At 48.2% G+C, this 144179-nt stretch overlaps 2 protein-coding genes and 1 non-coding gene across 3 annotated transcripts; 1 reads left to right on the top strand and 2 right to left on the bottom strand.

Annotated features, from left to right (window-relative positions):
• Positions 1-23077: 23077 nt before the first annotated feature.
• On the top strand, positions 23078-43742 carry LOC145337600 (cell surface glycoprotein MUC18). The gene is made up of 8 exons (XM_080182393.1): positions 23078-23233; positions 29925-30046; positions 30800-30998; positions 33817-33968; positions 38428-38572; positions 40825-40969; positions 41888-41990; positions 43513-43742. The coding sequence occupies exons 1-7, from the start codon at positions 23176-23178 to the stop codon at positions 41976-41978; spliced, it is 912 nt and encodes a 303-aa protein (XP_080038519.1). The 5' UTR covers positions 23078-23175; the 3' UTR covers positions 41979-41990; positions 43513-43742.
• A 13867-nt stretch (positions 43743-57609) lies between these two features.
• Positions 57610-133498, bottom strand: cadm4 (cell adhesion molecule 4). The gene is made up of 10 exons (XM_080182375.1): positions 133489-133498; positions 127502-127585; positions 121082-121234; positions 110195-110329; positions 96632-96793; positions 87820-87910; positions 73672-73844; positions 71434-71478; positions 59773-59901; positions 57610-58614 (listed from the first exon to the last, which is right to left on the bottom strand). The coding sequence occupies exons 1-10, from the start codon at positions 133496-133498 to the stop codon at positions 58505-58507; spliced, it is 1092 nt and encodes a 363-aa protein (XP_080038501.1). The 3' UTR covers positions 57610-58504.
• Positions 125841-125913, bottom strand: trnal-cag (transfer RNA leucine (anticodon CAG)). The gene has a single exon. It is a non-coding gene; the product is annotated as a tRNA-Leu (tRNA).
• Positions 133499-144179: the final 10681 nt, after the last annotated feature.

The raw sequence follows: 144179 nt of genomic DNA, 5'->3' as shown, positions 1-144179 counted from the left end.
TGCAATAGAATGTGGATAAATGTGAGGTTATCCACTTCCATGACAAAAACAGGAAGGAAAATTATTTTCTGAATAGTGGAAGGTTTGGAAAACGGAAAGTGCAACGTGACTTGGATGTCATAGTGGAACAGTCGCTGAAGCTTAGCATGCAAGTACAGCAGGTGGTAAGAAAAATTAATGGCATGCATGCCTTCATAGCAAGAATATTTGTGTACAGGAGTAAAGATGTCTTGCAGTTATACAGGGCCGTCGTGAGGCCACACCTTGAGTATTGTGTGCAGTTTTGATCTCCTAGTCTGAAGAAGGACATAGCGAGGCATCTAGAGGGGAATTGCTTGATAGAGCAGACGCAGCACGGTTTCCTTAAAGGGAAGTCGTGTCTGACAAATTTACTGGAGTTCTACGAGGATGTATCTAGGGCGGTGGATAGAGGAGAGCCGGTGGATGTGGTCTTTCTGGATTTTCAGAAGGCGTTGACAAGGTACCTCACAAGAGGTTATTACAGAAGGTCAGGGGGCATGGAGTTGGGGGTAGGGTGTTAGCGTGGATAGAGGACTGGTTGTCAAATAGGAGGCAGAGAGTGGGGGTCAATGGGTGCTATTCGGATTGGCGGATGGTGACTAGTGGAGTGCCCCAGGGGTCGGTGCTGGGGCCTCAGCTATTTACCATTTATATAGATGATCTGGAGGAGGGAACCGAGTGTAGGGTGTCGAAATTTGCTGATGACACCAAAATTGGTGGAAAGGCAAATTGTGCGGAGGGCGGAGAGAGTCTACAGAAGGATCTAGATAGGCTGGGCGAATGGGCCAGGAAATGGCAAATGGAATTTAATGTTGGCAAGTGCGAGGTGGTCCACTTTGGTAGGAATAATGGTAGGAAGGATTATTACTTACGTGGAGAAAAACTGCAGCAGGCGACGGTGCAGAGGGACCTCGGGGCCCTTGTGCATGAGTCGCAAAAACCCAGCTTGCAGGTGCAGCAGGTGGTCAGGAAGGCGAATGGGATGCTGGCCTTCATCGCGAGGGGGATTGAATATAAAAGTAGGGAGGTCTTGCTGCGGCTGTATAGGGCATTGGTGAGGCCGCAGCTGGAGTACTGTGTGCAGTTTTGGGCGCCGTACTTACGCAAGGACATTTTAGCCTTGGAGGGAGTGCAGAGGAGGTTTACTAGGCTGATGCCGGAGTTGAGGGGGTTGAGCTATGAGGAGAGGCTGAATAGATTAGGCTTGTACGCGTTAGAGTTTAGAAGAATGAGTGGAGATCTCATTGAGACGTATAAGATGATGAATGGGATGGATAGGATAGAGGTGGAGAGACTCTTCCCGCTCAGAAAGGATAGTAGGACTAGGGGGCATAGCCTCAAGATAAAGGGGGGGTGGTTTAGAACAAAGTTGAGGAGGAACTTCTTCACTCAAAGGGTGGTGAATCTCTGGAATTCTCTGCCCGTTGAAGTGGTGGAGGCTGCCTTGCTAAATATTTTTAAGACGCGGGTTGATGGGTTTTTGATGAGAGAGGGGATTAAGGGTTATGGGGAGAGGGCGGGAATGTGGAACTGAGCCACAACAGATCAGCCATGATCTTATTGAATGGCGGGGCAGGCTCGAAGGGCTAGTTGGCCTACTCCTGCTCCTATTTCTTATGTTCTTATGACATTCTTTGGAGTCCAGCGAAGCTGCACCAAATTGATTCCTGGATTGGGATATAAAGAGAGACTGGATTGACTGGCTTGTACTCATTGGAATTTAGAAGAATGAGAGAGGATCTCATAGAAACATATAAAATCCTTACGCAACTGAACAGGTGAGATGTGGGAAGGATGTTCCTGATGTGGGAAGAATGTTCCCAATGTTGGAGAAATCCAGAACTAGGAACACAGTCTAAGAATAAGGGGTAAGCCATTCAGGATTGAGATGAGGATTATTCACTCAGCGTTGTGAACCTGTGGAATTCTCTACCACAAAAAGCTGTTGGGGCCAGTCCGTTAGATACGTTCATGGTGGAACTGGATGTGACCCTTGTGGCTAAAAGGATCAAGGGGTATGGAGCGAAAGCGAGAGTGGGATATTGAAAGTACATGATCAGCGTTGGTCATATTGAATGGTGGTGGAGGCTCAAAGGGCCGAATGGCCTACTCCTGCACCTGTTTTCTATGTTTGGAAGTAAATTTTGTCCGCAGCAATTTGCTCTTTCTGACTTCTAAACTACTGCTGTGCATTATATTTAGAGTTGAATGTGGCTGGGATCCTTGTGACTTTGCGCTTTGAGTTGTAATGGCCAGTATTTGAGGTAAAAGTTTGCCATGATTTCCAATGGTATGTCCCGCCCCCACCGTCCTGCAGCCCCGCCCACCGCACAGCGACGCCGTCTTCATTTGTGGCCTCGGACCTTCCTGTCGCCGGCCCCTGGGAGGGAGACACGTGACCCGCGCTCCACCTGCAGCTGACGGTTGGGCGGTGGCGGTGCGAAGAGAGTGCGCCTGCGCGCCGTGAAGTGCCGGCCCGGGGAGGTGGAGCGCGAGGGCTTCGAAAAAGGCGCCGAGGAGCCGGAGAAGTTCGAGACTGAAGTCGTCCTTCAGGGAGGGGCCGGGGATATAAATAGAGGCGGCGGAACCGGATGGGGCTGAGTTTGTGGGAGGTTGAAGGAAGGGGGGTGAGACTGGGCGGACGGAGATAGTCAATAGCGTGTGGCAGAGGGAGCAAATCATTCTCAACTCATTTCAACCTTTCACACACTGAGGGACCAGAGCTGAAAGAAATAACTGAGGAGAGATACAGCTATAATTTAAACTTCAATCATTCAGAGAAATTAATTAAACTGCCTGAGAGAAAAACAAGAGCATTGATTAAGTTACTGCAGATTATTTCATCAAATTATTAGATTTAAATTTAAAGATTTTTTTTCCTGAAGGAATTTAAAGTCAAATTTCATTAATTTTGTTTGAATTTTGTATTTGATTGATGAGAAAAATAATAATTCAGTTTATAAATTTTTATTCCTAGTTTATAAAATAAGAAAAATGATTTGGAATAGTTTGTGTTGAGGATTTAGATTGCATTTTGATTATTGTTTGACAAATTCAATTTGTAAATTGTATTTAATATTTCAGAAGCTTGTTTGATAATATTTAAATTTCCTGAGGGGAAACAGGAGCTGGTGTGTTTACTTCTGGTGAGAAAGAGACTGAGGTGGTGTTAGTCTGAGGGAAAGTCAGTAAAAAGACAGCTTCAGATATTAGTACTATAAATGTTAGACACTGCTGATGATTGGATAGTATTTAACTGAGATTGGACTTTGTTTCAGACTGTGAGGGAACAAGAAAAGAAAGAAATAATAGACCCAGGACATATCTATTCAAAGGATTGTGGGGTAGATTAGCACAGAAAAAAAATTCTGCAGAAAAGTCGAGTGAATCAGGTGCCCTGATCTCGGGAAGGCAATGGGTAAAAGTAAAAGTGACAGGGCAGATAGTGGAGAGGGAAAGATCCTGTCTGAGCAGAGGAAATCCGAGGTAAGATCCTGGGAGACTTGAAATGGAAACCAGGTAGAAAATGCTGGGTCTGGGTATTTATTACAGCTTGAGATGGGGAAGATTCAGCTGGCCAGTCATAGTAATGCAGTCAGTCGGGAATGAGTTCCCAGTGTGTCAGTGGGATTGTAAATATCAGTACTGATCAGAGACCATTCAGTCCATCTACTTGATCCTTTCTGTGGAAATATACAAGTCCTTATCAAAATACCAGTTTAAATTATTTTATTTTTTCCCTGCTACCTGACTTTCAGTCCTTGATAATTCTCCTTGTGACATTATTTCTGAATTTTCCTTTCCCAGGTCCAGCACTGTTGTTCCAATTTAATTGAATGAATTGCTGTTAGTTTGCCGTTTCATTCCATCTTAGCTCTGATTGGAAACAGAGTGAACTTCCCTGGATGTGAGGGGTGATCTGATCGAGATGGTGCCTCTTGGCCTTGTCCAGTTTTGGTTTTAATAAGTCACAACCCCAAGATCACATGAACAACAAGGTCACCATTACTTCATTGTGGATAGTCTGCTCCTAATGTCAGTTTTCTTCTAGTGCTTGTAGAACCAGTCCTTTCTAGTGGATGTCATTCTTATAAAGGATGGCAGAGCTGACAGGGTGGCTAATCCCACATTTATAGAGCATATGCTGGTGAATATTACTGATTTAATGATCTGTGAGAAATCACAGTAGTTTTACATTTCCAGAATACAGACCAGTTTAAAGACATTGCCGTTCACTTTTCCACAGACGAATGGGCAGAGCTAAGTGAATGGGAAAAGGTCAGGTATAAGAATGTGAAGCAGAACTACAAGGCCATGCTCACAATAGGTCTGTACAAAATCAATGATTTTTTGTTCTCTCTAAATTTCTCACTCCCTCTTATGAAAACTTTGATATACACACAGGCACAGCATTCTGCTGATGCTACACCCTAGTGGACAATCTCTGAAGGGGACAGACATTTTGACTGGGAATTTCATTTCATCAGTGAGACTTCAGGAATGAATATCGAAAAATTCCCCAGCTGTGAGCCTCTGAATATTAAACTAATGGCTGTGGAATAACCAGCTGAATTTCTAAATATTCTTCTGTGCATCAGAAAGGCTGCAGTGAAATATCCTGCCTGAGTGTTAGTTGCAATGTGATGTGGGAGATGGGGAAGCTGATCCTTGTTCACCTGACTAGCTCATGTGTACTTTTCAGCAAGAAGTGTTAAACTCTTGATCAATATTTTTACTCCTTCTCAACCGAAAGATCACTTCTCCCAATTCTGTGTCACTGTGCTGGAAATGAGCTAACTGCCCAACCCACATTGCATCTGGGAGTTTGTGATCTTTGTGAATTTAAAACCATTATTATGCGGAACATTTTAACAAATAATCGACTTTGAGAAGCTGACAGCTTTCATGTTATGAGATTCTTCCCAGCCCCACTAATCTCTACCAACCAAATTACTGAATGTCGCGAAAACTGTGTTTGAGAGCAGCCTTCCTCCTTCCTCAGCAGTTTTGAAAGACATGTTAGGATATGTACACATTTTGCTCACATCCTCCCTTCCCTGAGAGCACAGTTTACAAACTGAAGCTGCACCAGGGTCTCCAACAACTGATTTCCAATTGATATTGGCTATTTTACACCATAATCAAATATAATCAGAGAGCCTTCACAGTTAGGGTAAAAGTGTGACCTCTTGTTATGATTGGTTTGTAACCACAGCTTTGCGTAGAAATTACCACAAATGGTAAATGAGCTAACGAATTAATGTTCCCATTCATAAAGGTAAAGATTATCCCGGTTGATGTAATATTGCAGTTAGGAAGAACACAGTGACTCTTTTAAAGCAGTGGAGAGGTGGTGTGCAGTGGTGCTGTCACTGGACTCGTAATGCAGGACAATGCTCTGGGGATCCGTGTTGTATCCCACCATGGCAGAGGTGAAATTTGATTGGAATGAAATCTGGAAGTAACGACTTGACGATGACCATGAAACCATTGTTGTAAAACCCCCCCAACTGGTTCACTAATACTTTAGGAGGGGGAAATCTCATCTGCCTACATGTAACTTCAGCCCTACAGAAATGTAATTCAGTCTCAACTGCCCTCTGAAATGACAGAACAAGCCACTCAGTTCAATTAGGGATGGGCAATAAATGTTGGCCCAGTCACTGATGCCTAGAACCCATGAAATAATAGTAAAGAGTACTATTCTGTTTCACTTGGCGAAGAGATGAAAGGGTGCCAGGGTCCAGGATGTCTCTGAAAGCATTCAGAAGGAAGAGGGTGAATGGCCAGAAGTTGTGGTACATATTGGTACTAATGACATGGGTAGGAAGAGTGATGAGGTCCTGCAGCAGCAGTTTAAGGAGTTAGGAGTGTGATGAATTCAGCTAGGCTAATGAGGTTGGCTTGCTAGAGTATGAACTACCTGATAATTCTTATTGTTGGTACCTTAAAACAGATACCTGATGAGTCTTATCGCAAAAAGAACTACCTGATGAGTCTTAATTGATGGTTAAATCAGGAAGCCTCATGCTCCCTATTTAAACCAGGTGTGTCAGACTCGTAGCCTGCATTGAACAGGGAGGCATTGGAGAGTTGGCTGTGTACAGATGTATCGTGTAAATAAAGTAACTTGGTAATGGGATTTTTACTTCTGTGGAGTTATTGCAGTGGCGACAAGGAAAAAGAAGTGACCTGAATCTATGTGTGGAGCCAGAGGAAATGGGTGAGATATTACATGAGTACTTTGCATCAGTATTCACCAAAGAGAAGGACTTGGTGGATGATGAGTCTGGGAAAGGATGTGTAGATAGTTTGAGTCATGTTGAGATCAAAAAGGAGGGGGTATTGGGGTTCTTGAGAAACATCAAGGTAGACGAGTCTCCAGGGCCTGATGGGATATACCCCAGAATACTGAGAGAGGAAATTGCTGGGGCCCTGAGAGAATTCTTTGTATCCTCACTGGCTACAGGGGAGGTCCTGGAGGATTGGAGAATAGCCAATATTGTTCCTTTGTTTAAGCAGGGTAGCAAGAATAATTCAGGTAATTACAGGCCAGTGAGCCTTACATTATTGGAGAGCATTGTTTGAGACAGGATTTACTCCCACTTGGAAATAAGTGGACATATTAGCGAGAAGCAATGTGGTTTTATGACGAGGAGGTCATGTCTCACTAACTTGAATGGGTTTTTTGAGGAAGTGATGAAGATTATTGATGAGGGTAGGGAGTGGGTGTTGTTTACATGGACTTCAGTAAGGTCTTTGACAAGGTCCCTCATGGCAGACTGGTTCAGAAGATGAAGTCGCATGGAATCAGGTGAGCTGGCAAGCTGGATACAGAACTAGCTCAGTCACAGAAGTCAGAGGGTGGCAGTGAAAGGGTGCATTTCTGAATAGAGGGCTGTGACAGGTGACATTCCTCAAGGATCAATGCTGGGACCTTTGCTGTTTGTAATATATACAAATGCTTTGGAAGAAAATGTAACTGGATTGATTAGTAAGTTTGCAGATGACACAAAGGTTGGTGGATTTGCAGATAGCGATGAGGATCATCAGAGGATACAGCAAGATATAGAATGGTTGGAGGCTTGGGCAGAGAGATAGCAGATGGAGTTTAATCTGGGCATATGTGAGGTAATGCATTTTGGAAGGTCGAATACAGATAGGAAATATACAGTAAATGGCAGGACTCTTTAAGAGTATTGATAGGCAGAGGGGTCTGAGTGTACAGGTACGCAGGTTACTGAAAGTGACAACACAGGTGGAGAAAGTCAAGGCATACGGTATGCTTGCCTTCATCGGCTAGGCCATTGAGTTTAAAAATTGGCAAGTCATATTGCAGCTTTTATAGAGCCTTAGGCCGCACCTGGAACATAGTTCTCAATTCTGGTCACCACACTACCAGAAAGATGTGGAGGCTTTGGAGAGGGTACAGAAAAGATTTACCAGGATGTTGTCTGCTGTGGAGGCCATTAGCTATGAGGAGAGGTTGGAGAAACTTGGTTCATTCTCACTGGGGCGACAGAGGATGAGGGGTGATCTGATAGAAGTCTACAAGATCATGAGGGGCATGGACAGAATGGATAATCAGAAGCTTTTTCCCAAGGTGGAAGAGTCAATTATTAGGGGGCATAGTTGTAAAATGTGAGGGACAAAATTTAAAGGAGATGTATGAGGCAAGTGTTTTACACAGAGGGTGGTGGGTGCCTGGAACTCGCTGCTAGGGCAAGTAGTGGAAGTAGATACAATAGTGACTTTTAAGGGACATCTGGGCAAATACATGAATTGGATGGGAATAAAGGGATATGGTCCCCAGAAAGGTAGGGGGTTTTAGTTCAGTTGGGGAGCATAGTCAGTGCAGGCTTGGAGGGTCGAAGGGCCTGTTCCTGTGCTGTAATTTTCTTTGATCTTTGTTTTATAAGTGGAACTGGATGAAAAATGGTGATTGCATCTTTCCTCCCTCCCTCCTTCTGTATATAGATTCTAGCACAGGAATGAACAACTGATATCTGTTGGAATAATGGAGGTGAACTGTGTATTTCAGATGTCACTATTGCCCTGCCTTTCCCCTGGATCAGAGAGTGACCATCAGCAGTCACAAATGTAAAGCTCATTTCTTTCAACTCTCCAATTGGTACAATAGGGATCAACGAGGTACCAGAAATAACAACTGAGAAGACTCTTTGTCATGGGTCTGATGCTATATTTCCAGCACTCTAGCATGACATGAAATCCCCTTTTCATCTGAGGAGGTTGGGCAGGATTTAAATTCAGTTGCCAAAGGTGAAAGGAAACGCTTTGTACTGCTCTTTCCTGATATTCTAAGTTGATTGGATTAATTCAGCAGGTACCTGATGTTAGCAAGGGACGTCAAATTAAATACTGTAATAATAGGAATATTTTAATTTTTGCAGGATTGAATGTGCCGAAGCCAGCATCCATGTCAATACATGGCAGGAGGTATCAACCTCCTGTGTGTGAATCTAGTGATTCAGGTGAAGACTGGACACCTAAACCTCTTGTGAAAAACCCACCACATAAATTAAAAATGGTTTCTTCATTAAAATATTCAAAGCACTTTTCGTTACCCCTGATTATGATCAGTCTTGTCTTGAGTTTGTCAAAGACAGTTACTTTACTTTGGGTTTTGGAGAGCTGGAAGATAAAGAAATTGAATGATATTTTTCTTTAATTTTGTGTAAAGCTCTAACTTTCTTTAAGGCGTAAATTGCTCGCCTTCTGTGTTTTCATAGGAGTTGAACATCTTTTGACAGAGTGGGCCTGGAACCCTAGGGCCATCTGATTTAAATGTGTGATGCTCACTTCTGTGTATATTAATATTGATAAGGCAAAATGAACCAAAAATTATTGAATGGGTGACAGTCTGTGATGGGACAGTGTAACTGAACCAAAACATCAAAGGAAATTGAACTAACTGAAGAGAAATATCATTTCCTGGGGTGATGATGCACCCCAGACTCTGAGGCTTCTAGCAGTCTCTGAGGATCTGGAAAAGCTTTGCATATGGTCATAGAATATTAATGTAAGCTTTCTTTGTCTAATTTTTAAATGTGTTTATGTTTTGCTCCTACTTTGAGGTATAAAGTGTTACATATTTCTGGAATTTCCATCCTGCTGACATAAAAAGCAGAAACGTGTGAAAACAGAAATCTAAATGCTGTAAGCTAACTGTTCGTAATGTTGTAGATGAATAAACTGTTCCAAAGCCTGTGAACAAATGGAATACCTGCAAATTTCTTAGATGGCGGGCATTAACTTTATTTATTACCATGAGGCTCCAGAGTATGGTTCACAAAGATCAGTGATCACTGAAATCTACAGCTGGGCTGAACCAGGGTTATTGCAGTTTTGACTTCTTGAGCTCTGTTGGAAAAATCAGTTTGTGTGTGATGTTGAAAAGCGTCATGAACTATCTCTGATTTCATGCTCCCTGAGTCTTGATTTTCATGTTAATATTTGCTGTGTAGTGATTTGAACAAGAGAATGGATAATAATTAACAGTTATAGAACATACTTTAGTTCCTTCAGAAAAGCTGAGAGAATGAAAGAAAACCGAGTATAGTATCTGATTATTATTTACTCACACAGATAATTCCTCAAATGTGGATTTTGTTTTCTATAATTGCCTTGTACAAATGTGGATGCGCTTAAATTCAAATAGATAGTGCCATGTATTAGAGTGAGGAAACATCCGGTTGCTTCAGTGCCTCAAGTAGAATCCTATGTTGCTTGTTGGACAAAAATTCTTCTGTTTCAGCGACTGTGCATGAGTTTGCTACAATTGCTGATATCAGTGAACAAAACACAGAAGATGATATCAAACGTGGGAACTTGCTGAAATGTGTAGCCTGGTGCTACACTAGGGAGTGACTGATTTTCCCAGATGGGTTGTGGGAAACCTTTGTGTATATATATTGTTAACGGAATGGAATATTGACAAATACTTTGTCTTGTAGATAATCTCCATAGGAATTCAAAAATCCACATGTTCTACATTTCAGAACCAAAAGAATCCATCATCAATTGTATCCCCTTCAGAAGACAATAAAAATGATGGCTTTGGGGGCTTCCCAAATGACACTGTCTCAGCTATGGAAGAGAGAGTTTCTAAAAATATCAGCAAAGAAACAGGTAGATTAGTTTGGGAAAGCAATGCTCATAGTGAATCCAATAAAGGTATTTGTTCTGGAATAAATGATTTTAGTAATGTGTATTGATTTTAAATATTTGGGGAAATTTCAAGATTGAATAATTCCTCTATGTTGACAGTGTGACCAGTGCAGGAGTTACTGAAGTTTTATTAACTCTGTGTCCATCTTGTACTATGTAAATATCTTTAACATCTGCTGTTCAAACAGACAACCTTTTGTGTATGAAGAATATAGTTGATTTGTTCAAGTTCTGTGTCAAGGAGAAATTATTGGTAGTGTTAGTGTGATGACATAAGACATTGGTAAACCAGGGCATTGCAACAGGAATATAGCATGACATAGTGACAGGAGAGGAATGCAGGCCTGTGTTTTCCTGGCAGTAGTTCTTCTTTAATTTAAAACAATCACAAAGGTACTCACAAACTGTTGGTTAAAATTCTGACATTGTGCAATAAAATAGAATATGACTTCTTGCTTTTATAAACTCATCTTCTGAGTACAGGAATAACAGCCTATGTTTATTTATGGCAATACATTGCATTACATTTATTCAACATACTGTGAAAATCAAGTTTGAAGTCCCTCAGTATGGGAAGGTATCTGGGTAGTGACGATTTATAATTGTCTCTGAAATTATAGTTGGTTATTGCATGCATGATATTCGGACTTCCTTGAAATTTGATCTCCACATTCAAAGTTCCATTACTGCCCATGCATGTCTTCTCAGATGGAGCATGGCTTGGAGATATCTTTGCATTGCTACTGTTCTTGATGTCAGTGTTGCTTTCTTGGAGTGAAAGACTGAACATGTTGTCCAGAACAAACCCTTTTATGCAACAGAGGGAGGAAGATCTGACTGGCACTGGATGTAATTTTCAGTAAGGGAAGGTGCCCAGTCACTTTCACCGTCTGATCAAGCACAGAAAGATCCTGCTTTTATTTGCAAACTGAATTGCAATAAAATAATAAAGATCTATGACCAATAAATCATCTGCCCCTTTTCAGACAAAGATTCTTCACCTTCATAAACCCTGAATAATGAACTTAAACCCTGATTGATCTTTAATTGATTTGTTTTTTGATAGTTTGTAAAGATTGGGAGACATTCTTTATTGATCAATGCCCTGTGCATGGTCCTCTAATATTCATCAAGGACACAGTTGTTAAATTCAGCCAACCAGACAAAGTACGTTTAACCATTCCAGAGGGTCTGAGCATCGCAACTTCAAAGATTTGAAAAGTGGGTCTTGGTTTATGGAATGAAGGAAAGGTTATTCCCAAAGGAGTTCACTTTGGATCTTATGAAGGAATCGTATCAAATGAAGAATCAGCTGCTGTCAGTAGATATTCATGCATGGTAAGCTCCTAAAATAGTTCTCAATTTTCTTGTTTCAAGAGAAAGTTCAGGCTTTATCTGAATGCAATTTCAAAAATAACTGATAAGTAGAAAACAAGCAAAGACATAATCAGCTTTCACTTTGAGCTTTATCTGATGGACAGCATGGTAGCACAATGGTTAGCACTGCTGCTTCACAGCTCCAGGGACCTGGATTTGATTGCTGGCTTGGATCACTGTCTGTGTGGAGTTTGCACACTCTCCTCGTGTCTACGTGGGTTTCCTCCAGCTGCTCCAGTTTCCAGCCACAGTCCAAAGATGTGCTGGTTAGGTGGATTGGCCATGCTAGAAATTGCCCTTAGTGTCCTGAGATTCATAGTTTAGAGGGATTAGTGAGTAAATATGTAGGGATATGGGGGTAGGGCCTGGGTGGGATTGTGGTCAGTGTGGACTTGATGGACCGAGCGGCCTATCTCTGTGCTCTAGGGGTTCTATGATGTGAATAAGGAAAAAGAATTACACCACAGAAACAGGCACTTTGGCCCTCCAAGCTTGCACTGACCATGCTGCCCAACTGAACTAAGGATGAATTTATTTCCAATTGTAATGAGGTAAGGGGAAACTGATACAATATTGTCAGGATTTGAGCATCTTGGCCTCAGCTAATCTCCCAGGGCCCAAATGATCACCCTGAACCCATCCCTGTGTCTCCTGCCAATTGGACTGATTTATTGATCTGGTTTGAAAACGTGTAGAGATGTTCACAAGTGAAGACTGCATTACTGGGTTGGAGATCTGGCATCAACCAAGGAACTCTTTGAGTCGGACTCACCACTAACAGAAAGCAAAATGCAAACACACCTCAATCAGACTGAAGCCCACTAAACACCACCACAGAAGAAATCATTTTAATTCACCCCAGTGGGACCAAAGGTACGTCCAAGTTAAACGCAGCTGTCCACAGAGATGCTTTGTCAATATTGAGAAAGAAAGCAAGAGTCAAAATTCTTCAATGTTATACACCTCTCCACCACTGCCAATGAAAATGGAGAATTTGGTGCTCGGCTAAATCCCCATTCACAGCAGCAGGACTGGAGAATCCCAGACACAGGTGAGATTGGAGAATTCAGCCCAGATCTTCATCTGGACAAAACTCCTCCCTTTTGAAGACCAACTTAGACTCCCCAAGCTCTCACCTTTAGGTTAAATCCCACCCCCAACCCAAAATTCTTCATTAGAATAAATGTCAGCTGTTGGCCAAGGCAAATTTTGATTTCTATCTGTCCCTATTTGTCTTCCATTCTTCTGCTCATTCCTTATTTCTATCACTTTCCATTTCACTGCTCACACCTTCTCTCCTTTTTCCTCACCTCTCTCTTCAGCTGATTTTGTGATCCTCCCATTCCTGCTTTCTCAACCAGTTCCTCTTCCTTGACTCTCCTTTTCCATCTGTTTTCTATCTCCCCCTCATTCCCCCCCCCCCCCCCCTCCATGTTACAAAACTAACACAATTTCCCCATGTTGGGAAAGTGGTGCCACCAGAGAGCGATGAGTTAGTCTTTGAGATATGAGTGGGAAATGGTCAGCACGGAGTAGGCTAAGGTTAGGAGGGAGATGTGGAAGAGATGGCAACATGACAGAGAGCATTGATAGCTTCACTGACTTTGTGAAGCTCCCTGAAACTGTTTACCACCTCTGTGTTTGTAGCTTGTATGTAGCTCTGGCTTTTTAATTCAATGGTATAATCACAGAAATCAGATAAGGATTTGGTTAAGCTTTATTGCAAGAAGCGAGAGGCCACAACCAACTCCTTGCCATTTGTGTTCAGCTAGAACACTTGTGAAAATAAAGATCAAATTGGTTTTCTAACTGAATAATCTAAATTTTGTATTAAAATACTTTTCTGCAGATCAGTAAAGGCAAGCAGGATTTTGAATATATTGATGCAAAGGATGAATCTAATTCAAATTGGATGAGGTAACGGAAGACTGATACAATATTGTCAGGATTTGAGGACCTTGGCCCCAGCCAGTCGTCCTGAGGCTGAATGATCACCCTGAACCCATCCCTGATTCTCCAGCTGATTAGACTGATTTCCTCATTCCTCTGTCTGACTCAGTGTTTTCCTCCTTGCTGTACAATCTTGAGCTGCAGCATGATGCTGCAGGAGTTTCTGCTCCACAGCCAGACAGCCTCTCAGTCTGGGTGGCTGTGGCAACATTCAAACACAGCAAAGAAGAGCCTGGATCTACCTTTTGTGTAGATTTCCAACTAACTCATTTCACACAACTGAGGGCCCTGAGCCTTTGAATTTAAACATGTGCATAGTTCCGAATTAGTTTGTGGGAGGTGAAGGGAGTTGGATGTTGAGATGGTTTCCAAGATCCCAGCAGGGTATCCTTGTCCCTGGATGTGTGTTTGACATGGTGCCTGACAAATGGCTTGCTGCAAAATACTCAGCTTATTCTAGGAGAAGTGCAGCAGGAAGACTTTGGAACCAGGAAGTGCATACTTCTGGAGACATCTACTGCCTCCCTGAAACATGGCCCCCCCTCCCCCGCCATCCCATCTTCTCAGAAATGTTGAGGTGACTGTTTTTGACATGTACACTGAACTGATTGGTCTCCACTGAGCGTCCGCTCCTGACAGCGCGTTTGAAGGTGAAATGTGGCAATGGGTGGAGAGATCCTCTGTCATTCTCACACACTATACTAGCATGTTTCTCATTGTGTATTGGTACAACAATGTGAACTGAGCTTTCAGCAGTTGAGTATTCGCTTATGTTCCAGATTTGTTAATTGTGCCAGGAAGGAGGAGGAGCAGAACCTTGTGGCCTTTCAGTACCAAGACAAAATTTACTACAGAACCTGCAAACCTATTCCTCAGGGTGAGCTGTTGGTCTGGTAATGGGGATGAACATGCAAAGGAAATTGTCATCATTTGATGCCCATGTGGAATTTTAAACAACAATCAAAATGTATGAATTCTGACCAAAATTGGGAACTTGGGTGAAAGATCCTTTTATTTTCTGTGATAATGTTGTTATAATAAAGTGCCACATTATAGACTTATTGACAAATTGAAGTCTGCAGGGTTAATGGTGCAGTCACACAGTCGATACAAAATCGATCAGGTCTTCCCAAACTTCTCGTGCTGCAGAATCTTAGTGACCTCCCTAGTGCATCAGGGAACCACAAGACTTCTCTTAATGTTGATGCTCCTTTTCATCATGAAATAACTTCAAACACTGAAACCAAATGTAAACAAGTCTTTTCTGACTACACCTGTGCATTTGTCAGGATTTATGAAGAGAAACACAGTCATAAATACATTTACCAGCTCCATGGCCCTCTCTCATTTTCCCCTGACCAAAACTCCCTTCCACACTCCAACACTGTCTGTGGTTGTAATACCCACTTTATAAGATGGTAATCTAGAAAGTCTCTGATTAAAACATATTTACGTCTTCCATTTTCTGATTTTTAATGGGAGCAATGATGCTGGAAAGCTGATGCCATATTGGACACACTCATATAGTCACCCTCTCTCTCTCAAACACTCATTCCTTTTCACACACATTCTCTCCCTCAGTCACACACACTCAGCACATCCTCATACACACTCAATGCCCCCCTTCTCTCACACTCATCATCGTTTCTCACGCATATTCTCCCTCTCACACTCACTTTCTCACACACACACTCACTGGCCCTCTCACACACATTCCATCTGTCACACTCTACCTCCTTCACAATCACTAACTTCCTCTTTCATACACTCACCCTCTCTCACACTCACACACTGTAGCTCCCTCTTGTAAATAGGCAATCACTCTCTTTCACACACTCATCCTCTGTTTATGAGATGCTCGCTCCCCCTCGCCCTTAACACACACTGAATTCCCTCTCTCTCACGAACACACACACTCATTCCCTTATCCAATCCACGTACACTCCTCTCACGCACACACACATACACACTCACGCTCTTTCTCTCACATGCTCCATCCCTCTCTCACACACTAACTCTCCCTTCTATCTCTTGCTCTGAACCCCATGCTGAACATCCCCCCAGTCTTGCGTTCCGGTGCCAGGTCTGAGTTCCATTCTGAGGCCCTCTTTTCCTGTCAGGCCTCTGCCCATGCTCTCTGATCCGAGCCTGATTTCTCCAGAAGCCAGCCCCTGCATGGACAATCAGCTCTGCAACATTTTTCCAATGCTTAAACTATTCCTGTCCGGCTGCGGTTCGCACCGGGAGGCTCCCTTGGGAAAAGAGTGAATTCAGCCGGTGTTCCCTCTCCTGGTCCCTGAACACTGAATCATGGGTGTGTTAATTCTCCTCATTTGCAGCAGATCTCTGACTCTGAGACAGAATTTGTATTCACATTCCGATCTCGTTTTCCCCCCAGGACCTCAGGTGAGAGTTTCCTGTCACTGCACAGCGAGCAGGCACTGTGATTAAGAATTGTTCCCTTTAAAATATCCTGATAATTTTCAGGTTTAGAAAGAATTGCTCTGTTAGAAGCACTTTTGATGCACTCGATGTCCCAATTTTCTTAGATCCAATCTGCTGCCTTCAGGAGGGCAATCACTGTTGTTATTTAAGCAAATTGAATGGCTCAGTAGGTACACAGCAAGATCCCAACAAATGCAATGAAATAATTGCATGATAATCTAAGTTTGTTGTGTTGGGTGAATGTTGGCCAGGATACCAGGAAAATGTCCTGCACTTGTTTTCATTCAGCCTTGGGATTGATGTTTGTATCTTGAAGGGAAGCTTCTAGATGTTTCATCACACTAACAATTTTCCTTCTTTCTTCTCCAGCAGGGGAACAAGATGAGTGTCATCCTTGCCCTTGCTGCAGAGTTACATTCTCCACTGTGGATTTTCTTGACAAGCACATGCAAAAACATCCCGAATCCTGTGGGCAGATTTTAAAAAGACAAAACTCTCATTCCAGCAATGAGCTTTTGCAGCATCAAGCAGAAGAGGGATCATCCAAACAATCTGCACAGGAGAACAAATTCATAAAAGCAGAACATCTTCACCAGCCACAGATCCACACAGCAGAGAAGGTGTTTGAATGTCCTGAATGAAGGAAGAAATTCACACAGGCTGGAAACCTCCATTGTCATCACAGGATCCACACAGGAGAGAGATCCTATAAATGTACAGACTGCGAGAAGAGTTTCACATACTTAAGGAGCCTCCATCAACACCAATGGATTCACAAGGGAGAGAGACCCTTCAAATGTTCTGATTGTGTTACAGACTTTCACACAGACAGGGTACCTTCATTGTCACCAGTGGATCCACACAGGAGAGAGACCCTATAAATGTACAGACTGTGGGAGGAGTTTCACAGACTCAGGGAGCCTTCATTGTCACCAGCAGATCCACACAGGAGAGAGACCCTATAAATGTACAGGCTGTGGGAGGAGTTTCACAGACTCAGGGAGCCTTCATTGTCACCAGCAGATCCACACAGGAGAGAGACCCTATAAATGTACAGATTGTGGAGAGAGCTTTGTTTATAACTATCAGTTGAAAGCTCACACTTGTTTTCAAACCTGCCCTCGTTGTGGGGAAGACTTCAAAGATTCAGCAGCTTTCAAAATTCACATCAGGAAATGTCCTGAAACCTAATGGAGAGAATGGTAAATAAATTATAATTTTAATGACTTTTATTGTTGTGATTGTTGGCAACTGTTCTGTGCTGTGGACTCAATGCTCCAGTTACTTTGTTCAAACACCTCCTCCCACATGAGCTGAGCCACCTCATTGTACAATGATTCTGAATATCATTACTTACCTGGAAACAAGCTTTCTCAGTTTCTTTATACAGAATGAAAGTGCAAGCATTTATGCATGACTGAAATCCCTATCAACCCAAGCAACTGGCTGAAGATTGGAATCACCACTCTCAAAGCAGCAGCTACAACTGAAGCCTTTTACCAAGCTGCTGGTCTGGGGAGAAACATAGATGCCTGGGTAAATGCAGGAAGGATATTGGTAAATGCAGGAAGGATGTCCCCAATGGTGGGGTAGTCCAGAACCAGCGGTTACAGTCTGAGGATTCGGGGTAGACAATTTAGGATGGAGTTGAGACATTTCTTCACCCAAAGGATGGTGAGCCTGTGGAATTCATTACCACAGAAAGTAGTTGATGCCAAAACATTGAATATATTCAAGAGGTGGCCAAATATAGCACTTGGAGTGAACGGAATCAAAGGTTATGTGGAGAAAGTGGGATTAGGCTAATGAGTTGGATGATCAGCCATGATTGTAATGAATGGTGGTGCAAGCTCGAAGGGTCAAATGGCCTCTTCCTGTTCCTATCTTCTATGTTTCTCATTCTCAAGAGCGCCAGCTCCCATTGCAGTACTCAGAAGATGGACAATTTCTGACAGGGCTGAAATGGAAACTGAGTCATTGACAACTTGATGTGTTTTGTGACATGTCCACCATTTCCATGCTTGAACAGACGCCTAGCTTAACTAGAAAAGCTGTGTCACGTGGAGCTGGACAACTGGGGAAGATGACGATAGAGTGGTAATGTGACTGGACTAGTAACCAGGGGCCCAGATTAGCTCAAATCTCACCATGGCAGCTAGTGGAATTCCATTTCCATTAAAAAATGGAATTGAAAGCTACTCTACTATGTATTAACAAATTAGGAGCAGGAGCCTTTTGGGCCTGCTGCATCATTCAACACAATCATGGCTGATCTTATTTTAACCTTAATATCACACTCCGCCTATCCTGATAATCTTTCCACCCCTTGCTTCTTAGGAATCTATCTAACTGTGCCTTAAAGATGTTTGAGCACTCTGCCTCAACCATCTTTTGACGAAGAGAATTCCAAATCTTCACAGTCCTCTTGGAGAAAAAGAATTTCCCCATCTTTGTCCTAAAAATACATCCCCTTCCTTTGAAATGGTGATCCTGAGTTCTAGATTGTTCCACAGGAGGAAACATCGGGGGCGATTCTCCCATTGTAACCCACAAATTTTCTGGTGGGTCCAGTTCGGAGAATCGCGTGTTGGCTGTTTTGTGGGGTTCGAGCATGCGTTCCTGACACATACGTGTCTCCAGAGCCAGGGAGCTGTCGCAGTTGGGACTGCGCTGGAAACCGGTGGGAAGAGAGGTAAGTGATTTAAATCTGTTTTTAATGTATTTTACATGTGATTATCAGTCCCAGCATGGAACCTTCCAGGCCTGGTACTATCTCCCACCCGCCAGTTCAATTTCACTCTGGCGGGGTTTAGAATAGCTCCAAGTTAGGGAAACTAGCGGAATGATATGCACGATAGTGACCTCTGCATTGCACAGAGTGGGGAGATTCAGGTCTGATGTTGCACTGAAGAAAGACTTGTGATCTAGAGCAGTTTTCTTGCTAATTCAGCACTTCTGGGAGAATTGCCCCCATCATCTCCACACCAAACTGTCAAATCTGCTCAGGATGTTAGATATTTTCAATCAAGTCACCACTCCTCTTACCCTTCAAAATTCAAATAGATAGAAGCCTAAATTTTTCCACCTTCCCTCATAAGACAACACACCCATTCCAGATATTAACTTTGTTTGTCATTCAGCCTTCGATCTTCAAGTAGGTGTTAGAACATAGAACATAGAACATAGAACATTACAGCGCAGAACAGGCCCTTCGGCCCACGATGTTGCGCCGACCAGTTACAAAAACAATGACCCACTAACCTAAACCAATCCCTTTTCGTCCATAAACCTATCCACAGATCTCTTAAACGCCCCCAAACTAGGCGCATTTACAACTGCAGCAGTGTTCTCCAAGGTGGCCTTCAAGACACAATTACGCAGAATTGCTGAGCAGAAACTGATAGTCAAGTTCTGCACACATGAGGACGGCCTCAACCAGGATCTTTGGTTTATGTCACACTACATGTAACCCCCACCATTTGGCCTGGGCTTGCAAAATCCTACTAACTGTCCTGGCTTGAGACAATTCACACCTCTTTGACCTTGATTATCCCTGTCTCCACTCGCAATGTCTGTACCTGTAAAGACTCACAATTGTGAACCCACCTCACCACTCACTTGATGAAGGAGCAGCGCTCCGAAAGCTTGTGATATCAAGTAAACCTGTTGGACTCTAACTTGGTGTTGCGAGACTTCTTACTGCTCCCACCTCAATCCAACGCCAGCACCTCCACATCCTAATCTTCTTTGAACTGTTTCAAATATATTGACACCCCCTGTCAAGTAAGGAGATTAATACTGTTCAGGCAGTGAATCAAATCTAATCACTCATATTTCATGTTTGTCGTTCCAAGACCCCTGTGTTGCCCCGAACCTTTGGAGTTTATTCACAGGAATGACTGTTGGGTATACACCCAGAGATCATTGTGGCAGCAACTGATTGGACTCTTATCGATCAGGCTAATCAAGCCCTGATCGATTGATTGACGAGAATCAGGAGACCACCCAAAAAGGACACGAAACCAAGGAGAGATAAAAGGTGGTGCACAATAGAAGAAGCTCTCTCTCTCTGACCCCATGAACGAGCTATAACAATGGTGATCATAACCAGCAATGACCCCAGCACAAGAAGAGTCACCACACCTGAGAAGGAAGGAAGACCAGAGCCAGAGTGCCAGACCAGACAAAAGGACCAGACCATGCAGAAGACTACAGAGACCAGCACACAGATAAAGGCCAATATCTGCTTGGGTATTTACCAGCCACACAAAGTTAAGTCAAGGTCTAGTATTAGACTTGAACTTTAGTATTTCTGTAAGATAACTTATTGTTTGTTGGGTGGGTGATGATTGATTGTTTAAATAAATATTGTTGTACTAACAAGAAGTCTACTTTCAATTCTTTGTCCACCGTACAAGGGTTAAAACAGACTGTGCAGCAGGCACAACAGTGTTATTTTGTTTATTTATAGGATGTGGACGTCTCTGGCTAGGCCAGCATTTACTGCCCATCCCTAGTTGTTCTTCAGAAGGTGGTGGTGAGCTGCCTTCTTGAACCGTTGCAGTCCCTGAGGTGTCGGTGGTGGGAGTCTGGAACTCACTGCTTGAAAGGGTGGTTGAGTCAGAAACTCTTGTAACATTTAAGAAGTTTTTAGATATTCACTTGCAGTGCCGTGACCTCCAGTGCTATGGACTAAGTACTGGAGAATGGGATCAGTGTAGTCAGATCTTTGTTGACCAGTTTGGACATGATAGTCCAAATAGCCTCCGTTTGTGTTGTAAATTTCTATGAATCTTTGAAGCTCCGAGGGAAGTAACTCTTTGAAGAATTTCAAGATTTACATCCTTTAATTGTTTGGACCCATGTTGAAGAACTAAGGGTTAAAATCGTTAGACAGGCAGCACAGATTATGAGCTAGTCCATAGACAAAAACATTCTTCCGCCATCCTTATAAACCTGAGAAGGAGAGAGGATGGGAAGGTGAAAGGAGGATAGGTAGCCAAAGAAGAAAAGGGTCAGTTTGGACTGGTCAAGAAATTTCACCTCATCAGAAAGGCAAATACTGGGGGCAAAAGTCACCTTCGGATGCTGAAATGTTCCCATTGTAACAAGGTGGCACATATTTGGGCTGACTTTTTTTTTATTCATTCGTGGGACACAGGCATTGGTCACTGGTCCAGCATTTATTGCCCATCTCTAGTTGCTCTTGGAGGCCAGTTGAGAGTCAGCCACATTGCTTGGCTCTGGAGTCTCATGTAGGCTAGGCCAGGTAAGGATGGCAGATTTCCTTTCCTAAAGGGCATTAGGGACCCAGATGTTTTTTTCCAACAATCGTTTCATGGTCATCAGCAGATTCTTAATTCCAGAAATTTTTTATTGAGTTCAAATTCCATCATCTGCCATGGCGGGATTTGAACCTGGGTCCCCAGAATATGGTTGACTTTCTGGATTAGTAATCTAGCAATAATACCTCTAAGTCATTGCCTCCCTTGCTGGAAACTAAATGAAAAACAAATAACAATGGCAGGACAGACAGCACCAAGAAAATAAATGTCTGTTAAAACCATAGCAGTGATGTTCCCTCAGAATCTACCAGAAAGGGGAATAGAGTTGAAGATAGTTCAAAAAGTTCTTTAAGGGAATTGATAGGGGAGTCGAGCTATCAGATGCTCCGGACGTTTCATTTCAAAATAAGTGTTTCCCTCCAACAAAATAAGTAAACAAATCAAAATTTTGAGAGGTGGAGGGGGGTGGGGGGAAGCAGGTCTGTCATTAATGGTGGCTGATGGTACAATTCTATCCAAGAAAATATGATGAAGGAAAAAGCATCACATGGGAATATTGATGGAAGTGAGTAACCTATTCATTGTGTCACAATTTAAGAAATGACTTGGTAATCAGAATTGTTATGGTAAGTTTTGTAATATAACTGTGGGAAAGGAGATATTGTCCCAATAAAATTTTGAAGGGTGATTGCGGCTCTCTGTAAGGGTGGCACAGTGGTTAGCACCACTGCCTTGCCATGCCAGGGATCTGTGCTTGATTCCTGCCTCAGGTGACTGTATGGAGTTTGCACATTCTCCTGGTGCCTGCATGGGTTTCCTCTGGGTACTCCAGTTTCTTCCCACAGTCCAAAAAATGCACAGGTCGTGTGGAATGGCCATTCTGAATTGCTCCTTAGCGCTCCAAAATGTGTAGGTTAGGTGAACTGGCCATGCCTAATTGCCCCTTAACGTCTAAAGATGTGTAGGTTAGGTGGATTGGCCATACTAAATTGTCCCTCAGTGTCCAAAGGAGTGCAGGTTAGGCAGATTGGCCATGCTAAATTGCCCCTTAGTGTCCCAAAATGAATAGGTTAGGTGGATTGGCTATGCTGAATTGCCCCTTAGTGTTCCAAGATGTGTAGGTTAGGTGCATTGACTATGCTAAATTGCCCCTTAATGTCCAAAGATGTGCAGATTAGGTGGATTGGTCATGGTAAATTGCCCCTTAGTGTCCAAAGTTGTGCAGGTTAGGTGGATTGGCCTTGCTAAGTTGTCTTTTAGTACCGAAAGATGTGCTGGTTAGGTGAATTAGACATGGGAAATCTGGGGAAAGAGCCTGGGTAAAATGCTGCATCAGAGAGTTAGTGCAGACTCGATGGACCGAATGTCCTCTTCTGCACTGTCGGGTTTCTCCGATGTGCATGTTTTTTTTTCACTGTTTGAAAGCTGTCCCGATGCCATCGACACACAGAAGCGACGCTCTTACCCAAGCTTGGAAATCCCCCTCGTATACCTGGCAACTTTTACACAGGAGAGCAACACCGAAACACAAGGTGACAGCACTCCTTTCACTCAGTAACAGGCGGCGTCACCTCACTCTTAATAACAGCATTGGTGGAGAGTTTCAGGAAGTGACTGACAATTAAATATAAATCGTAGCCCAAAAAATGAAAGTTTTGTTGTGGGGGGAGTGGGTGGAAGGAAAAAAAAATATATTTCCTGGAATAATTCCTTCAATAGAAGCTGACCACCGCATCAAAAAATACACAAGTGTATTACACAAATCATTTAATATCACCACCAAACCCGGAACAAAATTAAAATATGATCTCCCCGCCTCCTTCAGATGAACAGATAAGAGTTGTGTACAGCTAGAGTTCGGAATAGAGTCACGAACGGTGGTGACATTCATCTGAAAACAACTTCGAAAATGCGTTGCACCCAGTTCTTCTTGGTGGTTTGCATTTGTTTCCAAGTGGTTCTGAATGGTAAGTTAAAACCTGGAGGCGAACTCTCAAATTTCCTTGCTTTATGTTTCACCATCTAAACCCTGATCCCTGCAGGAAAGAAAGCTTTGTGTACCTGAAAATCAATATTGGTAAGGAATATTGCTAATGATTCCACGCCTGGGGGGAGGTGGGGGTGGAACGAATTTGTTGATGATAACATTTGAGGTCTCTTTGGTTGGGAGAGAGACCGAAAGCAGCAAGAGCAAAGACAACTGAGCATTAAATGCAACCGTCAAATGCTGGCGAGCTGAAACACAGTCATAAAATGTCGGAAATTGCAAGGTCAACTTGATCTGTTGACTGGAATCCAGTGAAACAGAAAGGTTAACTAATATCTCAGCAAGAGCCTTGATCAGACTGCGTTAACTCAGTGTTTAAAATTTTAGAAGTTTATTTATTAGTGTCACAAGTGATTTAATTTATTATTGTCACATGTATACGGTGAAAAGTATTGTTTCTTACACGCTGTACAAACAAAGCGTACCGATCATAGAGAGCGTGCAGAATGTAGCGTTACAATCATAGCTAGGGTGTAGAAAAAGATCAACTTAATGCAAGATAGATTCATTCAAAAGTCTGATGGCAGCAGGGAAGAAACTTCTTGAGTCGATTGGTACGTGACCATAGACTTTCATATCTTTTTCCCGATAGAAGAAGGTAGAAGAGAGAATGTTTGGAGTGCATTGGGTCCTTGATCATGCTGGCTGCTTTGCCGAGGCAGTGTAGGAGTCAATAGATGGGAGGCTTACTTTAACACTGCGATTAAGCTACTGTGAAAATTCCTTTGTTGCCACACTCTGGTGCCTGTTGCGGTACATTGAGGGATAATTTAGCATGGACAATGCAGCTAATCAGCCCATCTTTTGGACTGTGGGAGGGAACCAGAAGAAACCTACACTGACACATTGTGACAGTGGTGAATGTGAAGTTAATTAGAGGGAGTTAGACCCAGTGAATCGTGTGTGCACCCCATCAATATATTGTCGCTTTCTCAATGACACCAGGTCAATAGATAGCAATCACTCAAGATGTAATTCCACAGGAGTCAGAATATTTATTTGTGTTCACTTCCTGTTCCTACAGCAATGTTCAAGTTGAACACATTTCCTTCATGTTTCTACCCCCCTGGAATCGGAACAGGTGAGGGGCGGACAATGGAAATGTCCGTTGACTTCGGGTGGGATTTTCCAATCTTGGATTGAGTGAGCCCATAAATGAGCCAGCTCTCAATGTGAACTGGGAAATTTGCCTGAATGTTAGGAGGTAACTCCTGAAACCAATCCTTGCAGGCTAGAAAGTCTAGCCTGGATGTGGTGAATTGTTGATTGGAGAGGTACTGCAGTGTCCACTGCCCTCTAACTAGGGAGATAATTAAATAAAGACTTGCATTTATGTAGCGTCTTTTAAGATCACCACCCCCCCCCCCAGCTCTTTTCAGTCACTGAAGTCATTCTGAAGTGTGGTTATTGTTTCATTTTGCGCACAGCAAACTCCCACCAACACCAATGTGAGAATGACCAGATAAGTTATTTGTGTTTGATGTGGATTGAGGGCTAAATATTGGCCAAGACCCCTGCTTTGTCTTCGAGAGAGTGCATGCCAATCTTTTACATCCAGCCTTGTTTTAGCATCTCACCTGAAAGATGACAGCCAAAATTCTGCAACCTCACCAGTGGCTGGGATTCTCCAGTCCCGCTGCTGTGAGTGGAAGCTTGACTGAGCGTCAAATTCTCCGTCTACGCTGGCACCGGCAGTGAGGCATGAACGGTCAGAGAATTCTGTCCCACAGCTCTCCCTGACTGCTGAGATTTTGGTGTCAACATCCTGTCATAGGACTCAAGCCCATGATGCTCAGTCCCAAACTCACAGAGCACTATTGCCATCCCAATCATATCGGATGCCGTTAGTTTGACCCAAATCCTGGGATTGGGATTTCCCGGCCCTTCCCGCTGGCAAAATCTTCTGCTCCTGCCGAAGGCAAAACCCTGTGTGGTGGGTTTCCTGAGGACGGAATGGGTGAGCCGCACAAAACACCCTATCCGTTGTGGAATTGTAGGTGTCTGGTTCTGGAAATCACACTGCAGTGGGGAGGTGGGTGGAGGGGGGAAGTGAATCCTGCCCTGGCGTACAATGATCATAACCTTGCCCCCACCGCCCCCCCACCCACCCCCGCCCTCATTCCGCACCCCCACCCACCCCCACCCCCATTCCGCACCCCCACCCCCATTCCCCTCCACCCACCCCCATTCCCGCCCCCCCATCCCCATTCCCCTCCCACCGCCCTCCCACCCATTCCGCCCCCATTCCCACCCCCCCATTCCGCCCCCCTTCCCCTCCCCCCACTCCCATTCCATTCCCCTCCCCCCACTCCCATTCCATTCCCCTCCCCCCACTCCCATTCCATTCCCCTCCCCCCACTCCCATTCCATTCCCCTCCCCCCACAATATCCCCCCCCCCGTTCCACCCCCACCCTTTCCAGCCATGAACCTTCCTTTAGGCAATACGTATGGATGGATTTAACTGTGGACATGGTTAGCCTCACCTGAGATGCAACTACATCAGATGAACCTGCTGAGATTAAAGAATGGGCCCGTGTGAAAGAGATTGGCGCACTGCCACACTCTCAGGAACTCTATCCCCAGCTTAAACCTCTCCCTGTTGGATCGAAGGGAAGCCATTTTGTCGCAGCCTGTAAGTGTTGCAGTGAAGGGGGTGGGGGTGGGGAGAGGGATGGCCATTGAGGAATGAAGAAGAATCATTCACTTTTAGGAAAACACAGTCCTTTGCGATCTTCTGGTGATAAATACGCATCTTAAATAATCCCAAAATGAACAAAGCAATACGTGTCTTCAAAACATGTAGCACATTTCAGAAGTGAGTCACTCTCATGTCTTGACATGTTGCCAAACTTGATTTTATTTTTGTGTTATTGTTGTTGCTCAGACTTGTTGCCAGACACGACTTTCAAGTTATTCCATATTACCTTTCCTCAAACCCTTTTGAAAAGCTAAAAGTTTTTTTCAGGGCGAGAGGGTAAGCAAGACTTACCTCTTTTGCTATGGACAGATGCTAATGTTTTCTGTTTACTTTTGAGTATCTGCCATTGGCAGCCTTTGACTGGAGGGTGGGTGGGGGAGGAGGGGCTGGTTGGGGGGGTGCATGAGAGCTGAGTTTGGGTCTGAAGCTGCTGTCAGTCTTGGGCAGGATTTTTCTAGAGCAGAGGTGAGTGCCAACGTTGAGCAGTTTTCAGGTTGCTGCAGGAGGAAGTTGGCACTTTCCCCAGTGATAATCAAAGAATCCTACCGTGCAGAAGGAGGTCATTCGGCCCATCGAGACTGCACTGACCACTATCCCACCCAGGCCCTACCCCCATAACCCCACTGCATTTACCACTAATTCCCCTGACCTTAAGGGGCAATTTAGCATGGCCAATCAATCTAACCGGCACACCTGTGAAACCCACGCAGACACGGGGAGAACATACAAACTTCACACAGACAGTGAACCAAGCTGGGAATCAAACCGGGTCTCGAGCACTGTGAGGCAGCCCTGCTAACCACTGTGCCACCCTATTGCTAGGAGGAGGCAATCAAGAAATGAGGGAGGCAGGGGTGGGGTGGGGAGGGAAGGGAATGCTTCTTTTGGGTAACTGAACAAAGAAAATCAACAACTGAGAGGTAAATTGAAAATCAGCCCCTTAAAGGGATACTGCATCAAAACAATCGGAATCTCAGAAGGAGCTTAAAACATTAACGCAAAATGTGGTTTGGATGGGATGATGAAGCACCCCCAGTCCTTGCAGTGCCCATTGACCTCTGGCCCCAGCGGATATTTCCAGGGACCCCCAGCATCGAAGAGAGGGAACAAGGGTGGAGAGAGGGGGGGTTCTGGGGGAAGCTGCAAGGAGGCTAATTAAGGGAAGTGGGTCCTTCATGCTGCTGGTCCAATCATAGGGCAGGCAGCTTTGCAGCCTTAGCCACGTAACCAAGATAGACACTGAGGCAACAATAAAATGTTTATTTTATTTATTAATCACATGTAGGCTTACATTAACACTGCAGTGAAGTTACTGTGAATATCCCCTGATCACCACATTCTGGCACCTGTTCAGGTTACACTGAGGGTGAATTTAGCACAGCCAATGCACCCTAACCAGCACATCTTTCAGACTGAGAGAGGAAACCGGAGCACCTGGAAGAAACCCACACAGACACGGAGAGAAAGTGCAGACTCCTCACAAACAGTGACCCAAGCAGGGAATCGAACCCTAGTCCCTGATGCTGTGAGGCAGCAGTGCTAACCACTGTGCCACCATGCTATCCAGGGCAGGTTATGATTTTACTGTGGTTTCATTAGTGCAGAATTCTTTTCCCTGGTGGATTTAGCTCGGGTGAGGATAAAGTTCATTGAGTTAGGGCTCTTAAACCCTTGAATTGGAAAGGTGAGGTGGCGGAAAGGGTGTGGGGAGGGGAGGGGAGGGGTCGGGGGGGGCCGCTTTAAGTTGTCATGGCAACGTGCAATTTTACATACATGTCGTACTCTGGATTGTGATAGGAGAGGTTTGAACATTACTTCCTTCACTGACCTGGTATCCTTTCTATACTTGCCACTTGCCACTGGCATGTGCTTGGAAGAGTTTATAGATTTGCCACATTAATCAATGCACCTTCCTTGGCCATCAATTCCTGGAGTGGAACTCGAACCCAGAGACGCTACCTACCGTGCCAAGAGGCCTCATTTACCAATGGTGGCCTTGCTTGGGGAGGACTGAATTGATCATAGACGGCTGTGAAAAGTGTCATATAATTGCAATTCCTTCCTTCTCTCATCCTTCATCTCTCTTTCAAACCAACAACCCCACCCCCCCAACCCCAGCACCTTTCTTTTCCTTCCCTAAATCAAACGTGCATTTTTTACCCCAACAATATATTGAAGCCATCATTAAAAACCAGCTCCTACTGGATCTGCGCATTAATTCTATTTCCTAAATAAGTGCCTCTGGGCAAGTTAAACACTCATGCTGTTTGCGCTTGTACGCACTCGAGCTGAAAGGAGGCTTGTGGCCCAGAGCGTTGAGCTGGACTCAAGCTTCAATCCCAGGGGTGATGGGCCCAGGCGTGAAATTGGGTATTTTTCTTATCAGTAGGAGATTGTGGCAATTGCGGATGTCTGCTTGATCTCAGCTTTAAGCAGTGCACAATGCAGTCTAGAACTGAAACATCTGTTGATTGAACTGCAAAGAATTTCCTGTTCGATCTAGATGGCTCCATGTTGGTATTTCGATTATGCTTTTGATAGTTATTAGGAAGCAGGAATGGAGCCCAGCCAATGGCTTTCCTCTGATTTCAAACAAGCATTGTTGTTATTTAAAAAGAAATTTAATTCAGTGAGGTTAGACAAGCTGGTCTATAATTATGGTGCATTCTCTTGCAACCGTAATTTATGTTGCAATTTCATTCCAGTTGCTGTATCGTGAAGCAACATGACTCATCTCTCTTTGGGAGCACTCCTAATATTGTTCCTCATACCCTGAGGATTCGAATCAAGCCTATGTGCCCTTGCCCTTGTATGCACCACAGGGAATAGTTTTTCCCCCTACTGATCCTATCTGTTACCCTCAATGTTGCAATGTGCCTTTAAGGGATTGCAGCATAATACCTCTAGAAGAAAGTTACTCCAACCCAGTTTTAGTATTACTTCTATGCTAGCAGAGTGTGTAGCACGGCTTTGCTATGGAATACCTTCAAGCTTCAAGTATACTCTTGTTCTTAGTTTAAATAAATGAACCCTTTTACACAACCCTTTCTGAGCAATTGGCACTTTTATTTCATTATAATACACAGCATGGTGGGATCAATGGACGAACTTGCATTCAACTTCCTTCTGGTGATGCCATGCTCCAACACATCAAAGAGCATGCTACAACAGTACGAGCAGGATTTCTCCAACTGCGTTCACTACAAAGCTGGGAAATCCCGCCTGAGATCAATGGGTCTGTATCTGCCCGGCTAGAATTTCCCAGGCAGACAGGACAAGACAATTCCACCCATTGTGTCTTGAATACTTTGATCAAATCACCCCCTTAACCTTACAAGAAATCCTGGCTGGGATTCTCTGATCCTGCATGACCCACTGTCAGCGAGAATGGAGAATTTGGTGCTCGGCCAAAGTACCATTCATAGCAGCGGGACCGGAGCAGCCCAGCCACGGGTGAGTTCGGGGAATTCTGGCTATTTTCTCATGGTCTAACCTATGGAGTCCTAGCATCATGATAGTGATTTCACACTTCACTCCTTTTACGGACAATATATCCTTCCAGAGGCGTGGGAGTGGGAACTGTTCATAAAGGCTGTGGGCGTGGTCTAACCAGGGCTTTGTATAACTAAAGCATGACTTTTACCCCCCCACCCCACAAGCATTCTAGTCCTCAAGGCAGAAAGGCCAGCATTCCCTTTGACTTTTCATTATTTTCATGACATTTTTGGGACCCCCAAAGTCTCTTTGGATCTCCACTGTTTGTAACTTCTTACCATTCAGATGTATTCCTTTTAAACACAGATGGAAGGAGTATGAGAATATGTCCCCAAACCAGATCTGTGTGTTCTCGTGAATCCAAGGAAATAAGCTTCGAAGATGGAATGTGTGACATTTCTGTTGTTGAATTTGCAGAGAGATTGCGAGTGGTGATTAAGGAGCCAAGTGGCCCAATTGTGGAAGGAAGTGATGTAACCTTGCAGTGTGTTGGTGATGGAGCAGATATGTCTCAAGCCAAATTCCAAATGTACCACAAAGTGAGTTTCTACATTATTTGTGTCCTTTCACAAAATAATGTCTTATTGAAGAGTCCCATAAGACACAGTGTGAAGGGAAAAAAACCTATGGTAAGGGTAGCCTGTAAATATACCACAGGCTTGCGGAACTGAAAGGGCAGATACCTGTTTCGCTATCAGTAACGCAGCCATAGACATACGTCAGAGAGAAGGGTATTTTCTACATGAGGGAAACAAGGTTGGGACACTGTGAGAAGGGGTAAATTTATTCTGTATCTAATCCCATGCTGTCCCTATCCTGGGAGTGTTTGATGGGGACAGTGAAGAGGGAACTTTATTCTGTATCTAACCCCGTGCTGTAACTGCCCTGGGAGTGTTTGTTGGGGACAGTGTAGAGGGAGCTTTACTCTGTATCTAACCCTGTGCTGTCCCTGTCCTGGGAGTGTTTGATGGGGACAGTGTAGAGGGAGCTTTACTCTGCATCTAACTCCATGCTGGACCTATCCTGGGAGTGTTTGATGAGTACAGCACAGTGGGAACTTTACTCTGTTGCTAATTAATTCGCTATCTGCCCTGGGAGTGTTTTACTCTGAGTGCCTGTATTATATTCCCAGCACTAATATCCTTCAACTTGATAATCATTAATAAATAATTAATAGAGGTGAAAGGAAATGTCAAATTGTATCTGTTCAGTGTGTCTAGCTGAAATTCAATTTAGCAAATTGACTTCAGTGAAACTGTCTAATGTTATCTTTCCCGTCTGCTGCCTTGCAGTGGTTAAGAACCTGGTTCAATGTCGACATCACAACCTCATTTCGCTGCTGGTATTATAACTTTAACGTAACCAGGGACAACGGGGAGCTGTCTCTCCGAATCAAGCACATGTACAAGTGGCATGCTGGCCCCTATCGATGCATTGCCAATGGATCTGACAGTCTCTTTGCTTCTGAAAACCTGACTGTCCCTCTTCAATGTAAGTGATGCAAATTTATTGCCCTTTTCCAAACTTTGCATCAAAGAACAAAGAAAATTACAGCGCAGGAACAGGCCCTTCGGCTCTCCAAGCCAGCACCGACCACACTGCCTGACTTAACTAAAACCCCCTACCCTTCTGGGAACCATATCCCTCTGTCTCATCCTAGTCATATATTTGTTCAGATGCCCCTTTAAACTCACTATCATATCTGCTTCCACTACCTCCCCCGGCAGCGGGTTCCAGGCACCCATCAGCCTCTGTGTAAAAAAAAACTTGCCTCATACAACGCCTTTAAACCTTGCCCCCACGCACCTTAAATCTGTTCCCACTAGTAATTGACTCTTCCACCCTGGGAAAAAGCTTCTGACTATCCACTCTGTCCATGCCTCTCATAATCTTGTAGACTTCTGTCAGGTCTCCCCTCAATCTCCGTCATTCCAGTGAGAACAAACCAAGTTTCTCCAACCTCTCCTCATTGCTAATGCCCTCCATACCAGGCACCATCCTGGTAAATTTTTCTGTACCCTTTCCAAAGCCTCCACATCCTTCTGGTAGTGTGGCGACCAGAATTGAACACTATCTTCCAAGTGCAGCCTAACTAAGGTTCTATAAAGCCGCAACATGACTTGCCAATTTTTAAACTCAATGCCCCGGCCGATGAAGGCAAGCATGCCGTATGCCTTCTTGACTTCCCTCTCTATCTTTCCTCTACCAATTCTTTCCCTTTCTGTTTCCCCTTCCGTTCTTGCTTGGACTTCACAACTGCCACTCTCCTCACTCAAGAAATACTCTGTTCCCTCACCACTAACTCTCCCTCCCCCCTCGCCACTCACCCTCCCCCCTCGCCACTGACCCTTCCCTCCTCACCTCTGACCCTTCCCCCTCGCCATTGACCCTCATCCCCCCCTCGCCATTGACCCTCATCCCCCCCTCACCACTGACCCTCATCCCCCCCTCGCCATTGACCCTCATCCCCCCTCGCCATTGACCCTCATCCCCCCCTCGCCATTGACCCTCATCCCCCCCTCGCCACTGACCCTCATCCCCCCCTCGCCACTGACCCTCATCCCCCCCACCACTGACCCTCCTCCCTCCCTCACCACTGACCCTCACCCCCCCCTCGCCACTGACCCTCCTCCCTCCCTCACCACTGACCCTCACCCCCCCCTCGCCACTGACCCTCATCCCCCCTCACACTGACCCTCCTCCCTCCCTCGCCACTGACCCTCCACCCCCTCTCGCACTGACCCTCCACCCCCTCTTGCACTGACCCTCCTCCCCCCGCCACTGACCCTCCACTCCCTCCCCTCACCATTGACCCTCCATTCTCTCTCCTCGCCACTGACCCTCCAACCCCTCCCCCACCGCCGACCCTCTACCCGCTCTCCCTCTGGCCACCAAGCCTCCAGTCCAACAACCCACCCCCCCAGCCCTTGCAGCAACTATCTGAGGCAAGAACAGGCTATTTGTGCACCTTTGTGTCATCTTAGACTCTAAACTGACCTTCCGGCATCGCGCACACACTCTCTCACACACACACACGCACACACATACACACACACACACACACACACACACACACACACTCTCTCTCACACACACACATGCTCACACACTCACACACACTCGCACTCTCAGACACTCACTCTCTCTCACACACACACACTCACACACACACTCTCAGACACTCACTCTCTCTCACACACATACACTCACACTTGCACTCTCTCTCACATTCACACCATCACTAAAACCATCTAGTTCCAGCTGGATAACATCACTGGACCTCAGCCCCTGCCTCAGTTCATCTGCTTTAGATCCTCAAACATACTCCAGACTCGAATATTCTTTCTCACTCCTGGCCAAGGTCCCACTCTCTACCCTCTGTTAACTTCAAGTTTATAATTGCTGAGCCGCCCAGGTCCTAACTCAGCACTTAGTCCCACCTCACCTAATACCCTGGGCTGACTGACTTACATCGATTCCTGGGTTAAGTAACGGCTTAATTTAAAAATTCCCATCCTTGTTTTCAAATCCCTCTGTCGTGTTGTTTTCCCACTTATTTCTGTAATCTCTAGCCGTGAAACTCCCTGAAATATCGGTGCTCCCCCAATTCTGGCCTCTTGATTCCCCCCGATTCCTATCATTCCACCATTGCTGATTATACCATCAGATCTCTGGGGCCTCGAGCTCCAGGATTCTCTCATTAAACCCCTTCACCTCTCTGCCTGTCTCTCTGCCTGTCTCTCTGTCTGTCTGTCTGTCTCTCCTTCTCTCTCCATCTCTCGCTTTTTCTTCTTCTCTCCCTCTTTGTCTCTCCCTTTCTCCCAACTCTGTCTTTCCCTCCCTCTCTGTCTCCCTCTCTGTCTCCCTCTCTGTCTCCCTCTCTGCCTTTCTCGTCTCTCTCTCTTTGTCTCTCTGTCTTCTCTCTGTCTCTCTCTTTGAATCTCTCTTTGTCTCTCTGTCTCTCTCATTCTCTCTCTGTCTGTCTCTCTCTCTCTGTCTGTCTCACTCTCTCTGTCTCGCTCTCTCTCTGTTTCTCTCTGTCTCTCTTTCTCTCTCTGTCCCTCTCGCTCTCTGTCTCTCTCTGTCTCTCTCTTTCTCTGTGTCTTTGTTTTTCTCTCTCTGAAACTCTATCTTTACTTCTCCCCTCTGACTCACTCCTCTATCTTTCTTTCTCTCTTTGTCCTTTCTCCACTGTCTCTCTAACTCTCTCTGTCTGTCTCTCTCACTCTCTCGCAGTCTCCAGTCCCTGCATCTGAATCCCCCTCTGCTATTTTAATTCCAGGCAATCTGTTTTTTTTTGTTTTTAAAGATCTTAATGGAATATCGATCTCCGAGCCTGGGAGCATCTTTAGTCGTTACATGAGGGACCCACGAGTTGTGAGAGTTCTACGTGGAAAAGATATTGAGCTGAAATGTTGCGCCTCATCCTCTGAACCACCGATCTACCAGTGGAACAGGAAGGTATGGAAGATTTACTGAGACCTCACAGTGCTTGTGTAAACTATCTCAGAGCATTACTTACTATATCAGTCATTAAGGCATACAGCTCATTTGGTCCACTATGTATTTATCCAGTTTCCCCTTTAAATACATCAATACTATTCACCTCAACCACTATTCGTGGGAGCGAGTCCCACATTCTCCCCACTCCCTGTGGGAGCGAGTCCCACATTCTCCCCACTCCCCGTGGGAGCGAGTCCCACATTCTCCCCACTCCCCGTGGGAGCGAGTCCCACATTCTCCCCACTCCCCATGGGAGCCAGTGCCACATTCCCTGCATTCTCTGAGTAAAGAAGTTCCTCCTGAATTCCCCGTTGGATTTATGAGTGTCTATTGCATGTTGGTGGTCCCTAGTTTTGGTCGCTCCCAAAAGAGGAAACATTCACTCTCTGTGCAATCTGTAAAACAGTTTCAGAATTTTAAAGACCTCAAACAGGTCACCCCCTCATCCTTCTTTTCTCAAGAAAAAAGAGATGGTTACTCCATTCCATATAAATAATCCCACATATTCCTTGTGTCAGCCTTGTAAATCAGCACTACACTGTCTCCAGTGCCTCCATATCCTTCTCCAACATAATACCAGAATTGTACATAATGCTCTCTGTGTGGATTTACTGAGGCAGTTGGCAGCAAACAGAGGAACCAGGAAAACGGATCTTGCTCATGTTAACCTTTGGACTTTGACAGCAGCACTCGGCTCCTGCTCCTGACGACCTTTACCCAATAATGTTTAATCAATGATTCTATGTAAGATGAACTGGGACAGATTCACCTCACTGGCTTGGAGCCTGGAAACATTAAGTTTTGACAATAAACTCGTCATCCCACTTTGAGAGATTAGAGTATTGGCTGATATGGGTAGTAGTGAAAGGGTGGAGTGACTCTTAGCTCGGAGGTGCATTCTGGGAATTGATAGGAGCTTTACTCTCTATCTAACTCTGTACTGTACCTGTCCTGGGAGTGTTTGATGGGGGACAGTGTAGAGGTAGCTTTACTCTCTATCTAACCCTGTACTGTACCTGTCCTGGGAGTGTTTGATGGGGACAGTGTAGAGGGAGCTTTACTCTGTATCTAACCCCGTGCTGTACCCGTCCTGGGAGTGTTTGATGGGGGACAGTGTAGAGGTAGCTTTACTCTGTATCTAACCCCGTGCTGTACCTGTCCTGGGAGTGTTTGATGGGGACAGTGCAGAGGGAGCTATACTCTGTATCTAACCCCGTGCTGTACCTGACCCAGGAGTGTTTGATGGGGGACAGCGTAGAGGGAGCTTTACTCTGTATCTAACCCCATGTTGTATCTGTCCTGGGAGCGTTTGATGGGGACAGTGTAGAGGGAGCTTTACTCTGTATCTAACCCCATGCTGTACCTGTCCTGGGAGTGTTTGATGGGGGACAGTGTAGAGGGAGCTTTACTTTGTATCTAACCCCGTGCTGTAGCTGTCCTGTGAATGTTTGATGGGGACAGGCTGGAATCTAATTGGGGTGGGTTTGGCTGTTTTCAATATAGAATGACAGATATCTGAGATGAGTTACAGACTGGAATCTAATCGAGGGGTTCAGGTGTTTATACAGAGAAAAACAGATATCCAGGAGTGAATTGCAGACTGGAATCTAATCAAGAAGTTCAATATGGTTTATATATATAGAAGAACAGGTAAGGATGGCACGGTAGCACAGTAGTTAGCACTGCTGCCTCACAGTGCCAGGGACCCAGGTTCAACTCCCAGCTTGGGTCACCGTCTGTGTAGAGTTTGCATGTTCCCCCCATGTCTGCGTGGGTTTCCTCCAGGTACTCCGGTTTCCTCCCACCTAAAGGTGTGCGGGCTAGGTGGATTGGCCATGCTAAATTGCCCCTTAGTGTCAGGGGACTAGCTAGGTTAAATTCATGGTGTTAGGGGTATAGGGACTGGGTGGGATTATGGTCAGTGCAGACTTGATGGGCCAAATGGCCTCTTTATATACTGCATGTTTCTATAACCGATATCTGGGAGTGAGTTGCAGACTAGAATCTAATTGAGGGGTTCAGGCTGGTTTACGTATAGAATAACAGATACCCGGGAGTGAGTTACGGACTGCAATCTAATCGAGGGGTTCGGAGTGGTTTATACATAGAATAACAGAGACCCGGGAGTGAGTTACAGACTGGAATCTAATTGAGGGGCTCAGAGTTGTTTATATATAGAATAACAGATACCCGGGGATGAATTACAGATTGGAATCTAATTGAGGGGTTTGGGGTGGTTTATATATAGAATAACAGATACCTGGGAGTGAGTTACAGACTGGAATCTAATCGAGGAGTTCAGGGCAGTTTATAGAACATAGAACATAGAACATAGAACACTACAGCACAAACAGGCCCTTCGGCCCACGAGTTGCGCCGATCACATCAACACCTACCAATCTATAGACCTATCTATAACCCCCAATCCCATAAAACCCCATATACTCATCCAGAAGTCTTTTAAAAGACCCCAGTGAGTTCGCCTCCACCACCACTGACGGCAGCCGATTCCATTCACTCACCACCCTCTGAGTGAAAAACTTACCCCTAACATCAGTTCTGTACTTGCCTCCCTGCACCTTAAATCTGTGTCCTCTCGAAGCGACCATTTCAACCCGGGGAAATAGCCTCTGAGAATCCACCCTATCTATTCCTCTCAACATTTTATAAACTTCTATCAGGTCGCCTCTCAACCTTCGTCTCTCCAGGGAAAAGAGACCCAGCTCCCTCAACCTAACTTCATAAGGCATGCCTCCCAATCCAGGCAACATCCTTGTAAATCTCCTCTGTACCCTTTCAATAGCTTCTACGTCTTTCCTATAGTGAGGCGACCAGAACTGCGCACAGTACTCCAAATGAGGCCTGACAAGGGTCTTATAAAGTCGCAACATTACCTCTCGACTCCTAAACTCAATCCCTCGATTAATGAAGGCCAGTACACCATACGCCTTCTTGACCACCTCTTCCACCTGCGAGGCTGATTTAAGAGTCCTGTGGACCCGGATCCCAAAATCCTTCTGCTCTTCAACACTACTAAGACTCCTGCCCTTGATAGTGTACTCGTTCATCCCGTTGGTTCTGCCAAAATGGACGACTACGCATTTATCCGCATTGAAGTCCATCTGCCACTTCACCGCCCAGTCCTGCATCCTATTTATGTCCTGCTGCAACTTTTGACATCCTTCCAGACCATCCACAACACCACTGACCTTCGTGTCATCGGCGAACTTACTAACCCATCCCTCCACTTCCTCATCCAGGTCATTTATGAAAATGACAAACAGCAAGGGTCCTAGAACAGATCCCTGGGGCACTCCACTGGTGACTGACCTCCATTCAGAAAAAGACCCATCCACAACCACTCTCTGCCTTCTGCAGGCAAGCCAGTTCTGAATCCACAAGGCCAAAGGCCCTTGGATCCCATGCCCTCTCACCTTCTCAAGAAGTCTTGCATGGGGGACCTTATCAAACGCCTTGCTGAAGTCCATGTACACCACGTCCACGGCACTTCCTTCGTCAATGTGTTCAGTCACGTTATCGAAGAACTCAACTAGGCTCGTAAGGCACGACCTGCCCTTGACAAATCCATGCTGACTATTTCTGATCATGTCAAACCTCTCCAAATGCTCGTAAATCTTGTCCCTCAGAAGCCTCTCCATCAGCTTATCAACCACTGAGGACAGACTCACCGGTCGGTAATTTCCCGGGCTATCTCTGTTCCCTTTCTTGAAAATAGGGACTACATCCGCAATCCTCCAATCTTCCGGAACCTCTCCCGTCTCCATTGACGACGCAAAGATCATCGCCAGGGGCTCTGCAATCACTTCCCTCGCCTCCCACAGTATCCTGGGGTACATCCCATCTGGTCCTGGCGACTTATCTATCTTGATAGAATTCAAAAGTTCTAACACATCCTCCTCCTTAATATCCACATACTCAATCTTTTCCATCTGCTGCAAATCCGTAGCAAAATCTCCCAGATCAGCTTCCACCGTGAATACTGAGGCAAAGTACTCATTAAGCACCTCTGCCATTTCTTCTGGTTCCACACAGACCTTTCCCCCTTCACCTTTTATAGGTCCTATCCCTTCTCTTCTCATCCTTTTACCTTTCACATATTTATAGAAGGCCTTGGGATTCTCCTCAATCTTACCCGCCAAGGTCTTCTCATGACCCCTTCTGGCTCTCCTAATTTCCCTAATTTATATACAGAATAACAGATACTCGGGGATGAATTACAGACTGGAATCTAATTGATGGATTTGGGGTGGTTTATTTATAGAATAACAGATACCTGGGAGTGAGTTACAGACTGGAATCTAAATGATGGGTTGGGGTGGTTTATTTATAGAATAACAGGTACCTGGGAGTGAGTTACAGACTGGAATCTAAATGAAATTTAACCTCATTCTTACAGGGCAATGATTGGATTTACCCAACCAGCAACCTGAGGATTGTGAAGATCACCCCAGAACAGGGGGGAATTTATACCTGTCAAGCCATTCACCCTTCAATCCCCAGCCTGTCCCAGTCCAAATCTGTTCTGATTGAAGTTGTGGAAGGTGAGACGATTTAAATTGATTCATCTTGTCTCTATTCCTGTTGTTAATATGGTGAAATAATTCTCCAGTTGGGTGCTGTCATTCTACCAACCATGAACCTTACTGCACTATTTATCTCCTCTCACTGACCCTCCAATGTAACATGGTCAGCACCCAGTCCATTCAGTTTCATTATGTAGATTTGTGTGACACAAGACAAACAGCACAGAAACAGTCCATTCGGCCCAATCCCTCCATACTGATGTTTATGCTCCATTCATGCCTCCTCCCACCATATCTGTCTATGCTATTGCCATATCTGTCTATGCTTTTCACCTTCATGTGTTTATCCACATTCCCACTTAAATGTTATTCACTTCGACCGCTCCCTGTGGGAGCGAATCCTGCATTCTCTCCACTATCTGTAGGCGCAAGTCCCACATTTTCTCCACAACCTGTGGGCACGAGCCCCACATTCGCCTCATGGTCCATGGGAGTGGGTCCCTCATTCTCCTCACTCCCCATGGGAGTGGGTCCCTCATTCTCCTCACTCCCCATGGGAGTGGGTCCCTCATTCTCCTCACTCCCCATGGGAGTGGGTCCCCCATTCTCCTCACTCCCCATGGGAGTGGGTCCCTCATTCTCCTCACTCCCCATGGGAGTGGGTCCCTCATTCTCCTCACTCCCCATGGGAGTGGGTCCCTCATTCTCCTCACTCCCCATGGGAGTGGGTCCCCCATTCTCCTCACTCCCCATGAGAGTGAGTCACACATTCTCCCCACTCCCCATGGGATCAAGTCCCACATTCTCCCCAGTCCCTGGGGAAAGAAGTTTCTTGTGAATTCCTCAGTAGATTTTTTAGTGACTGTCTCACAGGGAGGTATCCTAGTTCTGTTCTCTCCAACAACAGAAAACATTCTCTCCACATCCAATCAGTCAAAACCTTTCTGAATTTTGAAGACCTCAGTCAGATCACGTCCTCAGCCTTCTTTTCCCAAGAGAGAAGATCTCCCGCCTGTCAGTCCTTTCCTGATATGAATTCCCACACATTTTTGGTATCAAACATGTAAATCTTCTCTGCACCCTCATCAGTGTCTCTGTGCCCTTTCAATAATATGATGACCAGAACTGCATGCAGTAATCCCAGATCTAGTCTAATCAAATTTGGTGTCAATCCTGCAAGTTTGACAATATCCTCATGTACGTTCCCCACTCTGCTATTTCACTAGCCCTTCAGTGCAAGGGTTCTATGGCAAACCATTGGCCAATCTTGCTCCCCATGGGAGAGTTTTGCCTCCCTCATTTTATGATGGGATTACAAGAGCCTCACATCACTCCCCCCTTCCATATTTCTTAAACCCCCTCCCTTGTCCCCAACAATCTTGGAAGTCATCTGATGCTGTTTCTTATTATTTCACAGGATGTGGGCATTGCTGGCTGGGTCCAGCATTTATTGCCCATCCCTAATTGCCCCTTGAGAAAGTGATGGGTGAGCTGTCATCTTGAAGCCACTGCAATAAAATCCTGGAATTCCCTCCTTAACAGCACCGTGGATTGACCCACAATGAAATGCTGCCCACTTTTCAAGGGCAGTTAGGGATGAACAATAAATGTTGGCCTATCAGCTATGCCTGTTTCACACAAATGAATTTTAAAAAAGTCCCGGAGATGTAGGTACACCCACGGTGCTGTCAGAGGGGCAGTCCCAGGGTTTTGACCCAGTGACAGTGAAGGAACGGCCAATATATTTCCAAGTCGGGATGGTGCGTGACTCAAGAGGGGAACCTCCAGGTGGGGGTGTTCCCAGGTATCTGCTGCTCTTGTCCATCTAGATGGTAGCGGTGGTGGGTTTGGAAGGTGCTGCCTAAGGAGCCTTGGTGAGATGCTGCAGTGCATCTTGTAGATGGTACACACGGCTGTCACTGTGCGTGGGGGGTGGAGGGAGTGAGTGTTTGTGGTTAGCATGTCGTTCAAGCGGGGCTGCTTTGTCCTGGATGGTGTCAAGCTTCTCGAGTGTTGTTGGAGCTGCACCCATCCAGGCAAGTGGGGAGTATTCCATCACACTCCTGACTTGTGTCCTTGTAGATGGCTTTGCGGAGAGTCAAGAGATGAGTTACTCACCGCAGGATTCCCAGCCTCTGACCTGCTCTGGTAGTTACAACTTGGCTGTGTCCAGTTAACATCCTGTTGACATACCACTGGTGGGGTTATTGTTTAATCTCACCTGCCCCTTGTAGTTACAGAACTTTCTCTCTCTCTCTCTCCTCCCTCAGAACCTCTGAGCTCATTACAGCTGAGTGAGATGAACCTGATTCTGGCCATTGCCATACCAGCTGGCGTTCTTTTCCTGGTGCTGCTGGGAATTATTGCCTACAAGTGCAAAGCCAAGAAGAGAAACCTGAAGGGGATGCAACTTCTGTGAGTACAACAAAAACCTCCATCCGTTACATTCCTCCCATGCCTTGTCTGACCAGAGCCTTGGACATCTCCAAAATCAGCTCATTGCTGACATTTAGGAAATGGCCCAGATCGCTGCCTTTCTCTGTGTTATTGGCCCCAGGACACAGGGAGGTGGGGGTGGGAGGTTACAGAGATAGGGAGCGTTGTAGGGGCTGGAGGAGGTTATGGAGATAGGGAGCGTTGTAGAGCACTGGAGGAGGTTACAGAGATAGGGAGCATTATAGAGGCTGTAGGAAGTACAGAGATATGGAGAGCTATAGGAGGTAACAGAGATCGGAGGGGGTGAAGGGGCTGGAGGAGATTACAGAGATAGGGAGGGCTGTTGGAAGTACAGAGATAGGGAGGGTTGTAGGGGGCTGGAGGAGGTTACAGAGATAGGGAAGGTTGTAGGGGGTTGGAGGAGCTTACAGGAATAGGAGAGAGTTGGAGGAGGTTACAGAAATATGGACGGGTGTAGGGGCTAGAGGAGATTACAGACTTAGGGATGGTTGTAGGGGCTGGAGGATATCACGACTGTGATGATCAGGGTCAGTATCATGTTGCTATTTGTGGGATTTTGCTTTGTACGAACTAGCTGCCACATCCCAGACATTACAACAGTGACCTCACTCTAAAAACAAGTCCTCGAATGGATGTACAGAGTTTCAGTCATCTCGTGGTTATGGGAGATTCCAGATTGAGTCAAGGCTTTCTCTGGGTCTATGGGTGGTGGGTAGGTGGGTGCATTGTACGCTGGTATGTCAAGGCAAGTTCACTCTGAGACTTTGCTTGTTGCACAGTGGCTGCAAGTTGTGTGCAGACTATGGGAACCATCTTGTGTTGTGTTTTTCTGAAACTCACCTTTTTCTCTTCCTTACTGTCTCCTGCTGCCCACAGGGATGAGAAGAACAGCAAGACTCCAATCTGGAAAGGAAGTGGCTCCTCCCTCCCAGTCACTGTTGCTGACAATGTCCCTCTGGTCATGTGAATCACTCACTAGGTGGGTCCCTAGTGTTTTCCATCTCATCTTCCTATCTCCTCTGACTCAGTCTCTGAAAGTAAAGGAGTAGGAAACAATGAACCCGGTGATGGAGTGGAGGGTTGTCTAGGACAGAGCGGGTAGGGAGGTCCTGTTCCCATTGTTAGAAGAAGTGGGAACCAGAGGGAGACAGATGAAAGAATTGACAGAGACACAACCCAGTGAGGGATTAGGTTTAGCAACACACTGCCTGGGAGTCTGGAGCTAGCCATTCAATCGAGGATTGCAGAAGGGAATAATGGTAGGAAGGACTATTACTTACATGGCGAAAAACTGCAGCAGGCGATGGTGCAGAGGGACCTCGGGGTCCTTGTGCATGAGTCGCAAAAACCCAGCTTGCAGGTGCAGCAGGTGGTCAGGAAGGCAAATGGGATGCTGGCCTTCATAGCGAGGGGGATTGAATATAAAAGTAGGGAGGTCTTGCTGCGGCTATATAGGGCATTGGTGAGGCCGCAGCTGGAGTACTGTGTGCAATTTTGGGCGCCGCACCTGCGCAAAGATATTTTGGCCTTGGAGGGAGTGCAGAGAAGGTTTACTAGGCTGATACCGGAGTTGAGGGGGTTGAGCTATGAGGAGAGGCTGAATAAACTAGGCTTGTACTCGTTGGAGTTTAGAAGAATGAGGGGAGATCTCATTGAGACGTATAAGATGATGAATGGGATGGATAGGATAGAGGTGGAGAGACTCTTCCCGCTCAAAAAAGACAGTAGGACTAGGGGGCACAGCCTCAAGATAAAGGGGGAGCAGTTTAGAACAGAGTTGAGGAGGAACTTCTTCACTCAAAGGGTGGTGAATCTCTGCCTGTTGAAGTGGTGGAGGCTGCCTCGCTAAGTATTTTTAAGACGCGGGTTGATGGGTTTTTGATAAGAGAGGGGATTAAGGGTTATGGGGAGAGGGCGGGAATGTGGAACTGAGCCACGACAGATCAGCCATGATCTTATTGAATGGCGGGGCAGGCTCGAAGGGCTAGATGGCCTACTCCTGCTCCTATTTCTTATGTTCTTATGTTCTTATGAATCGGATTATTAACTGGAGGAGGGGTTGGAGATTATGGGAGCGGGTGAGTCGCTCTTATGGAAGCTGGTACTGTGGTGATGGGCTGAATGGCCATTGCCATGTGTAGGTGGCACCATGGTTAGCACTGCTGCCTCATAGTACCAGGGACCTGAGTTTGATTCCAGCCTTGGGTGACTGTGCAGAGTCTACACAATCTCCTTGTGTCTGCGTGGGTTTCCTCTGGGTGCTCCGGTTTCCTCCTGCAGTCCAAAGATGTGCAGGTTAGGTGGATTGGCCATGCTAAATTGCCCCTTTGTGTCAAAGGGATTAGCGGGGTAAACATGTGGGGTTACGGAGATAGGACCTGGGTGGAATTGTGGTTAGTGCAGATTCCATGGACCAATGACCTCCTGCTGCACTGTAGGGTTCTATGATTCTATGAAAACGCTGAATAATTATATTAAAAAGAATGTGTTTTTCTTTGCAGACAGACTCCTTTGAAGAGGGACAGGGGCGGGGGTGAGGGAAACCTGATCATATGAAAGGATTGAAGATTTTTCATCTCTGAACTGCTTTTTCCTGTTAAGTCAGCGGAACTTTTATATTTTAAAAATCCGCTGAATGACTTTATGTTTAGATTGTGGTTGCAGTGTCCATTGCTGTGAAATGGGCTAGTGGAGAGATACATTGGTACCTTTGCAGTCTTCCAATAGAATATAGAATGAGGAATTATTTGAAGATCTTTTTAAACACTGGGTGAAGATTGATGTATTTTACTGTGGGGGGGGGGGGGATGATCCACCCGTCGTTCTATCTCATGGCCACCAGATGGCGGCATTGTGGGCTACAACAGTGCCCCCTGTTGTCTTGGACGAAATACTGCACCCTCTTAAAAAACATAAACAATTTTTAAAGTACCTCCCGAAATATCTGTACACCCCGGGGAAACCCTACCAATATTGACACTCTCCCCGGGACCCTCTGCAAATATTAACATATTCCCCAGGGACCCTCTGCAAATAATGACACATTCCCCAGGACCCCCTGAAAATAATGACGTATTCCCCAGGACCCTCTGCAAATAACGACACACTCCTCAGGGACCCTCTGCAAGTAATGATACACTCCCCAGGACCCTCTGCAAATAATGATACACTCCCCAGGACCCTCTGCAAATAATGATACACTCCCCAGGACCCGCTGCAAATAATGATACACTCCCCAGGACCCTCTGCAAATAACGACACACTCCTCAGGGACCCTCTGCAAGTAATGATACACTCCCCAGGACCCTCTGCAAATAATGATACACTCCCCAGGACCCGCTGCAAATAATGACACGCTCCCCAGGACCCTCTGCAAATAATGATACACTCCCCAGGACCCTCTGCAAATAATGATACACTCCCCGGACACTCTGCAAATAGTGACACACTCCCTAGGGACCCTCTGTAAATAATGTTACCCCACCAGGGGCCCTCTCCCGCCCACCCCCGTAAATGCAACACCTCCCAGAAACCCCAGTCTATTGTGAATAAGAGTCTAAACCGCCTTTTGAATTGAAGTCTCATCATCCCCGCTGTTGGGCAGTTGGCAAAACTCCCCAGAGACGGCTCTCCCAGAATGGACACTGTAAACATTTACATTTTACGCACTTTCTAAATTAAGTAGCTCGATTTTATTTGCGTTGTGAATTATAATCATGAAGTTTGCACTTTCACAAGGGCTGGATATTTCTGAATATCTAAGTTGTACTGATTTTAAATCTGTGGATAATTATAGTGTTCTTTTTACTGTTTTAGCGTTTCCGTAATGTAAGGATTTATTGTGCTTTGTTTTCTCTTATGACGGGGGATATGAACAGCATTTAATTTCCTTTTAGTCTGGGTTAAAGGGGACAGACACCTTCATTCACCATTTGCCAAATTAAATTGCACATTTACATGTGCAGTTCCACCCTTTTCCCACCAGATGGCACTGGTGAACGGTCAGAATAGCGTCTCCTGTTGGCGGAATAGCGGCATTACAGGGGAAGATTCTGGCCACTACTCCCCTGTTACACATTGCTTATGTCTCTTGCAACCTATCTCAGGCAGGCGATGGAATTATCGACTGAACATTAAAGCGCTTATGCAAAAAAGGGAGCAAAGCTTTCCAGAAGTCAGGATAATCTATGCAATTTTTTTTTAAAGACCCACATGTCCTGCGGTTAGAATTACTATTCAATTTAAACCCATTGCACAGTGCATAACACCTTTCAGAGGTCGTGAGTCCCAGGAATGTTTACCCATCCAATTCTTCTGCCCCTCAGCTTAAACCCGTCTCTGCATAAGGTATAGTACAGGCCAATCGAGGTTTCTGCATGTTTGGGTGAAGCAATCTCAGGCCCCCACCAGTTCTGACGATATGTGTGTGTGTGGCTCTCCGATGCATTGACTAGCCAAGCCGAAGAGCCCCGAACCCACCATCTGAAGGGGTAACGAAGAGTTAGTGCAAGGAATGGCCAACTGCAGAAGCTTTTACCATCATCCATCCTCGGTCATTGCATAACTGGAACCTTAGACCCGCGTTTCAAACGGTAGAATACTCCCTGTGATGTTTGGGAAGGAGGTGGAAATGGACACACACAGATTTCAGGTGTTTGGTGGAGGAAGCAGCCAGGGGACACGAGGAGAAACTTCTCCGCGCCGCAAGAGGATCTGGATGGAAAATGCGCTTTTCTCGATTTGTCGAATTCTTGCAATTTTGTGGGGCGGGAACCTCTCCTCCTGCCTGGCTGTTCCTCCACACAAGTGTTAAGTTTGTTGTTGACTTGAATTTTAACTTCACTTTTCAATTTCTATCACTCCAAATTCCCCCCTTCCAGTATTTCTCCAATTGCCCCTTTTAAAAGTTCTTATTGAATCTGTTTCCATCGCCCTCTCAGGCAGCGCCTTTCAGATTACAACAACTCACTGTGTGTCCAAAATAAAATTCGCCTCATCTCCCCCCTCTCTGGTTCTTTTCCCGATTCTCTTCAATCCGTGTCCCCTCTGGTTCTTTTACTGTGTTCTCGAGAAAGACACACACACGATAGATTCTTGAGATTTGGGAATTTTGATAGGATTCTGTGCTTCTGAGGTGGGTCACATTGCACGAAAAGATTTCCAATTTGTTGATTATCATAAGCAATGCTTTATTTTTCAGCTCCGAGTTCAGAGTGTTGGGAGATGCTGCTTGTCTGTATGGTTAGTTGATGCTTGCAATGGATAAAGGGATCTGTAGCTTTCGTATCTTGAAATAAAAGAGTTAAACCATAAATGTGCCAGTTTGATGTATTTTTCTTTAAAGACAAACCATGTTTGAATATAGTTGTCTCCTCGCTGTGAGGTGTGTATGTACCAACCACTCAAAACTGTCAGTCTTCTCTCAGGCTGGTCACTAACTTCAACAATATTGTCAAGAACAATGCACACAGATTTGTAGTTCAGAGACTAGAGATACTGTAGTGAGTAACTCACCTCCTGACTCCCAAAGCCTGACACCATCTACAAGGACACAAATCAGGAGTGTGATGGAATACTCCCCACTTGCCTGGATGGGTGCGGCTCCAACAATACTCGAGAAGCTTGACACCATCCAGGACAAAGCAGCCCCGCTCGATTGACACACTAACCCTAAACACTCACTCCCCTCCACCCCCGAAGCACAGTGACAGCCGTGTGTACCATCTACAAGATGCATTGCAGCATCTCACCAAGGCTCCTTAGGCAGCACCTTCCAAACCCACCACCTCTACCATCTAGAAGGACAAGGGCAGCAGATACCTGGGAACACCCCCACCTGAGGGTTCCCCTCCGAATCACTCACCATCCCGACTTGGAAATATATCGGCCATTCCTTCACTGTCACTGGGTCTAAATCCTGGGACTCCCTCCCTGACAGCACAGTGGATGTATCTAAACCTCAAGGACTGTGACAGTTCAAGAAGGCAGCTCACCACCACCTTTTCAAGAAGCAATTAGGGATGGACAATAAATGCTGGACCCAGACAATGATGCAATCTAATAAAGCAGCAAATATGGCAATACTGTACTCACAACAAACTGAATCTCTGACAGCGCGGCACTCCCTCAGTACTGACCCTCTGACAGTGCGGCACTCCCTCAGTACTGACCCTCTGACAGTCCGGCACTCCCTCAGTACTGACCCTCTGACAGTGCGGCACTCCCTCAGTACTGACCCTCTGACAGTCCGGCATTCCCTCAGTACTGAACCCTGAACAGTACGGCACTCCCTCAGCACTGACCATCTGACAGTGTAGCACTCCCTCAGCACTGACCCCTGGACAGTGTAGCACTCCCTCAGTACTGACCCTCTGACAGTGCAGCACTCCCTCTCCATGGTACACCATAGTTATTCAAGTAACTCCAATCGCTAGGTGACATGTTGCATTTCCCTTTGTTTGGTAGGTTTTATATCCAACATAAAATCATCCATTTAATGATGTAACAAGGAAATCTGCCACTGCTGCTCCCCCCCCAACCCCCCTTGCTGGCTGGAGGGGTAACTACAGCATGACTGTTTACATAATAAATTTCCAATATGAAGTAGGTTGGGGTAACTTATAATGTGTGTGACTTGACAGATGATTTGGAATCAGAGAGATAAATAGGACAGAAACAGGCCCTACGGCCCAACATGTCCATGCTGGCCAGGTTTCCTAAGCTGAACTAGTTTCATTTGCCTGTCTTTGGCCCATAGCCCTTTGAACATTACCCATCCATCTACCTGTCCAATTGTCTTTTAGATATTGTCATTGTACCCACCTGCACAACCTCCTGTAGCCGCTCATTCTATATACACACCATCCTCTGTGCGGCACTTCAGGTCCCTTTTAAATCTTTCCCCTCTCATCTTAAACCTCTGCACACTAGTTTTGGACTCCCCTACCCTTGGGAAAAGACTTTGGCTATTCACCTTGTAAATGCCCCTCATGATTTTATAAACCTCTATAAGGTCATCCCTTATCCTCTTACGCGTCTGGGGAAAAAATCCCAGTCTTTCCAGCCTCCTTAAAATTTCAACCTTCCAGCTTTGGTAACGTTCTTGTAATTTTTTTTTTGCATCCTTTCCAGTTTAATAACATCCTTCCTGTGGTAGGGTGACCAGAATTGTCTAAATGTGGCCTTACCAATGACTTGTACAGTTTTAACATAACGTCCCAACTCCTGTACTCAGTGCTCTGACTGATGAAGACAAGTGTGCCAAATGCCTTCGTCACCAGCCTGTCTGCCTGTGACACTTTTTTCAAGGAGCTAAGCACCTGCTCTTCATGTCAACAGAATCTAACATATTTTTTCCACACAAATCCTCGAGAGTGACTTTTTAACAAGCCAACATGTTTAAACATTAAAACTTTTATTAGTTTTGATCACAATGTATTTCCTTTTGGTCATTTCTTTACAAAATGGTTTTCAAGAAACGTGGGTATAAAATGGCTGATGATATCGCAAGTTCACAGGATTTATAATATACAGAAACTGGCCACAAGATGTCAATAACCCAGGTCGATGCAGAGTCTGTGTGAGTGTGTGCGGCTCTGGAGTCGCATGTAGGCCAGACCAGGTAAGGACAGCAGATTTCCTTCCCTAAAGGGACATTATTGAACCAGATGGTTCTTCATTCACAACACCCTGACAGCCTTACAGTCACGGTTACTGAGACCAACCTTTATCCAAGATTGTTTTAGCTACCGGAATTTAAACACAGCCCAGTTACCATGGAGGGATTTGACTCCATATCTCAAAATAATTAGTTCTGGGATCTAATAACATGATTGTGGGTAAGTGGATTGGTGGGAGTGCTTGTATCTGAGCGTGTGGACAGGTGTGTGTTTGTGTGTGTGTGTGTGAGAGAAAGTATGTGTGAGAGAGAATGTGTGTGTGAGAGAGAGAGAATGTGTCTGTGAGAGAGTGTGTGAGAGAGAGTGTGTGAGAGTGTGTGTGTGTGAGAGCATGTGCGTGAATATGTATGTGTGAGAGAGAATGTGAGAGAGTGTGTGCATGTGAGAGAGAGTGTGTGCGTGTGAGAGTGTGTGTGTGAGAGAGAGAGTGTGTGTGAGAGAGTGAGTGAGTAGAGACAAGTATACATGATGTATGTGCATAAATGGGTGCATGCAAGTGTGAGTGTGTGTGTGTGTATGGGTGTGTGCATGTGTGAGTGCTTGTGACAGTGCAAGTGTGTGGACAGATTTGTGTGATGTAAGTGTGTGCGATGCTTGTGTCAGTGTGTGTAAGTGTGTATGTACATGTGAATTCAGCACTTACATTAAATAGAACAATGGCTTGAATTTTAATGTTGAACATGGGTTTCTGGTGATGGGGTTGGTGTGGTTCAGATTCTGATATCTATCCTCCCCATTGCTCCAACTCTCTCCATTTAATGTGATAAATAACTGGATATTTCACTTACTGAACATGTTCACCTAAACACAGGTTCTCTCACACACTCACAAATACACACACACTCATTTTCACAAGCACACACACACACTCACTCACTCACACTCTCTCTTCCTCACATAGACACATGGGATTTAAACCCCACTGAATCTCCTGGAACACTCAACTCACACAGTGAGGTGGCCCCATTCTCTGAATCCAGCCCCTGTGCTCAGAGAGTGCCTCAGCTCTCCCTGTGAGTCTTGAATATTATTTGGTGAACTAGTTTCCAGTGAGGCTTCACTGCAGTGAGTTCACATCCTGAGAATTCATTCTGGTCTGACCACCGTCTGCAGCCCAGGGACTGCTAACTCCCTTTTAAAACCTGGCACAGTGAATCTCACTCTGCATCTTTCACAGGTTGGACAATTCCAATGACAGAAATCGATTAGAAAGGCTGAAAGTCCAGTCTGTGACCGTAACAGACTAACACACAGTGAGCTGGACAAAAATAAATTCTGAATCTTGCACATACAAAGAAACGTTATTGATAAAAACACCAAGTGTGATGATATGTGGCAAATATCTGACTGCAAATGTGTTGAAGTTGGCAAGATCCATTCTGAATTCACTCTATTCTTCACAAAAAAATTGTTAAATAAGGAACAAGACACAGATGGAGATTTGGAACATTTTGGATCGGAACTAGGCTGGGAGAATTTAGAAATTTACTGATAGATGTCAGAACAATTTTGAAATATGCAGTATTTACCTGAGGGTAAATTAATGATTACCTTTCAACCCCATCCTCTGACCCAACGTTCACCAAGCCTGCTTTCAACAGCAAAGTCCAACAATGTGTTCCATTTACAGAGCATTTTCAATCTGGCAAAAATTGCCACAAGGGCGAGGATTGGAATAGAATTTCACCCCAAGCTGCATTAAGTGATATTCGGGACAGGAAACCAATAGCTCAAGGTTACAGTGATACAGAGGGGTGTAGGGGCTGGAGGAGGTTACAGTGATACAGAGGGTTGTAGGAGCTGGAGGAGGTTACAGTGATACAGAGGGTTGTAGGAGCTGGAGGAGGTTACAGAGATAGGGAGGGGTGTAGGGGCTGGAGAAGGTTACAGTGATACAGAGGGTTGTAGGAGCTGGAGGAGGTTACAGAGATATGGAGGGTTGTAGGAGCTGGAGGAGGTTACAGAGATAGGGAGGGGTGTAGGGGCTGGAGGAGGTTACAGAGATATGGAGGGTTGTAGGAGCTGGAGGAGGTTACAGAGATAGGGAGGGGTGTAGGGGCTGGAGAAGGTTACAGATATTGGGAGAGTGGTAGCGGCTAGAAGAGGTTACAAAGATAGGGAGGAATGTAGGGGGCTGGAGGAGATTAAGAGATAGAGAGGGGTGTAGAGGCTGGAAGACGTTTCAGAGATAGGGAGGAGTGTAGGGGGCTGGAGAAAGTTACAGAGATAGGAAGGAGTGTAGGGGCTGGAGGAGGTTACAGAGATAGGGAGGGGTGTAGGGGCTGGAGGAGGTTACAGAGATAGGGAGGAGTGTAGGGGCTGGAGGAGATTACAGAGATAGGGAGGAGTGTAGGGGCTGGAGGAGGTTACAGAGATAGGGAGGGTTGTAGGGGCTGGAGGAGGTTACAGAGATAGGGAGGGGTGTGGGGGCTGGAGAAGGTTACAGAGATAGGGAGGAGTGTAGGGGCTGGAGGAGGTTACAGAGATAGGGAGGAGTGTAGGAGCTGGAGGAAGTTACAGAGATAGGGAGGAGGAGGAGTGTAGGGGCTGGAGGAGGTTACAGAGATCAGGAGGGTTGTAGGGGCTGGAGGATGTTACAGAGATAGGGAGGAGTGTAGGAGCTGGAGGAGGTTACAGAGATAGGGAGGGTGGTAGGGGCTGATGTAAGTCATAGAGATTGGGAGGAGTTTAGGGGCTGGGGGAGGTTACAGAGATAGGGAGGAGGAGGAGTGTAGGAGCTGGAGGAGGTTGCAGAGATAGGGAGGGTGGTAGGGGATGATGTAAGTCATAGAGATTGGGAGGAGTGTAGGGGCTGGAGGAGGTTACAGAGATAGGGAGGGGTGTAGGGGGCTGGAGGAGGTTACAGAGATAGGGAGGGGTGTAGGGGGTTGGAGGAGGTTACAGAGAGGGAGGGTTGTAGGGGGTTGGAGGAGGTTACAGAGATAGGGAGGAGGAGGAGTGTAGGAGCTGGAGGAGGTTATCGAGATAGGGAGGGGTGTAGGAGCTGGAGGAGGTTACAGAGATAGGGAGGGGTGTAGGGGCTGGAGGAGGTTACAGAGATAGGGAGGGGTGTAGGAGCTGGAGGAGGTTACAGAGATAGGGAGGGGTGTAGGGGCTGGAGGAGGTTACAGAGATAGGGAGGGGTGTAGGGGCTGGAGGAGGTTACAGAGATAGGGAGGGGTGTAGGGGCTGGAGGAGGTTACAGAGATAGGGAGGGTTGCATGCGACATTGAAAGAATTGCAGTTAGACACTGAGTGCATTGCTTGGGATTAGGTGAGAGTGATCGAAACAGACAGAGCACCTTTTAAAACTGGGTTGAAACCCTGGGCCAGTGGTGGCGGGGGAAAGCTGTGTTCAATTTGGCACTGATTTCCAACATCCTTGTGTTTGTGCACACAGTATAGAACTCGAGCAACACCGTGCAGTTTTTGATATTCGGCACTTTCCCCGGAAGCATGTTGCTAATTCTACAAACAGAATTAGTCAATCGCATTTGATCACTGAGGATTCAGTGAATAAATTAAACAGTCAGAGATTGAACATAAACAAGAAGGAACATCCTGTATGAGTTTGATGGTAACTCGTGAGTGCATTGTTAACCCTAAGTGCTATAGTAACTAGTATAGTGCATGTTTTGAAATGGCCACTATTATACTGTACATTATCCAATTCGCTTAACAAACTAATACAGGGCACTGCGGCCAGTTAGTGACAAGGGGGTGGGGGGCATTCAGAAATGGTCAGAAATGTATTATCTTTCTGTGCCTGAACCCACTTAGGGCTAATTCTCAAGTCCATTTATAATGGAGAAATAAGGTGGATTAACCCAGTGTGCCTGGGACACAAAGCCCTTCAAATAACTTAAAAAATAAACTGAGGCCTCACACATTTATTAACATCACTTGTATAGCCTCTCAGCACATGAGGTCATTCAGCCCATCATATGTGTGCTTGCTGCTTGAAAGATCTCTCCAATTAGTCCCCACACTCTCCCCTTGTTCTCTCCCCCAACATCCCTGTAAATTCCCCCCTTCCAGTATTTCTCCAATTGCCCCTTTTGAAAGTTCCTATTGAACCTGCTTCCCTTTCAGGCAGCGCCTTCCAGATCACAACAACTCGCTGTGTGTCCAAACTAAAATCCACCCCCCACCCACCGTCTGGTTCTTTCCCCGATTCTCTTCAATCTGTCTCCCCTCTGGTTATTGAGCCTCCTGTCACTGGAGACACTTTCTCCTCATTCACTCCATCCAAACCCCACTCATGATTCTGAACGCCTCGATTCAATCTCCCCCTGAACCTTTCCCGCTCCGAGGGGAACGATCCCGGATTCTCCCGTTCACCCCAACATTCCCTGAAATCCCCTGAGTTCTCACTAAAGTTTTGACATCCTTCCTGAAGTGGAACTGGAAACACCAGCTGAAGATTAACCAGAAAAAAATGAGAATTGATTTTCTCACACAGGGCTTGGGCGAGCTGCCGAGTTTTTCCCCGATCCCATTCTCCGAACGAGAACGGAGAATTTAGCTCCCAGTCAACTCCATTCATCTCAACGGGACCGGAGAATCCCGGCCGCAGGCGAGCCTGGAGAATTGCGGGGCATTTATTAGCGATGTGAAACAGCACTGCCACCTGGTGACAAGGTCCTCATACTGCAGTGGAGCATCCATTACAGCCTAGTGGATCAGCACCGCCACCTGGTGACAGAGTCCTCATACTGCAGTGGAGTGCCCATTACAGCCTAGTAGAACAACACTGCCACCTAGTGACGGGGACTTAAACTGTAGTGGAGTGCCTATTATGGCCAGTGGACACTCAATGTCCCTCCTCCACTTACCCTATCAGCGAGTGGGCTTGGCTAAAACCTACTCGCTGAAGGTTTTGGGAATCCCTGCTCCTCGCTCATTGACACACACACATACATATTGCTCCCTCCCCCATGACAGTTTCATTGGTAGAGACAGGTTTAGGGAGTGAACAGAAAAAACCCTGAATGAAAGATTAAAACATGGCTTATATCAGCGGGTTGCAATTAAGGCTGACGTATTCTAATACATCTCCCCTTTTCCTCTGACCTTTCTCCCAAACACGTACGCAACAAAGACATTAATTGGAAAACCTAAGGTCATAGACTGGTTAAAGCCTGACACAAGTCTTTATCCCTGCAGCGTCAATGATCCAGATCCCCTTTCCAATATCCTGGAATCTCAGGACTCCGGGATCTGGCTGGTTGGAGGGAGCCCAGCACCAGAAAAACTCCCGCTCTCTCCAGCCCCATCCAGAGGTATTGGGCAACAGAAGTTCAAAAGTCCTACCTCTAACCAGAGTTTGGAAGACTCGTAAGTTTATATAAGTCCTCGAATTTCTTGCGGCTGAATCCGTGACTCAAGCAGTCATTTTCCTGCTGCCACTTTTCTTTGAACTGCCTCCCTTTGAGAAATCATCTTGTTCTACTTTGAAAAGCATCCCTGTGTCATGCTGGGGCAAAGTTACCACCGGCAAAAGAGTCGCCAAATTTTCACGCGTGTTGCCGTTTTCGGAAGAGAGAAGGTGGCTTCTCCCCTGGCCCCTCTCTCCAGCAATGTCCACGTCTGAATAGGATACAGAACCCGCAGAAAGTTCTGGGAATCCGCAGCGGGGCTGGCAGTGTCTGCGGGGTAGTGGGGGAGCAGAGTGGAGACAGACTGGGGCTTGTTTTGGCTGGAGATTAGCAGAGCGATAGGGTGGGGGGACTCACTGACTGAAGCGTTGAAAATCCTCGACAAGGTGGACGTGGAATGAATGTTTCCTCTTGTGGGCGAGACTGGGGTGTGGGGAGGACACTATTTTAATATTAATGATTGCCCTTGGAGGGTGGAGATGAGGTGAATGCTTTTCTTCTCTCAGAGGGTTGTGAGACTCTGGAATTCTCTGCCTCGGAAGGCAGTGGTGGGGAATAACTGAATATTTTTAACCCAGAGATAGATAGATTCTGCCAATTTATCCAACATTTCCTGCCAGTATTTCGGATTTCCAGCATTGACTGGTATTTTGCTTTTATTTAGCGGAGTTATTCTTGTTGAACGACAAATCGAAGCTTATTGGGGATGGGGAAAAGATGGAACTCGAAACACAAACAGATGGGCCGTGGTGAGAGACCGAACAGGCTCGAGGGGCCGAACGGCCTCCTCCTGCCCCTGAAGGATTGAAATCTGGGAGCTGCAATGTCTTCATCAGACCACCAGGCGGCATCAGTGGCCGACACAGCAGCGCCACCACATGGCTAAACAGCGGTACCACTCGGTGGTATCTTGGAACCATGGAAATTCGGAGCAAGAGCAGGCCATTCAGTCCATTGAGCTTGCTCCGCCATTCAACACGATCCTGCCTGATTCTCTATCTCAACGGTGGCACAGTGGTTAGCACTGCTGCTTCACAATGACAGGGACCTGGATTTGATTCCTGGCTTGGGTTACTGTCTAAGCAAAGTCTGCACGTTCTCCCCATATCTGCAAGGGCTTCCACCAGATGCTCCGGTTTCCTCCCATAGTCTAGAGATGTGCACGTTAGGTGGATTGGCCATGCTAAATTGCCTCTTAGTGTCCAAAACTGTGCAGATTAAGTGGACTGGCCATTCTAAATTGTCTCTTGGCGTCCAAAGATCTGTAGGTTAGGTTGATTAGAGGTGTAAATCCGTGAGCAATGGGGATTGAGTAGGGGTGAAGGCCTGGATAAATTGCTTTGTCAGAGAGTTAGCGCAGACTTGATGGGCCGAATGTCTTCCTTCTGCACTGTAGGTATTCTATGAACACTATTCTCCTGCACTCTCCCCATCCCCCCTTTCATTTTTAGAGTCTATAAATCTATCTATTTCCTTTTTAAATACATTCAAAGTCCTCCTCAGCTTTCTGTGGGAGAGAATTCCACAGGTTCACCAGCCTGACTGAAGGAATTCCTCTGCATCTCAGTCCTCCCCCATATCCTAAGACTGTGACCCATGGTTCTAAAGGACCCTGCCCCACCAACCAAAGGAAGCAACATCCCTGAATCCAATCTGTCCAGCACTGTCAGAATTTTGTACTTTTCAATTGAATCATATGTGCTGTTTTTTACTTTTAGGGATTCCTGGGTCCAGACGAGGGTTTTTAAAAAGTCAGGCTACATCCTGAGATATGCACCCCTTGGTTTAAACCTGCCTGACCTACTTTTTGGCAGAAAGGAAGACTTTGTGGACCTGATGAAGTGACTGAGGGAAAGAAGCAGTGGACGATACTTGCAGTGTCCCCATTCCACCAGCAGATGACAGCATCGCTCCACTGACTGACAGCATGGCTCAGCACTGCCACTCGGTGGCGAGATGGCGACACTACAGGGGAAAGGCCACAATTCCAATTCTCCACCAAAGGGCTGCCCAGAAGAGGGGCAGAACGGTCTCGCCGGAGTTTGGCCCATCCGCGTGCCTTAGAGAGATAAAAGCAAAATACTGCAGGATGCTGGTGGCCTGAAAGAGAAACAAAAGTGCTGGAAAAACTCATCAGATCTGACAGGGTCTATGGAGAGTGAGACAGAGTAAAGGATCTGACTCCAAAAACTCTGGAATATTCCACGTTTTTCCAACATTTTCTGTTCTTATGAAGAAATTATTTCCTCTTCGTTTGAATGGGGGGGAGGGGCTGCCCCCTTGTGTTGATATGCAGGGAACAGGAGGAGGCCCCATTCAGCCCCCTGTTACACAGGAACAGGAGGAGCCCCATTCTGCCCTTGCTCACTCTCCAGTCAGATCATGGCTGACCTTTTGCCTCATTTCAGTTTTCCGCCCAGTCCCTCAGCTCTGTCGATCTCTCAGTCGGAGCACCGAGGTAGAGCGTTCCAGAGATTCACAAACCCTCTTCCTCCTCCTCCTCAGTCCAAAATGGGGGAGTTTGACCCCCTCCCCATCCTACATCCGGCCCAGAATCTCCATTCTTGGGGAGAGTTGGGGAAGTGGGGGAGAGTGGGGGGGTGGGGGAGATTAACCAGCCCCTCAGCACTGACCCAGAATGTAATGTGTTTCAAACAGATCACCTCTCACGCTTCTCAATTCTAAGAAACTTAGACCTCAACTTCATCGCCACCCCGACAGATTAAGCACAAGAAATTACTCTTCATTAAATGAACCAATGGAGCCTGGGTGTCACCTGACCAAGCCACCATTGATAGAGAATAAATTAGCAAACTGGTTAATTACACTGGGGAAGGTTCAATGTACAGCTAGGAGGGGGGAAACTGTAAAAAAAAGACTAAAATCGTGATATTAACAGTCACTCGCGAGTGTGGAATTCTAATCCTGCTGAAAAGGGAGGTGCGGTCAAAGTTTTCCATCGTGCACTCATCAGGACAAATACAAATTGCCAAATTTCATAATGATCACGATCAGTACTGCAGAGGGGATGATCGGCAGTCACATCAACCAGCAACGCCGCACCACCTCCTTGAAAAACGCAAAGAAAAACGTCTGCTGTCGGATACTATTCTGTGACTGGACAGCACTTACTGAACAACAGCCCAACTGTAATAAATGCCACACTAACAACCAACTTAAGATCGATTTCATAAAGTGGTTCATTTAAACCTGCTCAAAGAGACATCCATTCGTATACAGGGACCCATCAACCAATGAAATTCAACCATCTAGCTTTCTTCCTGCAGTATAAATTGTTGTGATTGTTTTGAAATTTGGTATTCTTGTGTTTGTCTTGTTGAGCACAAGACGAAAATATTTGACAACGTCTCCCTTTTTCAATGAGTTGTGATATTATTCCCATAGTCAATTGGACAATAAAATGGAGCATTGGCCAGTCAGCAGATATTCGCAAATATTGAGTGAGTCACATTGAAACCTTGATCTGATTCACCCTCTTATCTGTGGGAGATCTCCATCGCAAATCACTTTCAACAGTTCAAAAGCACATTTCTTGTTTAAAAATAAATGGTTTCAGTACAGGTTAGAAATGAAAGTACGTCTCAGGTCTTGTTCTCTGCAGTTGCTGTAACATCTTTCCCAGGAGTATTCTGGGCTTAGCTGCAGTGAATTATGGGTAAACAGGAAGCCCTCCCCCCCTGCCCACTCCATGACATTATGTCACCAAGAATCAGTAGAGGCAGCAAATGGCCTCCTGTGGCGCTCCGTCTTTCGATGATCTTGCTGGGTAGAACGGGGTTGGCTGATGTCAGGTTATATTAGGAAGCATTAATGCTCAGTGAGGCCAGGTAACACTCAGCAGCCACGAGGCATCAGGAAAGTTTCTGAGAGAAACAAAGGACCATTATTAATAATAAAATGGAAAAAATGCTTAAAGCCTGTAGGAGAAGTCTGTGGTGGCGAATAAACCTTCTTAGTTAAATAGCGAAGGACGGCAGAAAATTTCAGTATCTGACACACTCCCATCCACCGAAAGAAAGCAGGTTGTGTTCTTAAATGGAACGGAAAGGTCTATTCCATCAACTCTGCCTTCCAGCTGTTTCCGTGGGAGTTCTGCGCTGGCGTGAAGGTTTGTCTTGATGGGGAGGGGTTTTATCACCACAGCAGATTCATGTGGTAATGTCTCCTTAATTATCAGCCATCCTCCCCACGCCATCACAAGGGATCCAACTGTTCACGGTCAAGGGTTTTGTGGAACATTTTGGAATCCTTTCGGTTCACGAGAGAGATATATATTATATATATAATCGAATCAGAAGTTGCAGCATTAACTTGTTCAGTACGGTAAGGTGAAGAAGTATTTGTTGATAACAAGGTTTCAATTTAAAAAAAAAGCAATCTCAGTGTTCCAAACACTCCGGCTCCCTCACCAGGGTCTAGATGAAATACTCTTTCTTCCTCTCGTGAGTGTCATTCCCATTGATGAATGCTTCCCTCGCCTCCCCGTGTTCATCCAAACCGCTGGCTTCGTGTGTCAGGTATGACCCTAGGTTAGAGGCAGAAATTAGGATTGGCCGTTTGCCCACTGGCAGGTCGGGGGGAGAGGGAGGAGCGTCCTGGGAGAGGGGGTTTGGTTGAGGGAATCGCGACAGTGGACATGGGGAGAAACCGCTCACCACCCCCCACACCGGTGAAACAGAATGGGGTGGGTGAGGAGGTGAGCGGGATGGGAGGGGGAGTAATTAGTGGACAGAGCTAAGATTTGGGGAAATGTGAACCCTTGGTGACTCTGGAACAGGCTGCCTGAGGAAGACAGGTTCAGTCGGAACTTTCTGAGGTTGTCTGGAGGGGTGGACAATGTGTGGGGTCACGGGGAGAAAGGTGGGCAGGGGGTGGGGTCACGGGGAGAAAGGTGGGCAGGGGGTGGGGTCACGGGGAGAAAGGTGGGCAGGGGGTGGGGTCACGGGGAGAAAGGTGGGCAGGGGGTGGGGTCACAGGGAGAAAGGTGGGCAGGGGGTGGAGGTGACCGGCACTGGGAGACTTGCTCAGTCAGAGACGGGACAGGTCTGGTGGGTCAAATCTCTGTCTGCTCTTTTCGTCCTGGGAAGGGAGGGTGAGGGTTGAGGGGGGAGGGGGATTGGGGGTGGGTGAGGGGCAGGGGGAGGGGGAGTGGGGATAGGGTGGGTGGAAAGGGGAGGGTGGGGGAAGGCTGAGGGGGAGGGGGGAGATGGAGTGGGGGAGGGTGAAGGGAAAGGGGAGGGTGGGGGAAGGCTGAGGGGGAGGGGGGAGATGGAGTGGGGGAGGGTGAAGGGAAAGGGGAGGGAGGGGGAGGATGAAGGGGTGTGGGGTGGTGGGGGAGTGAGGGCGAGGGTGAGGAGAAAGGAGAGGGCGGGGTAAGGTGGAGGGGAGGGTGAGAGGGAGGTGGATGAGGAGAAAGAGGAGGGAGAGTGAGGTGGTTTGGGGGAGGGGGGAGTGGGGAGAGAGGAAGGAGAGGAGGGGGAGGGGAGGAGGGGGAATGAGGGGAGAGGGGGACGGGCAGGGGGAGTGAGGGGGTGAGGGGGACGGGGAGTAGGGGGAGGGGAATGAGGAGTGGGGGTATGGGGGAGGGGGACTGGGGTGATTAAGTGGATGTGGAGGGGGTGAGTTGATGGGAGTTGGGAAGATGGGGGCAGCACAGTTACCCGGTGTCAGGGTAAAAGCTCACCTTTCTGTCTCATTGTAAGCCAGACAGTCACAATCAGAACACAGAGAACTGCAAAGACAAACACGGCCAAAACTCCTCCAACCACCGCATAACTGACCGAGGTCCGAGGCTCCACAACTGCCCCTGGGTCTAAAGAGACGGAGGGAGGGGGGGAGGAGAGAGAGAGACAGAGGGGGGGAGGGAGGAGAGGGAGAGACAGAGGGGGGGAGGGAGGAGAGGGAGAGACAGAGGTATGGAGGGAGGAGGGGAGAAGAGAAGGAGGAGAGAGGAGGGGGGAGGAGAGAGGGAGGGAGAGGGAGAAGGAGAGAGGGATGGAGGGTGAGAGGGAGAGAGACAGAGAGAAAAAGAGGGAGAAATAGAAGCGGAGGAAAAGAGAGAGGAAGGGGGAGAGGGAGGGGGTAGAGGGAGAGAGGGGAAGAGACAGAGGGTGAAATAGAAGTGAGGGAGAAAGAGAGAGAGGGAGGAAGAGGGAGAGACGGGATGAAGAGAGAAACAGAGCAGGCAGGAGGGATAGAGATAGTCAGAGAGGGAGCGAGACAGAGAGAGAGAGAGAGAGAAGAAAGAGAGTGAGGGAGAAGAAAGAGAGTGAGGGAGGGAACGATTAGGAGGGAGAGAGAGGGCAGGAGGGTGGGAGAAGGAGGGAGGGAGAGAGAGGGAAAGTGGGGGGGGGGAGAGAGAGAGAGAGAGAAGGAACACAGTCAGATTGACAAAGATATCACGTCACACTGGACAGTCTCTGTATTATTGACTGTCCAGTAAGAACTTTCTTTGCAAGGTGGCACAGTGGTTAGCACTGCTGCCTCACAGTGCCAGGGACCCAGGTTCGATTCCCAGCTGGGTAACACAGTGGTTAGCACTGCTGCCTCACAGCGCCAGGGACCCGGGTTCGATTCCCAGCTGGGTAACACAGTGGTTAGCACTGCTGCCTCACAGCGCCAGGGACCCAGGTTCGATTCCCAGCTGGGTAACACAGTGGTTAGCACTGCTGTCTCACAGCACCAGGGACCCGGGTTCGATTCCCAGCTGGGTAACACAGTGGTTAGCACTGCTGTCTCACAGGGCCAGGGACCCAGGTTCGATTCCCAGCTGGGTAACACAGTGGTTAGCACTGCTGTCTCACAGGGCCAGGGACCCAGGTTCGATTCCCAGCTGGGTAACACAGTGGTTAGCACTGCTGTCTCACAGTGCCAGGGACCCAGGTTCGATTCCCAGCTGGGTAACACAGTGGTTAGCACTGCTGCCTCACAGCGCCAGGGACCCGGGTTCGATTCCCAGCTGGGTAACACAGTGGTTAGCACTGCTGCCTCACAGCGCCAGGGACCCGGGTTCGATTCCCAGCTGGGTAACACAGTGGTTAGCACTGCTGTCTCACAGCGCCAGGGACCCGGGTTCGATTCCCAGCTGGGTAACACAGTGGTTAGCGCTGCTGCCTCACAGCGCCAGGGATCCGGGTTCGATTCCCAGCTGGGTAACACAGTGGTTAGCGCTGCTGTCTCACAGCGCCAGGGATCCGGGTTCGATTCCCAGCTTGGTAACACAGTGGTTAGCACTGCTGTCTCACAGCGCCAGGGATCCGGGTTCAATCCCTGCCTTGGGTCACTGTCTGTGTGGATTCTGCATGTTCTCCCTGTGTCTGTGTGGGTTTCCTCCGGGTACTCCGGTTTCCTCCCACAGTGCGGGTTAGGGTGGGTTGGCCATGCTAAATTGCCCCATAGTGTCAGGGGATTAGCAGGGTAAATGCATGGGGTTAGAGGGGTAGGGCTGGATGGGATTGTGATCAGTACGGACTCCACGAGCCGAATGGCCTCCTTCTATGATTTCTATTCGATAACAGCCACCCTGACATAACAGATTGTTCGAATATCGCGGGACAGACATGACTCACTCAGCAACACCCTCTCCGATATCCCAGAGAACAGATAGATCCCTCAACTCAACATCACTCAAACAGAGCCCTTCTGGACATACTCACGTGGTCACGTGGTTTAGAAGAATGAGGGGAGATCAAATTGAGACGTATAAGATGATGAATGGGATGGATAGGATAGAGGTGGAGAGGCTCTTCCCACTCAGAAAGGACAGTAGGACTAGAGGGCACAGCCTCAAGATAAAGGGGGGGCGGTTTAGAACGGAGTTGAGGAGGAACTTCTTCACTCAAAGGGTGGTGAATCTCTGGAATTCTCTGCCCGTTGAAGTGGTGGAGGCTGCCTCGCTAAATATTTTTAAGACGCGGGTTGATGGGTTTTTGATAAACGAGGGGATTAAGGGTTATGGGGAGAGGGCGGGAAAGTGGAACTGAGCCACGACAGATCAGCCATGATCTTATTGAATGGCGGGGCAGGCTCGAGGGGCTAGATGGCCTACTCCTGCTCCTATTTCTTATGTTCTTATGTCACCTGTGGAATCTTGCTGTGCGCAACATGGCTGCCACATCTCTGACATTGCAGTAGTGCTGCTGCATTTCACGGCTTTGGAGCACTTAGTGGACAACCTGAGGTCGCAAAAGAGGCTACAGAAATGCAAATCTTGAGCTATTGTTGCTCAGAGAGGGAGACCATTCAGCCCATTGATCTTGTGCTAGCCCTTTGATAGAATTCTCCAATTACTCCCACTCTCTCTCCCGCTTTCCATGTAAATTTTCCCCCTTCCAGTATTTCTCCAACTGCCCCTTTTGAAAGTTCCTATTGAACCTGTTCCCCTCTCAGGCAGCACCTTCCAGATCACAACAACTCATTGTGTGTCCAAAATAAAATTCTCCCCATCTCTCCCACCCCCCCGCTGATTCTTTCGCCAATTCTCTTCAATCTGTGTCCTCTCTGGTTACTGAGCCTCCTGTCACTGGAAACACTTCCTCACTCACCCCATCCAAACCCCGCTCATGATTCTGAACCTTCCCTGTTCCGAGGTGGGTGTGCAGGGTCAGTGAGGGGAGAATCCTCTGTCCATTCAGAGGGTCACGTTAGTTCTCTTTACTGGAGACTAATTGCGAGAGAGATATCCTTGGAGTCAGTTTGCAGGTGTCTTTTCCAGCTTGGGAAGTGCGTCTTATCTTGTTTTGAACTTGCATTCTTCAAAAACACAATAAAGAAATTTGCACGGAGTGTCTATGTTACACCTGAGACCAGAAGGATAAATCTCCAAACCGCCCGAGGGAATTCGTAACACAATCAGAAATATTACACTGAAGCAACACATCGGCAAGATGCCTCAGGTAATATTACGCTGCCACAACCGAGTGGCTTTTGCCTTTAAGAACACAAATTCTGAATGTTGTGACAGTTTTGGACCAGTCAGAATTCCATCCTCGGTTTGCACAGAAATGGACAGTCGATCGCAGCCTTTAACCCCCTGGCGGACAGGTCCTCAGGTGCAGAGTGCGTGTGGGCCTGCGTGGAAATGAGAGTCGGAATTTTCCACTGATTCACTCCGGGAGGCTGGAGAATTTGGCGCTCAGGTAAATCGCTGTTCACTGCAGCGGGAACACAGAATCCCACTGGTGGGAACAGACGGAAAATATCGGGAGGAGTGTAGTGAATCCATCCCACCCTTGGCAACATTCCAAATTTAGGTTAGACTCTTCTCAAAATTGGACTCAGGTTTGATCCCGAGGTGAGATTTTCACCTCATATCTGTTCCCTCACAAAGGCCATCTATTTCCATCTCCTCCAACCTGTATATCCCTATCTCTGCAACCTCCTCCGGCCCCTACAACCCTCCCTATCTCCATAACCTCCTCCAGCCCCTACAACCCTCCTTATCTCTGTAACCTCCTCCAGCCCCTACAGCCCTCCCTATCTCCATAACCTCCTCCAGCCCCTACAACCCTCCTTATCTCTGTAACCTCCTCCAGCCCCTACAGCCCTCCCTATCTCCATAACCTCCTCCAGCCCCTACACCCCTCCTTATCTCTGTAACCTCCTCCAGCCCCTACACCCCTCCCAATCTCCATAACCTCCTCCAGCCCCTACAACCCTATCTCTGTAACCTCCTCCAGTCCCTACACCCCTCCCTATTTCTGTAACTTCCTCCAGCCCCTGCAATCCTCCCTATCTGTGACCTCCCCCAGCCCCTACACCCCTCCCTATCTCTGTAACCTCCCCCAGCCCCTACACCCCTCCCTATCTCTGTAACCTCCTCCAGTCCCTACACCCCTCCCTATCTCCGTAACCTCCTCCAGCCCCTACACCCCTCCCTATCTCCGTAACCTCCTCCAGCCCCTAAAACCCTCCACAATCTCTGCACTCTCAAATCCGGCCTCTTGAGCATTCCCCGATTCCCATCGCTCTGCCATTGGTGGGGAGGGGGGAGCCTCAGCTTGGGAATTTCCTCCTGAAACCTCTGACCCCTCTGTGTATCCTTCCAAACATCCCTCACAACCTCCCACTTTGACCAAACCTTTGTTCCATCTGCCCTCCCCCCCGCCCAACCTCGATCGTCTTCCTCTGTGGCACAGGGTCACATTCTGGAGACTGCTCCTCGTGATGTTGAACGATCTCTGCCGGCGCCATATCAATGCAAGTGGTTATTGATGTGACTGACTTCCAGAGTTGGTGTGGAGTTGATAGTGGATTAATATTGATTGGAGTTGGTTGCAGGCGACAGTAGGGGAAAGCGGGAGCTGAATCAAAAGTTCAGATGTCGGAAGGGATCTTGAGCTCACTGCTTTCTGTCAATCACCTTTCTGAATCCACACGGGGCAAATATCACAAATCCCTCGGCACGAGATCGGAGTGAATTACAGTGTCAGAATTAGTTTGTGTTTCTCATGCACTTTCTGTACCAGAGAGACAGAATCTGTCCAACAATCCGGGGAAATTCCTATCTTGTTCAGTCACTGAGTTCAGGGGAAGCAGTTCAGTTGCTTGGTGAAGTCAGGGTGTCCCACAGCATCTCAACACCAATGAATCATTAATGGAGCTGTTGCAATGTCAGGGAGAGACTGCAAATCAATGCACAGGAAGATCCCACAACAAATCACCAATAATTCAGCCTTTTGTTTTAAATAAGTGTTGGCTGGCAGATCAATGTTGGCAAATGACAGAGTGCCTCTCCCCTCAGTCGACTGCCCCCCAACCCCCAACCTCTCCACGGACTTCCCTCACTTCTCCTCTCACCACCCCTTCCTCCCATCCCTCCGGCGGCCTCACCCTCAACCCCCCCATCCTCTGACAGTGCGGCACTCCCTCAGTACTGACCCTCTGACAGTGCGGCGCTCCCTCAGTACTGACCCTCTGACAGTGCGGCACTCCCTCAGTACTGACCCTCTGACAGTGCGGCACTCCCTCAGTACTGACCCTCTGACAGTGCGGCACTCCCTCAGTACTGACCCTCTGACAGTGTGGCACTCCCTCAGCACTGACCCTCTGACAGTGCGGCGCTCCCTCAGTACTGACCCTCTGACAGTGTGGCGCTCCCTCAGTACTGACCCTCTGACAGTGCGGCACTCCCTCAGTACTGACCCTCTGACAATGCGGCACTCCCTCAGTACTGACCCTCTGACAGTGCGGCACTCCCTCAGTACTGACCCTCTGACAGTGCGGCACTCCCTCAGCACTGACCCTCTGACAGTGCGGCACTCCCTCAGTACTGACCCTCTGACAGTGCGGCACTCCCTCAGTACTGACCCTCTGACAGTGCGGCACTCCCTCAGTACTGACCCTCTGACAGTGCGGCACTCCCTCAGTACTGACCCTCTGACAGTGCGGCACTCCCTTCGTACTTACACTGTAATACCTGTTGGTGATCATTCTACTCTTTGCCATTCACGCCTCTTCTAGCCTTTGTCTTTTGGTGATCTCTTGTTTTTAGCCATCACATCACTCTATCATAGACCTTCTCTCTCATCGTTCAGTCCGCATGCCCATATTCCCAGCCAGTCTCATTGCAACCCTGAATCCCTCCAGTTTAGGAGGAGGCCATCTTTGGACACCAAGGGGCAACTTAGTACGGCCAATCCACCTAACCTGCACAGCTTTGGACACTAAGGGGCAATCTACCATGGCCAATCCACCTACCCCGCACATCTTTGGACAGTGAGGGACAATTTTGCATGGCTAATCTACCTCACTAGCACATCTTTAGGACTGTGGGAGAAAACCGGAGCACCTGGAGGCTACCCACAAAGACACGGGGCAATGTGCAGACTCCACACCGACAGTGACCCAAACTGGAGATCGAACCCGGATTCCTGGTGCTGTGAGGCAGCAGTGCCAACCACTGTGCCATCATCTCCTAGTGGCAAACCTGTTTGAATTCTAACATCTTTGCCCTTTCTGTTGTAAGAGCATTGAACTCAAACCCTCTGCCTGGTGCTGGTGGGCCATTCCATTCAAGTCTCTTAACGGACAATGCTCTCATCTCAGGAATCTGTCTGGATAACCCATTTTGCATCCTGCAGCCAGGGAAAAGCATCCTTCCCTGGGTAAGGAATTGCAATCCAACAGATATGGTCTCACTGCTTCTCCATACAACTGCAGAAAGACTTTATCACTTCAAGCTTCGAAATCAAAGGACAGCATAACATTTGCCATTGTCATTTAGAACTGGAATTAAAGGAGGAATTTTGCTTGTGATGTGCACAAATTTCCGACAGCAAATATCCTTTATAAATATATCAAGCTTCAGTCTTCAAGGTTCGCTTGACTCTGAGTGAAAGGTCACATAGCCAAGCCTCAGAGAATCACCTGACCCCATGGGTAATTTCCCCCAAGTGGTAAAGTCTATTTACTCTCATGTCAAATGGTTCACCGCACAGCTCTTAAAAAGACACAGATTTTAAACAACATATTCTTCCTGCAATGAAGGCAAGAGGAAGTTCAGAATCGGGAGTTAGATACAGAGTAAAGCTCCCTCTACACTGTCCCCATCAAACACTCCCAGGACAGGTACGGCATGGGGTTAGATACAGAGTAAAGCTCCCTCTACACTGTCCCCATCAAACACTCCCAGGACAGGTACAGCATGGGGTTAGATACAGAGTAAAGCTCCCTCTACACTGTCCCCATCAAACACTCCCAGGACAGGTACAGCACGGGGTTAGATATAGAGCAAAGCTCCTGCTACACTGTCTCCATCAAACACTCCCAGGACAGGTACAGCACGGGGTTAGATATAGAGTAAAGCTCCTGCTACACTGTCCCCATCAAACACAGTAAGAAGTCTCACAACACCAGGTTAAAGTCCAACAGGTTTATTTGGTAGCAAACGCCACCGCGTTTGGACTTTAACCTGGTGTTGTGAGACTTCTTACTGTGTTTACCCCAGTCCAACGCCGGCATCTCCACACCATGCCCATCACTCTCAGGACAGGGACAGCATGGGGTTAGATACAGAATAAAATTCCCACTCCAGCCCTTACAACCCTCCCCATCTCTGTAACCTCCTCCAGCCCCTACATCCCCCCTATCTCTGTAACCTCCTCCAGCCCCTACATCCCCCCATCTCTGTAACCTCCTCCAGCCCCTACATCCCCCCATCTCTGTAACCTTCTCCAGCTCCCTCAAACCCTCCCAGATCTCTGCGCTCCTCCAATTCCGGCCTCTTGAGCTTCCTCCCATTCCGGCCATTTGCGGCCTTGCTTTCAGCTGCCTGGGGGGCTCTGAGCTCTGAGATTCCCTCCTGAAACCTCTCCACTTCTCTCTCTCTCTGTACTCCTTTCAGATGCTCCTTCAGATACTCTCTCCTTGACAGAGTTATTTGATCACCTGCGCTAACGACTCATTTGCGTTGACTTTGTGATTGGGCATGTTTCTCACTCTCTCATCACTGGATAAAGGGGTTCTGTAAGTGCAAACTGTCTTGTTGTCTGTCAGTGGAGTGACTTGACAAACACAATCAAAGCAGCCCTTGTTTATTCGCGACTTGCTGTGCCAAGCGGCAACTTGCCAATCCGCTCCTGCCAACTCTCAGTTTTAATCTAAAATAAGCTTGTTTTGACCTTTTGCCCATTGCCTCCTGCCAGGCAACCCTTCCTCAAACTAAACAACTCCGGTTAATATGCGCTTGCATTTTTCTTTGAGGAAACACTGAAACTGGAGACCATTCAGCCCCTCTACCTTGTCCCTCCACTCAAGTAAAGTTTATTTATTGGTCACAAGTAAAGCTTACATTGGCAGTGCAGTGAAGATACTGTGAAAATCATCTAGTCGCCACACTCTGGTGCCTGCTCGGATACAACGAGGGGCAATTCAGCCCGGCCAATCCACTTAACTAGCACGTCTTTCGGACTGTGGGAGGAAACAGAGCACCCGGAGGAAACCCAAGCAGACAAGGGGAGAAGGTGCAGCCTCCGCACAGACAGTGAGCCCAGCCTGAAATCGAACCTGGGTCCCTGGTGCTGTAAAGCAACAGTGCTAACCACTGTGCCACCCAATGGCTGATCTGTGATCGATCTCCATTTACCTGCCTTTGCTCCGTATCCCTTAATCCCTTCGGAGAACAAAACTCTCCCAACCTCCCAGATTAAAAATGAACAACTGGATCAACATCCGTTTTGGGAGAGAATTCCCAACTTCTCCTGCTCTTTGTGTGTGGAAGTCTTTCCCGATTTCACTCCTGAAAGGTCGGCCTTTCAACTTTGACCCCCTCGTCCCAGACGCCCCCCCCAACAGGTGTAAATAGTTTCTCTCTATCCGCCCTGTCTGTTCCCCTCAATATCTCAAAAATTGATCAAATCCCCCTTTCAATTGTCGAAATTCCAGGGAAGACAAAGCCCAGTTTATGACATCTCTCCTGTTGACTTAATCCCCAGAGTGCCAGAATCATTCTTATCAAACCGCGATCCCTCCATGGTGCAGACACCAACGCCTCTACTTTCTCAGGAGGCTAAGGAAATTTGACATGTCAGCTACGACTCTCACCAATTTTTACAGATGCTCCATAGAAAGCATTCTTTCTGGTTGTATCACAGCTTGGTATGGGCTCCCGCTCTGCCCAAGACCGCAAGAAATGACAAAAGTTTGTGAATGTAGCCCAATCCATCAGGCAAACCAGCCTCCCATCCGTTGACTCTGTCTACACTTCCCGCTGCCTCGGCAAAACAGCCAGAATAATTAAGGACCCCACGCACCCCGGACATTCTCTCTTCCAACTTCTTCCATTGGGAAAAAGATACAAAAGTCTGAGGTCGCGTACCAATCAACTCAAGAACAGCTTCTTCCCTGCTGCTGTCAGACTTTTGAATGGACCTAACTTGCACTAAGCTGATCTTTCTCTACACCTTAGCTACGAATGTAACACTACATTCTGCACTCTCTCCTTTCCTTCTCTATGAACGGTATGCTTTGTCTGTATAGTGTGCAAGAAATGCTACTTTTCCCTGTATCCCAATACATGTGACAATAATAAATCAAATCAATCAATTCAAAATCTAATAAATTGTATGTCACACAGTGAAAAACACTGGATACAGTGAAAAACGCTGGATACAGTGAAAAACATGGGATGGAGTGGAAAAACTGGAAATAGTGAGAAAACGGGATATAGCGAGAAAACTGGATATAGCAAGAAACACTTGATACAGTGAAAAACACTGTATATAGTGAGAAACACTGGACGCAGAGAGCAACACTGGATATAGTGAGACGCTAGATATAGTGAGGCAATGGATACAGTGAAAAACACTGGATACAGTGAGAAACATTGGATACAGTGAGACACTGGATACAATGAGAAACACTGGATGCGGTGAGAAACACTGGATGCGGTGAGACACTGGATACAGTGAGACACTGGATGCAGTGAGAAACACTGGATGCAGTGAGAAACACTGGATGTAGTGAGAAACATTAGATACAGTGAGACAATGGATCCAGTAAGAAACACGGGATGCTGTGAGAAACACTGGATGCAGTGTCCAGTTCTAGATACTTCAGTATCAATACTGGACACTGGCTATCAGACACAGGGCTGGACACTGGGGAACATGTGGACAGAATGATGTTCCACCAACGTCTCAAATACTCAACATCAAATAGGAAAGTGGCTGATCCCGAATCTCGACTGTGCAAAGTGAGATTGAATTCTCTGAGTTTCTGAATTGGGTCGGATTCACATCCCAGGGGAATTCTCAGCTGGACACATGCTGGGAGGGATTGTCCAGCCATGCTCACTGCATTAGTGCAGAAATTCCCACCCAAGATCAACAAACCTTTGCATGGTGCACCCGTCACCCCACCATTCCGCAACCCCCCCACCTCCACCCCCCCACCCCAACCAACCCCCACCACAATTCCCGTGGTGGATGGGACAGGAAAACTCCCCGCTCTGTGTTTACTGCCCTGTATCAGTGCAAAGATCACACCTGGGAACATATCCAGGACAGCAATGCTGGGAACCTTTGACTCATTCCAACCAGTTTTGAACACCAATCACTTACACAATCACTGGGTTAATTATTTACCAATAACGAGGTGATGTGACTCACTAACTAAACAGGAATATGTCCTCTCGCAGAGATGATGTGGATATGCCAGCGTTGGACTGGGGTAAACACAGTAAAAAGTCTGACAACACCAGGTTTCAGTCCAACTGATTTATTTGATAGTAAATTCACTAGCTTTCGGGTTAGCCCCTTCACCTGACGAAGGGGCTAACCCGAAAGCTAGTAGTGAATTTACTATCAAATAAATCGGTTGGACTGAAACCTGGTGTTGTCAGACTTTTTACTCTCGCAGAGAAGCAGCCCCTCAATGTTACTCACCATCATTAAAGAATTTATATTTCCCCCCACTTCACCTCCACCTCAGAACATCCCAAACCCCCTCCCAGCCAATGACCAACTTGTTAGGAAGTGCAGTCATTGATGTCATGTAGGAAAATCAGCAGCCAATTCACGCAAAGCAAGATCCCACACACAGCAATGTGATAATGACCCAAATCATCTGCCTGTTTGCACTGATGTTGGTTGAAGGATAAATATTGGCCCCAAAACCCCAGGGAGAAACCCCCTGAACCCCCATCCCCCACCTCTCCCATCCCTCCCCACGCTGCTTCCAAATAGTGACCACGGGATCTTTCAAACCCACTCTGAGAGGGCAGACGGAGCTTCAGTTTAATGTCTCATCCTGAAAGTCAGCATCTCTGACAGTGCAGCACTCCCTCAGTACTGACCCTCTGACAGTGCGGCGCTCCCTCAGTACTGACCCTCTGACAGTGCAGCACCCCCTCAGTACTGACCCTCTGACGGTGCGGCACTCCCTCACTACTGACCCTCTGACAGTGCGGCACTCCCTCAGTACTGACCCTCTGACAATGCAGCACTCCCTCAGCACTGACCCACTGACAGTGCCGCACTCCCTCAGTACTGAAGTGACATCCATGTTAAAAATACTAAATAATTAAGTGGTAAAGGTAGATGTAATGCAGAGTGAAAAACTAAGTAAAGCATTAAGCAACCTTAGGAATGAACTCCAGAAATAGTGCCACCAAGGGGCCAACATAGACAGTTCTTGCTATGAATTGGTAAATCACGAAGGGGTGAGTTGTTTCGGAATCAATGATTTTGCAATCAGAAATCTCATTTGAACTCGAGCTGGATTCTCCCATATGATTTTGAGCTCAGGTTAATTGGAGGATTTTACTGATTCAGGCAAACTACTAAGCACCTAGAATTAATACAGAAAACTACATAGATCCTATGCATTGAATAAATATATACAATACCTGGGAGAGGTGTACGGGGAAGTAGGGTAGTGCTGATGGGTATTTCTAGATTGGAAACAAAAATATTCAAACAGAAACACTCCCAGGACAGGTACAACACGGGGTTAGATATAGAATAAAGCTCCCTCTACACTGTCCCCCATCAAACACTCCCAGGACAGGGACAGCACAGGGTTAGATACAGAGTAAAGCTCCCTATACACTATCCCCCCATCAAACACTCCCAGGACAGGGACAGCACGGGGATGGACACAGAGTAAAGTTCCCTTTAAACTATAAAGCTCTCCCACCAGAGGAAATAATTTCTCTCCATCGATCCGATTGAATCCTTTAACCATTTCAAACCCCGCGATTAGATCACGCTGGAATCTTCCGGACGGGAGGGGGACACAAACCCAGTTTTTGTAATCCTGTCCTCAGAGTTTAACCCTTTCAGTCCTGGGATCGTTCTGGTGAATCTGCTCCCACCCCCCTTCTGACCTGGACAATATCTCCTTTCTGAGGGAAGAGAGGGCATAACTGACCCCAGTCACCCCAAATCCGGGAGATCTGAGGGAGCTTCCCGTATCAGAATTGGTTTGTCTCAATCCCTTTGGGATAAAGGTTGCTGTTCCCAGCAGAGACTGACAGTGAGAGTGACGTGAGTCCCTCGCTTGCTAACAGGCCGCTCTGGAATATTGATCGCTTTGCCCCATCAGCAAACTCGAGTTTGAACATTGGCAACAGCTCATCGTCTCGCTGTGTGCCTCCGCTTTTGGGGAGGGGTGGGGCTACACTCTGTACACGGGAACTCACTGTACACAGACTGAGTTCTACTGAGGGCCCAGTCCCCATTCCATCACCCACACAGCCTCCAAAATACATTTCACTGTCACTGTATCAATGTCACTTGGGGATTAATGAGGTTCCCCCCCCCCTGACAAACTGTGTGATTGGCAACCCCCAACCTCCCCACCAAACTCCCCCCCCCCATCTCCCCCCCCAACCTCCCCCTCATCCTTCCCCTGACCTCCCCCAAACTTCCCCCGACCTCCCCCCCAACCTCCCCCCGACCTCCCCCAACCTTCCCCTGACCTCCCCCCAACCTCCCCACCAATCTCCCCCCCCAACCTCCCCCTCATCCTTCCCCCGACCTCCCCCCCAACCTCCCCCCCCAAACCTCTCCCTCATCCTTCCCCCGACCTTCCCCTGACCTCCCCCAATCTCCCCCCGACCTCCCCCGCAATCTCTCCCTGACCTCACTACAACCTCCCCCCAATGCCCCCAACCTCTCCCGACTCCCCCCACACCCTTCCCCCAAATCCCCCCAGACATTTCCCCCTCTCCAATACCCTATCTCTCTCTCTCTCTTTCTGTGGGGTGGAATTTTTTGCTCCCACTGACCACGGAATCGTAGTGGGACACGGAGCAGTGAGGTGTGGGACACAGATGGGATTTTCAGGTCCTGGGTCGAACATGGCTGGAAAATCCCACCTCTCCCTCTCCCCTTCCCCCTCCCTCCCTCTCTGTCTCTGCAATTATTACCAATGATCTATATACAACATTATTTCTGACCTGAGGAGAAATAACCCCACTCCCTCATCCCCCTCACCCCCGCCCCCTACCCCCACCCCCCTCATCCCCCTGACCCCCACCCCCTTCACCCCCAATCCCTCATCCCCACCCCCTTCACCCCCAATCCCTCACCCCCACCCCCTTCACCCCCAATCCCTCACCCCCACCCCCTCATCCCCACACCCCTCATCCCCACCCCCTCATCCCCCTCACCCCAACCCCCTACCCCCCTCATCCCCCTCACCCCAACCCCCTCACCCTCACCCCACTCCCTCATCCCTATACCCCTCATCCCCCTCACCCCCACCCCTCATCCCCACACCCGTCATCCCCTCACCCCCACCCCATTCATCCCCACCCCACTCATCCCCCTCACCCCCAACCTCTCATCTCCACGCTCCTCATCCCCAATCATCTCACCCTCACCCACTTCATCTCCGCCCTATTAGCCCCACCCCTCAACCCCCTTCACCCCCCCTCACTCCCAATCACGCTTCTTAATCCCCAAATCCACAAACCCCTCTCCCTCCCCTCCTAGTTCCGAACACCCACTCATCCCCATCCCCACCCCACCGCACGCACACCCCATGCCAGTTCTCCACCTCCCCTCACTGCCTCCTTGCCCTCCCCCTCACTCCCTTGTCCCGTCCACCGCGGGGGTCTCGCTCTCCCGCCCGCACTCACCGTACACCACCAGCACGTACTCGTCGGTGGACTTGCCGAGCTGGTTCTCCGCCTCACAGACGTACGTGCCGTTATCGACGGTGCTGAGGGCGCTGATAGTCAGTAGGTTACCGCGGAATTCCGCACGGACGGGCAGTGTATCGTTCAGCCGGCTCCACACTACACCAGACGGCCTGCGCAAGACAGCAACAGGGAAAGAGTTTGTAATATCCGTGAGACTCAATGAATGGAATCAGAGACACCTCCAGCACAGAAAGAGACAATTCAGCCCATCATTTCTCTGCTCTCTCTTTAAAAGATCTCTCCAATTTGTTCCCACTCTCCCCCTGTTCTCTCCCACACTATTCCTGTAAATTTCCCTCTTCCAGTATTTCTCCAATTGCCCCTTTTGAAAGTTCCTATTGAACCTGCTTCCATCGCCCTTTCAGGCAGCGCCTTCCAGATCACAACAACTCGCTGTGTGTCCAAACTAAAATTCTCCCCATCTCCCCCTCCGGTTCGTTTCCCGATTTTCTTCAATCTGTCTCCCCTCTGGTTACCGAGCCTCCTGTCACTGGAAACACTTTCAGCTTAGTGGCAAAGATGGGGAGGGCAGTAGGGGCTGAAGGAGGTTTCAGAGATAGGGAGGAGGTGCAGGGGCTGGAGGAGGTTACAGAGATAGGGAGGGGGATTAGGAGCTGGAGGAGGTTACAGAGATAGGTAGGGGAGTAGGGATTGGAGGAGATTACAGAGATAGGGAGGGAGATAAGGGGCTGGAGGAGGTTACAGACACAGGGAGGGAGATTAGGGACTGGAGGAGGTTACAAAGATAGGGAGGGAGATTAGGAGCTGGAGGAGGTTACAGAGATAGGGAGGGGAGTAGGGGATTGGAGGAGATTACAGAGATAGGGAGGGAGATAAGGGGCTGGAGGAGGTTACAGACACAGGGAGGGAGATTAGGGACTGGAGGAGGTTACAAAGATAGGGAGGGAGATTCGGAGCTGGAGGAGGTTACAGAGATAGGGAGGGAGATTAGGGGCTGGAGGAGGTTACAGAGATAGGGAGGGAGATTAGGGGCTGGTGGATGATACAGAGATAGGGAGGGAGATTAGGGGCTGGAGGAGGTTACAGAGATAGGGAGGGAGATTAGGGGCTGGAGGAGGTTACAGAGATAGGGAGGGAGATTGGGGACTGGAGGATGATACAGAGATAGGGAGGGAGAACAGGGGCTGGAGGAGGTTACAGAGATAGGGAGGGAGATTAGGGACTGGAGGATGATACAGAGATAGGGAGGGAGATTAGGGGCTGGAGGAGGTTACAGAGATAGGGAGAGAGATTAGGAGCTGGAGGAGGTTACAGAGATAGGGAGGGAGATTAGGGGCTGGAGGAGGTTACAGAGATAGGGAGGGAGATTAGGGAGTGGAGGAGGTTACAGAGATAGGGAGGGAGATTAGGGAGTGGAGGAGGTTACAGGGATAGGGAGGGAGATAAGGGGCTGGAGGAGGTTACAGAGATAGGGAGGGTTGTAGGGGCTGGAGGGGGTTACAGAGATAGGGAGGGGGATTAGGGGCTGGAGGAGGTTACAGAGATAGGGAGGGTTGTAGGGGCTGGAGGAGGTTACAGAGATAGGGGGGGTTGTAGGGACTGGAGGAGGTTACAGAGATAGGGAGGGAGATTAGGGGCTGGAGGAAGTTACAGAGATAGGGAGGGGAGTAGGGATTGGAGGAGGTTACAGAGATAGGGAGGGTTGTAGGGGCTGGAGGAGGTTACAGAGATAGGGGGGGTTGTAGGGACTGGAGGAGGTTACAGAGATAGGGAGGGAGATTAGGGGCTGGAGGAAGTTACAGAGATAGGGAGGGGAGTAGGGATTGGAGGAGGTTACAGAGATAGGGAGGGTTGTAGGGACTGGATGAGGTTACAGAGATAGGGAGGGAGATTAGGGGCTGGAGGAGGTTACAGAGATAGGGAGGGGAGTGGGGATTGGAGGGGGTTACAGAGATAGGGAGGGAGATTAGGGGCTGTGTTATTGAGTAAATACTGGTCTGGGATTGGGGAATCCCTGGAGGATACAGCTTCCCAGTAAATATAACTGGGATGGGGTGATAGACTAGCAGGAACTGTGACTGGTGAAATGGATGTCGCTCATTCTGTAAGCACATTTTACTGAAAGGATTTTCCCTGAAAGGTTATATTGTAGATAATGGATAACATGATTATTTCAAACATAATGGATCAAACAAAGATCGTGCAAAGGTGATGAATGGCTTCCAGCGATTACATGAAAGATAACACACAGCTCGGAATTACTGTATTAATGTGAACAGATGGGAGGCAATGAGATACCATTCCATCCTGGATGTTCAGAGGCAGTTTCTGAGAGGGATATGGCACAGGTCCCATATCCTCTCCCTATTCCCCTCGTCACTGCATTCAACTCCCTCCACAGCTTTCTCAACTCCTCTCCCTATCTCTGTAACCTCCTCCAGCCCCTACAACCAACCCTCATCTCTGTAACCTCCTCCAGCCCTGTAACCCTCCCTGTCACTGTAACCTTCTCCAGCCCCTACATCCCTCCCTATTTCTTTACCCTCCTCCAGCCCCTACATCCCTCCCTATCTCTGTAACCTCCTCCAGCCCCTACACCCCTCCCTATCTCTGTAACCCTCTCCAGCCTCTACACCCCTCCCTATCTCTGTAACATCCTCCAGCCTCTACACCCTTCCCTATCTCTGTAACCTCCTCCAGCCCCTACACCCCTCCCTATCTCTGTAACCTCCTCCAGCCCCTACAACCCTCCCTATCTCTGTAACCTCCTCCAGCCCCTACACCCCTCCCTATCTCTGTAACCTCCTCCAGCCCCTACATCCCTCCCTATCTCTGTAACCTCCTCCAGCCCCTACACCCCTCCCTATCCCTGTAACCTCCTCCAGCCCCTACAACCCTCCCTATCTCTGTAACCTCCTCCAGCCCCTACACCCCTCCCTATCTCTGTAACCTCCTCCAGCCCCTATAACCCTCCCTATCTCTGTAACTTCCTCCAGCCCCTACAACCCTCTGAGATCTCTGCACTTCTAGAATTCCAGTCTCTTGAGAACCCCCGGTTCCCATTACTCTGCCATTGGCGGCCGTTCCTTCAGCTGCCTTGGGGGGGCCTTAAGCTCTGGAATTCCCTTCCTAAACCTCTCTCTCTCTCGCTCTCTCTCCCTTTCTCCTTTGTTAAGACACTCCTTAGACTGAGCTTTTGATTGCCCTGTTCCTGATATCTCTTCATGTGCTCCAGGGTCAAGACTGGGCCTGTTCTGAGCCTGGAGCTTGTCTTATTGTCTGCTCTGAACAGGAATGTCTAACATCCAGCCCGACCATTGCCCTGAACTGCGGTGGTTTAGTTCCCTTTACATAGCGTGTAGTCAGTCTGTGTCAATGGTGAGATTTGTGTGAGAATTGCCAAATCTAGGGTAGCCTTTGGCACCTTCCCAGTCTTGGGCCTATGGAAGGGAGAGGGCTCTCTCCCAATGCCTGTGAATCAAGATTCCTGCCCAGTCCACTGTAACAACATCCTGCCCTTTGTCGTGAGGTATTGCCAAAAATCCCAGCCACCTTCCCCCGAGGCCTCCCGGACAGCAGATGGTTGGAAGAGAGTGCCAGAAACTGAGGTGCGTGTCCGAGCAAGCACGCCACACCATCTGATGTGTGAGAAATCTTTCTCAGGAACCTTCTGCTTGGAGGTGCGGTGGGGGCTGGTTCAATCGAGAGGGAATTTTTATTTATTCATTTGTGGGATATGGGCATCCCTGGCTGGCCATCATTTATTGACCATTCCTAGTGCCCTTGGAGGGTAATTGAGAATCAATCACAATGCTGTGGAGTTGCATTTGGGCCAGACCAGCTAAAGACAGAAGATTTCCTTCCCTAAAAGGAACCAGATGGGTTTTTCTGACGATCAACAATGGTTTCATGGATATCAGGAAATATTTTAATTCCAAAGTTTTTTTCTTGAATTCAAATTCCAGGGATAATGTTCTGATAATGTTCTGGGACGCCTGGTCCCCAGAACATTAGCTGAGTTCCTGGATTAATAACCTAGCGATAATATCGTTAGGCCATCACCTCCCTCAAGAAGATGATCGTCTGAGTGGAAACAATGTGTAGCGGGGTACGGGGGAAAACGCAGGAAAATTGTGCTCAGTTGTGATGCTCGTTTGGTGAGCTAGCACAGACACAATGGGCTGAATGGCCTTCTTCTGCTTTGAAAACAATCCCTGATCGTGATGTGACCATCAAAACTGGAGTCTGGCTGGTTGTAAACCAGAAAGCTTGATGCAAACTTTCCCGTAAAATAGCTCAACCAAGGCTCCTTAGGCAGCACCTTCCAAACCCAACACCGCGACCATCTAGAAGGACAAGGGCAGCAGATACCTGGGAACACCCCCACCTGGAGGTTCCCCTCCAAGTCACTCACCATCCCGAGTTGGAGATATATTGGCCGTTCCTTCACTGTCGCTGGGTCTAAGTCCTGGGACTCTCTCCCTAACAGCACTGTGGGTGTACCTACGCCTCAAGGACTGCAGCAGGTTCAAGGTGGCGGCTCACCCTCCACCCTTTCAAGGAGCAGTTAGGGATGGATAACAAATGCTGGGTCCAGCCAGTGACAACTCACATCCCATAAATGAATTAAAACGAAGGAACGTTTGGAGCGTGCTTTTCAGGTGGTCAACGAGGAGGGATGTGACATCGGAGGCAGTTCAGAGGAGGTTCACTAGGTTGAGATGAAGGGTTTGTCGTAATGAAGAGACATTGAACAATTTAAGCCTATACTCTCTGGAATTTAGAAGAATGAGGGGAGACTTGACGATGACTTGACTATTACTAGTACTTGACTATTCTCCCCTAGGAAAGTGCATCTGACTATCCACTCTGCCCATGTCACTCATAATTCTGTAGACTTCTATCAGGTCACCCCTCAACATCCATCATTCCAGTGAGAACAAACCGAGTTTATCCATCTCTCCTCACGACTAACACCCTCCAGACCAGGCAATATCCTAGTAAACCTCTTCTGTATTCGGACTAGGACGAGGACTAGGACTCGATGGGAAGATCCCAGACTGTGAGAGGCCCTGTCCCCAAGGGTGAACAAGATAAACAAGCAAGTCGGGAGGTGGGAGGTGAGGTGGGGGGGGGGGCGGGGGAGTAACGGGACTGACAGGGTGAGTGTGGAGTCCAAGCCGTGATGAGATCACATCACGATCTCACTGAATGATGGAGGAGAATGGAAGGGCTGAATGGCCTCATTCACCCCTTGATGCTGCTAAGGCTGGCAGCCTACATGAAGTGGACTAGAGTAAGCACAGTAAGAATTCTCACAATTTACCTAACGAGGGAGCAGCGCTCCAAAAGCTAGTGGCGTTTGCGACCAAATAAACCTGTTGGGACTTTAACCTGGTGTTGTGAGACTTCTCACTGAATCTACATTTAAGCACGGTCTCGAATCAGGAATTCGACACCCGATGGGATGATGTCTTGCGCACCAGCACCCCCACCCCCCCAACACCCAATCCTCCCCCCACCCCCCCCAGAACAAGCCAGAGACAGAGGAAGGGAATTCACGATGAATTTGTGCAGAGTGAGGTTCCTATCTCTCACGGCAGTCAGGGAATGAGTGCACGGAGGGTGTGCATTTGATCAAGAAGGGATTTGTCGAGTGCTCACTCACGGGGAACATGGCATCGATGACGTTTAGTGTCAACTTCATCCCAATACCACATCCCACCCCCAACCGCCTTCCGCTGGGATCACAGCTGTGTACAATCCAGAATTTTCCGGCATTTTACAAAGCATCCGGCATCTCCCCCGTTCCCCTCACCACCTCAGCAACCACCCAGAATATTTCACTGAGGACAGGCTTTCCAAATGACAGTACTGACCCTCTGACAGTGCAGCACTCCCTCAGTACTGACCCTCTGACAGTGCAGCACTCCCTCAGCACTGACCCTCTGACAGTGCAGCACTCCCTCAGCACTGACTCTCTGACAGTGCGGCACTCCCTCAGTACTGACCCTCTGACAGTGCAGCACTCCCTCAGCACTGACCCTCTGACAGTGCAGCACTCCCTCAGTACTGACCCTCTGACAGTGCGGCACTCCCTCAGCACTGACCCTCTGACAGTGCGGCACTCCCTCAGCACTGACCCTCTGACAGTGCGGCACTCCCTCAGCACTGACCCTCTGACAGTGCGGCACTCCCTCAGTACTGACCCTCTGACAGTGCGGCACTCCCTCAGTACTGACCCTCTGACAGTGCGGCACTCCCTCAGCACTGACCCTCTGACAGTGCGGCACTCCCTCAGCCAGCTTGTGTTGTGATTGAGAAGATGAGTGGAGTGTGGATGCTGATCTATCTCATGTGGCTGTGGAAGAACTCAGTGAATGAGCGAATGCTGTTCTGTTGATAATAAGGTGTTTTTCCAACATCGCGTCATTTATAAAGCTCCTGTTGTGTACAAGCTAATCCTTTGCTGTAACAATCTGTTACTCTCCATGTGTCATCAGCCCCGTGGCCTGAATATCCAACATTGTTCCCTTCTGAAGTCTCTCAGACGAACCAGTCTCCCGCTGTGCGAGTGACAGATTGCAGATCGGGTACCTCACCAACATTCGACCCCAAACAAGGTCAGTCTGGGGGGCAATTCTCCAGACATTCAATCAGGTTAAACCCCATCCAATCCCACAGCTCCCAGCCTGATAATATCTTGATTGTACAATTCAAATTTTGGTTTCCAATTACTCCAGTATATGGTTCCTACACCCCTCCCTATCCCTATAACCTCCTCCAGCTCCTACACCACTCCCTATCCCCATGATCCCCTCCAGCCCCTACACCCCTCCCTATCCCATAACCTCCTCCAGCCCCTACACCCCTCCCTATCCCTGTAACCTCCTCCAGCTCCTACACCCCTCCCTATCCCTGTAACCTCCTCCAGCTCCTACACCCCTCCCTATCCCTGTAACCTCCTCCAGCTCCTACACCCTCCCTATCTCTGTATCCACCACCAGCTCCTGCACCCCTCCCTATCTCTGTAACCTCCTCCAGCCCCTACTCCCCTCCCTATCTCTGTATCCACCACCAGCTCCTGCACCCCTCCCTATCTCTGTAACCTCCTCCAGCCCCTACAACTCTCCCTATCACTGTAACCTCCTCCAGCCCCTACACCCCTCCCTATCCCCGTAATCTCCTGCCAGCCCCTACACACCCCATCCCTATAACCTCCTCCAGCCCCCATACCCCCTCCCTATCTCAATAACCTCCTCCAGCTCCAACAACCCTACCTATCTCTTTAACCTCTTCCTATCCTGTCAACCCTCTCTATCTCTGTAACCTCCTCCAGCGCCTACAACCGCCCCTATCTCTGAAACCTCCTCCAACCCCTACACCCCCTCCCTATCTCTGTAACGTCCTCCAGCCCCTACACCTGTCCCTGTAACATCCTCCAGCTTCTCCAGCTACCATCCATATCTCTGCAACCACCTCCAGCCCCGACAACCCTCCCTATCTCAATAAGCTCCTCCCAGCCCTTACCTCCCTCCATATCTCTGTAACCTCTTCCAGTCCCTACAACCCACCCTATCTCTATAGCCTCCTCCCGTCCCTACAGCCGTCCATATCTCTGTAACCTCCATGGCCCCTACAACCCTCCCTATCTTTGTAACCTCCTCCAACTCCTACAACCCTCTCTCTTCTCTGTAACCTCCTCCATCCCTGACAGCACTCCCTATCTCAATAACCTCCTCCAGCTCCGACAACACTCCCTATCTCTTTAACCTCTTCCTGTCCTGTCAACCCTCCCTATCTCTGTAACCTCTTCCAGCCCCTACAACCCTGCCTATCTTTAATTTCCTCCATACCCTACGCCCCTCCCTATCTCTGTAAACCCCTCCAGCCCCTACACCCCTCCCTATCTCTGCAACCCCTTCCAGCCCCTACAACCCTCCCTATCTCAGGAGAGGTAGATTTAAGGTCAGGGGCAGCAGATTTAGAGGGGATTTGAGCAAAAACACTTACAGCCAGAGGGTGCTGGGAACCTGGAACTCGCTGCCTTAAAGAGTGGTAGAGGTGGGGGCCTCTTAACATTTAAGAAGCATTTAGATGAGCTCTTGAAACATCACAGCTTACAAGGCAACGGACCAAGTGCTGGAAAATGGGATGAGAATAGATAGGTGCTTGATGCATGGCACAGACTCGATGGGCTGAAGGGCCTCTTCCTGTGCTGTATTCTCAGTATGTGGTTGGGAGTGAGATTTCTCTATGTTCCAGTGAGGCCCTTGAGGATTTGACCACCTTGGCCAGTTGATACCATTATAAGTTGCCGCAATTGTAATGAGTGAACCTGGAAATGCGAATCCCTCTCTGAACAGAATGGTAAATAACCCATCCAAATCATCTTCATTAATCCAGGCTGCTCCTGTAGGTATCCAAGCTGTTTTACCATTTGTTCAACATTTCAACTCATTAATATTTCACAGATTGTAGCGAATATTCTCTCTCGCTCTCAGATATACTTCCTGACATTTATTACATTTTTGACGCATATTTACATTCAACCAGAATTTATTAAAAGGTATAACCCACAACACAGGTTAGTGGCACTGACAAAATGTCGTATTTCTCCAGAACCCAGCTACCTTCCTCTGTAATCTCCTCCAATCCCTCAAACCTTCTTTATCTCTGTAACCTCCTCAAGCCCCCTACACCCGTCCCGATCTCTGTAACCTCCTCAAGCCCCCTACACCGCTCCCCATCTCTGTAACCTCCTCCAGCCCCTACACTCCTCCCTATCTCTGAATCCTCCTCCAGCCCCTACACTCCTCCCTATCTCTGAATCCTCCTCCAGCCCCTACACTCCTCCCTATCTCTGAATCCTCCTCCAGCCCCTACACTCCTCCCTATCTCTGAATCCTCCTCCAGCCCCTACAACCCTTCCTATCTCTGTAACCTCCTCCAGCCCCTACAGCCCTTCCTATCTCCGTAACCTCCTCCAGCCCCCTACACCCCTTACTATCTCTGTAACATCCTCCAGCCCCCTACACCCCCCCCTCTCTGTAACCTCCATGGACCCTATGCCCTCTCCCTATCTCTGTAACCTTCTCCAGCCCCTATGCCCCCTCCCTATCTCTGTAACCTCCTTCAGCCCCGATAACTCTCCCTATCTCTGTAACGTTCTCCAGGCCCTACACCCTTCCCTAACTTTGTATGATGTGAAAGTGGCTATATAAATGCAAATTGGCATTGCTGGGTGATGGGTTGCAGAGTGGGAGGAAAAATGGATGGTGATAAGTTGAGGAAAATTTGAAAATAAATCTCTCTGAAATTGCCTGCACATCTCGGTGGGAATACCAAGTGTTTTGGCAAACGCGAGTGATTGAAGGAAATGTTTTAATATTCATGAAATGTAGTCCTGTTCCGCACCAGATTCCACTCTGTAAATCAGATCACTGTTTGAGAAACTCAGGCAGCCTCAGTGCTGGAACTGGAATAAATGAGAGAACCGCAGGACTTCATTAAATATCAGCAATAATCCCAACTGCTAAAGTCTATTCACACCACCCTCACCCAGTGCTCACTGACCCAAACTCACTCCCACATCAGCACTGCCCCCACTTTAACAATCTCTATCTTCTTTTCAAATTGCTCCACTCTCTCTCATTCCTCCGCATTCGCTGAACACCCTCCAGCCTCTAAAATCCTCCCTATCCCCTTCCTATCTCTGTAACTTCCTCCAGCCCCTACACCTTCCCTATCTCCATAACCTCGTCCAGCCCCTACACCCTCCCTATCTCCATGACCTTGTCCTGCCCCTACACCCTCCCTATCTCCATAACCTCGTCCAGCCCCTATAATCCTCCCCATCTCTGTAACCTCCTGCAGCCCCAACACCCCTCCCTATCTCTGTAACTAGTTGTATGGGGACGCTTTAGAATAAGCTTTACTCTGTATCTAACCCCGTGCTGTACCTGTCCTGGGAGTGTTTGATGGGGACAGTGTAGAGGGAGCTTTACTCTGTATCTAACCCCGTGCTGTACCTGTCCTGGGAGTGTTTGATGGGGACAGTGTAGAGGGAGCTTTACTCTGTATCTAACCCCGTGCTGTCCCTGTCCTGGGAGTGTTTGATGGGGACAGTGTAGAGGGAGCTTTACTCTGTATCTAACCTCGTGTTGTCCCTGTCCTGGGAGTGTTTGATGGGGACAGTGTAGAGGGAGCTTTACTCTGTATCTAACCTCGTGTTGTCCCTGTCCTGGGAGTGTTTGATGGGGACAGTGTAGAGGGAGCTTTACTCTGTATCTAACCCTGTGCTGTCCCTGTCCTGGGAATGTTTGATGTGGACAGTGTAGAGGGAGCTTTACTCTGTATCTAACCTCGTGTTGTCCCTGTCCTGGGAGTGTTTGATGGGGACAGTGTAGAGGGAGCTTTACTCTGTATCTAACCCTGTGCTGTACCTGTCCTGGGAATGTTTGATGTGGACAGTGTAGAGGGAGCTTTACTCTGTATCTAACCTCGTGTTGTCCCTGTCCTGGGAGTGTTTGATGGGGGACAATGTAGAGGAAGCTTGACTTTGTACCAACTTAACTGTATCAGGTTACAACATTTGACTGAGGAGATTACGTGTATCTGCCAACTCAATTAGTTGTACACGAGGTGATGTTGGAATCTGTGTGTGGCAGTCAACACCAGATGGATGGCTGGCATTGGGGCAAACTCCGCCAACAGTTCAGGGTTCACATGAAGTGTGGCAGCCAGGAGTGCAGGTGGCACTGATGGTGCTGGCATCCCCTGTTACATGTCCTGAGCAGATGCCTGCACCATCTGTCTGTGCCTCTGGCGTGAGGCGCCCATTCACTCTTGGCAACCTCTTAATTCCACCTTCTGTGGTGCTGGCTCTGTGCACCCAATGCCACCTCCCCCCAGAACAGTTGGCACCTCTATCTTTCGGCTTGGGGGGGTGCTTCTGTCAGTCACTGGCTCTCTCCACCATCGCCTGGGGTGGCTTATTGCACCCCTGGAGGTTTCAAACCCCCTCCTTCCTCACTCTCATTCCTCCTCCATGCAAGGCGGGAACTTGATCCGGATATGGCCATCCAGAACCTGTACTCCAATTGCTTTCCAGCACACCGGCGCAGAGCAAGATCCCACTGAATGTCATGTGATGATAAACCTGGTTGTCTGTTCAGCTGTAACTACTGGATCCAGGGCACTAGGGGACCTTTGTCAACTCTTTTTCCTGCCAAATCCCGTGGGAGATTTTTGCTTCTTATATCTTTTATACTTTGAAAAAAAAAGCTCTGTCCCAGAGAAAAGCTTCAAGTTTTTTTAAAGTTTATTTATTTGTCATAAGTAGGCTCACATTAACACTGCAATGAAGTTACTGTGAAAATCCCCAAGTCGCCACACTCTGGCACCTTTCGGGTACCCTGAGACAGAATTTAGCATGGCCAATGCACGTAACCTCCTCCAGCCCCTGTACCCCTCCCTATCGATGTAACCTCCTCCAGCCCCTACAACCCTCCCTATCTCTCCAGCTCCTACACCCCTATCTCTGTAACCTCTTCCAGCCCCCACACCCCTCCCTATCTCTATAACTAGTTGTATGTTGATGGTTTAAAATGAGCTTCACTCTGTATCTCACCCCTTGCTGTCCGTGTCCTGGGAGTGTTTGATGGGGACAGTGTAGAGGGAGCTTTACTCTGTATCTAACCCCGTGCTGTACCTGTCCTGGGAGTGTTTGATGGGGACAGTGTAGAGGGAACTTTACTCTATATCTAACCCCATGCTGTACCTGTCCTGGGAGTGTTTGATGGGGGACAGTGTAGAGGGAGCTTTACTCTGTACCTAACCCCGTGCTGTACCTGTCCTGGGAGTGTTTGATGGGGGACAGTGTAGAGGGAGCTTTACTCTGTATCTAACCCCGTGCTGTACCTGTCCTGGGAGTGTTTGATGGGGACAGTGTAGAGGGAGCTTTACTCTGAATCTAACCCTGTGCTGTACCTGTCCTGGGAGCGTTTGATGGGGACAGTGTAGAGGGAGCTTTACTCTGTATCTAACCCCGTGTTGTCCCTGTCCTGGGAGTGTTTGATGGGGACAGTGTAGAGGGAGCTTTACTCTGTATCTAACCCTGTGCTGTACCTGTCCTGGGAATGTTTGATGTGGACAGTGTAGAGGGAGCTTTACTCTGTATCTAACCTCGTGTTGTCCCTGTCCTGGGAGTGTTTGATGGGGGACAATGTAGAGGAAGCTTGACTTTGTACCAACTTAACTGTATCGGGTTACAACATTTGACTGAGGAGATTACGTGTATCTGCCAACTCAATTAGTTGTACACGAGGTGATATTGGAATCTGTGTGTGGCAGTCAACACCAGATGGATGGCTGGCATTGGGGCAAACTCCGCCAACAGTTCAGGGTTCACATTAAATGTGACTGCCATTGTGGGGGGAAACCGGAGTACCCGGAGGAAACCCTCGCACACACGGGGAGAACGTGCAAACTCTGCACAGTGACCCAAACCGGAAATCGAACAACTGTGCCACCCCATTTCCTTCCTTCCTGTGCGCTCTATGAACGGTATGCTTTGTCTGTGTAGCGCGCAAGAAACAATACTTTTCACTGTATCCCAATACATGTGACAATAATAAATAATAAAGCATTATCCCCAATGGACAAGTGTGCCTGGTGCTTCTTTACTTTTATTCATTTGTGGGACACAGGCGTCGCTAGCTGGCCAGCATTTACTGCCCATTCCTAATTGCCCGATGGCAATGTGGAGTCACATGTAGACCAGACCGGGTAAGGACAGCAGATTTCCTTCCCTAAAGGACATTCGTGAATCAAATGGGTTTTCCTGACAATAGGTCATGGTTTCATGGACATCAGTAGATGTCTCAGTCGGGCTCTCTGATAGGCCTCCTCCTCCCCTGACCTCTCCTCTCCCCCGACCTCCCCTGTCCCTCGACCTCCCCCCTCCTCCGACCTGCCCCCTCCCCTGGCCTCTCCGCTCCCCCGAACTCCCCTTTTCCCTGACCTCCCCCCTCCTCCAACCTCCCCTCTCCCCCGACCTTCCCCCTCCATTGACTTCCTCCTCCCCTGACCTCTCCCCTTCCCCTGACCTCCCCCTCTCCGACCTCCCCTTCCCCCAACTAACCCCTCCCCTGACATACCCCCTCCCACAACCTACCTCCTCCCCCCCTCCCCTGACCTTTCTATTCTCCCGATCGCCCCCCTCCCTGCCAACCTGGCTGCCACCCCATCCCGCATAAGACAGTGTCTGAAGGCCCCGCTTTGGACCTATCAGCCATCCTGAAACTGATCAAACCATTGTGGACGCAAGTTGCCCCCAAATCTGATTGACAGTCTTGGAGAAGAGAGGCCAGATGGGCTGAATGGTCTGCTCATACACTATTATTCTCTGTTACGTTTAAGACGCAGTAACTGACCGTCGTCATGATTAGTGTGGCACTGAAGATTTCTGAAACCTAAACATTGTTGAAAAGAGAGACACCCCACTGAAACTTCTGAACTTGTACTCATCAGGACAAAACGTAAGAAACCCAAATTTCAAACAATCTCGACAATTCACACTGCAGGAGAACAGGGTGCTGATTGGTTTGCCAAGTCGGCTCTAATTGGGTGAGCTGTTGCCATGGAGCAAGCAACGCGGAGCTATGGGCTCCCTAAGCTCATTCAAAAAGGGCTTGATCATGCTCCTGTGTCACTGTGTATGAATGGATTTCACTCTGAGTGAGCATAAATGAGCCACATTACAGGCTCGCCTGATGGTAGTAACTCGGTTGTTAGTGTAGCTACTAGCCCCGTCAGTGTTGTTCAGTAAGTGCTGCCCAATCGAAAGGTCCCATCTACATTCAGTTTGGTTTGAGTTTCCAGCGCGGGCTGGTTAGTGTGTTCTGTACTCTGCCCAACATCAAGCACAGTTCTATTTTCAAAATTTCTTAACCTTTGTTCAGCATCAAACAAAGACATTCTGAGACAGAAAGAGACAGGTGTATCAATTCAGGGTCCAAAACACCTGATAATCACAGCCCAAAGTTTCACAGCAGAAAAAGGTTATTTAAAGGGGACTGTCTCTGGTAGTCAGACTGCGAGTCACACTGGGGAGTTACTTACTGCGGATTGCCTGTAACCGAACAGGTTAACGTGAGGTCGTCACCTTCCCTCAGGAGAACGGACGGAGGTTGGACCTTAACCACCGGGGGAACTGTAAGAGAGCACAGCTATCAGTCAGTATCACTGCAACCAGGATTACTAACCCCGTGCTGTACCTGTCCTGGGAGTGTTTGATGGGGACAGTGTAGAGGGAGCTTTACTCTGTATCTAACCCCGCGCTGTACCTGTCCTGGGAGAGTTTGATGGGGGCAGTGTAGAGGGAGCTTTACTCTGTATCTAACCCCGTGCTGTACCTGTCCTGGGAGTGTTTGATGGGGGGGACAGTGCAGAGGGAGCTTTACTCTGTATCTAACCCCGTGCTGTACCTGTCCTGGGAGTGTTTGATGGGGACAGTGTAGAGGGAGCTTTACTCTGTATCTAACCCCGTGCTGTACCTGTCCTGGGAGTGTTTGATGGGGACAGTGTAGAGGGAGCTTTACTCTGTATCTAACCCCGTGATGTACCTGTCCTGGGAGTGTTTGATGGGGAACAGTGTAGAGGGAGGTTTACTCTGTATCTAACCCCGTGCTGTACCTGTCCTGGGAGTGTTTGATGGGGACAGCGTAGAGGGAGGTTTACTCTGTATCTAACCCCGTGCTATACCTGTCCTGGGAGTGTTTGATGGAGGACAGTGTAGAGGGAGCTTTACTCTGTATCTAACCCCGTGCTGTACCTGTCCTGGGAATGTTTGATGGGCGTGATGTGGGTATGCCGGCGTTGACAGTGTAGAAGAAGCTTTACTCTGTATCTAACCCCATGCTGTACCTGTTCTGGGAGTGTTTGATGGGATACAGTGCAGAGGGAGCTTTACTCTGTATCTAACCCCGTGCTATACCTGTCCTGGGAGTGTTTGATGGGGGACAGTGTAGAGGGAGCTTTACTCTGTATCTAACCCCGTGCTGTACCTGTCCTGGGAGTGTTTGAAAGGAATGATTTGTGTTGTGATCTCTGGGCTGCAGGAAAACTGAGTAGAAGAGTTGCCAGATAAGAAGGGATTTCCAGATATTTCAGAGCAGGAAGTGTTTAATTGGATAATTCAACTATGACATGGTTGTAACTCTGAAATGAGAAAGCGCTATTAAATAAGCTTGGATTAAGTGTTTTTTTTACCTACATGGAGTTATTAGAACACATAACCACGGAATTTATAATTAACCTGTAAGTATAACAATAGATCCAGCAGTGTAAAGACGTTTAATCTCTCTTGACTGGAATAAATAGGCTCCCTGAGCTGTAGGATTAGCTGAGGATCAGCCCTGAATGACCCTATACCTTGCTAAGCTCTGATTTGTATTCCGACTGGACCTGCCTGCGATCGGGATCTGAATTCCCTCCTCCGGGTGTTGTTTCAATGTGGGTGCGATGGAGCCTGGGCTATCCCAGCACAGCTTGCCATTGTGACAGGCCTCTGGGGCTCCGGGGAGGACAGGAGACTGTGGAGAGATGAATTCGGGGATGGGAGGGGTTCGCTCGCAGGAGGCTAAGGAAATTTGGCACATCCTCTACGGCTCTCACCAACCTTTACAGATGCACCATAGAAAGCATTCTTTCTGGTTGTAGTACAGCTTGGTATGGGCTCCTGCTCTGCCCAAGACTGCAAGGAACTACAAAAGGTTGTGAATGTAGCCCAATCCATCACACAAACCAGCCTCCCATCCGTTGCCTCTGTCTACACTTCCCACTGCCTCGGAAAAGCAGCCAGCATATTTAGGGATCCCACTATCCTGGACATTCTCTCTTCCACCTTCTTCCATGGGGACAAAGATACAAAAGTCTGAGGTCACGTACCAACCGACTCAAGAACAGCTTCTTCCCTGCTGCCATCAGACCGTTGAATGGACCTACCTTGCATTAAGTTGATCTTTCTCTACACCCTAGCTGCGACTGTAATGCTACATTCTGCACTCTCTCCTTTCCTTCTCTCCTGTATACTTGATGAACAGTATGCTTTGTTTGTATAGTGTGCAAGAAACAATACTTTTCATAGTCTATTGATACATGTGACAATAATAAATCAAATCAAACCAATCAAGACAGTGCATTCGGGGATTATTCCCCCTCACAATGCCCTTCACCTCAGCTGCCCCCGTTGGTCAGTGTAAAAGATCCCACTCCCACTACATCAAAGAAGAACACTGTTCCCGGGGAGTGGGGGTGCTCATTTGTGGGAGTGCATTGGGGGTAGTTCTCCTCCTCCCCAGGTTCCATGCCCAATATTTATCCCTCAATCCACATGACGTGAATCTGATGATCTGGCTGATTGTGAGGTTGTGTTTTTTAGTTGTGGGATCTTGCCGTGCGCACACCGACCACTGCCTCTCCTCCGTCCAATGCCGACCAGCCTTGCAAAATTCGTTGCTGGTCCCTGCGGGGTTTTGCCACCGTTGTGAGGTCGGGTCGAGGTGCCAATGGGACCCAGACTGGGTGGGTGAAGTTCCAACCCAGGGCACAGGGCTTTTCCACATTGAGGGAGTTGTTGAGTCTTGTGACTCTCCCCTCGCTCAGCCCAGTGTCCCAGTCATCCCCGACTTGTACGTGCTCAAAGACATCTAAAACCCACCACACCTCTCTCCGGCTCCATTCCAATCAGTGGAATTGCTGGATATGAAATCTTGCCCACTCTTCCATCCCTATCCTTCCTCCAAGAACTGAAGGCACAAATTGGATCATGCTGGACTCTGGGAATGTCCACTCAGAAGGAAGTTTAAGACCCTCTAACCTTTACTGAATGCCCTTCCTTTGATGACACCTGTGAGTGCCTTACTAAGTGGGTCACCTAAAATACTTAACCCTTTGTTATTCCGTTCTGTGTATTGCCAACAAAACTCAGCGCCCTCGCAATGCCAAAAGACTCAGAAGTAACTTGTCAGCGATCTCCCACAATGCCCCAGTCCTGTAACGTTACTCATCATTTGCACCGAGGGACAACCTCATCCACTCCTACATTCCAATCTCATTCACTCCTACCCTCCAAGTTCAGTCACCGTCCCCTCCCCCCACCCCCGGCCCCCGTCCTCTAACCTTTATCCCGATCCACCGGCAACGCCCAAACATTGTCAAGGAGTGACTCGGGATACCAGGAACTGTTGCTGAACAGGCTAAGAGGGGGCTCAATGGAGTTTATTCCTAAATTATAAGAATATAGTGAGGTAAAGAAAGTGGGGTTGGGGAGAGGCTTCTACTTTGCAACAGAAATTGGATTTTAAGCTTGTTCCCAAACTTATTTCAGTTGCTAACTGCCACAGCGCTCATCCTGTCAGCAGGAGCGCTCAATTCTAGCGATGATAAAATATACAGGAATAAATGTTGACTCCCGCAAGGTTTGACGCAGAAAGAAATTCAGAAAATGGGCACACAATGCAAATTCAGTTGAAAAGGAAAGAGCAATTTGTGTCTGAAACACATTCCCAGCCCATTAATTCACAAAAAAAAAATGTGATTCCACATTGCAAATTTTCCAAAGACATGTCCCAGTGGTTTGGGACTGCGGGGATAATAATTGTATTAGGCTAGGACAGAAGACAACTTAATTATATTTCAAGGGCTCACTGATTCCACGTGACAATCAGCACGCAAGAACTACTTATGAAATGGCACTGTTCAGTTGGGGAATTACCAGTAAATGATCATATTTCACAAGGAACCTTGATGAGACATACTTGAGAGGGCTGATGCTGAGGCAAATTCCTCACCTGGTTGAAGAGTCCTGAAATCGGGAGGAGGGGTTGGCCATTTTGGACTGGGATAGAGTCACAGAAGTTTACAGCATGGAAACAGGCCATTCGGCCCAACTTGTCCATGCTGCTCTTTTTTTGACCACTAAGCTAATCCCAATTGCCCACATTTGGCCCTTATCCCTCTATACCCATCTTACCCATGTAAATGTCTAAATGCTTTTTAAAAGACAGAATTGTACCCGCCTCTACTACTGCCTCTGGCAGCTCATCCCAGACCTCACCACCCTCTGGGTGAAAAAATTGCCTCTCTGGACCCTTTTATATCTCTCCCCTCTCACCTTAAACCTATGCCCTCTAGTTTTAGACTCCCCTATCTTTGGGAAAAGATATTGACTATCTAACTGAATCATGTCCCTCATTATTTTATAGACCTCTGTAAGGTCACCCCTCAGCCTCCTACGCTCAGGGAAAAATGTCCCAGTCTATCCAGCCTCTCCTTATAACTCAATCCATCAAGTCCCAGTAGCATTCTAGTAATTTTTTTCCGCACTCTTTCTAGTTTAATGATATCCTTTCTATAATAGGGTGACCAGAACTGCACACAGTATTCCGAGTGTGGCCTTACCAATGTCTTGTACAACTTCAACAAGGCGTCCCAACTCCTGTATTCAATGTTCTGACCAATGAAACCAAGAATGATGAATGCCTTCTTCACCACTCTGTCCACTTTCAAGAAGCCATGAACATGTACCCCTAGATTTCTTTGTTCTGTAACTCACCCCCAACACCGAAACAGTAACTGAGTAAGTCCCGCCCCGGTTCTATCTACCAAAATGCATCGCCTCACATTTATCTAAATTAAACTCCATCTGCCATTCGTCAGTCCACTGGCCCAATTGATTAAGATCCCATTGCAATCCTATGTCAGGATGAGGAAAAATGTCTTCACTCCGAGGATAGAGAATCTTTGGAATTCTGCTCACTCCCCCCCACCTCACTCCTCTCCCCAGAGGGCAAGTGAGGGGTTGGACATGGAGGGAGAAAGCGAGTGAGGGGTTGGAGATGGAGGGAGAGCGAGAGTGAGGGGTTGGAGATGGAGGGGGAGAGAGTGAGGGATTGAAGGTGGAGGGAGAGAGAGTGAGGGGTTGGAGATGGAGGGAGAGAGAATGAGAGATTGGAGATGGAAGGAGAGCGAGTGAGAGATTGGAGATAGAAGGGGAGGGAGAAAGAGAAGGATTGGAAATGGGGGAGACAGAGAGTTTGGTGATGGAGGAAGTGAGGGGGTAAGAAATTGGAGATGGAAAGGAACAGCAAGAGAGGGAATGAGGGACTGAAGATGGAGGGAGAGTGAATGAAGGAGTGAAATTTGAAGCCGGGATGAGGAAAAGGGGGAGGGATTAGAAATGGAGGGTGTGAGGAATTGAGAGATTGGAGATGGAGGGAGAGAGAGGAGAAAAAGAGAGGTAGAGAGTGAGTGATTGGAAATGGAGGGAGACGGGAAGTGAGAGACTAGAGATGGAGGGAGAGAGAGAATGATAAATTGGAGATGGAGGGAAAGAGGGAGCGAGGGATTGGAAATGGAGGGACGTTGAGGGTTGGAGGTGGAAGGAGAGAGAGTGAGGACTGGGAGTGGAGGGAAAGACAGAACGAGTGACTGGCAATTAAAGGAAAGAGAGTTTGAGGGATTGGAAATGGAGGGAGAGAGAAGTGAGGGGTTGGAGATGGAGGGAGAGAGTGAAGGGTTAGAGATGGAGGGAGAGAGAGAGAGTGAGGGGTTGGAGATGGGGGGGAGAGAAGTGAGAGGTTGAAGATGGAGGGAGAGAGAGAGTGAGAGGTTGGAGATGGAGGGAGAGAGAAGTGAGAGGCTGGAGATGGAGGGAGGGAGAGAGTGAGGGATTGGAGATGCAGGAAGAGAGACATGGAGGGATTGGAGATGGTGGGGGAGAGAGATAGAGAGAGAGAGAATTGGTGGCTGGAGGTGGAGGGAGCAAGACATGGAGGTTGAGGGAGAGACAGTGATAGATAAGAGATGGCAGGCGAGAGAGAATGATTGGAATTGGAGATGGAGGGAGCGAGGGGGAGAGTCAGAAAGACAGAGGTATGGAGAATGGAGAGAGACAGGGAAACATTTCCAATATCTGAATCTGGGGAGTCCCTATGCCCCTGGATTTGAATTGATAGAAAGTTAGTAATAAAGACAATTTGACTGGAACATTCCAGAATGATGAGTCCCACAGAGATTGAATTAACCTGAGGCTCTCTCAGTGTCAGCCTAAATCACCAGGCCACAGATTCATCACAAGTACAAATCTCAGCTTTGAAAGCAAAGGGATTTACAGGAGAGCTGGCCGGGGTTTAAATAATGTAGGAGAGAGCAGGATGTGAAAGGGACAGAGTGGATAAATGGCCATTTAGCTTCTTCACCGGTCTGACACCTATCATTGGCATCACTCAGCCTGAAATGAGTGACAGCAATGATTAACTGCAGAGTAAACATCTTCCCTGAGGGGTGGAGTTTGTACTGGGAGCTGCTGCTGTCTGTCAAAGTATTCCAGAGATATTCCTCATCTCCTAGTCTCCGCAAAGACTGCCTCATCCCACACACTGCAACACTGCACCCAAACTCACAACACATCCCAGATTCCCAACACCCCACTATCGCTCCCTCCCCTCCCTGACCTTCCCCTTACTGATCCTCCTCTCCCCTCCCTGGTCCTCCCCTCCCCAACCCAACCCAACCCTTCACTCCCCTCCCCTCCCCGATCCTCCCTGACCTTCCCCGACAGACAATGTCTCAATTATTAAACTCCATTCCATGTTTTCAAATTCTTCCCTCCCTATCTCTGTAACCTCCTCCAGCCCCTACAACCCTCCCTATTTCGATAGCCTCCTCCAGCCCTTACACCCCTCCCTATTTCTGTAATCCCCTCCAACTCCTACAAACTTCCATACCTCTGTAACCCCCTCCAGCCCCTACAACCCTCCTTACCTCTATAACGTCCTCCAAAACCTACAAACCCTCCCTATCTCTGAAACATCCTCCAGCCCCTAAATCCCTCCCTATCTCTGTAGCCTCTTTCAGATCCTAGAGCCCTCCCTATCTCTGCAACCCCCTCCAGCCCCTACGGCCCTCTCTATCTCTGCAACCCCCTCCAGCCCCGACGGCCCTCTCTATATCTGTAACCGCCTCCAGTCCCTTCGGCCCAACTTGTTCATCCACCCAGTTTTTACCCCTAAGCTAGTCCCAATTTTCTGCATTTGGCCCATATCCCTCTATACCCATCTTAACCATGTAACTGTCTAAATGCTTCTTAAAGAACAAAATTGTACTCACCTCAACTAGACCTCTGGCAGTTCATTCCAGACATTCACCACCCTCTGTGAAAAAATTGCCCCTCTGGACCCTTTTGTATCTTTCCTCTCTCCCCTTAAACCTATGTCCTTTAGTTTGAGACCCCACTACCTTTGGGAAAAGATATTGACTATCTAGCTGATCTATGCCCCTCATTATTTTAAAGACCTTCATAAGATCACACCTAAGCCTCCTTCACTCGAGAGAAAAAGTCCCAGTCTATCCAACCTCTCCTTAGAACTCAAACCATCAAGTCCCGGGAGCATCCTAGTAAATCTCTTCTGCACTCTTTCTAGTTTAATAATATCCTTTCTATAATAGGGTGCCCAGGACTGTACACAGTATTCCGAGAGTGGCTTTACCAAAGTCTCGTACAACTTCAACGAAACGTCCCAACTCCTGTATTCAATGTTCTGACCAATGAAACCAAGTATGCCGAATGCCTTCCTCACCTCCCAATCTGCCTGTGACTCCACTTTCAAGGAACCCTAAATCTGTACTCCTAGATCTCTTTGTTCTGTAACGCTCCCCAAAGCCATACCGTTAACGGAGTAAGCCCTGCTCTGGTTCAATCTACCAAAATGCACCATCTCGCATTTATCTAAATTAAACATTACCTGCCATTCATCAGCCCACTAGTCCAATTGATGAAGATCCCATTGCAAATATAGAATCCCTCTAGTGCAGATGGAGGCCATTTGGTCCATCGAGACTGCACCTCCCAAAACTCACCCAGGCCCTATCTCCATAACCCCATGCATTTACCCTAGATAGTCTCCCTGACACTTATTGGCAATTTAGCATGTCCAATCCACCTAATCCACACATGTTTGGAATGTGGGAACAAACTGGAGCCCCGGAGGAAACCCACGCAGACATAGGAAGAACGTGCAAATCCCACAGACATTGGCCTAAACTGAAAATCAAACTCTGGTACCTGGCACTGTGAGGCACCAGTGCTAACCTCTGTGCCACCTCAGATCCTACATAACCTTCTTCACTGTCCACTATGCCACCAATTTTTGTGTCATCTGCAAACTTACTAACCATGCCTCCTAAATTCTCATCCAAATCATTAATATAAATAACAAATAACAGTGGACCCAGCACTGATCGCTGAAGCACACTGCTGGTCACAGGCCTCCAGTTTGAAAAACAACTCTCTATAATGACCCTCTGGTTTCTGTCATCAAGAAATCTTACAACACCAGGTTAAAGTCCAACAGGTTTAATTGGTAGCAAATGCCACTAGCTTTTGGAGCGCCGCTCCTTCGTCAGGAGGTGCAGCAGGTGCTCCGAAAGTTAGTGGCATTTGCTGCCAAATAAACCTGTTGGGCTTTAACTTGGTGTTCTCACTGTGTTTACCCCAGTCCAGTGCCGGCATCTCCACATTCTGTCATCAAGCTAATTTTATATCCATTTCACTACCTCACCCTGGATCCTGTGAGATTTAACCTTGTGCAACAACTTAGCATGCGGTACCTTGTCAAGGGTCTTGCTAAAGTCCATGTAGACAACATTGACTGTACTGCCCTCATCTACCTTCTTGGTTACCCCTTCAGAAAACTGAATCAAATTTGTGAGACATGATTTTCTGCTCACAAAGCCATGCTGACTGTCCCTAATCAGTCCTTGTGTCTCTAAATGCCTGTAGATCCTGTCTCTCGGAATACCTTCTAACAACTTACCCACTACAGATGTGAGGCTCACTGGCCTGGAGTAATGCACATTATCTCATACTTACATCGTACACTTAAGGAGAAGTCGGTGCGCTGTTTTGAGAGTTTGACTGAAGGGAGTTCAGCCTCACAGGTTACAGTGGCCCCATTATCTTTCCGTTGTACTGGGAACTTCACCACATTGGTTACCTCAAATGTCTTCCCGGACTGTTGCTGACTGCTTACTCCTGCACAGAAAACACACAGAGAAGCATTCATCAGAAATTTCAAATCACCCCAAAAATGATTGGCAACTGTATCCCAGCATCATCATTGCTGAATCCCCCACTATCAACATCCTGGGGGTTACCATCACTGAATTCCCCCCGACTATCAACATCCTGGGGGTTACCATCACTGAATCCCCCCCAATATCAAAATCCTGGGGGTTACCATCACTGAATTCCCCCCCACTATCAACATCCTGGGGGTTACCATCACTGAATCTCCCCACTATCAACATCCTGAGGGTTACCATCACTGAATTCCCCCCCACTATCAACATCCTGGGGGTTACCATCACTGAATCCCCCCCACTATCAACATCCTGGGGGTTACCATCACTGAATCTCCCCACTATCAACATCCTGAGGGTTACCATCACTGAATTCCCCCCCACTATCAACATCCTGGGGGTTACCATCACTGAATCCCCCCCCACTATCAACATCCTGGGGGTTACCATCACTGAATCCCCCCCAATATCAACATCCTGGGGGTCACCATCACTGAATCCCCCCCAATATCAAAATCCTGGGGGTCACCATCACTGAATCCCCCCCAATATCAAAATCCTGGGGGTCACCATCACTGAATCCCCTGACTATCAACATCCTGGGGGTTACCATCACTGAATCCCCCCACTATCGACATCCTGGGGGTTACCATCACTGAATCCCCCCACTATCAACATCCTGGGGGTCACCATCACTGAATCCCCTACTATCAACATCCTGGGGGTTACCATCACTGAATCCCCCACTATCAACATCCTGGGGGTTACCATCACTGAATTCCCCCCACTATTAACATCCTGGGGGTTACCATCACTGAATCCCCCCCACTATCAACATCCTGGGGGTTACCATCACTGAATTCCCCCCACTATTAACATCCTGGGGGTTACCATCACTGAATCCCCCCACTATCAACATCCTGGGGGTTACCATCACTGAATTCCCCCCACTATCAACATCCTGGGGGTTACCATCACTGAATTACCCCCACTATCAACATCCTGGGGGTTACCATCACTGAATCCCCCCCACTATCAACATCCTGGGGGTTACCATCACTGAATCTCCCCACTATCAACATCCTGGGGGTTACCATCACTGAATCCCGCCCACTATCAACATCCTGGGGGTTACCATCACTGAATCCCCCCGCCTATCAACATCCTGGGGGTTACCATCACTGAATCCCCCACTATCAACATCCTGTGGGTTACCATCACTGAATCCCCCCACTATCAACATCCTGGGGGTTACCATCACTGAATCCCCCCCACTATCAACATTCTGGGGGTTACCATCACTGAATCTCCCCCACTATCAACATCCTGGGGGTTACCATCACTGAATCCTGCCCACTATCAACATCCTGGGGGTTACCATCACTGAATTCCCCAACTATCAACATCCTGGGGGTTACCATCACTGAATCCCCCTCACCATCAACATCCTGGGGGTCACCATCACTGAATCTCCCCACTATCAACATCCTGGGGGTTACCATCACTGAATCCCCCCCACTATCAACATCCTGGGGGTTACCATCACTGAATCCCCCCGCCTATCAACATCCTGGGGGTTACCATCACTGAATCTCCCCACTATCAACATCCTGGGGGTTACCATCACTGAATCCCCCCCACTATCAACATCCTGGGGGTTACCAATGGCCAGAAGCTGAACTGGACCCAGAGCAGGTCAGAGGCTGGGAATCCTGCAGTGAGTAACTCACCTCCTGACTCCCAAAGCCTGACACCATCTACAAGGACACAAATCAGGAGTGTGATGGAATACTCCCACTTGCCTGGATGGGTGCAGCTCCAACAACACTCGAGAAGCTTGACACCATCCAGGAAAAAGCAGCCCCGCTCGATCGACACACTAACCCCAAACATTCACTCCCTCCACCCCCCGACGCACAGTGACAGCCGTGTGTACCATCTACAAGATGCACTGCAGCATCTCACCAAGGCTCCTTAGGCAGCACCTTCCAAACCCATGACCGCTACCATCTAGAAGGACAAGGGCAGCAGATACCTGGGAACACCCCCACCTGGAGTTTCCCCTCCAAGTCACTCACCATCCCGACTTGGAAATATATCGGCCGTTCCTTCACTGTCACTGGGCCTAAATCTTGGAAGTCCCTCCCTAATAGCACTGTGGGTGTACCTACATCTCAGTGGGTTCAAGATGATCTAATTGCTCCTTCTCAAGGAGCAATTAGAGATGGGCCAATGGGTACTCACTGGAAACTCCAGTGGGTACTGGGCCCAACCTGCTCAAACCGTCCCTTCATCCCAGAAATCAGCCCCGTGAACCTTACCTGAACAGTTCCTGATGTCAGTCTATCCCTCCCGAGGTACGGATCGGGATCTGGGACTGAGAAGGCTGAAGGGGTGCCCCGATTGAGGTCTTAAAAATGATGAAAGGAGTTTTATTTTTTATTTATTAGTGTCGCAACTGGTCTTACATTAACACCGCAATGAAGTTACTGTGAAAATTCCCGCGTCTCCACACTCCGGCGTCTGCTCGGATACACTGAGGGAGAATTTAGCACCTATCCCCAAATCTTTGGACTGTGGGCGGAAACTGGAGCACCTGGAGGAAACCCACGCAGACACGAGGAGGATGTGCAAATTCTGCACAGACAGTGACTCAAGCCGGGAATCGAACCCGGGTCTCTGGCGCTGTGAGGCAGCTATGCTAACCACTGTGCCACCATTTAGCGATTATTGCAAATTTCCTGATTTAATCCATACCCAGAAACTACCCTGAATTTATCCTTCTTGCAATCTGATATCGACTAAACACCCTGTCCAGGCCCAAATCTCTCCATAAGGATGTATCTTCACCATTCACGTCTTTCCATCAGTACTCTCTCAACGCAGCCACTAGTTGGTGCACCATCCCCCTCTCCCCTGCTCCAGTTTCCCCCCGCTCCAGCCCCCCCCACTAACTCCCGACGTCCCTACACACCTACCCCCCCTCCAGCCCCTTCCGCCCCTCGCAACCCCTCAACTTATGTCCCCCCCTCCAACTGACCACCCCCTTGACCTATGGAACCCATGGCTAGGGTTGTCAGGGGGTTGGGTCTGTTATTTGCCCCTCTGGTTGATGGCCTAGTGGTATTATCACTCGACTAGTCATTCAGAAACTAGGCTAATGTACTGGGGATCTGGGATTGAATCCCATCACGGCAGCTGGTGGAATTTAAATTCAATTAAAAAAAATCTGGAATTAAGAATCTACTGATGACTTGTCGGAAAAACCCATCTGGTTCACTAATGTACTCTAGGGAAGGAAATCTGCCATCCTTACCTGGTCTGGCCTACATCTGACTCCAGAGTCACAGCAATGTGGTTGACTCTCAACTGCCCTTGGGAACTAGGGATGGCCAATAAATGCTGGCCAGCCAATGATGCCCATGTCCCATGAATGAATAAAAAAATGTAGGGGAAGTCTAGCTACAACAGTACGGGATATTGGTGAGACCACACTGGGAGGACTGTGTCCAGTTCTGGTCTCCTTACCTTGGGAGGGATAGACTGTTACAGGGGCGGCTCAGAGAAGGTTTGTGGGGCCGGTTTCCTGGGATAAGGAAGGGTTTGAGCAGGTTGGGCCCGGTACCCATTGGAGTTTGGAAGAATGAGAGGGGATCTTATTGAAATATATCAGACTCTGAGGTGGGAAGTGGGGGGTGGTGTTGGGTTGGTTGACAGGGTGGATGCTGGAAGAATGTTACCCCCTCGTGGATGGAATCTAGAACTGGGAAGGGAGGAGGAGAGGTTTGTTGGGGGGGGGTAGGGTGGAGGAGCTGGAAGGATTAGGCCCTGTGTTTCTATCCTACAATTCGCAGAACCAGCTCTTCCACCCACTGTTCTACCCCGTGTCCAGGAATTATCCCCCCTCCCCAACCCCCACAGGCTCCCCTGGCCTACCCCTGAACTTGAGTGGGTGTGTCTCTGGAAATGTTCTACCCAGGTGCCAGCTTGACCCATCCATCAACGTGCCAGTGGGGCTCTCCTGGACACTACCCTACCATCCCCTTCCCCCGCCACCCACCACTTATCCAGGGCCACCAGCCGGATCAGGAAGACAATCCCAGTGAGGGTTCCTGATTCAGGGAATTGAGTAGTAGTGCAGGGAGGGTCACCAAGCACTGGAGACGGCAGGCAAATGTGCGGGACAAGTCAGAACATGTGTCCTGACGCCTGACGCCTGACCCCTGATCCCCCTCAAAAGCCAGAGTTGTCCCATTTGGACATGGATATCTTTCCTGTTGTTTTACCCCACATGGAGCACATGCTCCTACCTTTCCTAAAAACCAATCCTCCAACTCCCACCACCCAGCTGATCCATGCCCCAGCCAATGGGTGACTCTTGGCCTGCGGCTTGGTTTTGTAGAGGGTTCAAAGGCTACAAGGGAGACATTCACTCCGAGGGAATGGTCTCCAATTCCAGGGTGCGGGGGGGGTGCTCCATGCCAGGTCTGGGGGGAGGGGTGGGGAGGGAGGTGGGTGAAGAGAGAAAGGGGTTGGGAAGCCAAGCAGGACGATATGACACGACCACAGCAGAGCCTCGGGGACACTGGGGAAATCACACTCAGGACTACATCTTCTTTTTATTGGATTAGTGATCGAATTCAGAAGTTAACAACTCCCAAGCACGTCCACACTCCAAGTGCGGCAGGAAAAGCTATTAGATACATGATTCGATAACACCTCAGCTTCAGAGTGAAAATCCCAGTGCCCAGTGCAGGGAGATAAGCCCAGTCCTCACATCAAAAGAAATTCAACCAAGGTAATTTGCTGATGGGCTCACAGAGGCTGCAGGCTTGCAGAAATGTGATAACCTGTCCATTAGTACTAAGGGAGGAATTATAAGCATTTAGCCAGACACGAGTCTATCATATATTACAGCGCTGGACACCACAGAAACCAGAAGCAGGAGGAGGCCATTTGGCCCTTCGAGCTTGCTCCACCATTCATTATGATCATGGCTGATCATCAAATTCAACATCCTGATCCCCCCCCTTCTCCCCCACATCCCTTGATCCCTTTAGCCCCAAGAGCTATATTGAATTTCTTCTTGAAATCAGACAACATTTTGGCCTCAACTGCTTTCTGTGGTAGGGAATTCTTGAAATCAGGAGGCCATTCACCCCCTTTGGTCCTGTGCTAGCTTTTTGAGAGTCCCTGCTCTCTGTCTTCCCCCACTCCCTCTCCCCCAGTTCTCTCCCTGACATTCCTGTAAATTTTCTCCCTTCCAGTATTTCTCCAATTGCCCCTTTTGAAAGTTCCGATTGAATCTGCTTCCATCGCCCTTTCAGACAGCACCTTCCAGATCACAACAACTCACTGTGTGTCCAAAATAAAATTCTCCTCTTCTCCCCCCCTCCGGTTCTTTTCCCGATTCTCTTCAATCTGTGTCTCCTCTGGTTACCGAGCCTCCTGTCACTGGAGACACTTTCTCCTCATTCACTCCATCCAAACCAATCCCCCACCTCAGGCCTCATGATTTCGAACGCCTCGATTCAATCTCTCCCTGGACCTTCCCTGCTCCGAGGAGAATGATCTCAGCTTCTCCTGGTCTCCCCAAGATGAACTGAAGCCCCCTCAGCCCTGGGAACATTCCAGAAAATCACCACCGCATCCAGTGGAGTAAAAGCAGAAATAAATTGTGTCCTCTAAGTTGAGAATCCAGATTAATCTTTTCGCTAATGATAAGCCAGACTGCAAGTGTCAAAACTGTATTTTAGCTAAAACAGCACATCGATCAATTCAGCTTTCATGAATATTAAATAAAGTGTTCTATTATGAATGAACATGTTAAGAGAAGCAGTTTAATAGTTTAATGTCATATTCCATCCCCATTAAAATAAAACACAGGGTTAGATACAGAGTAAAGCTCCCTCTACACTGTCCCCATCAAACACTCCCAGGACAGGTACAGCACGGGGTTAGATACAGAGTAAAGCTCCCTCTACACTGTCCCCATCAAACACTCCCAGGACAGGTACAGCACGGGGTTAGATACAGAGTAAAGCTCCCTCGACACTGTCCCCATCAAACACTCCCAGGACAGGTACAGCACAGGGTTAGATACAGAGTAAAGCTCCCTCTACACTGTCCCCCATCAAACACTCCCGGGACAGGTACAGCATGGGGTTAGATACAGCATGGGGGTAAGCAGTAAATACAGATTGACATCTATCAGGGATGTGGAGAGCACACTATAACAGATAACACCGAGAATCTATTTGCAAATGGGAGAGATTCAGACAATTTTAAAATTTCTGACTGTTCGCCAATGCATCCAGCTAATGTGAGATGTCGGTAAGATTAATATCACAGTCATATTCATTTAACACATATTTGACTGGGATTTTAAATTGGTCAATTTACTCTGGATAAATTAGACGCAGAGATTATTCAGTCCTCAGAGTATAAGATATTACATTGCACAGTGATACACACGTCCTCCAAATTCGCAGCAAGATCCCGCAATGCAATAAGCAAATTCCTTCATCTTTCCAGGGAGTTGGATCTCGTTAGCTGGGTCCAGTATTTATTACCCATCCCTAATTACCCCCAACACTCCCTCAGTACTGACCCTCTGACAGTGCAGCACTCCCTCAGCACTGACCCTCTGACAGTGCGGCACTCCCTCAGCACTGACCCTCTGACAGTGCGGCACTCCCTCAGCACTGACCCTCTGACAGTGCGGCACTCCCTCAGCACTGACCCTCTGACAGTGCGGCACTCCCTCAGCACTGACCCTCTGACAGTGCGGCACTCCCTCAGCACTGACCCTCTGACAGTGCGGCACTCCCTCAGTACTGACCCTCTGACAGTGCGGCACTCCCTCAGCACTGACCCTCTGACAGTGCGGCACTCCCTCAGCACTGACCCTCTGACAGTGCGGCACTCCCTCAGCACTGACCCTCTGACAGTGCGGCACTCCCTCAGCACTGACCCTCTGACAGTGCGGCACTCCCTCAGTACTGACCCTCTGACAGTGCGGCACTCCCTCAGTACTGACCCTCTGACAGTGCGGCACTCCCTCAGCACTGACCCTCTGACAGTTTAGCGCTCCATCTATACTGACTCTCTGACAGGGGGAGTAGGCCCCTGTCTCTGCACGGTAGTAGGCCCCTGTCTCTGCAGGGGAGAAGGCCCCTGTCCCTGGGAGTAGGGTTCCTGTTTCTAGGAATAAAGATCCTGATGCTGGGAGTCAGGCCCTGTCTCCATTAGGAGGGCCTTGTCAATGGGAGTAAGGCCCTGTCTCAGGGATTAAGACACCTCCAAGTAAGGCACCTGTCTCTGAGAGTAAGGTCCCCTGTCTCTGGCAGTTAGGGCCCTGTCTCTGGCAGTTAGGGCCCTGTCTCTGGCAGTTAGGGCCCCTGTCCCTGGTAGTAATGTCCCTATCCCTGGGACAAAGGCTCCTGCCTCTGGGAGTAAGGCTCCTGTATCAGGGAGTAAGGCCCCTGTCCCTGCAGGGGAGTAGGCTCCGTATTGGGCGGGGGGCTTGTCCCTGACCCTGGGAATGCCCCGTCCCTGCAGAATGGCAGGATCTTGGCCCTGAGAGCAGGGAGCAGGAGTGGTGTACGGGATCATCCAGGAAGCGGCTGCAGTCAGCTCTGTGAGGCCAGGGACTCTGATTCACTTTGAAGGCCCATTCTTCCTCCTCAGGGACCCCAGTATCAGTGCAGCATCTCATTGCTACGGACTACTTCTGAACACACCTCTACATCGCCTTGACGAGAAACAACTTGGCTGCCTCAACACCATAGAGCCAGGCTGAGCTCCCAAATGGGTTTTAAATTGCACTCGTCCCTGGGGTCGATTGGCCTGAATGGGAAAGAAAGCAGCAGTGAACTGCCAAGGACTTTCTCATTCTGACATCAGGCCCTCCCTCTAATTCTATAAACTCAGCCACTTCATGGTGCCAGATTCATTCCTTCAAGCTTTTCCTTTCATATTCCTCCCCCTTCACCCCACCTCCCTCCCACTGTCGGGAAAGGTAGGCTTAGTGAGCAAGAAAAGACCAGGCCTCAGCCCAGGCTAGCAACCTTAGCCAAAGGGGAAGAGGCCTACTTGCAAAGGTGATGGCCTCACACCCAGGAGTGGGGGAGTATTCTGTGGGCCAGTTACAACCGGGCCTACTGTCAGGGACATGGTTCTCCCAGGGACAGTTGCTCCAAGGCCTACCTCAACGGCAGGACCCTTCTCCCATGTGCACTGTCCAATTCTCAGGGACAGGATCCTTAAGGACAGCACCCTATTCCCAAGGACTGGACTCTATTCCTAGAGACACAGGCCTAACTTCAGCTGCAGGGCTTTTCTCCCTATGCCCCAGGGCCAGGGCCCATACTTCCCAGAACAGGGCCTACATACAATGATACGGCCCAACTCTCAGGGACACTGGTCCCAACTCCCGGGGACAGAGGGCCCAACTCCCGGGGACAGAGGGCCCAGCTCCCGGGGACAGAGGGCCCAGCTCCCGGGGACAGAGGGCCCAGCTCCCGGGGACAGAGGGCCCAGCTCCCGGGGACAGAGGGCCCAGCTCCCGGGGACACAAGGCCCAGCTCCCGGGGACACAAGGCCCAGCTCCCGGGGACACAAGGCCCAACCTCCAGGGGAACAAGGCCCAACTCTCACAGACACAATGCCCAACTCCCAGGGACACAAGGCCCAACTCCCAGGGACACAAGGCCCAACTCCCAGGGACACAAGGCCCAGCTCCCGGGAACACAAGGCCCAGCTCCCGGGAACACAAGGCCCAGCTCCCGGGGACACAAGGCCCAACCTCCAGGGGAACAAGGCCCAACTCTCACAGACACAATGCCCAACTCCCAGGGACACAAGGCCCAACTCCCAGGGACACAAGGCCCAACTCCCAGGGACACAAGGCCCAGCTCCCGGGAACACAAGGCCCAGCTCCCGGGGACACAAGGCCCAGCTCCCGGGGACACAAGGCCCAGCTCCCGGGGACACAAGGCCCAGCTCCCGGGGACACAAGGCCCAGCTCCCGGGGACACAAGGCCCAGCTCCCGGGAACACAAGGCCCAGCTCCCGGGAACACAAGGCCCAGCACCCGGGAACACAAGGCCCAGCTCCCGGGGACACAAGGCCCAACCTCCAGGGGAACAAGGCCCAACTCTCACAGACACAATGCCCAACTCCCAGGGACACAAGGCCCAACTCCCAGGGACACAAGGCCCAACTCCCAGGGATACAAGGCCCAACTCCCAGGGACAAGGCCTTAATTTCAGGAACAAGGGTCTATCTCTGGGTCCAGGGCCCTACTCCCAGAGACACAGTTGACCCCAGGGCCCAAGAAAGTAGGAGCAATGTCGGACTACTGGTGGATTTAAAGCAAGGCCTTAGTTGAATGTTTTTGAATTCTGTTTTCTCTGACTAATCAGATAGAATGTCTGAGGCAGGGGGGGTCATGGCACTGGAGAAGCACTTGAAGGAGAAAACTTTACCAGACAGTGGGGAGGAGCGTGAGGGGTGGGTGGGGAACAGAATGGGAACTAATGGATCGACCTTTCACAGTATTTGCAAAGTGGGGCTGGGGCTGAATGGCCTCCCCACCCCCACCATCTAACACAAACCACTCTTGAAACAAATTTCCGAGCTGGATTTCACATTTAACCCCCGCTTTGAAATGTCAGCTGCCCGGAGGCATTCCTGAATTTTAATGAGTTTGATGAGTGACTCTTTTTAGGAAGGGGAACAGAGAACAAGGAAAATTCCAGCACAGGAACAGGCCATTCGGCCCTCCAAACCTGCACCCACCATGCTGCCCGACTTACCTAAAGCCCCCTACCCTTCCAAGGATCATATCCCTCTATTCACATCTCATTCATGCACTTGTCAAGATGCCCCTTAAAAGTCACTATCGTATCTGCTTCCATTACCTCCCCTGGCAGTGAGTTCCAGCACTCTCTGTGTAAAAAACCTGCCTTGTACATCTCCATTAAACCTTGCCCCTCGCACCTTAAACCTGTGCCCCCGAGTAATCCACTCTGTCCATGCCTCTCAATCTTGTAGGTGGCCCCTCAGCCTCCTTCGTTCCAGTGAGGTAGAATGCGAGGAATTGGAGTCAGGATCCGACGCTGCCATTCCTCAAACCAAACGCTCTCTCCCAAATAACCACGTGTTCATTCTCAGAACGCAGCTTCCAATTCTCCTGAATGATTCTGCTCAGGAGATCTGATGTTACCAATCCCTGTAACCAGCTACTTATCAGCGATTATCGCCAACTCTGCAATCAGCTCTGGGAAATATTCCCGTGAATAATTCAATTCCTGACAGACTTCAAACATCAGGATTCATGTGTCGATTGGCAACCATCCAGAATGTTCCTCTATTTATTCACACTCTCTCTCTCTCTCGGCAACCACTTAGACTTAGATAACCACCTTCGACAGTGAATTATCTCAAAGAGGGACTGTGCAATCTAAGATCACATGTGAGGAGCACATTCGGCCCATCGAATCCCTCCTATCTATTTTTACATCAATCTAGTCAGTCCTTAATTTCCCCCCTCCACCACAGAAACATAGAAGGTAGGAGCAGGAGGAGGCCATTCAGCCCCTCAAGCCTGCTCCACCATTCATTACAATCATGGCTGATCATCGAACTCAATAGCCTAATCCTTCTTTCTCCATGTAATCTTTGATCCCGTTCATCCCAAGTGCTATATCCAGCTGCATCTTGAATACATTCAATGTTTTGGCATCAACTATTTCCAGTGGTAATGAATTCCACAGGCTCACCGGGTGAAGAAATGTCTCTTCACCTCCATTCTAAATGGTCTACCCCGAATCCTCAGATTGTGACCCCTGGTTTGGGACTCCCCCATCATCAGGAACACCCTCCCTGCATCTACCCTGTCTAGTCCTATAGAATTTTATAAGTCTCTATGAGATCCCCCCTCATTCATCTGAACTCCAGAGAAAGCAATCCTAACCCAGTCAATCTCTCCTCATACATCAGTCCCGCCGTCACCAGAATCAGCCTGGTAAACATTCACTGCACTCCCTCGAGGACAAGAACATCCTTCCTCAGAAAAGGAGACCAAAACTGAACACAATATTCTAGGTGTGGGCTCGCCAAGGCCCTGCATAATTGCAACAACACATCCCTGCTGCTGTACTCGAAACCTCTCGCAGTGAAGGCCAACATACCATTTGCCTTCTTCACCGCCTGCTTACTTTCAGTGACTGGTGTACAAGGACACCCAGATCCCACTGCACACTCCCCTCTCCCAATTCACAGCCATTCAGGTAGTAATCTGCCTTCTTGTTTTTGCTTCCAAAGTGAATCTCTGAAAGTTCTCTCCAGTTTCCATTCAATGTCCTTCTGAAACCATTCATTGTCTCCACTCCCAACTCCCCTGCAACTCAGCACCTCCCCCCCCTCCACTGGTCACATATACTGAATGAAATACCAGCCCTGGAGACTGTCCAGAGAAGGTTCACTCGGTTGGTCCCGGGTAGGGAGAGATTTTCTTATCAGTAGGTTGGGCTCATTGGAGTTTAGAAGAATGAGGGGCGACCTTATTGAGACATGTCGGATTCTCAAGGGGAGTTTGACAGGGTTGATGCTGAGAGGCTGTTTCCCCTTGTGGGAGAGTCTGGGACCGGAGGGAATAATCTCAGAGTAAGGGGGGGCGGGAGTCACCTCAATGAACACAGAGATGAGGAGGACTTTCTTCTCTCAGAGGGGAGTGATTCTGTGGAACTTGATGCTCAAGGTTGAGATAGACAGATATTTAGTCAGTGAGGGAATTGAGGGGATGAGATGGGAAAGTGGAGTTGAACATTATCACATCAGATCAGTCATGATCCTATTGAATGGCAGAGCAGGCTGGGGGTGGGGAGGGGGGTGCCGAATGTCCTATAAGAATCATACAGTGCAGGAGGCCATTCGCCCCGTTGATTCAACACCACCCACAATCCCACCCAGACCCTATCCCCATAACCCCATGCATTAACCCCTGCTAGTCTCCCTGACACGAAAGTGGAATTTACCATGGCTAATCTACCTAACCCGCACATCTTTGGAATGTGGGAGGAAACCGGAGCACCTGGAGGAAACCCACGCAGACATGGGAAGAACATGCAGACTCCATATAGTCAGTGACCCAAGCCAGGAATCGAACCCAGGTCCCTGGCACAGTGAGGCAGTAGTGCTAATCACTGTGCTACCGTGCCTATACCTGCACCCAAGTACTATGCCCCAGAGCCCAGATTCTAGAACTTACTCGAGTCAGTTACTTATTCTCTATACCCCCGTGCCCCCCGCAGGGTTCAGCAATTAAATACAGTGAACGGCAATTAGAGAACTGACTAATGCAATCAAACACAGATCAATTAAACCATTGAACACAAGTCTGCAACATTTCTGCCTGATACTCAGTCGAAAGAGGAAAGCAATATACAGGAACAAAAAAGTCAACGTCAATGATCTAGATGGGGCAGGTCAGGCTGTAAAGCAATAGCTTCAGAGGCTGTGGACAGCATGCTGAGTGAAGATATCTGCTGTCCTGTCCCAGTACTGACCCTCTGACAGTGCGGCACTCCCTCAGCACTGACCCTCTGACAGTGCAGCACTCCCTCAGCACTGACCCTCTGACAGTGCGGCACTCCCTCAGCACTGACCCTCTGACAGTGCAGCACTCCCTCAGCACTGACCCTCTGACAGTGCGGCACTCCCTCAGCACTGACCCTCTGACAGTGCAGCGCTCCCTCAGCACTGACCCTCTGACAGTGCGGCACTCCCTCAGCACTGACCCTCTGACAGTGCGGCACTCCCTCAGCACTGACCCTCTGACAGTGCAGCGCTCCCTCAGCACTGACCCTCTGACAGTGCAGCACTCCCTCAGCACTGACCCTCTGACAGTGCGGCACTCCCTCAGCACTGACCCTCTGACAGTGCGGCACTCCCTCAGCACTGACCCTCTGACAGTGCGGCACTCCCTCAGCACTGACCCTCTGACAGTGCGGCACTCCCTCAGCACTGACCCTCTGACAGTGCGGCACTCCCTCAGCACTGACCCTCTGACAGTGCGGCACTCCCTCAGCACTGACCCTCTGACAGTGCAGCACTCCCTCAGCACTGGTAGAGGGAAAAGGCGAGGCAGTGGCACTGGGTGAGTTGACTAATTGGTGAGCCAGTGAAGACATGATGGGCCAAATGGCCTTCTTCTGCACTCCAACAGTAGTAGGATTCTGTGTTCCCATGTGGTCTATAGGGTGTAAACCTTGACAAGGTGAGTACAGTTCATGTAGGAGTTAATATCCCTCGTTTACAAGGTTCTAATGCCCTGTCAATAAGTCCTTACCCTGAATTTGTTTCTTATCTCTGAACCACCGGATGCGGGCTGGTGGTTTACTCCGGGGCACAGTACAGATCAGCTCCACATCTCCGTTCTCCACCGGCTCCTCACCGCTCACTGTAACCACAGGTTTCGGGGGCACTGAAATATCAATCAGTTAATAATCAGAAAACTCTGAGCGACACAGCAAACCTTACCAACAATATATCCCCCACCTTCAACATTCACTCCCTCCACCCCCCACACACAGTGACGGCCGTGTGTACCATCTACAAGATGCACTGCAGCAACTCAACAAGGCTCCTTAGGCAGCACCTTCCAAACCCACCACCTCTACCATCTAGAAGGACAAGGGCAGCAGATACCTGGGAACACCCCCACCTGCAGGTTCCCCTCCGAGTCACTCACCATCCCGAGTTGGAAATATATCGGCCGTTCCTTCACTGTCACTGGGTCTAAATCCTGGAACTCCCTCCCTAACAGCACTGTGGATGTACCTACACCTACACCTGAGGGATTGTGGCAGGTTCAAGATGGTGGCTCACCCACCACCTTATCAAGTGGCAAATAGTTGTGGGCAACAAGTGCTGGGTCTCGGAGGTGGTGGAAGCAGGTACATTAGCAACATTTAAGAGGCATCTGGATGGGTACGTGAATAGGGAGGGATTAGAAGGAGACAGATCAGGTAAGGGCAGAAGGTATTATTTTTAGTTTAGTTCGGGTATCATGATTGGCAAGGGCTTGGAGGGCTGAAGGGCTTGTTCCTGTGCCAGGCACAATTCTACTGATAAAACCAATACTGTGTAGTTGAGATGGTAATGATATAAAGAATGTTTATAAAGATATAAAAGAATTGCAAAATATGCCAGAGGGAAAAAAAAACAGTCTATGGTTTCCCTAAAAGCTATGTTTGGTTTCTGTGCTCAAATGCAGAATACACACGTTTTCCAGGCTGCAATATTTGTTTCAAAAGGACGAAAAACATCAGGGTTGACTTGGTAGCAGGCTTTTTGCATTCTGACAGCCGATGAGTTTATAGAAGACACTCAGCTAACAGCCTATGAGTTTAAAGAAAACACTTAGCCAAAGGGATCCTATCAGATTTGAATTTGCGATTGTTGTCAACCTCAGGCCAATCTGAGTACAGGAATATTGATAGGTCAATAGGATTATAAAGAGGTACTCAACTGCCTTGAGTTCAGTTCCACCAGGGGTTCAGCCAGGAATTCAAGCAGAAGCAGGGTTGGATCATCTGAAGCAGTTAAGGGCAGTTAGATCAACTGGAGCAGTTGGTGCTTAACTCTGCCAGCTTCAGATGAATCTTAAGATAAATAACCCTCTAACCAACAAAAGGTATCAAATCCGATGGTGTTTACATATAGCGGACACCTACTGAAGAACTCTAAACTTCCGAACTATAAGACTTGGTTGTATGTAGTTTTTTTTAGAGTAACTAAGATTCTGTTATTACCGTTTTAATATTGAGCATTCCTCGTCTTTACTTGAATAGCATTTCAGTCGAACCATACTTTTAATTAAAATGTTACTGATTTAAAGTTCCTGATTGGTTCAATGAAATAATTTGTTAATTATTCACTTAAAGTGATTGTCAGGTCTTTATATTAATGAACCTATAAATGTAGGATAGGACAGTTAAACCATCCCAAATAATTGTACTAGATTATGACGTGAGGTAAAGTGGATTAACCTCTGTGTTGTAATGCCAGGGAGCCGAATGGCCTCTTCCTGTCTCCCTACTGTCTGTGTGACATCTGACCCTGAGGGAAGGTGGTGACAGGGAAAGAGACAGGTTTCGGATTTCTCACTTCCAGCAGGAAGCTAGCAATCGGAGCCAGTCATGGTGCATCACGAACCCTCTAACTAGATCACTTGCTGGTAATCACAGAATGGGTCATTATTCTCCTGCAGACAGGGTAATTACTAAACAATTTAAACTTCAGCCTGTCAAACAAGCCCAAACTGCAGCCTGTAGTAAAAGCTGGAAGCAATGAGTTCCAAACACCCTCATCAATACTAACCTGTACTTCAATCCTTGAGGATATTGTCAAATTTTCAAGTAGTGGATGTTTCTTTAACTGTCTCCTCTTTTCAGACACCCCTTAAAACCAGCCTCTATAACCTACCCTTCAATCCCTCTTTCTTCATTCATTTATGGGACATGGGCATCGCTGGCTGGCCAGCATTTATTACCCATCCCTAGCTGCCCATGGAAGGCAGTTGAGAGTCAACCATATTGCTGTGACTCTAGAGTCACATGTAGGCCAGACCAGGTAAAGACTGCAGATTTCCTTCCCTAAAGGAACCGAGATGGGTTTTTCCAACAATGGTTTCCATGATTATCAGTCGATTCTTAATTCAAGATTTTTTAAAATTAAATTCAAATTCCACCATCTACCCTGGCGAGATTTGAACCTGGGTCTCCAGAGCATTAGCTGAGGTTCAAGACTAATAGTTTAGCAACAATATCACTAGGCCATCACTTCCCCCGTCTTAACAAATCCTTACTTGGCTGTAAGTTGAAATGCATCAGGGTCAATCCTGAGAGGTTTATTACCCTTCAGCCTGCCCTCCCCACTGGAGGGTCTGGAACTCAGGGGAGAGGTGGCAGGGAGAGAGGGGCTGAGATGAGGAGAAATATCTTCACTCAGAGAGCCTGCTAATCTTTAGCACTCTCTCCCCTGCCAGGTGCTGAGTATATTCAAGGTTGATATTGACAGATTTATGAGCTCTCAGAAATAAGGCAGGAAAGTGGAATGAGGCTATGATATTATTGAATGTGGGCAGCAGACTCGAGGGGCTGAATAGCTCCTCTGCATCATTTTTCTTGTGTCCTTAATCGTTTGGGTATTGCTGAAAAGGAATCACATGCTCTCCAAACTTTTTATCACTCTCATTCGCAAGGATATAAAATCTCAAAGCGAACAAGGATTTATACTGCAGGAGAAGAGAGTTGCCAAGTGGGCTGTAATTGGCAGAGACGCTGCCACGCGGAATGCACCGGGGTGCAATTAACTGCCAAGCTTTTGTTTACATTCAAACCAAGCAAGTTGACTCTGAATGGTTAAGGCATGATCCTGGGGAATGTACCAGTAACTGGCTCCCCCCAAACTCTTGTTTCATTAAAAAAAGGTGCAACGTAAAGAAAGGTTTTTCTGCTTGCAAAGAACAGGGACCTGCATTGGGTGGGACGGTGGCACACTGGTTAGCACTGCTGCCTTACAGCGCCAGGGACCCGCTTTTGATTCCCGGGTCACTGTCTGTGTGGAGTTTGCATGTTCTTCCCGTGTCTGCGTGGGTTTCCTCTGGGTGCTCCAGTTTCCTCCCACAGTCCAAAAGATGCACTGTTAGGTGCATTGTCCGTGCTAAATTCTCCCTCCGTGTACCCGCACAGTCGCCGGAGTGTGGTGACTAGGGGACTTTCACAGTAATTTCATTGCAGTGTTAATGTAAGCCTACTTGCGACACTAATAAATAAATGTTAAAAACTTTAGCATTAGTTGCTTTTAGCACACAATAGTGAGTCATACTGCAAGTCCCGTGGATAATTTTAAATTAAGTGCAATTTTTGGTACAATCAGGAATGTTCGATAAGTGCTGCCCAACTGTTCTCCAAGATTGTAATTGTTCCTGTGAAGTAGCTTGGAATTGTCACTCTGTGAAAGGCGCTATATAAATTCACATTGACATGAGAACCTTGAATTTTGTCAGAATTCCCGGAAACGTGTTCTGTACAGAATATTCCCAAATTCAGCCTATGCTTCCTTCCACATCTCTCTCCTCTGACACTTCAACACCTGCCCCAGACTGACCCCAACCAATCACATTCCTGCCTCAGGATATTCCGGAACCTTCTGTAATGAGAATCGGATCCATTGCCTGTGTTACATCCACCGGCCTTCAGAGTTCAGCTTCCCAGGTCACCTCGTCATGTCCGCCCAAAATAGAAATACAGACAGAGGCAACATCTACAACTCCCTCTCACACACACACACACAGACATGCGCACACACACACACAGACATGCACACACACTCTCACACACACACAGACACACAGTCTCACACTCTCTCTCGCACACTCTCACATGCACACCCTCACACGCACACACCCTCACACGCACACACCCTCACACGCACACACCCTCACACGCACACACCCTCACATATACACGCTTTCTCACACACACACACTCTCTCACGCTTTCTTTCACACTCTCTTTCACGCTTTCTCTTTCTCTCTCACATGTACACAGTCTCTCTCTCACACACACTCAAACACACACACACACTCAAACACACTCTCACACACACGCACATACATACACATACAGATAGTGAAGGAGAAACAGACAGACAGTGAAAGAGAGAGGCAGAGAGAGAGAAAGAGGACACAGGAAGGGAGAAGGGAGACAGAGAGAGAGAGTTGGTGAGAGGGAGAGGACAGAGACAAAGAGAAAGAGAATAATTGGAGCACAGTGATAGAAAGAGGAATGGATGAAAACATTTAGATAAATGCGAGGCAGGTTTAAATATTTAATTAAGTCATACTTTGCTCAGTGATCTTTGCTGAATTATGAAGTGCAAATTAAATGATGCATGTGTGGAGTTTTCGATTAGCGTGAGTGAGAGGCTCAAGGGTTATAACTGGTACATTCCAAATATATTTATTTATTAATAAACCCAATTATAAGTGGAGTGTCTGGGTGAGAGAGCGAGTGTGTGTCTCTATAATGTGCTGTCAGCCAGTAATTGGGGCCAAGGTGATGGTGAAGCTAATGGAAGATTAGAGTGGATTGGTGCCCCTTTCACAGAGTGAGAGAGATAAACAGAGTGGCAGGAAAACCATGAAGGGCCTTGCATTGTTCCCATGGGGTTACAGGCCAGTGCTGAGGGAGGGCCACACTGTCAGAGGGTCAGTGCTGAGGGAGGGCCACACTGTCAGAGGGTCAGTACTGAGGGAGTGCCGCACTGTCAGAGGGTCAGTGCTGAGGGAGTGCCGCACTGTCAGAGGGTCAGTGCTGAGGGAGGGCCACACTGTCAGAGGGTCAGTACTGAGGGAGTGCCGCACTGTCAGAGGGTCAGTGCTGAGGGAGTGCCGCACTGTCAGAGGGCCAGTGCTGAGGGAGGGCCACACTGTCAGAGGGTCAGTGCTGAGGGAGTGCCGCACTGTCAGAGGGTCAGTGCTGAGGGAGGGCCACACTGTCAGAGGGTCAGTACTGAGGGAGTGCCGCACTGTCAGAGGGTCAGTGCTGAGGGAGGGCCACACTGTCAGAGAGTCAGTGCTGAGGGAGTGCCGCACTGTCAGAGGGTCAGTACTGAGGGAGTGCCACACTGTCAGAGGGTCAGTACTGAGGGAGTGCCGCACTGTCAGAGGGTCAGTACTGACGGAGTGCCGCACTGTCAGAGGGTCAGTGCTGAGGGAGTGCCACACTGTCAGAGGGTCAGTACTGAGGGAGTGCTGCATTGTCAGAAGGTCAGTGCTGAGGGAGTGCTGCACTGTCAGAGGGTCAGTGCTGAGGGAGTGCTGCACTGTCAGAGGGTCAGTGCTGAGGGAGTGCCGCACTGTCAGAGGGTCAGTACTGAGGGAGTGCCGCACTGTCAGAGGGTCAGTACTGAGGGAGTGCCGCACTGTCAGAGGGTCAGTACTGAGGGAGTGCCGCACTGTCAGAGGGTCAGTGCTGAGGGAGTGCTGCACTGTCAGAGGGTCAGCGCTGAGGGAGTGCTGCACTGTCAGAGGGTCAGCACTGAGGGAGTGCCGCACTGTCAGAGGGTCAGTGCTGAGGGAGTGCCGCACTGTCAGAGGGTCAGTACTGAGGGAGTGCCGCACTGTCAGAGGGTCAGTGCTGAGGGAGTGCCGCACTGTCAGAGGGTCAGTACTGAGGGAGTGCCGCACTGTCAGAGGGTCAGTGCTGAGGGAGTGCCGCACTGTCTTTCAGGATGAGACTTTAAATTTAGGCCCTGTCTGCCCTCTTGGGTTGGATGTGAAAGATCCCACGGAGTCACTATTTGGAAGAAGGGCGGAGGTGGGGTAGGGGGAGGGGACTCTCCCCAGTATCCTGGGGCAATATTTATCCCTCAACTAACATCACTGAAGAAACAACTGTTGATCTGGGTCATCGTCACATTGCTGTGTGTGGGATCTTACTATGCGCAGATTTTTCAGAGCATGAGCACATTTGAAATGGGAACAGGAGTAGGCCATTCGGCCCCTCGAACCTGCTCCGCCATTCAATAGGATGATCTGACATTCCTCACGTCCACTTTCCTGCCCTTTCCCTATCATCCTGGTTTTCCATACTGATCAGAAATCTATCTATCTGAGTCTGAAATATACACAAGGACTCTGTCCCCACAGCTCTCCGTGGCAACAAGTTCCAAAGGCTCACAACTCTTTGGGAGAAGAAATTTCTCCTAATCTGTCTTAAATCAGTCCTTCTTTATTCTGAGACTATTCCCTCTGGTCCCAGACTCTCCCCTGAGGGGAAACATCCTCTCAGTATTTACCCTGTCAAACCCCTTAGCAATCCGAGATGTTTCAATGAGATCACCTTCCATTCTTCTAAATTCCAGTGGGTAGAGTCGCAACCTGTTTCCCCTTTGCTTCATAAAACAATCCTTCCATAGCAGGGATCACCCCAGTGAACCTTCTCTGAAAGGTCTCCAATCTTTCCTTAAATAAGGGGACCACAACTGCTCTCAGTGCTCCAGATGTGGTCTCACCAATACCTTGTACGGCTGCAGCAAGACTTCCCGACTCTGATATCCAACCCCTTTGAAATAAGGGCCAACATTCCCTTCGCCTTTTTATGATGTTCCCTACTTTTTAACAATGATTTCACCTCAACAATCCCATCATTGAGCGGGGGAAGCATCCTGAGGAGGTGGTGTGTGCTCAGACAGATGAGTTTATATTGTTCTCCAAACATGCCAAATTGGCAATTCAGAATTTGCTTTAGAAGTAGACATTGAAACGGAAAATTTGAATTTGTCATTTCCTCTGATTCTCCATCCTGCTGCCATTGGAATAGTTTCTCCCTCTCCACTCCCTCGCAATGTCGAACCCCTTGATCAAATCTCCCTCTCCACCCTCTCTTCCCCAGGGGAAAACAGTCTCAGATTCTCCAATTGATCCACATCATTGAACTTCCTCATCACCAGAACATAGAAACTAGAAGCAGGAGTAGGCCATTTGGCCCTTCGAGCCTACTCCACCAATCATTATGATCATGGCTGATCATCTAATATCTTTATTCCCCGCTTCCCCTCACATCCTTTGATCCCTTTACCCCAAGAACTACATCTTTGTGAAATCACACAATGTTTTGGCCTCAGCTACTTTCTGTGGCAGTGAATTCCACACATTCACCACCCCCTGGGTGAAGACATTTCTCCTCACCTCAGTCCTAAAAGGTTTACCCCTTATCATGTACCAACCGACTCAAGAACAATTCCTTCCCTGCTGCCATCAGACTTTTGAATGGACCTATCTCACACTAAATTGATCTTTCTCTACACCCTAGCTATGACTGGAACTACATTCTGCACCGTCTCTTTTCCTTCTCTATCAACGGTATGCTTTCTCTTATAGCGTGCAAGAAACAATATTTTTCACTGTATCCCAATACATGTAACAATAATAAATCAAATCAAAATCAAACTACGACCCCTAGTTCTGGACTCCCCCACCATCAGGAACATTCTTTCTGAATCCACCCTGTCTAACCCTGTTAGAATTTTCTCAGTTTCTATCAGATCCCTTCTCACTCTTCTAAACTCCAGTGAATATAATCCTAACTGACTTAATCTCTACTCATATGACAGAGCTGCCATCCCAGGAATCAGCCTGTTAAACCGTCACTGTACTCTCCCTATAGCAAGGACGTCCTTCCTCAGATGAGGAGACCAAAACTGCACACAATACTCCAGCTGTGGCCTCACCAACGCTCTGTACAATTGCAGCAAAATATCCCTATCCCTATACTCAAATTCCCTCGCTATGAAGGCTAACATACCATTTGTCTTTAGATTACATTTACATTAAAGAAGAGGTTTTACAGGATGTTGCCTTGTCTGGAGGGTAATAATTATGAGGAGAGGTTGGATAAACTCAGTTTGTTCTCTCTGGAAAGGCAGCAGTTGAGGGGTGACCTGATAGATGTCTACAGGATAATGAGTGGCATGGACAGAGTGGACAGTCAGATGCACTTCCTTGGGTAGAAAAGGGGACTCGGGGACATAGTGAAAAGTTTAGAGGAGATGTGCGAGGCAAGTTGTTTTTACACCGAGGGCGGTGACTGTCTGGAATGCGCTTCCCAGGGAAGCGGTGGGAGCAGATATGATCATGGCATTTAAGGGGCATCTAGACGAACAGGTGAATAGGGTGGGAATGGAAGGATACGGACTCTAAGTGCATATGGTTTTATTTCGGCAAGCACCACAGTCAGCGCAGGCTTGGAGGGCCAAAGGGCCTGTTCCTGTTCTTTGCCTTCTTTACTGCCTGCTGTACCTGTGCGTTTACTTTCAGTGACCGATGCACGAGGCCACCAGGGTCTCACTGAGTATCCATCTCTCTCAATTTACACCCATTCAAGTAATAATCTGCCTTCCTATTATTGCTGCCAAAGTGGATAAGCTCACATTTATTCACATTTATACTGCATCTGACATGCCATTCTTGTCAATCTTTCTCTGCATTCTCTCTCTAATGCCTCCACATCCTTCCTATAGAGCCAGAGCTGGACACAATACTCCAATTGAGGCTGAACTGGTGTTTTGCAAATGTTCAGCAGAACTTGCTTGCTTTTTCAGCTTGAACTCTGACCCTCTCAGCAATCCAATATGTTTTAATCAGATCACCTCTCATTCTTCCAATGAATAGAGTCACAACCTGTTTACCCTTTGCTTCATCAGACAATCCCTCCAAACCGGGGATCAGCCTGGTGAATCTTCTGTGAACGGCCCCCAAGCGTTCCTTAAACAAGGGGACACAAACAGCTCACACTGCTCCAGATGTGGTCTCACCAGCACCTTGGACAGGGGTCCCTGACGGAGCCTCTCTCTGGTTGGTGAGGCTGTTAATCTGATGTTCCTCACTGTGTGACTGCTCATATTGCCGCTGGTTCTGCTGAGTTGAGATTCGCATTCCAAGCTGTAATCTCTACCGTGCACCAGCACAAGCTAATTACTGTTAAACCAATCTTTGCCCTTCCTGAAGTCGAACGTTGACACTTCACGCCTGGAGCATCACACATCTCTGATCCGCTGTCAATGTTAATACACTGCCCAGCTGCTCACTCACCTGCCTGCCAGAACTTAACCCTCACCCATCCCCAGCAATGCTCCACCTTCAGATTCTCACCATGTGTTCAAATCCGTCTTCACCCCCTTTCCTATCTCTGTAACCTCCTCCAGAACCACAACCCTCCCTATCTCTGTAACCTCCTCCAGCACCACAACCCTCCCTATCTCTGTAACCTCCTCCAGCACCACAATCCTCCCTATCTCTGTAACCTCCTCCATTCCCTATACCCCTCCCTATCTCTGTAACCTCCTCCAGCACCACAACCCTCCCTATCTCTGTAACCTCCTCCATTCCCTACACCCCTCCCTATCTCTGTAACCTCCTCCAGCCCCTACACCCCTCCCTATCTCTGTAACCTCCTCCAGCACCACAACCCTCCCTATCTCTGTAACCTCCTCCAGCACCACAACCCTCCCTATCTCTGTAACCTCCTCCAGCACCACAACCCTCCCTATCTCTGTAATCTCCTCCAGCCCCTATACCCCTCCCTATCTCTGTAACCTCCTCCATTCCCTACACCCCTCCCTATCTCTGTAACCTCCTCCAGCCCCTATACCCCTCCCTATCTCTGTAACCTCCTCCAACCCCTACAACCCTCCCTATCACATTTGAAATAAAGCTGTTCCGCTGTGTTTTTTTTAATCTCGGAGCTATGTAGAGATGACACTGGCCTCTACGTGTGTAGCAGGTTTAATTGGCAGTACTTTCAAATGTCTGCTCCAAGCTCCACCCCTGCCTTCCAGATCTTTCTATACCTTTGTTTCTCAATCCACACCTGGACCTAACAAGCCGAACACGGAGAGAATCAACCGTTGATGGACTCACATAATCAAACCCAGAATGACTGAACTCTGCAGTCAGCTTTGCCGATCCGTCTCCCTTGATGAATTATTGGGAAAAGCTAAAATTCTTTGTCAGACTCCTGTCACGCACACTGCCTGAGGTGATTCCCTCCGGAAGGACCAGATTTTGCAGCAAACAAAACATAGGAACTTACTACATGTGAGATAACTCTCTCTCTGCCCACCTGCTCTGTTGTTTCCTGCTGCTGGTACACGTCCCTCACATTTCAGGGTCAAAGTTGAATCAATTTGACATGACTCGTGTTTGGCGCAATTTTAACAGTAACCTGATTGGACCATGGCACGTTACACCCCAAAGCCACCTAGTAATGAATAACTTTCACCATCTCATTAATTCCACCCCCTTCTGAGTAACAAGAAAGTCAAGGTCAAGCAGGCTGAATGGGGCCTCCTCCTGGTCCTGTGTAACAGGGGGCTGAATGGGGCCTCCTCCTGTTCCTGTGTAACAGGGGGCTGAATGGGGCCTCCTCCTGTTCCTGTGTAACAGGCTCGAGGGGGGCTGAATGGGGCCTCCTCCTGTTCCTATGTAACAGGCTCGAGGGGCTGAATGGGGCCTCCTCCTGTTCCTGTGTAACAGGCTCGAGGGGCTGAATGGAGCCTCCTCCTGTTCCTGTGTAACAGGCTCGAGGGGCTGAATGGGGCCTCCTCCTGTTCCTGGGTTTATCTAACTCGGGTATCTCGAACTCCACAATCGGGAAAGGCCACTTACCTAGTACTGTTACCACGGCAACCTGGTGATGGGTGTCCTCCGAGTACAGCTGACAGTAGTAGCCACCCTCATCCTGCACCCGAATATCGGACAGGGAAATACGTACTTGCTTGTGAGTGAAGGAGACAAGTTGGAAGCGTTCATCTTTGAGAGCTGAAACATAGGGGGAAAAAAAGAGAAAAACATCTGAGCTTGCACCCAATTGGAAAGCAGCACTGTCGTAGGTTGGCGAGCAGCGCTCTATGCTGCCCTCTGTGCTGGAGGGGTGTAAGTACAGTCAGTTCAAAGATGGCTGCCAATTTCAGCTTGAGCTGGCCTGACTCAACGCAATGCAGAATACCGTGCGCCAGACGACTATGGTTAACTGTATTCCTGGAAATCCCATCGCAAGGTGTACCCCACCCATCCCCCAATCCTATCACTCACACCCCAACCCGAACCCCATACACTTCAGCCATTAGTCGATCAACACTTCCATCCTTGTGACTATATCTTTAAGAATTGTATTTATTTCTCTGCAGGATGTTTTGTCGGCACCGTGTTGTCTGCAACTGGTGTCCTTAGTGTTACTGCGGCAGTGTAATTGATACCATGTTGATTTTAATCTGAACTAATGTAGTGTCCTGTGGTTTTAGTGATCCCCTGGGATTGCTGAGGCTAAGGGATGTTTAACTGGGGGGAGGGGGGTAGATGATTGACAGGTCCTGTCGTGTGACTAGGGATAGCTTTTTTTCTCCCAGAGTGTTTCAGTTTTTAGTTTGGTTTTCAGAAGCAGCTTGAGGCTAAGAGAGAGAGCAATGTTTCTTTCCCCTCTCTGGAGTTTGACTGACCGTTCTCTGTGGCTGTTTTTGCAAGCCGCCAGAGATTAAGTCGACCTCTCTGACCTTTGGCTGCTTTGTGGAAATCCTTCTCTTCAAACAACTGGCGGGGAGAGGACCTGTGTCAGTACAGACTTGATGGGCTGAAGCGCCTGTTTCTGTGCTGTAGTGTTCTTTTATCTTTTTAAGTATTGCTGCAATTGTATCGGGATTTGGTGAGACCACAACTGGAGCATTGTGCCCAGTTTTGGACACCTTATTTGAGGAAGGGTGTCAGAGGCAGTTCAGAGGAGGTTCACCAGATTGATTCCGGGGGATGAAAGGGTTGACGTACGAGGAGACATTAAACAGTTTGGGCTGACACTCTCTGGAGTTCAGCAGGACGAAGGGGGATCTGATCGAGGTATATAGAATACTAAAAGGAATTGATAAAGTAACAATAGACAAAATGTTTCCCCTAAAGGGGCAATCGAGAGGTCACAGGGATAGGTTGTGAGGCGGTAGATTTAAAACTAAGATGAGGTGGAACTATTTCTCACAGAGGGGGGTGAATTTGTGGAACTCGCTGTCCCATAGAGCAATGGAGTCTGAATCATTGGATGGTTTCAAGAAGGAGATAGATATATTTCTGATACAAAAAAGAAACAGAGTAAAGGGATATGGTGGGGAGGTGGATTTGAGACCAGGGAGAGATCAGTAATGATCTGATTGAATTGCGGAGCAGGCTCGGAGGGCTGATTGGTCTACTTCTGCTCCTAATTCCCATGTTCCTCTGTTCCTATTTCTGTCCATGGATGTTACAAAGCTGAGGAGCCAGCGTCACACGGGCAGACTAGTTTCTGTGTCAGTCTGGAGAAGGGTGTGTGTCTGTGGGATGGTGTTTAACTTGGAACAACAGAGAGAGCTAGCTGTCAGAGTTATACTGTGTCATGTTCAAGTCTTATAGTTGATAAAAGTTAGACTAATTCTTTTTGTATTCTAATTGTGTTCTTAAATAAACTTTGTTTTATAAAAGCTCCCTAGTGGGTCACTGGAATCATACCTGGAGTGAAACATCTTATGCTTACCCTAATGCCAAAATCAAGTATATAACTTCAACTAACTTCACAAAATATCTTGTAGTTTCTAGCCTGGGTCTTTACACGTGAGTCACTACCTCTCTACACCAATTGGAAAGCAAAAATAATTCTCTGCCATCCCAGGCCACTGCAATCCATAGACGGCACTTGAGGGGAGAGTCAGGAAGTTAGTTACTCACCGCAGGATTCCCAACTTGGAACGCGCTTCCTAATAGCACTGTGGATGGACCTCAGGGACTGCAGCGGGTTCAAGATGGCGACTCACCCACCACCTCCTGGAGCAGCAATTAGGGATGGGCAATAAGAGGAAAGGACCACGTGATATAGGAGCAGAATTAGGTCGTTCAGCCCATCGAGTCTGCTCTGCCATTCAATCATGATGTGGCGATGCCGGCATTGGACTGGGGGTGGATACAGTAAGAAGTCTCATAACACCAGGTTAAAGTCCAACGCGTTTATTTGGAATCACGAGCTTTCAGAGTGCTGCTCCTTCATCAGGTGAGTGCTGCTGGTGAAGGCACTCATCTTCAGATGAAGGAGTAGTGCTCTGAAAGCTTGTGTTACCAAATAAACCTGTTGGACTTTAACCTGGTGTTGTGAGACTTCTTACTGGGCCCATTTAATCATGGTTGATATGATTCTCATCCCCATTCTCCCTGTAACCCTTGACCCCCACATTGATCAAGAACAGAGCTATCTCTGTCTTGAAGTCACTCAGCGACCTGGTCTCCACAGCCCTCTGCGGCAAAGAGTTCCACAGATTCACCACCCTCTAGCTGAAGAAATTCCTCCCTATCTCAGTTTTAAAGGATTGTCTCTTCACTCTGAGGCTATGCCCTTGAGTTCCAGTCTCTCCCACTAGTGGAAACATCCTCTCCACATCCACTCTCTCCAGACCTCTCAGTATTCTGTAAGTTTCAATTAGATTCCCCACCCCCAACCCCTACCCCGATCCTTCTAAACTCCATTGAGTACAGACAAGGAGTCCTCATCCGTTCCTCATATGACAAATCCTTCCAAGGATCGCTCTTGTGAATTTCTTCTGGACCCTTTCCAAGGCCAGCACATCCTTCCTCAGCTGTGAGGCCCAAAACTGCTCACAATATTCAAAACGGAGTCTGAGCCTCAGCAGTACATTCCTGCTCTTGTATTCTAGCCCTCTCGACATGAATGCTAACATTGCATTTGCCTTCCTAGCTGCCAACTGAACCTGCACATTAACCTTAAGAGAATCTTGAACAGGATTCCCAAGTCCCTTTGTGTTTCTGATTTCCTAAGCATTTCCCCATTTAGAAATTAGTCTATGCCTCCGTTCCTCCTTCCAAAGTGCAGAACCTTTTCCACATTGTACTCCGCCTGCCATTTCTCTGCCCACTCTCCGAACCTGTCCAACTCCTTCTGCAGTCATTCAACAAATGCCTCAACCTGCGATACCCACACCCCATCACTGAATTGATAAAAACATTCCCTTACTCAGAATTGAAGTGATTCTGACTCATTAACAATGTTTCAGGTCATGTTAGGGTTAAATACAATAATATCCCCTATCAGTTTCCACTGCCAGTCATAGCAGGAAATAATGTTTTCCTGGTGGGAAGGGATCTTTTGAAATGCATGCTTGCTATGTGGGCATCGCTGGTTGGGTCCAGTGTTTATGCCCATCCCTAATTGCCTCTTGAGAAGGTGCTGGATGAGCCGCCATCTTGAACCTGCTGTCCCTGAGGTGTAGGTACACCTACCATGCTGTTAGGGAGGGAGTCCCAGGATTTAGACCCAGCGACAGTGAAGGAACGGCTGATATATTTCCAAGTCGGGATGGTGAGTGACTCGGAGGTGAACCTCCAGGTGGGGGTGTTCCCAGGTATCTGCTGCCCTTGTCCTTCTAGATGGTAGAGGTGGTGGGTTTGGAAGGTGCTGCCTAAGGAGCCTTGGTGAGATGCTGCAGTGCATCTTGTAGATGGTACACACGGCCGTCACTGTGCATCGGGGGTGGAGGGAGTGAATGTTTGTGGATGGTGTGCCAATTCAGTGGGGCTGCTTTGTCCTGGATGGTGTGGAGCTTCTCGAGTGTTGTTGGAGCTGCACCCATCCAGGCAAGTGGAGAGTATTCCATCACACTCCTGATTTTTTTTTATTCATTCGTGGGACATGGGTGTCACTGGCTGGCCAGCATTTATTGCCCATCCCTAGTTGCCCAAGGGGCAGTTGAGAGTCAACAACATTGCTGTGGCTCTGGAGTCACATGTAGGCCAGACCGGATAAGGATGGCAGATTTCCTTCCCTAAAGGACATTAGTGAACCAGATGGGATTTTCTGACAATGGTTTCACGGTCATCAGTAGATTCTTAATTCCAGATATTTTTTATTGAATTCAAATTCCACCATCTGCCATGGTGGGATTCAAACCCAGGTTCCTAGAACATTAGCTGAGTTTCTGGATTAATAGTCTAGCGATAATACCACTGTGCCATTGCCTCCCCTGTGTCCTTGTCGATGGTGGATAAGCTTTTGGGGAGTCAGAAGGTGAGTTACTCGCTGCAGGATTCCCAGCCTCTGACCTGCTTTGAAGCCACTGTGTTTAAAGTTTATATATTAGTCACATATAAAGCTTACATTAACACTGCATTGAAGTTATTGTGAAATTCCCCTAGTCTCCACAGTCTGGTGCCTGTTCGGGTTAATGCACCTAACCAGCACGTCTTTCAGAATGTGGGAGGAAAATCGAGCACCCCAAGAAAACCCATGCAGACACGGGGAGAATGTGCAAACTCCACACAGGCAGTGACCCAAGCCAGGAATCGAACCCAGGTTCCTGGTGCTGTAAGGCAGCAGTGCTAATCACTGTGCCACCCTAAACAATGATGCCCAGCGTGGGGCTCAAACTCACAACCCTGAGATTCTGAGTCTCATGCTGTACTGACTGAGCCAGCCAGGCACATGGCTGGGTCCAGATCAGCTTCTGTGTTAAGATGTTATTGTTAAACTGGGCCCATTCATTTCCATTCAGGCTCAGTCAGAGTCCGTCTGTCACTGAGACAGTGCTGAGTGAGCACAAAGTGGTCTTTTGAGCGAGGCAGGGTAATAAATGATAATGTGAACATTACGATATTAAACATCATCCATCAGCGGATCAAGCTACCTTGTGACGACCAATTCATTTACAGGCAATTTCTTTATAGACACAAAAGACACGCCAGTTTCTGTCAGAGAAATTACTGAAGGAACTGACACGGGTGTGGTACACAGTAAAGTGCTCAATTTAGTCATGAGTGGTTGGTCTGAAGTCTGCAGTAATGAAAAACTACAGAGTTCCATACAAGCAGAAATGAAGTGAGCAAGAGATAAAGGCGGCAGTTCTCCTTGTCGGTCTTTACTTATCTGGACAGGATCCGGAGCGGGACTGTCTGAGGGATCTGTGTCACTCAGGGTGACGGGACAGAACCTGTGATATTCTGGTTTACTGATCCCAGCCTGGTACAGTTCTCTTCCACACTCTCTCCAACGTACTCAAATCCTTCCCATTGTGTGGCGCCCAGAACTGTACGCAACATTCCAGCTGAGGTCTAACTAGTGCCTTGCATAAGTTCAGCATAAACCCTTTGCTCTTGTACTCTGTGGCCCTATTAATAAAGCTCAGGATAATATCTGCTTCATTTAACATATAAAAAAAAAATCCCATTGCCTCTCAAGATGGAAATGAGCCTGAGATTAATCTCTAACACCACATCCCAGAGCCTTGTAGAAAACGCTCTCTCTGAAACAAGTATCAATCATTGATTCCGTCGACACTTCCCGCTACTTCGGAAACACAGCCAGCATAATTAAGGACCCCACGCACCCCGGACATTCTCTCTTCCACCTTCTATCGGGAAAAAGATACAGAAGTCTGAGATCATGTACCAACCAACTCAAGAACAGCTTCTTCCCTGCTGCTGTCAGACTTTTAAATGGACCTACCTCGCATTAAGTTGATCTTTGTCTACACCCTAGCTATGACTGTAACACTAAATTCTGCACCCTCTCCTTTCCTTCTCTATGTAAGGTGTGCTTTGTCTGTATAGTGGGCAAGAAACAACACTTTTCACTATACTAATACATGTGACAATAATAAATCAAATCAAAATGACCAAAGTTTACTGAAAGCCCTGAAATATTTAAATAAGAGGCCTCTGGGGTACTGATGAGTAAATATTGCCGAGTGAATTACAATATGGTCTAAACCCACAAATTGGAGATTGAAATCCTTGAGTGAAGATCTACTTACCGCAAATAAACTTTCTCATTTCTGCTTCTTTTCTAATTTAAAATCTTAATCCTTAATCTCAGAGGCCGGGTGGGGATGTGGGAGAGATGGCCAAAACATTGCCGGATGTGTCTGGGCCATGACAGACCATCCAGTCGGTGATCCTCTTGTCCCAAAAAACCGCAGGAATGGATGCCATGCCGATTTGTGTGAAACGGGAGAGGGAAAAGGAACTTCTTTCTAGCAAGTCAGTCAACCTTTGCTCAGTAACACAATGTACCAAAGTACAGGGGTCTGGAGAAGGTGGCCAGCAAGCTCTGGGTTCCCAGACGTGCTGGTGTCAGGTACTGGTCTGTAACGGATTCTAGGAAGGTTTGAATTATTTTAGAAATTGTCGTCAGCGCCATATCACACAATTCAAATGGCACTGCAGTATGAAATATACCGATTGTGATAAAGTTCATTCTAGCAGTTCGTGCTGGGTGGCAGATCAACCTGGGTGTGTACGTACCTTGGTCATAAAATCCCTACAGTGCAGAAGGGGGCCATTCAGCCCATCAAGCCTGCCCCAACAACAATCCCCATCCAGGCCCTATCCCCATAACTCTATGCATTAACCCTAGCTAATCCCTCTTACACTAAGGGGAAATTTAGTATGGCCAATCCACCCCACCCACACATCTCTGGACTGTGGGAGGAAACCTATACAGACAAGGGGAGAATGTGCAAACTCCACACAGCCAGTGACCTAAGCCAAGAATCGAACCTGGGTCCCTAGTGCTGTGAGGCAGCAGCATAAACCACTGTGCCACCATGCCGTCCATTAATTTGATTTATTAATGTCACATATTTTGGGATACAGTGAAAAGGATTGTTTCTTGCGCGCTATACAGACAAAGCACACCACACATAGAGAAGGAAAGCAGAGAGTGCAGAAGGTAGTGTTACAGTCACAGCTAAGGTGTAGATGAAGATCAACTTAATGCGAGGTAGGTACATTCAAAAGTCTGACAGCAGCAGGGAAGAAGTTGTTCTTGAGTCGGTTGGTGCATGTACTCAGACTTTCGTATCTTTTTCCTGACGGAAGAAGGTGGAAGAGAGAATGTCCGGGGTATATGGGGTCCTTAATTATGCTGGCTGCTTTTCCGAGGCAGCGGGAAGTGTAGACAGAGTCATTGGATGCGAGGCTGGTTCCTGTGATGGACTGGGCTTCATTCATGACTTTTTGTAGTTCCTTGCGGTCTTGGGCAGAGCAGGAGCCGTACCGAGCTGTGATACAACCAGGAAGGATGCTTTCTATGGTGCATTTGTAGACATTGGAGAGAGTTGTAGCTGACATGCCAAATTTCCTTAGTCTTCTGAGAAAGTAGAGGCATTGGTGGGTTTTCTTATCCATAGTGACGGCATGGGGGGACCAGGACAGGTTGTTGGTGATCTGGACACTTAGAGACTTGAAGCTCTCGATCATTTCTACTTCATTTTGGTGGGACAGGTGGAGACAGCAATTAATAAAGCAGACAGTATCCTGGGTTTTACTGATAGGGACACAGAGTTCAAGAGCAAGGTGGGTAAACTGAAACTTACACAAAACAGTAGTGAGAACTCAGCTGGAGTATGGTGTACCGTTCTGGGCACCACGCTATAGGAGGGATGAGAGCAATTGGAGAGAGCGCAGAAGAGGTTTGCAAGAATGTTTTCACAGATGAGAAACTTCAGTTATGAGGATGGATTGGAGAGATTGGGGCTGTTCTCCTTGGAGAGGAGAAGGCTGAAAGAAGATGTGATCGAGATGTTCAAAATCATGAGGGAGCTGGACAGAATAGATGCGGAGAAACTGCTCCCACTCCGAAAAGGATCGAGAATGAGAGGGACACAGACTGAAAGTGATTTGCAAAACAAGCAAATGTGAGGTGAGAGAAATATTTCTCACCCAGCGAGTGGTTGGATTCTGGAACGTTCTGCTGGGCAGTGTAGTGGAGGTAGGTTCAATCGAGAGGGCGTTAGATGACGATTTGAGTAGAAACAATGTGCGGAGTCGGGGGAAACGGTAAGGGAAATGGCACCAAGTCACAATGCTCATTAGGAGAGTCAGTGCAGACAGGATGGGCTGAATGGCCTCCTTCTGTTCTGTAACAATTCTATGATGGGCTAAGCAGTAACTTCCACCCTCCACGGCACAGGCTAGACAATCTCCTCATCCCTTACAGACCAGCCTCCTAATCTACAACTCACTGCTCACCCTGGGAAGTACGTTCAAGAAAGTTCCTCGAACAAGCCCGACACTGATAGTAAAAAAGCAATTGGACAGCAGGAATGAAACTTAGGGAGGTCAGTGCTGGCCAGAGGGCCACGAAGAGAGGGCTCCGAGATCAGGAGGAATATGTGATTGGAGTTACCTAGAAACTAGAAGCAGGAGTAGGCCATTTGGCCCTTCGAGTCTGCTCTGCCATTCATTATGATCAAGGATCATTGAATTCAATATCCTGATCCCCCCTTTTCCCCCCATATCTCTTGGTCCTTTTAGTCCCAAGAGCTATATCTAATTTCTTGAAATCACACAACATTTTGGCCTCATCTACTTTCTGTGGGAGTGAATTCCACACATTCACCACCCTCTGGGTGAAGAAATTTCTCCTCAGCTCAGTTCTACAAACTTTACCCCTTATCCTGAAACTACGACCCCTAGTTCTGGGCTCACCCACCATCGAGAACATCTATGCTGTCTAACCTTGTTAGAATTTTATAAGTTTCTACGAGACCCCCTCTCTAAACTCCAGTGAATATAATCCTAACCGACTTAGTCCAACCTTTGGAGAGACAACTCTAGTGGAAAGTAGAGAGTCATCCCATCGGTGTCCTGGGTGTTGGTCACTCGAGAGAGGAAATTGGACACCAGCAGAACCTGAAAAACCCTCCAGAGTGCAAATTCCTCCGTCAACCCAAATAGAAAGTGAGAAAGGAAGGGAAAATGTGTCCTGATCACAGATTCCACCACTACAGCAAGCGCCATACTGTCATCTTTCAGACGAAACAGCCGAGGCCTGTTTGGCCACATCCACCATTTGGAGGAGGAGCTGGGGTTGGAGGGGGGAGGGGAGGGTTGTTCCTTTTGATGTCCCGGGTCCAACAATCCCTCAGCCCACAACACATTGGTTAGAAAAAGAGAGATTTTCGGGTCATTGTCAGGTGGCCGGGAGCTGTGCCCAAACTGACTGATACTTTTCCAACAATTCGCTTCAAAAAATTAAGTGGAATTCACCAGCGGCAAGTCAGGGATGCGCCGAGCTTGTGAAAGCCGCCACTGCAATGCGAGTCCCTCATTCCGATCTCCGGCTGCAGTGAAGTCGATTGATGGCCAGGTTGCTGTGGCAACGTGAGGGATGTGGGCCTAGCAGCTAAATGCAGCAGAGCGTCTCCCACGTACTGGGAAAGTGTCGCTCTGGAAGATGAATATCAAGATGTTTGGACTTGACATTAATTTGAATATTATGGTGCTTCATTAAATTGTTACCATTGCTGTCACCGACGCCACAATCGGGATGTGGTGATGGATTAATTAAACACACCACCCGTACGGCAAATAAATCCAACTCATTCCCAACCTTCATCTGAAGACATGCCTTTCCCTACAGGGCAGGAGGAGACCATTCAGCCCATCGAGCCAGCACCAGGCCTCAGAGAGAGCACTCTATCTTGGCCCACTCCACCTCAACTCCCAAAGTCCACTCACCCACATTAATCATGGCCAATCCACCTAACCTACACATCTTTGGACTGTGGGAGAAACTGGAGCACCCAGAGGAAACCCACACAGATATGGGGAATCCAGCAAACACTGCACTGAGGCAACTCAGTGTGTTTGATCATTCAAGTAACATTCGTGCCACACAAGTGACAAGCGGTGACCATCTCCAACAGGACAGGATCTAACCATCAGCCCCTGACATTCAATGGCATCACCATCGCTAAACGCGTCATTATCAACATCCTGGGGGTTACCATCACTGAATCTCCCCCACTATCAACATCCTGGGGGTTACCATCACTGAATCCCCTGACTATCAACATCCTGGGGGTCACCATCACTGAATCCCCCACTATCAACATCCTGGGGGTTACCATCACTGAATCCCCCCCACTATCAACATCCTGGGGGTTACCATCACTGAATCCCCCCCACTATCAACATCCTGGGGGTCACCATCACTGAATCCCCCCCACTATCAACATCCTGGGGGTTACCATCACTGAATCCCCCCCACTATCAATATCTTGGGGGTTACCATCACTGAATCCCCCCACTATTAACATCCTGGGGGTTACCATCACTGAATCCCCCACTATCAACATCCTGGGGGTTACCATCACTGAATCCCCCCCACTATCAACATCCTGGGGGTTACCATCACTGAATCCCCCCCACTATCAACATCCTGGGAGTTACCATCACTGAATCCCCCACTATCAACATCCTGGGGGTTACCATCACTGAATCCCCCCCACTATCAACATCCTGGGGGTCACCATCACTGAATCTCCCCACTATCAACATCCTGGGGGTTACCATCACTGAATCCCCCCCCACTATCAACATCCTGGGGGTTACCATCACTGAATCCCCCCCACTATCAACATCCTGGGAGTTACCATCACTGAATCCCCCACTATCAACATCCTGGGGGTTACCATCACTGAATCCCCCCCACTATCAACATCCTGGGGGTCACCATCACTGAATCTCCCCACTATCAACATCCTGGGGGTTACCATCACTGAATCCCCCCCCACTATCAACATCCTGGGGGTTACCATCACTGAATCCCCCACTATCAACATCCTGGGGGTTACCATCACTGAATCCCCCCCCACTATCAACATCCTGGGGGTTACCATCACTGAATCCCCCACTATCAACATCCTGGGGGTTACCATCACTGAATCCCCCACTATCAACATCCTGGGGGTTACCATCACTGAATCCCCCCCACTATCAACATCCTGGGGGTTACCATCACTGAATCCCCCACTATCAACATCCTGGGGGTCACCATCACTGAATCCCCCCACTATCAACATCCTGGGGGTCACCATCACTGAATCCCCCCACTATCAACATCCTGGGGGTTACCATCACTGAATCCCCCCACTATCAACATCCTGGGGGTTACCAATGGCCAGAAGCTGAACTGGACCCAGCCATATAAACACAGTGGCTACAAGAGCATGTCAGAGGCTGGGAATCCTGCAGCGAGTAACTCACCTCCTGACTCCCAAAGCCTGACACCATCTACAAGGACACAAGTCAGGAGTGTGATGGAATACTCCCCACTTGCCTGGATGGGTGCAGCTCCAACAACACTCGAGAAGCTCGACACCATCCAGGACAAAGCAGCCCCGCTCGATCGACACACTAACCACAAACATTCACTCCCTCCACCCCCCAACGCACAGTGACGGCCGTGTGTACCATCTACAAGATGCACTGCAGCATCTCACCAAGACTCCTTAGGCAGCACCTTCCAAACCCACCACCGCTACCATCTAGAAGGACAAGGGCAGCAGATACCTGGGAACACCCCCACCTGGAGGTTCTCCTCCGAGTCACTCACCATCCCGAGTTGGAAATATATCAGCCGTTCCTTCACTGTTGCTGGGTCTAAATCTCGGAACTCTCTCCCTAACAGCACGGTGGGTGTACCTACACCTCAGGGACTGCAGTGGATTCAAGATGACGGCTCACCCACCACCTTCTCAAGGGGCAATTAGGGAGGGGGGGGGGGGGTAAATGCTGGACCTGGGCAGCCATGCCCAGGTCCGAGGAAAAAATTTTAAAAAAATTTGTGCCAAAGCTGAGGTAGGCGGAGGGGTTAATCCTCTCTGCTGGTTACAGGCAGCCTGGGTTGTCAGAGTGTAACTGGGAGGAGAAAGCTAAGAGCATTAAATGGGATATTGGAATCACAATATATTTTAAACGGCTGTGGGAAATACTGTGCTTCATTTCAAATTGATTTCCGATCTGCTGCAGCAATCTCTTAAATAAATCATATTTAAATGTTTGTGAACTGAAACTGGATATCTCAAAGGCTACCAAGAGGCCCTCTCTGATTTAAACCTTTCAGCTGTCAGGGTTGCTAAGGCTCCGGGGAAATACCAGGCCCAAAACTCCATAGGGGCGATCTTACCGGCTCCTCACACCCATTGATGCGTGGGGAGAGCCAATAAGATCACAAGAGAACCGAAAAATAATGTTCTCGCCCGGTTTCTCACCTCTCGCCATCCTACCGGTCACGTTCTACTGGCGTAATCACCCGGGGTGTGCCCCAGGCCGGGTTAAATAATTCTAGCCTGATTTTAGTGAGCCTGGGATACAATGGTTCACTTAGCTTAGCAACCTTGCCAGTGGCACCCAACGATGGGGAGGAGAGGCCTTGCCAGTGGAACTGGCAACCATTGAGGCCCCCCCCGGGTGGTCTGGGGCAGAGGTGGACAGTGCCAAGGGATGGGGCCCAAAGGCGGGGGGGGGGCGTGAAGGGGGCAGGGACTGAAGGGGAGGCAGGGTGTAGGGGCTGTGTTGGCGGGATTGGCGGGGTGGTGATTGGCCAGGGGGGGGGAGGAACGGGGCAGTCATCAGCTGAGGGGAAGGTAATCGGGGGCGTGATCAGTGGGAGCTGCAGCTGGGGGGGGATGATCAGAGAAATGGGGGGGGGGTGATGTCGGGGATGTGGGGAATGTCTGGAGAGAGAGTGGGGAGCAACCAATTCCCACTACACTGTGTATCCTGCCATTTTGCACTGGGGGATGAAGGCACATGCGCAATTGTGCCCTCCAGCAGTCTGCAGTCAGCTTGTTGATGCAACTGCACCCCCCAAACCCACCCCCACGCTCGTGCCCACCCCCGCCCCCGTCTCGCTGGCAAGAATCAGATTGTGACTCATTTTTTAAACTAAGTATCATAAGATTTTATTTTCTCTCCTGACTAACTCTCTCATTCCCACATTTGTTCATCCCCACCTGCCCCCGCCTCCCCCCCCCCCACACACACACACACACACACACACACACACACTGTGTCGGTGTTTCAGTGTTATTACACCAGGCACTATACTGGCATGAACAGCAGAAAACTGACATGGAGAGAGATGGGGGGAGAGAGAGTGTGAGCAAGTGAGAGAGAGTGGGAGAGGGAGTGAGAGGGAGTGAGAGGGTGTGAGAGGGAGTGAGAGGGAGTGAGAGGGTGTGAGGGAGAGTGAGAAGTGTAAGAGAGTGTGAGAGAGAGTGAGAGAGAGTGAGAGCGTGAGAGAGTGCGAGAAAGAGAGTGAATGTGACAGAGAGAGTAAGTGTGAGAGAGGGAGTGAGTGTGAGAGAAGATTGAGTGTGAGAGAGTGAATATGAGAGAGAGAGTGAGTGTGAGAGTGAGAGAGGATGAGAGAGAGTGAGAGTGGGAGAGAGTGAGAGGGTGTGAGAGAGAGTGAGAGGGTGTGAGAAAGTGTGAGAGAGTGAATGTGAGAGAGAGTGAGTGTGAGCGAGGGAGTGAGTGTGAAAGAGAGCGAGTGTGAGAGAAAGAGTGAATGTGAGAGAAAGATTGAGTGTGAGACTGAATGTGAGAGGGAGAGTGAGTGTGAGAGAGTGTGAAAGAGAGTGAAAGAGAAATGAGAGAAAGTTTGAGAAAGTGAGAGTTGAGAGAGTGTGTGAGTGAGAGTGAGTGTGAGAGAATGTGAGTGTGAGAGAGTGAGTGAGAGAGCGTTAGAGAAAGAGTGAGAGACAGACTGTGAGATAGAGTCTGAGAAAGAGTGCAGTGAGAAAGAGAATGGGTTAGAGTGGGAGAGAGAGAATGAGAGAGAGAGAATGAGAGAGAGTGAGTGAGAGAGAGAGAGAGAGAGAGGAACCATAACTCAAGATAGAAAAAGTGAAGGTGAATGGGAATGGGAGAGAGAGATTGTGAGAGGGATTGGAAAGAGACAGAGAGAGAGTGGAAAGAGAGAGAGGGAGAATGAGATCAGCTGGAAAGGTATAAGGCAGAAAGGGAGAGAGAGTGGTATTTTGAGACAGGCTCTACAGGCATTTACAGATGGAAGGACTGATTAGGGACAGTCAGGGTGGCTTTGTGAGTGGAAAATCATGACTCACAAATTTGATTGAGTTTTTTGAAGGGGTTCACCCTAGCCAGCCTCTTCCTTTTTATATACTTATAAAAACTCTTGCCATCCTTTTTTATATTAAGCGCTAGCCCAGCTTCATAGTTTCTCCTACCCTTCTTTATCAATTTCTTTGTCAATCTTTGTTGACATTTAAACCTCTCCCAATCCTCTTCTCGCCCACTACTCTTAGCTACTCTAAACGCCTCCGCTTTTAATTTAACACTTTCCTTCACCTCCTTCGTTATCCACGGCTTATTACCTCTCCTCCTACGGTCCTGTAGAGGATGAGATGGGGGACTTAGTGGTAGGGGATGGGGAAATGGCTGAGGTCTTGAATAACTATGAGAAGGGGGACTTCGTGGTAGGGGATAGGGAAATGGCTGAGGTCTTGAATAACTTTTTTGTTTCGGTCTTCACGGAGGAGGACATGAATAATTTGCCGGGTGTTAGAGATGGAAAGGTGGTAGGACTGGAGGGTCTCAATGACATTACTGTTACTAGAGAGGCGGTGCTCGACAGACTGGAGGGGCTGATTGTGGACAAGTCCCCAGGACCGGATGGAATGCATCCGAGGGTTCTGAAAGAAATGGCGGAGGTGATAGTGGATGCCTTGGTGGTTATTTTCCAGACGTCGCTGGATTCCGGGGAAGTGCCGGAAGATTGGAAAGCGGCTAATGTTACACCGTTGTTTAAGAAGGGTGCCAGGCAAAAGGCGGGGAATTATAGGCCGGTTAGTTTAACGTCTGTGGTAGGTAAAATGTTAGAATCCATCATCAAGGAGGAAATAGCGAGGCATCTTGAGGGGAATTGCTTGATAGAGCAGACGCAGCACGGTTTCGTTAAGGGGAAGTCGTGTCTGACAAATTTACTGGAGTTCTATGAGGATGTGTCTAGGGCGGTGGATAGAGGAGAGCCGGTGGATGTGGTCTTTCTTGATTTTCAGAAGGCGTTTGACAAGGTACCTCACAAGAGGTTATTGCAGAAGGTCGGGGACATGGAGTTGGGGGTAGGGTGTTAGCGTGGATAGAGGACTGGTCGTCAAATAGGAGGCAGAGAGTGGGGGTCAATGGGTGCTATTCGGATTGGCGGTTGGTGACTAGTGGAGTGCTTCAGGGGTCAGTGCTGGGGCCTCAGCTATTTACCATTTATATAGATGATCTGGAGGAGGGAACCGAGTGCAGGGTGTCGAAATTTGCTGATGACACCAAGATTGGTGGAACGGCAAATTGCGCGGAGGGTGTGGAGAGTCTGCAGAAGGATCTAGATAGGCTGGGCGAATGGGCCAGGAACTGGCGAATGGAATTTAATGTTGGCAAGTGCGAGGTGGTCCACTTTGGTAGGAATAATGGTCGGGAGGATTATTACTTACGTGGAGAAAAACTGCAGCAGGCGACGGTGCAGAGGGACCTCGGGGTCCTTGTGCATGAGTCACAAAAACCCAGCTTGCAGGTGCAGCAGGTGGTCAGGAAGGCGAATGGGGTGCTGGCCTTCATAGCGAGGGGGATTGAATATAAAAGTAGGGAGGTCTTGCTGCAGCTGTATAGGGCATTGGTGAGGCCGCAGCTGGAGTACTGTGTGCAGTTTTGGGCGCCGTACTTACGCAAGGATATTTTGGCCTTGGAGGGAGTGCAGAGGAGGTTTACTAGGCTGATACCGGAGTTGAGGGGGTTGAGCTATGAGGAGAGGCTGAATAAACTAGGCTTGTACTCGTTAGAGTTTAGAAGAATGAGGGGAGATCTCATTGAGACGTATAAGATGATGAATGGGATGGATAGGATAGAGGTGGAGAGACTCTTCCCACTCAGAAAGGACAGTAGGACTAGGGGGCACAGCCTCAAGATAAAGGGGGGGCGGTTTAGAACGGAGTTGAGGAAGAACTTCTTCACTCAAAGGGTGGTGAATCTCTGGAATTCTCTGCCCGTTGAAGTGGTGGAGGCTACCTCGCTAAATATTTTTAAGACGCGGGTTGATGGGTTTTTGATAAGAGAGGGTATTAAGGGTTATGGGGAGAGGGCAGGAATGTGGAACTGAGCCACGACAGATCAGCCATGATCTTATTGAATGGCGGGGCAGGCTCAAAGGGCCAGATGGCCTACTCCTGCTCCTATTTCTTCTGTTCTTATGTAACCAAGAAGGTAGATGTGGGCAGTGCAGTTGATGTTGTTTTCATGGACTTTAGCAAGGCCTTTGATAAGGTACCGCATGGTAGGTTGTTGCATAAGGTTAAATCTCATGGGATCCAGGGTGAGGTATCTAAATGGATACAAAATTAGCTTGAAGACAGAAGCCAGAGGGTGGTTGTAGAGGGTTGTTTTTCAAACTGGAGGCCTGTGACCAGCGGTGTGCCTCAGGGATCAGTGCTGGGTCCACTGTTATTTGTTATTTATATTAATGATTGGGATGGGAATTTAAGAGGCATGGTTAGTAAGTTTGCAGATGACACCAAGATTGGTGGAATAGTGGACAGTGAAGAAGGTTATCTCGGATTGCAATGGGGTCTTGATCAATTGGGCTGGTGGGCTGACGAATGGCAGATAGAGTTTAATTTAGATAAATGCGAGGTGATGCATTTTGGTAGATTGAACCAGGGCAGGACTTACTCAGTTAATGGCAGGGCACTGGGGAGAGTTACAGAACAAAGAGATCTAGGGGTACATGTTCATAGCTCCTTGAAAGTGGAATCGCAGGTGGACAGAGTGGTGAAGGAGGCATTCAGCATGCTTGGTTTCATCGGTCTTGTTGAAGTTGTACAAGACATTGGTAAGGCCAATTGGAATAACTTGGAATACTGTGCACAGTCCTGGTCACCCTATTATAGAAAGAATATTATTCAACAAGAAAGAGTGCAGAAAAGATTTACTGGGATGCTACTGGGACCTGATGGTTTGAGTTATAAGGAGAGGCTGGATAGACTGGGACTACTTTCTCTGGAACGTAGGAGGCTTAGGGGCGATCTTATAGAGGTCTATAAAATAATGAGGGGTATAGTTCAGTTAGATAGTCAATATCTTTTCCCAAAGGTAGGGGAGTCTAAAACTAGAAGGCATAGATTTAAGGTGAGAGGGGAGAGATACAAAAGGGTTCAGAGGGGCAATTTTTTCACACAGAGGGTGGTGACTGTCTGGAATGAGCTGCCAGAGGTAGTGCTAGAGGCGGGTACAATGTTGTCTTTTAAAAAGCGTTTAGACAGTTACATGGGTAAGATGGGTATAGAGAGATATGGGCCAAACACAGGCAATTGGGATTAGCTTAGGTGTTAAAAAAAGGGGCAGCATGGACAAGTTGGGCCAAAGGGCCTATTTCTATGCTGTGAACCTCTCTGAGAGTGTGGGAGGGGGAGATGGAGAGATGGTGGAAGAGTATGGAGAAGGAGAGAAAGTGATAGAGGAGAGCGAGAGTGTAATGGCAGGGTAGAAACTTCCTGTTTATAGTAACAATAAATAAATGAATCAGCAGGGCTGCCGTTTTAAAGTCAAATTGAAACTGGGTTGGTACATTTCCCCAATCCCCTGACACATTACTATTCTGAGATCAGTGCTCACTGCCAGAGGGAGTTGAGGCTCCAGCAAGCCCGATCATTCTGACAGATGCTGCAATCTAAACATAACAATTGGCGATGACAATGCAGCTCCGGGGTATTTAATCTAAAAATTTCTACATTTCAGTTATGACAGCACAGTCAGATTATTGTTGGTGTTCTGCCCATTTTCCACTGTCCCCTGAGAAACTGAGCAGTGAAGCTTCCTCTCGCTGGCGTCTGGGCTGGCTGTTCAACTGCAAGGGGCATCACCCTTACGATGGTGCGGGCGGCGGAGCTGACTGGTAGCGAGCAGGACTCTCGTGGTTCCAAGTTCCTCTTTAATTTGATTTATTATTGTCACATGTATTAACAGTGAAAAGTATTGTTTCCTGCGCTATACAGACAAAGCATACTGTTCATGGAGAAGGAAAGGAGAGAGTGCAGCATGTAGCATTACAGTCATAGCTAGGGTGTAGAGAAGGATCAACTTAGTGCGAGGTAGGTCCATTCAAAAGTCTAACAGTGGCAGGGAAGAAGCTGTTCTTGAGTCGGTCGATACGTGACCCCAGACCTTTGTATCTTTTTCCTGACGGAAGAAGGTGGAAGGGAGAATGTCCGGGGTGCGTGGGGTCATTGATTATGCTGGCTGCTTTTCCCGAGGCAGTGGGAAGTGTAGACAGAGTCAATGGATGGGGGGCTGGTTTGCGCTACCTTCATGGCCCTTTGGAGTTTCTTGCAGTCTTGATTGGAGCAGGAGCCCATACCAAGCTGTGATACAACCAGAAAGAATGCTAAGAATTGGTGGTGTTGTTGATAATGTGGAGGATAGTCTGAGGCTACAGACTGATGTTGATCTGATGGTAAGTTGGGCAGAGCAATGGCGGATCGAAGTTAATCCTGATAAGTGTGATTTTGGAAAGTCTAATAAGGGTGGGATATACACACTGAATGGCAGGTCCCTGGGGAGCACTGAGGAACAAAGGGACCTTGGTGTACAAGTCCATAGATTCCTGAAAATGGCAGCACAGGTCGATGGAGTGGTGAAGAAGCTTGCCTTCATTAGTTAGGGCATAGAGAGCAGGGAGGAGTTGGTACAACTTTATAAAACATTGCTTAGGCCACAGGTAAGAATATTGTGTGCAGTTCTGGTTGCCACATAATAGGAACAACTTGATTGTACTGGAGAGGGTGTAGAGGAGATTCACCAGTATGTTGCCTGGGATGGAATGGTCCAGCTATAAGGAGAGATTGGATAGGCTGGAACAGAGGAGGCTGAGGGGGTATCTGCTAGAAATGTACAACATTATGAGAGGCACAGGTTGTAAGAATCTTTTCTGAGATATCTAAGACCAGAGGGCATAGGTTTAAGGTGAGGAATAAGTGGGTTCAGAGGAGAAATATTTTCCCCCAGAGGGTGGGGGTCATATAGAATAGGCTGTATGACAGGATGGTGAAGGCAGGTATTCTCAGAACATTTAAGAAACATCTGGATAAGCATTTACATCGCCAAGGCACAGTAGGATATGTTCCAAATGCTGGGAAATGGGATTAATATAGGTTAGCGTTTGATGGTCAGCAGAGATATCGTGGGCCGAAGGGCCTGTTTCTGTGCTGCTTAAAATATAAGAACATAAAAGATAAGAGCAGGAGTAACCAGCGTGCCCCTCGAGCCTGCTCCACCATTCAATAAGATGGACTCAGTGGACTCAGCTCCACTTACACACCCGCTCACCATAACCCTTAATTCCTTTACTGTTCAAAAATTTATCTTTGCCTTAAAAACATTCAATGAGGGAGCCTCAACTGCTTCATTGGGCAGAGAATTCCACAGATTCACAACCCTTTGTGTGAAGAAGTTCCTCCTCAACTCAGTCCTAAATCTGTTCCCCTTACTTTGAGGCTATCCCCCTAGTTCTAGTTTCACCCGCCTATGGAAACAACTTCCCTGCTTTTATCTTATCTATTCCCTTCATTATCTTATACGTTTCGAGAAGAATCCCCCCTCATTCTTCTGAATTCCAATGAGTGTAGCCCCAGTCTACTCAGTCTTGCTGTACTGTATGACTCTTGTGGGTGGAATTTTCTCCGACCACCTACTGCGGGAATCATAGTGGGCAGGACATGGACTATGCAAAGGTCTGTTGACGTCGGTTGGGATTTTCCAGCCTTGGGATGAACGAGGCTGGAAAATTGCACCCTATGACCCTAATTTTGTGTTCTCTACAAACTTACTAATTCTACCTTCTACATCCACATCCAAGACATGAATGTGTATAACAAACAGCAAGGGTCCCAGCACCAATCCTTGTGATATACCGCTGGTAACAGGCTTCTAATCAGAAAAGCAATCCTCCACTATCACCTCTTGCTTTCTATTAAGCAGCCAATTTTGGATGCATGGCACAGTGGTTAGCACTGCAGCCTCACAGCTCCAGGAACCTGGGTTCAATTCCCAGCTTGGGTCACTGTCTGTGCAGTGTCTGCACGTTCTCCCCATATCTGCTTGGGTTTCCTCCGGGTGCTCTGGTTTCTTCCCACAGTCTGAAAGACGTGTTGGTTAGGTGCATAGGTGCTGAATTCTCTCTCAGTGCACCTGAACAGCTGCCGGAGTGTGGTGACGAGGGGATTTTCACAGTAACTTCATTGCAGTGTTAATGTAAGCCTGCTTGTGACACTGATAAATAAACTAGACTTAAAAAACAACTTGCCAACTTGCCTTGGATCCCATGGGCCCTTTGGACCAGCCTTCCATGTGGGACTTTGTCAAAGAATTGGTTGGAGTTCATGTGAACTACATCAACTGCACTATCCTCATGGTGAGTGAGTGAGTGACTCGGAGGGGAACCTCCAGGTGGGGGTGTTCCCAGGTATCTGCTGCCCTTGTCCTTCTAGATGGTAGCGGTCGTGGGTATGGAAGGTGCTGCAGTGCATCTTGTAGATGGTACACACGGCTGTCACTGTGCGTGGGGGGTGGAGGGAGTGAATGTTTGGGGTTAGTGTGTCGATCGAGCGGGGCTGCTTTGTCCTGGATGGTGTCGAGCTTCTCGAATGTTGTTGGAGCTGCACCCATCCAGGCAAGTGGGGAGTATTCCATCACACTCCTGACTTGTGTCCTTGTAGATGGTGTCAGGCTTTGGGAGTCAGGAGGTGAGTTACTCACCACAGGATTCCCAGCCTCTGACCTGCTCTTGTAGCCACTGTGTTTATATGGCTGGGTCCAGTTCAGTTTCTGGCCATTGGTAACTCCAGGATGTTGACAGTCAGCTCCTTTGCCTCCCTGGACCTCAGTCGCTCAAATGGAAATTCCAGATTTTCCAGCTCACTGGGAAAGTCAGTGGAGTTTTGGCTGGATCTGCTCCTCCTGCTTTGAATCGTGAGGCCTTTACTGGATTCACTGACTGATCGCAATTACTTATTCCATTGTTTGACTTCCTTCAATTCAGGATTAATGAGTACTTGCTTCACTGAAGCACACAATTAAAATTGGAGCAAGAACACAGGGCGCAGGCAGAGAACTCGATCGATTGGAACGACACACAGCCAGATATCCAATACCATTAGGAGATAACCCTACCCCTCCTGGTGCCTCCGAGAGCTCGCTGCCAAACACTTCCTCTCTCTCTCTCTGTCTCTCTTTCCCCCTCTCCCTCTCTCCTTCTCTCCCTCTCTGTCTGTCTCTCTCACACCATCTCTCACTCTCTATCATTCTCTTTCTCTCTAATCCTCTCTCGCTCTCACTCATTCTCTCTTTCTCTTCCTCTCTTACTCTCCCTCTTTCTCTCTCACTCTCTTTCTTTATCTCTCTTTCACTTTCCCTCTCTCTCGCTCTCCCTTGCTCTCTCTCTCTCTCTCTCACCCTCTCCTCTTCTCTCATTCTCTATTACTCTCTCCCTCACCCTCTCATTCTCTCTCTCTCCACTTTTTTCTCTCCCTCTCTCTCTCTCTCCTTCTTGCTCTCTTTCACTCTCTTTCTCATCCTCTCTCCCTCACTCGCTCTCTCTTTCTCTTTCTCTCTCACTCGCTCTCTCTCTCTCCTCCCCATCTCACTCTCTATCACTTTCTCTCTCTCACCTTCGATCTAGGTTATTATCATTTTGTTATTTGTGGGATCATGCTGTGTGTAAATGGGTCTGCCGCATTTCCTGCATGAGTGACCTTGCTTCCAGAACACTGTCCTGGATTGTGCGTGAGGCCAGTGCTGCCCCTGTCCCACGATATTGTTGCTGTTTGACCCAGGGTCAGGGGCAGCAATGTGCCTGATTCTCAACTACACTCCAAGGGCAACTAGGGATGGGCAATAAATACTGACACCCGTGTCCTACAAATGAATTAAAAAATACTCAGTCCCCAGGTACAGATTCCGATATTAAAAATCCAGAATCCATTTAGTGATTTCTCATAGAATTCCTACAGTGCAGAAGGAGGCCATTCAGCCCATCAGGTCTGCACCAACCACAATCCCACCCAGGTCCTATTCCTGTAACCCTACATATTTACCTTGCAAATCCCCTTGACACTAGGGGTCAATTTACATGGCCAATCCAGCTAACCTGAACTCCTTTGGACTGTGGGAGGAAGCGAGAGCAGTCGAAGGAAACCCACGTGGACACGGGGAGAATGTGCCAACTCCACACAGACCCGAGGCTGGAATCGAACCCGGATCCCTGATGCTGTGAGGCAGCAGTGCTTAACCACTGTGCCAGTATGCTGCCCTGAAAATCCACTTGCTCTGCACACTGAGATTACAAATCAGATATATTGTCTTTACATTGCGGGGGCCAGTGTCGCAGCGAGAATGAATAATTCTGGTTTGGAACAGAGTCTGCTGCTGTGAAGGTTTTAGAGTCAGGTTTTCTCAGAGTGTGCAGTTGGATTTACAGCGTTGGGCCCAGAATTAGATTGGATTCTGTTCTGTTTCATTCTCCCTCGCCAAACTACATTTCATTCATAACCACTCGCTGCTCTGCCCAATCCTATGGGACAGTGAGCCAGTTCCAAGCTGGATTGGGGGTAATCTGAGAGGCAGGCAGAGTTATTCATTAATCCTAATAAAAAGACAGGTATTAATCCCAGTGTTGCTCTCGGATCCGAGGCTTGCTACCTGCAGATGCCTATTCCGAATTACTATGTAGCAATTGGACCTGAGTGCTAAGCCATTCATGTCCGCTGGGCAACAGTATAATGTCCCCTCTGCCCACATAGCTCCTCAGCGTGAACCCATGTCTGTACAATTGCAATTCTCTTCTCATACTCAGTGATTCACTAAGGCAGCCTTTTATCTACCTCCACACATTCAGGAC

Source organism: Carcharhinus amblyrhynchos, unplaced genomic scaffold (genome assembly GCF_965287045.1).
Source record: "Carcharhinus amblyrhynchos unplaced genomic scaffold, sCarAmb.v2.hapA scaffold_53, whole genome shotgun sequence".
NCBI classification, from domain to species: Eukaryota; Metazoa; Chordata; class Chondrichthyes; order Carcharhiniformes; family Carcharhinidae; genus Carcharhinus; species Carcharhinus amblyrhynchos.
Note: the sequence above shows the minus strand (reverse complement) of the source record. Positions and strands in the feature narration are given on the sequence as shown.

What these genes read in the sequence shown, in the direction of transcription:
- LOC145337600 (XM_080182393.1), top strand. Translation starts at nt 23,176, where the DNA reads ATGCGTTGCACCCAGTTCTTCTTGGTGGTTTGCATTTGTTTCCAAGTG. An exon ending in AATTCCAAATGTACCACAAA is followed by an intron (nt 30,047 to 30,799) that starts GTGAGTTTCTAC and finishes GCTGCCTTGCAG; the next exon opens with TGGTTAAGAACCTGGTTCAA. An exon ending in CCTGACTGTCCCTCTTCAAT is followed by an intron (nt 30,999 to 33,816) that starts GTAAGTGATGCA and finishes TTGTTTTTAAAG; the next exon opens with ATCTTAATGGAATATCGATC.
- cadm4 (XM_080182375.1), bottom strand. An exon ending in AGATAAGAAACAAATTCAGG is followed by an intron (nt 96,794 to 110,194) that starts GTAAGGACTTAT and finishes TTTTCTGTGCAG; the next exon opens with GAGTAAGCAGTCAGCAACAG. An exon ending in TCGGTTACAGGCAATCCGCA is followed by an intron (nt 73,845 to 87,819) that starts GTAAGTAACTCC and finishes TGTCTTGCGCAG; the next exon opens with GCCGTCTGGTGTAGTGTGGA.